At 33.5% G+C, this 144,179-nt stretch overlaps 1 protein-coding gene, 1 non-coding gene and 5 pseudogenes across 4 annotated transcripts; 2 read left to right on the forward strand and 5 right to left on the reverse strand.

The window, feature by feature from the left end:
- Positions 1-7,539: 7,539 nt before the first annotated feature.
- On the reverse strand, positions 7,540-8,482 carry LOC149575557 (leucoanthocyanidin dioxygenase-like; annotated as a pseudogene). The gene is made up of 2 exons (XR_016359692.1): positions 8,028-8,482; positions 7,540-7,925 (listed from the first exon to the last, which is right to left on the reverse strand). The product of XR_016359692.1 is annotated as a leucoanthocyanidin dioxygenase-like (transcript).
- Positions 8,483-13,770: 5,288 nt separating this feature from the next.
- Positions 13,771-17,395, reverse strand: LOC149575558 (flavonol synthase/flavanone 3-hydroxylase-like; annotated as a pseudogene).
- A 13,412-nt stretch (positions 17,396-30,807) lies between these two features.
- On the reverse strand, positions 30,808-32,681 carry LOC149575559 (jasmonate-induced oxygenase 3-like). The gene is made up of 3 exons (XM_089815313.1): positions 32,199-32,681; positions 31,769-32,099; positions 30,808-31,267 (listed from the first exon to the last, which is right to left on the reverse strand). The coding sequence occupies exons 1-3, from the start codon at positions 32,663-32,665 to the stop codon at positions 31,022-31,024; spliced, it is 1,044 nt and encodes a 347-aa protein (XP_089671439.1). The 5' UTR covers positions 32,666-32,681; the 3' UTR covers positions 30,808-31,021.
- A 14,574-nt stretch (positions 32,682-47,255) lies between these two features.
- Positions 47,256-103,919, reverse strand: LOC149575560 (leucoanthocyanidin dioxygenase-like; annotated as a pseudogene).
- Positions 103,920-125,945: 22,026 nt separating this feature from the next.
- Positions 125,946-127,700, reverse strand: LOC149575561 (jasmonate-induced oxygenase 4-like; annotated as a pseudogene).
- A 1,444-nt stretch (positions 127,701-129,144) lies between these two features.
- LOC149575562 (leucoanthocyanidin dioxygenase-like) lies at positions 129,145-130,629 on the forward strand (annotated as a pseudogene). The gene is made up of 3 exons (XR_016359693.1): positions 129,145-129,600; positions 129,731-130,069; positions 130,243-130,629. The product of XR_016359693.1 is annotated as a leucoanthocyanidin dioxygenase-like (transcript).
- Positions 130,630-141,354: 10,725 nt separating this feature from the next.
- Positions 141,355-141,442, forward strand: LOC149575563 (small nucleolar RNA Z103). Its single transcript, XR_016360353.1, has one exon. It is a non-coding gene; the product is annotated as a small nucleolar RNA Z103 (small nucleolar RNA).
- The last annotated feature ends 2,737 nt before the right edge of the window (positions 141,443-144,179 follow it).

The following is a 144,179-nucleotide window of genomic DNA, read 5'->3' on the forward strand; positions in this document are numbered from 1 at the left end:
ATGATTGAGGTCAACATTAAGGGGGGATAGTCATATAATATTCCCCTCTTCCCCTTTCTTTTGTATTTTTTTTAGTGAATCTTAAGGGGGGATGTTAAGATTGTCTAGAAAAATCCAGAGAAGAGGCTTCCTAGAGCCTTCCATTGTATAGTGTAGATTAGATGTAGAACATTCTAGGATATAGAATACTCTAAAAAATGAGTTTCTAGATTTTGGTACTACATGTATAATTATATGATGTGCACATACAAGCTATCCATTGTTAGAAGATATTTCAAGGTCTGATGTATGTATGCAAGCTAGAATAATATATTACTAGTTATATATCTCTATTTTTTGGCTCTGTTTTGCCTTGCTTTCTATATTACAATAGTTATTACTTTTATTTTTATGTTGTTTATGGCTTGTTTTAACATTTCGAACTTTGACAAGCTCAAGACGGGGTCTCACATATTGGAGGGGAACTTTTTCAATCGCACACTTTAATAATGTTTGAACTCTTGGTAAACTACCCATTCATGCTTCTAAAATGAGATACTGCAAGTGTTTTGCACTGCTCATGAATTGTCTTCTCGAGGCCTTGTATTCTTTCATTGTGACACACAATCACAATTTAGGCCTTCTGAAATTTGGGTTTGGTTATTTTTGCCGCATTCAACTATAGTTCAACCTTATATTTCGGAGGAGGTGTGTCAGTATCAATTTTAGAGAAAACATGAATCTTCATATAAGTAATAGACAATCTAGTATTTTTGCTTAAAGGAGTGAAACCTAAAACATGTTTTTAAGTGCTATTTTGTCTCGTCTTTCTATTAGTTTTCTTGGGGATTTTATATTATTGTTCGATCAAATAACATAATTTGTTTTAATTTTTGGGTCATGGAATGTTGAAAATGTCTCTTCTCGATATAAATTTTTTTTGCATCTTGGAAAGATCGACCTTAAGATTAAAAAAAATTCATGTTGAAAGAATAATTTTTACAAGAAAACAATTTGATACCTTTAAAATTTTAACTTATGACTCACAACGAGTGACATGTCCAGAACTTAAAATATGCAAATTTATAGATAATCATGTGATTGGTTTTGTTGAGGTAGCCTTCTATCTACATGATTTTCTCATGCTTGTATAATCATCCCACCATCAACTCTTCATCTATACCACAAATTATGACTATACATCAAAATAATTATGCTTTCAAAACCAATGCTTTTATAAGCTGTTCTCACCAATTTTCTCATCACTAAAATATTGTATCCAACCATGCCTCAATATGTCCATCAATGTATTCTTTAAAATATCCTTTCAAGTTTCATAACTGTTACTCACACTCTCACACTTTGGAATTGGGCAATTAGTAGCTTTCTAGAACCTTTTGAAACAAGCCAACTTTATATTTACCTACAATAACTCATTCCATCAGATAATGTGTCTTTGTCATTATATAAGGTGATTCATATAATTTCATCAAAATCACCTCTTTCCTTAAAGCATCATATTCAAACCTCCAAATTCAAAATATGAACAATTCCTTTAACGATGTGATGAACTTTCAAATCATAATGGGTCCATCAAGCATTGTTGATGACTCCAAATTTCTCATAGTTTAAACAACACATCACCAACAATATCCTCCTTCATACTTTGATGAACTCTAATTCTCATCTTTCAAGGGGATGGAGCACATTTAAGGAAACGTGTACCACATGAGCTTCCACAACAACTGGAGTTTGAACAAACATTTCTTTATCTTCCATTTGATGCAACAATGATTTCTCTGTCCAATTTAACTTCCATATATTGAAGTAGCACAATGACAAATAGACAAGGTAACTTTGTAATGGAATTCCCCTTTCCATTTAAAGGTTACGAGTAAGTGCCCAAGTTATGATCCGTTGCTAATATTTTAACAATTGGCAGGGATGGATTTGAAATTATTTATACTGTCCTTGACAAAGCAATCTTGCCTCATTCCATCGGACAATTCACATGCCTTCTCTATGTTGCTTCTATGTGATTGTTAACAAATTCATTTACGGCTTAACTCTCACTCTTCAATTTGCGTGGTTATACACCTTTGAGGCATTTTGTCAAACGATTCCCATGCCTTGTCCACATTTCCACATTGTGCATACATGCTCGCCTATCATGAATATGAATTCAGTGACTTGTTACTATGACATGAACAGTCACTATACTTTTGCAGATCGTGCCTCATACTACAACTTAGGTAAATGATGCTAAGGGATATGAAGCGTGGTTTTTGAAGAATGAGTACTGCACACAAGAGAAGGTTTAATTCTTTTACATCTTCTCCACCAGACTATGCAATAACATCTCTACATGCCTTTTGAAAGTATTCATCAACTGATTGCTTATCCTACATTATGACTGCCATTTCATTATTTTGAAAATATAGGAATTTGGGTTCTTGAAATTTTTAGATTAGGATTAGGATAAAAAGTTAAGGTTCAAGGAGAGAATGAAAAAGAGAAAACATTGACTCCAACTCATAAATTTAACTTTCCAACCTTAACTTTCTAAAAGTTATGGTGATAGAAAGAGAGAAGGTTTTAGTACATGAAGAGAGAGAGAGAGGGGGGGGGGGGGGGGGGGCGTTAGTACAGGAGATAGAAAAAAGCTTGTGGAGAGAGAGGGTTTTAGTATGGGGAGAGAGAAAATTTAATAACTACAACTCTACTCTCATTTCTTAATTAACCTTCACTTAACTTGTGAGGTAAAAATATCAAGGTAACAAGTAGACATTATTTCTAAGTCATATAAATAAAAGATAGCAATAAATGCTTGAACAATGAATTTTAGATTACAAAATAAGATCTAACAAAGCTATATTCTATTTGAAAATGAAAATTTGTTTTGTAACAAAAAAACAAACAATGGGATGGATGGAAAGGATATAGCTCAACAAAATAATAAAATGCATAATAAAAAAGATATATAAAGAAGTGCCATGTAGTGGCATGCACTTGTTGTAGTTATATTAATTGAATCAATATTTATTATATATAGTTAGAAAGATAATTAAATTCAATAAACCATAAAATAATTCAATTAGTCAAATTTTAAGTAAAAATTGAAATATTTTAGAAAAGAAAAGTAACTAAACTATGAACAAATATAAAAGTAAATAGGTTAATATAGTAAAGTAACTAAAATATTAGAAAATACAAATTCTTTCTTAAATTAAAGATATTTTTGAAAAATAATTAATATTAATATATGTAATGCTCATATTTTTAATTAAATTACATCTTTTAATTTATTATCCCAAATTATTAGAGAAAACTACTTTTTTTACAAGAAGTAGGATGATGTTAGCATATTAAATAATCAATGTTTAAATTAGATAAATAAAACAACTAACTATCATGAAAGTAATTCTTGAAAGGTTTAATATTGTCTATGAACTTTGTTTTATATAATATGTAATTTTAAATATATTTTTTTCAAAATGTTACTATATGGATTAATAAGTCAATACATGTGGATAATACACTTGAGCTTAGATAATGTTCGAAAATCTTGCCAATAGCTTCAAAATAAGGGGTTCGATAAGACCAAATAAATTGAACCACTTATAATTGAAATAAATTATTTTTTATAATATATTTAATTGATAATAAATAGGTGTACCTTAGTTTTCTAGGTAAGAGTACTTGAATACTATTGGTTGATAGGTGCAAAATTAATTCACTAATAGTACAAATTGTATGCAATAGTACTAGCCTATCCACAAATACAATAATATCACATCTAGATACTACTGTTGAAAATAGAAATCTTGGTTTTGTAGCTCTAAAATGAGCTAGATGGATGAAAAATTTATATCTCATAAAAATAAGCAGGTCCTATTAAAAAGGATATATTGATGATCTCACATCTAGCTACTACTCCACATAATGGCTTGTATTTGGCCTAAGTTATAATAGTTTAGGATTAAAATTTTAAAAAACTTAATAGAAGTTTTAATTAAAATATTTAATATAATATAATCAAATTTGATTAACATTAAAAAATCATTTAAAAATAATTTTTAATTTATCAAATTAAGTAAACATTAAAAAATTAAAACTAAAAAATAAAAATAAAAATGTTTATAGTTGAAATAGAAAATAGTACTCACTACTTCAAATATTTCATCTTCAAATATCATTCTTAGACTAGTAGTTCCTCTATAACACCCAAAATTTATGAGCCAATATAATGATTTTTATAATTTAAAAAATAAAAAATCTTACACATATAAACATCAAAAAAATAAAAAATAAAAAAAATCTATCAAACTATATTATCTAATAATAAATTTTAATGAAAGTTATAATTAAACTAGAGAATATGTTTTAAAAAGATGAGCAAGTGTCACCTAGTGCATGCACTTGTCCTCATAGTTTTTATACTAATTAGAAATAAAAATTTAAATATTCAATTTAATAATTTAATTACAATATTGTATAGTTTTGAAAAAAATCTGTATAAAAATTAATAACAAAACATAAAAATTTTAATACTGAATTTAATACTTTAATTACAATACTATATATTTTGAGAAAAATCTATATAGAAAAATAGTTAAATGTAATTGGTGAAATTAATATGAAAAATCTATGCTAATTAGGATGATAGTATATGGCCTAAATAAAATTTCTCCCTAGTATTGACTCAAAATAGCTAAAATTTCACACTTGTGTCACATTTTTTTTTGAGGAAAATGGAAAACAAAAATATTGTTTTTCAACTTGGACCACCTAAACTTTGTACTTATAATTTCATTCTTAATTTTTAGCAAATAGTTAGATATATTATTTCTAGATTTTTTAGATTTTTTAAGTGAGATCAATGGGATGTCACATATGTACACCAAATTAAAAAAAAATTATATACATTTTTCTACTTAGATAACTTGAAATGTTACAAAATGGAGGGAAAATGATTTTTGATGCATAAAATATGGAGGAAGCCTCCTTGAAGAATGATACCTAATGCCCATAGATTAAGTTTACTTTTTAGATTTTCCAAATCTTGAAAATTATGTCTTTTTGGTAGTGTCGTTGATCAGGATTTTGTGTTTGAACTTTACCTTGTTAAAGGACAAGTTAGTAGGTCAATGATAGACTCATGACCCCTTGGTATAAATTCACTCTTTTTATATGTAAGACCTTTTAGTTTAAAAGTTTGTTTGATGTATAGTTATGTATTATATATTTGGAATGTATGATAGTGATACATACCTTGCCAAATTATCACACAACAAAATTATAAAACATTGTACTCTAATGAAATAAATGACATTGAAACAAATAATAAAATAAATATATAACTATAATTCTTTATTTTATTTTCAACACATTAAATAATTATATATTGATATTGATTATTGTAGAGAACAATTCAAACTTGAATATTACATGAATATATTAAATAATTTTAAATAATAATATATAATATCAAACAATATAAACTAATATTTAATCATTTAAATAATAAATTTTATAGTTAATATTTCAAGTTTGATAAGTTTGTAACCACATGATTTCATAATAATCAAACTTAAATAATAAATGACCAAAACCAAAATGAGTACATAGATAAAAGTGACATATATAATTTTAAAATGCATTTACTAATAAGTTGTGACAAGGGATAACCAGGAGTCCACAATCCAACAAAACATCACCATACAAGAAAAGAGCTCTTCAGAGTTCCAAAAGCTTTTCCACCATTATTCTGCAACCGACTCTTATTTACTTTGTCTTATTTGGTACACATTTACAGTTAGCATGGGGAACAATAATAGAGCTTAGTTCTATTGTAGCTCTTCAACATGGCCCTTTCTATCCAGTCATTTGCTAAAAAACTTCTGCATTTACTCTTTCATGTTGGAATATTTAATGCAGTTGGTCATTTTTCCTTGGAGCCAAATGCTTACCTACCATCCTTGACGACCTGCCAACAGTCATAAACATTTATTTTGGTAGGTGAGATTTTGAAATCGAAAATGAGGAGGAAAATATTTTGCCAAAGACAAAAAGAAATGTTCTATCATTCATTCATAGATTCAGAGATCTAGAGAGACAGAGAGTAAAGGTGAAGAGTTGCAGACCAAAGAGAAGTTGAAGAGAAGTGATTAGCAGATCCAGTCGTTAGAGAAAAGGAAGTTCCTTTCATGCCTGCAGTTGCAAGTGTTTCTTCTCTGGTCATTCTGTAAGTTTATTATTTGTTTGTTTTGACTTGTTGAAGCAGTGATTGCTCTAGGCATTGTAGTATGCAGCCATTAGAGCTGTAAGTTTGAAGTTTTTTCAGTTTGAAGTTTAGGGTTATTTTAGGGTTTTTTGGTTGAAGCGGAATGCTCCCAAATTTTGTAATGGTTTAATCAAGTTGAATAGTAAAGAAAATAGGCATACTTGAATCCATTACTTTTCCCTTTGTTTATTGCATTTGATAAGTTTATTGTTGAGTATTTCAAGCTTTGAGTCTCTGGTTTTAATGGTAAAAATATTCACGTCATAAATCTGCACTCAGTATTGTCTATTGTCTTTGGTAGAATTCATTCTCTGAAGTGGCTACTGAGTTCACTCGGTGCCTTCTTCTACCGAGTTCCACTCTCCTGTGGCTACCGAGTTGCTCTTCTATCAAGCTCACTCGGTATCATGTGGCTACCGAGTTTCTCCTTTACCAAGCTCACTCGATATCCTTTGGCTACCGAGTTATTTTCTCTTCATTTATCGAGCTCACTCGGTAAACACTCTTGCCACTTGGTTTCTTTGGCTACCAAGCAAAAACTGTCACTCGGTAATAGTTGTTGCCGAGCAATTTTAGGGTGGTAAAGTTGATTTTTTAGGGTTGTGCAAGTGATTTTTAGGGTTATTGATGATTGAAATTTATTATTTCTCACATTTCCAAGGTGAACTTTCATAAATAGAAGGATGATCTTTGTCAATCAGTGCTGAAAGAGGTGAAATAATTACTTCATTGTATGGAAAACCAAAGAGAACCCATGACATCCTTGCTCTATCCTTGTGAACTAAACTCAATGCTCTATGCTCTTGTATATCCCATTGCTTATGACCTGTTTGTATTCTTACAATTCAATATCTTCAACATAAACTAATATCAATATAATCTAATGAATTGCTTATTATTATCTGTAATTTCAACCAATTGTATTCTTATAATTTGATATCTTCAACATAAACCTATATCTATATAACCTAATGAATTACTTATCACATGCAATTTCAACCAAATAACCATTATATTCTTATGATTTGACATCTTCAACATAAACCAATATCTATATAATCTAATAAATTGCATATTACATATAATTTTAACCAAATAACCATTGTATTCTTATGATTTAACATCTTCAACATAAACCAATATCTATATAAACTAACGAATTGCTTCTTAACTACACTGTCAACCAACCAAATTAATCCTTTTACTCTTCGTGATCTAATAGCCTTGGATCTAATAATAATTCTCAGACAAAATAAAAAGTTAGAAATAAGCCCATATCCATATAATCTACTGGTTTTCCTTTAAAAGAAAAATACATGTACATTTGTTTACCTCAAGTGCATCAGCAACGTTAACAATGAGGGCACCTGGAATACTTTGAACATCAATCCAATTTCCATCCTTTCTAATTTGCAGCCCTGGGGTTTCATCATGCAGAAGAAATGTGAGAACGTGGGGATCAGAGTGTGGAGAAATTCCAAGTACCAATTCTGGCTGAGGACAAGGTGGATAATAATTCAATCTGATGTGGATTTCTTTCTTTTCTCCACCAACTACCTCGTTCAATGTATTTTCATCTTCCAATCCCAGCCTTCTGCTCAGCACCTTCATCAAAACTTCCCACAATTTGTATATCTCCCTTGAATATTCATCCATAACTTCCCTGCAAATAACAAGAATTATATACCCATAAGAATTTATTACATATAAGAATTAATATAAACCTCCACAAAAAATGATGTTTGAAGAGACGTAAACTGTCTACGTGAAATAAGAGATGTTTCTTCTGTGGGGAGGCAAGATAACGTTGTAATAGTAATCCCCCCAGTCCAATTTAGCATCTTGGGTGTATCCTAATTTGCTTCCATAGTGAATAGGGCTTCCATCTTGTTCATTTCTATATAATTCCATTTCTTCAATGGGAAGATTGAAAAAAGCTTTGCCCACTTTTCTATTCGAGAGATCAGAGAGTTTGAGACTCCATTATTGATGATCTGAAAGAAACCCCAGTCTTTTGCAGCTTTTGAGATTTCTGCAATGATTTCTTGTTCTAAATGTGAGGCTCCCAAGCCAAGCAAATCAATAACTGGAACATGGGTGTTGTGTGGTTTGGAGGATTCAAGATTAGGTCTCACATATTGGAGAGGAACTTTTTCGATCCCACTCTCTGATAATGTCTGAGCTCTTGGTAAGTTGCCCAGTTCATCCATTATCGATGCATTCAGTCTTCACAAATTGAGAGAGTTTGTGGGTATATTCAGAACTTAAATCTTATTTAGGATCTAGTGTTTGGTTTTACTTTGAACTCTTTTTTCAGCAGATTTAATCTTATTATATTAAGAAGGAAGTAAGTTTTTTTTTTCCCAATTCTACTTGAGTAGATTTAAAGAATGTTTAAAAACTTATTATATTAAGGATGGAGTAAGTTTTTTTTGTTTGAACTCTTTTTTGAATAAATGGTAGATGTAGAAACTTAAATCATATTATATTAAGGAGTAAGTCTTTTTTTCTAACTTTTCTTATTAAATTGAGTAAAGAAACAGAATGAAGCACAAATAAAGAAGATGAATATAATAACATAAGATTTATAATGGTTCCGCAAAATGTATGAATAACCTGATACAATTACATGTGCTGTACACAGCCATTATAAAGAGCTCTTAGATTGTGAAGAGTCTCCTTGAACAGATTTAGAGGATGTGTTGAAACTTAAATATTATCAAGGAGGGAATTTGTTTACCCTCCAAACTCTTCTTGAGCATATTTAGAGGATATCTAAGAACCTAAATCTTACTAAAAAGGGAGTTTGTTTTGTTTTCTGAATTTTTCTTGGTAAGATTTAAGGTTTGTGATGGCTAAATAAACACTCATTTTAATTGAAATCAGCTAGAAATTATTATGTTTGTAACAATAATTTGTGTAGTGTACTATGTATATACAAGTGGTTATAGGAAGACATATCTTCAAAGTTTAGGAAGAATTAAAATAAAGGATAAAGTCTACAAAATATTATAACAATTTGTGTAATACCATTAGAAGGTGGCTCACATCTCAAAATATGTAATATCATGGAGTCCCAACTAAATGCAGCATCATCTTCTTCTTTAGAATTCTCCTTAGTAGGTGGCTAAGCATGAAAGAAAGAGATGATAAGCTATACTTAAGAGAACTTTCTAACAACTATCAAAGCTCTTAATCAAATACTCCTTCTTATCAAGATTTCATGCAATGCTCAAAGCAAATAGATCTTAGCAAAAATTTATATCAATAATATTTTATCTAAGAACTATCTTAGTTCAACTTTCATTACTAGACACTGCTAATATTCTTTTACTTGTGTTCGGGTCAGCAGCCATTAATTGTTGCTTTTCTTAATAAAAATTTATCTTAATTCAAGAATGTAACAAAAAGAATATATGTAAAAATAAGATGTAGTCTTGAATGTATATAGATAAAAAAACTAATTAGATAAAATCTTGGAAAGAAGTTAGATTGTATATAAACATTCAGTTCATTACGAAAAGAAAAAGACACAAGTAAAATCAACATAGATTAGGTATAGAAAATGGGAACTATGATACTAACTCTATAATTGAAAATGATAACAATGAATAAACAATTTGAGAAACTAAAAACAACTTTAGAAAAGTAAAATAAAATAAAATACTTGCCAATCACATAGCAGCACAGACGCTTTGAAATACAAATATCAGTAGCTGCGGATAGGCTTTCACAACCCTCTGAATCTGAATAATCAAGTTGATAAAGAGTCACCATCAACACCAATAAACTATCTATCTATATATAGTTAATATGTGACGGGCATCTTGTAAGCAAAAGCTCGTTGTCTACTTTCTAGACAGATTTTTGATCCGTTGTGAAGGGATGTTTATAGGTTTGTCAATCAGGGAACTCATTTTTTCTAATGTGTTTTCCGTGCTTTTAGAACTAATGGCAGTGTGCTCTACCTTGGGAAAGTAAGTGGTCTGTCATCATTCTTTTTTTAGGGTTTGGATTCTATAAATTGTTATTTTATATCCTTTTGATAAAGAAGTTTTATATTTTAGGTTAAATATAATATTTTTGTTAATTATAAAAAGTTATAAGGATAGATACAAAATCAAATAAACTTTCTGAAAAAAGAGATTGAGTTTAAAAGGTTAGGTTTATATATAATAAAATGTACTATATTTTGTGTATAAAGATAATGATAAGAAGGGGAGAATGTAATATTCAAAGTTCGATGATTTTTTTAAAGGTACGAAATAAGTGGGTATATTTGGGACAAATATGAGGATACATGTAGTTTATTATGAGATGATATATGGAAAAAAATCTCCATGTTACTCATAACAAACAAATCATTAAGAATTTCAAAATGAAATGACATTGTTATTTTTGATATTTCATGAAGTTCATATATATCTTGAACAAAATCTTTTATGTTTCATATCAAATTAATCCTTTTATAAAAAGGTAGAGAAAAAAATTCTTATATATAAACATGAAGTGCTTTAAATTGATATATCTATCTTAACTCGTAGATTTTTTGTTTTAATTAATATAAGTAGAGAATGACTCCAACTCTTTAGTATTAAAAACTATCTAAACAAGGGACAAGAGTGAAATCAAGAAAACATACGCACACCAGATGGACTTAGTGTGTTTTTGACATGGCTGAAACCATGTTACAAAGAAATATCCAAGTTATCCAATAGGTTTAACAAGAGTTAACACTACGTTAGATTCAAAATAACCTTATCCAAATTTACATCTTCCTTCCTTCTTTCTACTACTATCCAACCATATGTTTCATCAACACTTAAAGACTTAGGTGAATAGGAAAATGAAACATTTTTTACAACCACAAATATAGGGAAACCATAGAAGAAGGTGGGTCACTGGAAATACAATGAGATAAGGACAATTGTTTCAACGTCAGAAATAAGAAAACAATCCTTAATTCCATTTTGAACCTTAGAAACAAAGTTGATTTAACCTAGAAATAATGAGTTGGAGGGAAAAGAAAGAAACCTTGATCACAACATCAACAATTTTAGTGTTAGAAGAAAATCCGGTCTCGCAAATAATGTACTAGAAAGTTAGAAGCAAATTTAGTATGACAAATAATGTACTAGAAAGTAAATCTAGATAGTAGAATGGAAGAAGAAAATATGATATTTGTAAACATAAGACCATTTGGTTTAGCAAATAATATACTTGAAAGTTAGAAACAAATTTAGTACGGCAAATAGCAAATAATGTACTAGAAAGTAAATCTAGATAGTAGAATGGAGAGAAGAAAATATGATATTTTTAAACAAAAGACCAAGATTATTAAACACGATAATTGACCTAAATGATTGGTACCAAAATAATGCTTTTAGTGAACATAAATCCCACCTAGTTCACCAATCAACACTAAGATCTATCATTCTTATAGAATGACCTTACTAGGAAAGATTTTGAAAGATCAATTGCAACTAAAATGTATGCAAATAAAGCATATCTAAGGTATTTCTAGTCATAGAGTCCAATAACCTCATAAACTTTATGATGCTAGAAATAACGGAAAAAATAAGTAAACAAGAGGATCATTGGGATGGGATGTGAATCCCACCTCCAAGTACCACCATCAACAAAATTTCTTACTCATCTTTATAATTGAAATAAACCATGAAGAAACCTCAAGCTAAAGATGACAACTCCATTTTACACTCAAGTATAGAAGATGAAACTTCATGAATCTAATGGTGAAAAAAGGGGAGAAAATGCCAAAATTTAAATCTGAATAAATATAAAGCCCTTCCTAGAAGAATAAATCTCACATTCTAACACTTCTTTTCCAAATGAATTATAGGATCAGTGTTAGAAGGATAGGGGGAAATGGTTTTATAGGGCCCTTCACTTTTCCAAAAGCACAGGGATTGGTAGAAGTTTTGGCTATACTAGCAAGCTATAATATTTTATGTACTAAATATAAACGAGATGTTTATTGCTGGAGATCTATGAGATCTCAATGTTTCACTTATGTGAGTATCACCTAGATCCAATGAGTGCTAAGTGTTACAGAAAACTACACAGTTAAATCATGATAGCAATATCATAATTTGACTTGTTATACAAAATATCTCCACTTACCAATAAAATACTTGCCAATCACATCACAAGGCAGAAACATTAAAATTCCACTACTATGATCCAAATACTAGTAACTATGGATAGACTTTAAAATCAATCTGAATCTGAATAATATTTAAGTTGATAGAGTCACCATCAACACCAATGATCTATCTATCCAATGATCTATCTATACACGTGTGTGTGAGACAGTTATTAGATGATGTTAATATGTGATAGACATCTTGCAATCAAAATTTCGCTGTCAACTTTCTAGACAGAGTTTGGATCTGTTGTTAAGGGTTGTTTATAGTAATTGAAGATAGGAATCCTGTATAACAGTCTCAATACATCAAGTTGGAGAGGGACTGGACCTCGTAACGCTGCAGTTCATAAAAAAAATATAACGAATAGAACCAGACCCCAACTCAATAATTAAAGATATTAGCTTCAGAAGATTTTCTACAAGCATATATACTTATAACACAGCTTTCAAACTACATTAAGAAAAGTAGTTGAAAGAAACAATATATATTCTTTTTATTGGTCTTAGATTACACCCATGCGGAATGATGATAATGACATTCAGTTCGGATTCTTTATTGAGGATTGTTCTAGCTGATGAACATGGACCATTCCATCCAGTCCTCTGCTCTAAAACTTTTCCAAATATTCATTCGAAGATGATCCTTCATAAACAGGAGGAGGATTGTCCTTGTCAGTCAATTCTTATAGAGGTTAGATTGTCAGAAGAATTCATCATTGTCATATGTAAAATTTTAGTGAAGTTTATTTGATGTATAGTTATGTATTCTTTATTTTCTTAACATTTTGCATCTATTATACTAATGACTATTTTATTCGATTGTCACACAACAAAATTGTAAGAACATTATGCCTGAATGAAATCACTGACATTGAAACAAATACCAAATGTTTATAATGAGAATTCTTTATTTTATTGTTATTACATTAAATCATTACATGTTAGTATTAATTTCTTTACAAACAATTCAAATTTGATAACAAGATAATATCATATGAATATTAAATACTAGTATATAACAGTAAACTAGCAAACCATATAAATAATATTTAATCAACTAATTAATAAATCTTAAACTAGATAGAGGTAAGTTCACCACCACATAATTACATTTACATTAAATCTAAATAATAAATGACCAAAACCAAGATGAGTACGTAGATAGAAGTTACATATATATCAGAAAATATTAAAATGTTTTTGCTAAAAAAGCTTTTGACAATAAGGACTAACCATGAGTCCACATCCCAACAAACCATAAACATACAAGAAAAGAGTGCTTCAGAGTCCCAAAGGCTTTCCACCATTAGTGACTTAGTCCTATTTTCTACACATCTACAACTTAATTCTGTTGTAGCTGATGAACATGGCCCTTTCCATCCAGTCCTTTGCTTAAAAAAGCTTCTGCACATACTCTTTCCAAGGCGAACTTCCATACACAGGAGGATGGTCATTGTCAATCAGTGCTGAAAGAGGCGAAATAATGACTTCATCATGTGGACAACCAAAGAGAGTCCATGACATCCTTGTTCTATCCTTATGAACTAAACTTCTATGCCAGATGCTCGTGTATATCCCATTGCTTATTACCTATACTTTCAATCAAATAACCATTATATTCCTATGATTCAATATTTTTAACATAAGCCAATATCTATACAATCTAATTAATTGCTTATTACCCGTACTTTCAACCAAATAACCATTATATTCTTATGATTCATGTCTTCAACACAAACCAATATCAATATAATCTAATGAATTGCTTATAAACTGCACTTTCAACCAAAATAATTCTTATACTGTCGATGATTTAAGGCAAGACAGCAAAATGGGCACAATGGTAGTTATAAGTTTTTCATTTGAGAAGTCCTAAATTCATATCTACTGGAACTTAATATATAATAATAATAAATTTCAACAAATAATAATAATTTATATAAGTTACTGTTAAATGGATGCAAATCTAGGTACCTCAAGTGCATAGCACTATTAACAATGAGGGTGCCTAGAATACTTTGAACATCAAACCAATTTCCATCCTTTCTAATTTGTAAGCCTGGGGTTTCATCACGCAGAAGGATTGTGAGAACGTGGGGATTAGAGTGAGGAGAAATTCCAAGTACCAATTCTGGTTGAGGACAAGGTGGATAATAATTCATTTTGATTTGGATTTCATTTTTCACTCCACCCACTGCCTCATTCAATGCATTTTCATCTTCCAATCCCAACCCTCTCCTCAACGCCTGCATCAAAACCTCCCACAATTTGTATATCTCTCTTAAATTTTCATCCATAACTTCCCTGCAATTAACAAGAATATATACCCATAAGAGTCTCTTACACATAAGATGCACCCACAAGAAAAAAAATGATGATTAAAGAGAAGCAAACAATATACGTGAAATCACAAGGCTGTTTGGGCCATTTAGACATGTTTGCTTTGTGGAGAGGCAAGATAACATTGTAATAATAATAAATGGCTCCCCATGTGGCTTCTTCTTTTCCTCCCAAGGGTTGAAGCAGGGTGATCCTCTATTCCCCTTCCTCTTTATCTTGTTGGCAGAGGGTCTCAGTAGGCTGATTTCTCATAAACAGGAATTGGGGTTATGGGAAGGATTTAGAATTCATCATTCACAAATTTCAATTACTCACAATTTGTTTGTTGATGACTTGCTGTTGTTTGGTAAGGGATCATTGAGGGAAGCACTTATTATTAAAGATAATTTGAATGAATATTGTGTGGCCTCAGGGCAGATAGTAAATCCTTCTAAGTCCAAGATTTTTTTCTTTAATATGAATATCCATAGTAGGAGGGATGTTTAGAGATGTCTTGGTTTTATGGTGGCTAATACCCATGCAAGTATTTAGGTGTTCTTTTTTTTCAAGGTGCAAGTAAGGATACTTATTGGGGTGGTATTCCTCAATCTATTAAAGAACAGATTTTCTCTTGGAAGGCTAGGTGGTTGTCACTTGTAGGTAGGATTTTAACGGTTAAAATAGTTCTTTCCTCCATCCCTAATTATGTGATGTTAGTTGTCTTAGTCCCTAAAGGTGTCATCTCATCTATTAAGAGCCTCCTTACAGATTTTATTTGGAAGGGGAATTTGGTGGAGAAGAAAAAAGTTGTTTTGGTCTCATGGGATAAGATTTTTCAACCAAAGAGGTAGAGTTGGGGTTCACAATATTCATAAGAGGAACATTAGCCTTGGGGCCAAGCTGGCCTGGAATTTTTATAAGAATCCTTGAGCATTATGAGCAAGGATTATCAGGATTAAATACTTGGATTCAGATGATCCAGAGTGCATATTCACAATGCGGAACCCCCCTAAAGGATCAACTATGTGGAATTTTTTGGTTAAGAGTAGAGAAGTATTATTGCCACATCCCCCCTAAAGGATCAACTATGTGGAATTTTTTGGTTAAGAGTAGAGAAGTATTGTTGCCACATCTTTCATGGGTTGTTGACTCGGGCAGTAAGGCATTATTCCTCGGGATATTTTGGAACCTCTATGGGGCTCCAAGGTAGAAGATTATGTCTCTTTTGAGTATTCTAATGGATTTTCTAATGTGTTTGGGAAAGATTTCTCAGGACTGTTTATACCTCAGATAGAGAAGATAAAGCTTCTGAATGTTTTGAACCAAAGAACTCTATGTTGTAATGATGAGAGTGATAGGTGATTTGGAGCAGAAGTGGAAGTGGACAATACTCAGTCAAGGAAGGTTATCAATCTCTTATGGATGGGCAAAATATTGCTCATGAAAGGAAATTTAAGTTTTTTTGGCATGATGTTGTTCTTCCAAAGGTTGGAGCTTTTCTTTGGTTGACTCTTCAAAATAGAATCCTCATTTCAGATAGACTTCAATGGCTGCATATCGTTGGTAGTTTCTTTTGTGTCCTATGTAGTATGGAGTGGGAGAATGATACAAATCTTCTTCTGTCATGTGACTTTTCTCATGAGTGTTGGATGAGGGTCCTTGACAGACTTGGTTGGTATGGTCAACTTCCTAACTAGACCATAAGTCATATCTTTACACTACGAGCTATTATCGAGGAGGCTCGACATCACTCAAAGAAAGTCTACTATTGTTTTGTGGATTTTTGTAAGGCTTTTGATTCCGTCCCCAGAGCAGCCCTTTTTCAGAGACTGAAAGATATTGGTATTTATGAGATCTTATTGACGGCTATTATGAGGTTATATGAGACTATGATTGGTAGACTCAGGACCATAGAGGGCCTCTCTAATCCTATCGAGAGCACCATTGGGGTGAAGCAGGGCTACCCTTTCTCGCCCACCTTATTTGGGATCTACATTGATGAACTCGAGGCTTTTCTTAGTGACTCCTCGCTTCTAGGTGATGGTTGTCATCTACACTAGGTATTGATCTCCATCCTTCTCTTTGCTGATGATGTGGTTCTTCTTGTTTCCTCTCTTGAGGGTCTTCAGAGGCTTTTAGATAGACTTGCATCTTTTTGTGATATGAGACAGCTGGTTGTGAACCTTGAGAAGACTCGAGTTATGGTCTTCAATGGTTTGAAGACTTCACATCTCCATTTTCACTTCCAGGGTCGGGAAGTTGAGATTACATCATCTTACACATACCTTGGGGTTAAGTTTTCTGGATCTTGTTTCAGCTTGAGATCAGCTATTCAGCCTCGAATTAGTAAAGGGTTGGGTTCCCTTGCCATGCTCAAGAGACAATGCTTCAGACACCATTTTCAAGATACATCGTCTAAGCTATCCCTCTTGGATTCCTTAGTAAGACCCACAGTGCTCTATGGTTCGGTGGTTTGGGGTCCTTCTCTTTTAGACTCGAATTGGGCCATGATCAAGTGTACCCAGATTATGCTCCTCCATTGGATTATCAGATGTCACGGTTCTACCCCCCACAGTATTATTTTGGTCAAGTTCGGTGCTCACCCATTTAGATTTGCAGCTATTTTTGACTTGATTTGGTTTCTCCATCGTCTTCGTGGCTTTGCTGACTCGGAGGAACGCCAACACAGATACCCTTATTTAGCCTACTGCTCCTCAGTCGCTATTGCTGATGTTGATCCTGCCACTAGAGTCCACAGTTGGTATGCTCAGGCTACTATCCTATTGAGTTCAGTGGGGATCGACATTGATCATCTTCCTTGATACCAGTTCTCATTGGACACCCTTGCTCATCTACTCCCTTCTCGACAGGAGTTGAACGGGCATGTCAGACTTGACATTTACAAGAAGTATATCACACGGACTTGGGTGGATCCTCTAGGGGGGACTACGTCCAAGGATGGCTTTCTACACTGAGCACTTCTTAGTTATCCGAGATGGGATTATTGTACGCCCTAAGTACTTACATAGATATTGGACTCATGCCCTACGTATCTCCCTTAGCTCCTTTAGGGTGGGCTCACACAAACTTCAGATTCAGGTCGATCACCATACTGCTAGAGAGGATTGGGTGTGTACACTTTGTACCTTAGCAGAGGCAAAATTTGAGATTCATTTTCTTTTCAGATGCCCCATATACTATGAGATTAGAGGGAGATTTTACTATTTGTTTAGAGATTGCAGATCCCTCTCAAATTTTTTCAGCGTTGCATTGCACTCTATCTTCGCGAGTCCTTATAGCTTCGTGACCATACTTTATAGCTTTAATTTCCCAGGAGTCAGACCCAAGCACAACTTATTACGACCTTCTTCTCACCCTTAACTCTAGCTCGAGGTGTGAAGTGAACATATAGTTTCCCTAACATGGGCTGTTCTAGATCAGTGAGACCCCGTAGGGGGCCTTTTTGCCAGCGACACTCCTCTCGTGGCACTCAGCTTCATCATAGGGCTTCTGGTAGCCGCACAGATCAGTCACTATTGGATTTTTTCCTTGTGAAGACGGATACCTAATCTTTTTTGTGTTGTTTCCTGCTTTCTTCTTCTTTTGTTGTGCTTGTTCTTTTTTGGACACCGTTTGGTGCTCTGTTTGTCTGTTTTTCCCTTGTTGTAAGCTTCCAATCCCATAGACCCACATTGTGGTCTTTTATTGGACATTAATAAATGTACCTTATCTTATCTTATCTTATCTAACTCTTTATCTTAATTGCTGGAGGGTTGGCCTCTCCCTCACAAGGGCTCTTTTTTTGCAGAGATATGAAGAATTGCTCCATCATCTATTGTTTGGGGGATTTGTTGGAAAGAAATAGAAGAATATTTAGGAAGGAATTTTCTTCAATGGATAGGGTGTATGAGTAGATTGATAAATCTATCTCAGCAAATGTCAATGCTTTTACTTTAAGGACTAAGAACTTGTCCTCTACATTCATATTTGCTAATGGCTTAATCCTAAATAAATGTCCACTAATTTCTATTCATTTTAAGGACGTGTTAGTTCACAATAAATCTAAGGCTAAGATTTAGAAACAAGCTAAATGGAAAGCCCCTTCTTCTCCTTTTTGCAAGCTAAAATTTGATGGTGCATCTAAAGGGAACCCAAGAAGATTAGGTGGTGGTTGTCTCCTTAAAGACCACCATGGTCATATTTTAAAAGTTTTGTCTTGCAAGCTTCTGGATGGGACTAACAACCTAGCGGAGGTAAGAGCTCTCAAGGATGGTGTTAAACTAGCATTAACTCTAGGAATTTCAAAAATGCACATTGAAGGTGACTCTCAGATTGTTACTTCAGCATTGTCCTCAAAAAAGTGGTCAAGTGGGATCTTTAATAGGTATTAGGCAAATTTTGGAAGCTTTTGCCAAGGTTTCAAGAGTTTAAAATCAGTCATTGCTTCAGGGAAACCAACCAATTTGCTGAATTTTTAGCCAACTTGGGGGAGGGCCTAGAGTTTGGCTCCAATGTATTTGCCAAAGATAATGTCTATGGGTTATTTTAGGGTTGTCACCTTTCAACAAAGTTGGCTGAAGAGCTTGCAACCTCTATAGTTTGACATCCCTTTCAAGCTGATTTTGCCCATGTGGTATTGTTTGGGGGCACATTTCAGTTACAATTTGGAAAGGAAAGTAGGTTTGACTCGTTTTGCCTCCTTGAGCCCTCAAACTAGTTTTTCACATTAGTAAATTTAGTATGGTGACTTGTCACCTTTACCCAAAAAAATAAAAAAAAATAAAAAATCTCCCCAGTCCAATTCAACTTCCATATGGAATTGGCAAAATGACAAATAGACAAGATAAATTTTCAAATGAAATTCCCCTTTCCATTTAAAGGTAGCGAGTAAGTGATAGGCCAACATTGGGGCAAATAGTAAGAAAGAATTAATAATTTATGATGAATTTCAGTTGGTCTAAATGTGTCAATTTGAGAGCATAAGCTTTCAAAAGGCATCTGAGCAATATGCTATGAAGGGATGATAGCTGTGATTTGAGTGATTATGGATGCAGCTAAAACATACGAAAATGAACTTATAGAAAACTGAATAAAACTACGTAAAACTGCAACAGGAACTTGATTGAAACTTACTAAAATAATAACATCCTTCTAGTAGCAATAACAATAAAATTACTTCTATTCAATAAATCAAAACTATGATAAAACATTAGTAATTCAAATGATAAGAAAACAATAATCATATTATATCAATGGAAATCATATTACAAACTGATATAGAAACAAGAAGCATATCATACCAATACAAATTGGAATACCATCTGATATAGAAACAACAATTGAATCAATGACTAGTTCAAATGAAACTCTATATTAATGAAACACAAACATACCACACTAAAATAAAAAGAATAAAATACACCAGACATCCCAAGAAGTGGGCCCCCTCCTCAGTCCGTCAGGTGGTGAGATAGAAAATGTTTGAGCATGGGACTGATCAGCACAATAGATAGTCTTTATTTCTCAGAAATGGTACAAGATTGTCTTGACATCTCCATTTTACATTTCTTATATAGAGTATGTATAACAATGCATGGTCTATTCTTGGTTGGAGGCAAACTATAGTGCCTGCCCCTAGTTCGCATTTTTGTTATCATTGCCGAACTCTTTCTTGGTGAATTTTTATTAATTAAGTCTAATGAAAATATTTAATTAATTATTTAATTTAATGGAAATTAATATGATATTTTAATATGTAATGTTATTTAATTAATTGGGAAATTAATTAAATAAAAAATAATTAAATTTGAAGATAAAAGTTATAAGTTTAAATTTGGAAAGTGATAATATTTATTTAATTTAATAATAATATATTTAGTATTCATTTTTAAATAAATTCTAAATATTATTATTATTTAAGTTAACAAATATTTTATCAATAAAGTTTCGAAAAGAAATTAATTTATTAAAAATTTCATGATCACATGATAAGTGCATGAGATTTAAAATTAATAAATTAATTTAAAGAGTCAGGTGAATATTAAATAAAAAAATTTAATTAATTAAGTAATGTGTATTATTTTAATATTTATTCACATAGGAGTATGCCAACTCTCATGAGTTGTCATGTTGACAACACAAGAGTCTGCACTCTAAGTATGCACATGTTGTCTACACTTAGGAGTTGGCACATTATTTGAGCACATGGTGTCTACAATATTCTAGACACTTCATCATGTTTATCTTCTTATCGTGGAAGTTATGTGCTTAGTTGTCATGCTTATCTCCTAGTTTTTTCTAGACACATTCTAGATGCATCTTAGAGGCCTTTATATACAGACTCTCCTAGTGTGTATGTACATGCTCGTATGCTTCGATATGCTCGTATGCTTCGACAAGCTCGTTTGCTTCTACAAGCACTCCTAGTCACTTGGGGGGGTTTTGTTTCTTGGAGGAATTGTGAATGTTGGAGAAGGAAGGAATTTTTGGAAAGGAGAAGGTTCTGAGAGGAGAAGCTTCTCTACAATTTTTTGAGGTGTAGCGAATTAGCATTAGTGTCCAGGTAGGCACTCATGATCATTTCGCATATTTTATTACCCTCTTTCTCTTCCTGTCTTCATCGTGTCTATTATGTGTGTCTAAATAATTCTCTATGAATGAATCTTCAATTTTGCAATTCGGGCATGCATATTGTTTCATCTAGTTATGGGAATTAAAAATATCATTGCAACCTTCCCTTAGTAGAATCAAAATTTGGAAATTAATTCGGGTTTGGGTTCGAATTAAAATAGAATCTTACTATTATGCATTAGTTTTATAAGATTTATTAACTAATCTAATTTAGTTTAATTTAATTAAGATTAGTTAATAGTAGAAGGAGTCTAATTAATTATTAGTCAATTTTAGTAAATGGATTTTTAAATGAGGGCAAATTAAAAGAAACGAGATATTAATAAGTGTTTAGTGGAATTAAACAATTGAATTATTAATGAGATTGATTTTACTTAAAATAAATGAAGATTATTTTAAATAAATGTTTGTCAAATTTTTTTAAGGAAATTGAAAATTATTTAATTGAAAATTGATAAGTCTTATTCTAATGATTTGAATAATGGGAGACTTCTTGGAATCAATGAAGTTTTATTTAATTATTTAGTAACATTGATTTTAGTAAAATAATGCAATGATTAAAAGTCAATAGGAATTAGTTAAATTATTTGAATAAGTAAATAATTATCTTCTGATTATTTTAGAAAATTGTTTAAATTAATGGAGGGATAATTCTATGCATTATTCAAAAAATAAATTGGTTGACTTGTAGGAGAATCTTATACTCTTGAAATATACTTGAAACAAAATCTGAAACCTCATGTTTGGCTTAACCATGTGATTGCAAAAGCAAACTAAAACATTTGTTTGTATCTTGTTTCTCTATGCTATATGTATTTTGGGGTTTGTCTTAGCTTTGACCAGTCTTAGGTTGTTACCAGAGGCTTGGGGGTTATGTGTTTGTGATGTCATGCTGATGTTGATCTCGATCTTTTTAAAACCCAACCATGGTAATGTGATGGTATGGTCTATGAGATGTTTGTATTTACTAATTATTATTGCTTTCTAGTCTTCTTGTGTGAAGCTAAGATGTATGTATTTGAGATACTTGACTTAACCATTTTTGAGTCATCGATCAGTTATACTTGGATTACTTTCCACTCGCCTTGATGGGACTAAAGTGTTTGTTTTGATAATGATGATGTCATGTTGTGATATGTTTGACTTGACCATTTTGGGATCTTCAATCAGTATTACTTTGAGATGCTTTTTGGTTGGTCATTGAGAACCGATGTATATTATGATTATCATTGGATGCTTTTCAATTGCTCGTGGAGAACTGATGTGATTATTTTGATTATCTTTATGATGCTTTCCAGTTGCTTGTATAGGACTGAGGTGATTTTTTTATTTGTGATTTCATGAGCCTAGGGTAGGTTATCTACTTGTAGTGTTGGGAAGTGGCTTGCAATGGGGGCCAGGGCCCTAAGAGGCTACCAGGGTAACTCATTGTAAGTTGTATTAATAAGCAAAAACATTTACACTAAATGGGGATTAAAATGAACCTAATAAGATAATTTTATGTTCTCACCCATGCCTTGAGTGCTACTACAGACTAGGATGGTAGTAGAGAGAATGCTTGGTTGCGACCTTGCATTTCGTAGTATGCCTCATTAGTATGAAAGGATACTAGTGGCTGCATAGGGATCACTAGGGGGCTGAGGTCTATTGAGAGACTACCAGGGTAACTCTAGCGTGATCCATGCGATGACACTTTCTTGCTTACATAGTAGGCTTCCTACATGTCTTTGTGCACCTCTGGGAATTAGATGTTGTTCTATGTTAGAACCTTTGAGTTAGTATACTTTTAGGATTTCCTTTAAAGAGTATTTGTGTTATGTGATTTGATATCATATTTGGGACTTGAAACTATCTCCTCAGCGTGGTGGGAGTGGGCCATTTAGGGTAAATGCGGTCGGGTGGTATTGCTTTTTCACTCTTACCATTTGAGATCTGTCTGAGACACCATGGCTGGAGCATTCTTGGTTGGTATTTACCTTCTTTCTATTCTTGGATTATTATGATGGATGTATTTACTGACATCTTTCTTTATATTTATGATTAACATGTGATAGATGATGTTATCCACTTTATTGGATCATCTTATGCTTTATTCTTGCATGTTAGATTTCTTTATGCATATGTTGTAGCATGTTAGATTTCCTTCTACATATTTTGCAGTATGTTTTAGGAGTGACATCTCTACTATGATAATGCCGATGATCTCTTCGGTGACTTGGGATGTTATGTGTGGGGGGATGACTAGGGCCCACGATGGTCTAATGATGTTGTTAATAGTTGGGAGGAACTGGACATTTAGTTGTGTTTTGTGATGGATGGTTATCCTTTACGATGGTTGTTATATCTTTATTGATGGATGGATGTATCATGTATGTTATTGGTTTCATTTACCTTATTGCACTTGTATCATGGTTGATGAGGATGATGTATCTTTATTTTTACATATGTTTAATCTTTTAAGCTTTTCATACTCTATGACATGTACAGTGGATGATTGAGTATTCCAAATTTAATTGTCAAGAGGCATTTAGAACAAATATATATTATGGATATTGGACTTTTTAATTATTCTTTCATGTGGTTGTGGTGGTTGTTAGACCTAGTGTTAATTAGATTAAATGTGACTCAATGTCTTGGGATCCTTAAGGAATGTAAACTGTTTATGTATACTTTTAGTTGAATGTATGTTATTGTTGCTGCTACTATGTGTTTGATATGAAAGGTTTATCTTTCATGCAAAAAATATTTAAAAAAATTGTTTGGAAAACTTAGTAAAACTTTAGGTTAATTATTTTGGATCCCTTGGCAAGGTGTTACACAAAAAAACTAGCAACTTGTACAAATTAAAATCACTAATATAAAATTGAGATATTTGGTGGTTTTTCTAGTTATATAAAGGAGCAAATTTTGGCATGAAACCATTTGCACATTCATCATCATGCAGAAAAACCATCTCCCTTCCTTTATTTAGATATAAAAGAATTTATAAACCTTTGTGAAGATGTGAGCTCCCTTAAATCCCATGGGTAAGAATGTCAACAGATTTCTCAACCATAAACTAAGAATAAATAATGGTAAAATCATCATTTCATAGTAACTAATCCAATAAATGCACCTATGTAGATGATTTTGTTGTCACACTAATAAATGTAGTTGTAGCACCAAGATAATGTGGTAAATAGAAATGATCATTGGTTCTTTGTCCAAAGTGCAATATGAAGAGCTTGTAAAATAGGCCACAGGGACATCTACTCCCATTAATCAACATGCTGCAATTATAAAAATTAGTCAAATAAATAAATTATAATATATTTTCTATATTTTAATCCCAAAACCTCATTAAATACTACTTATGTATATTAAACCATATGTAATGTAAAATAGTAAACTGGAACAAAAGAGAATGAATATGGAATAGGGAAGTAAGTAAGGATGTGCATAAAATGGATTAAAATATGACATTAAATAGATTGTAATTGGCTCTCATGGATATGATCCATTGCTAATAATTTTTCGATTGGTAGGAATAGATTTGAAATTATTTATACTACTCTTGACAAAGTAATCTTGCCTCATTACATCAGACAATTCACAGGCCTTCTCTATGATGCTTCTCTATGGTTGTTATCAGATTCATTTACAGTTTAACTCTCACTATTCAATTTGCATGGTTATACACGTTTGAGGCATTTTGACAAACGATTACCATGCCTTGTCCATGTTTCCACATTGTGCATGGTCACCTATCATGAATATGAATTCAGTGACTTGTTACTATGACATTGAGTCACTAGACTTACACAAATTGTGTCATTCATTGACTTTCTCTTTTCTCCATTTTCTATTTTGATGAGTGTCAATCAATAATTGAGTGCCTCATACTACAACTTAGGTAGATGAAGCATGGTTTTTGATGAAAAAATATTTATAACTCCTTGTAATCAACCAAAGTGTGCTGATAACTATTGCCAATTAGCTATTTACTCTCTTCTGACATTGTTCAAGGCCTTTTAGATTCATGATTAGTGTATATCCATTAATAATCATTGAATTCAAAGGGGGAATTTAAAGGCAATTGATCCATGGTAAATTATGACAAATAATTGGTGGTTAATGTTCTTCCTTTGGTTTTAGTTTTTGAACCTTCCCAATTTATTGTAGAATAGAATCACACATTCTCACAAAAATTGGGCTCTGTATTCTTTCCTCAATGGATGTTTACCTAAGTCCTCCCCAAGATTTGAAATCCTCTAAGTCCATTTGGTTGATGGAATAGGAATAGAAAAATTGGAATATGTTTTTTATTTTTTGTTTGGAATACATATTCCCATTTTGACTCTAAAATGAGCTTATATCCATTCCAAAAAATAGTTGTTATTGGAATGGTCATTCCTATTCCGAATATTACATCTCTATTCTCCATTCCCATTCAACTTAAGAGACAATCATATTCTATCAAATATCTATCATGTATCATCTGGAAGCTTGCAACATTAGAAATGTCAATCAGTCAAACATCTAACTTAGGCATCCATAGGAATTTATCAAATGGTTATCCTGCTATCTTTGTGCTTGTTTAGGAACTCATCTCTCCAACAATTCAATGACTTTGAATTTAGGCTTTCTATTACTAGTGGAGCAACAAATTAAAGATCTTTAACTCAACAATCCACACCTCAACTTAGGTTTGACTTCAATGGAAACATTGAAACATTTATATTCTTTTACATCTTCTCCATTAAACTATGCAACAACATTTCTACATGCCTTTTGAAACTATTCATCAACCGATTGTTTCCCTACATTATAACTGTCATTTCATTTTCTTGAAAATGTAGGAGTTTGGGTTCTTCAAATCTCCAAGTTAGGATTGGGAAAACTAACACTATTGCAACCACTGATTATTAATCTCTTATTGTAAATGATTGTTAAACTGCCAAAAAAAAATCCAAAACTAATATCGAAAAATACCACAAATACAATTTTACCAATAAAATATGGAAAGAAATTCATAAGAAATAAAACACAATATAAAAATCCCTAAGGGAAAACCAATTTTGCAAATGGAAAATATATTAACTTCAGCAAATCAAGAGATACAAAATTCCTTGCCTCTCATTCGTAGAATTCAAACAACCTCCTAATTTCTCCTGTTGATATTGCCCACTACTATCACTATGCCCTTGCTAGCATTGCAATACTATTTTCTATCACTACAAATGCTTTTAAAACTTTTTTTCCTATGTTTTTCTATTCACCAAATGCCTCCCTTAACCCCCCTTTTATACTATCTAACCAAGAGGTTTCTAGTTGCTTCTTGATCAAGACAACCTAACCAAGAAGTTTCTAGTTGCTTCTTGATAACATCCTAACCAAGAAGTTTCTAGATGCTTCTCAATTAAAACAACCTAACCAATAGGTTACTAGTTTCTTCGAGAAAGATTCAATTAATTAACAATTATTTGCTAATTAATCATATATGGATGAACAGTTGTCCAAGCTACCTAAAACTAACACTCCCTCTTAGCAAGGAAGCTATTCTACATGACACTTAGCTTATCTATGAAGAAGATGAATTTCACCTTTCCTAATGCCTTAGCCGGAATGTCTACTACCTACTCCTCTGTAGGTATGTATAGTAGTTGAACACCCCTTGTTGTACACAATCTTTGATGAAGTGATATTTGATGTTTATATGTTTAGACCTATCATGAAATATTGGATTCTTAGACAACTTGATGCAACTCTAATTATCATAGTATATCACAGTAGTCTCAACCTTTTGATCAAACAAGGTTAATAACAACTTTTGAAGCCATATAGCTTTAGTATCACCATGCTAGCTGCTATGTATTCTACTTCTGCTGAACTCAGAGCCACAAATTTCTACTTCCTATTGAACCAAGATACAAGTCCTGACCCTAAACTAAAACAACACCCTGAAGTGCTCATTTTGCATGTTGTACTTCCTATCCAATCTACATCAGTATAGCCCATCAACTTGATACCTTCACCTCAAGCATATTTGATCCCATACTCAAATGTACCATGCAAGTAATGTAATACATGTTTGGCCACTATCCAATGCATTGTCTTTGGTTCAGCCATGAACTGACTGAGTGAGTTCATTGCAAATGCAATATCTGGCCTATTGTTGACCAAGTACATAAGAGAACCAATCAACTATGTATATAAAGTGGGATCTACATCCTTCTCCCTGGATGTATCTACCTTCCTTGAATTCAGGATCATGGGTGTAGAAATGCCTTTGCAATCCTCCATCTTGAATCTCTTCAAGATTTCAATGCAATATTTATTTTGACAAAGGAAAATCTATCCATCTATTTGCCACACCTTCATGCCTAGAAAGTAGTGCATAATTTGAATGTCCTTCATCTCAAACTCTTCTGCAAGGTCCCTCTTGCAACCTTCTATGAGCCCTACCAAACCTAGAAGAAACAAGTCACCCACATATAGAATAAGAATGAGGATCTCACCACCAACCACCAAGTAGTAGAGGTTAGCATCTACTTCACTCTTCACAAAGCCCATTTCCTGCAAGTATGTATCAATGGGCTCATACTTCACTTTGAGAGCCTGCTTGAGTCTGTACAATACTCTCTTCAATCTACACATGTGAGCCTCTTTGTTGTGTGCTACAAAGTCTTCTAGTTGCTCTATGTATACCTCCTCCTTTAACTCACAATTAAGGAATTTTGTCTTGGCATCCATTTGATGGATTTTCCATTCTATCTGTGTTGCAAATGAGATCACAACTTGTATAGAAGTATACCTGGCCATTGGAGAAAATGTCTCATCATAGTTTATTCTCTCCTTTTGAGAGAACACCTTGGCCATGAACTTTGCCTTGTATTTCTTAATGCTACCATCTACACCATGCTTCATCTTATAGATGAAACATGATCCAACTACTACCCTATCTATTAGTCTAAGAACTACCTCCCATACACCATTTTGCATTATTGAGGAATATACCTCAATCATAGCATCTCACCATACTTGATGCTTTTTAGCCTCTTGTTAGTTGGAAGGCTCCCTATCTACCAAATGACTAACTAATGTCACATAGTCATTGAACTTGGTTGGTTGTCTCCATTGTCTAGTACTCTTTCTAGGAGCTCCCACAAACTCTTGAGTATCCCTTTGCATCTCTTGAACCTCATGGTTCTTGGTGCCAACTATAGAGGATGAAATATCAATCTCTAAGTCTTCTAGATGCATTTATGTTTGCACTTGTTTCTCCATACTCTGTGAATCTTCACCACTTGAGCCTACACTTGTACTGGTAATCATACTTGTGCTTTGCTACCTTTGGCTGGGCCTTGGACCTTCTACTAGCTGCTTAGTCTGATCATCTATTGGTGAATCTCTAGACCTTCTAAATATCTTGTCCTCCATGAACTTAACTGTTAGAAACAATATTCCACCAAGATAACTGAGAGTGGAGGGCAGGGGGCAAGGTGGTGGCAAATCAGTTATTGAACAATTAAAATATTTATCTTTTATAAAAAAACTTAACCATTCAACCAAAGTAAATAGTAACCATACAAAGATGCACATAGACAATTGCACTAGATATGTTGACTAGGGAAACCCTTAATCAAAGGGAAAACCCATGTGTGAATGATGCCCATAAGATGATGTACTAATATAAATATTCCTTGTTAGAGGATGGGCCTTGTTAGGAGTCTATTACAACATTTAGTACAATGAGTCCCTGTTAGGAAACTTTGAATCCCTTTTAGGAGATTCCAATCCTGTTAGGAGTTGTGGTGTAATGTATGAAAGAAGAGCCCACTACCCAAACATGCAATTTCAACTACAAGAAGAGCTCACTGCTCAAACAAGTAATTTACTGCTATCTTCTTCTTTCCTCTGTCTTGTCAACTAGACCAATTAGTATTGGACCTTGTAGACTAGGTCGCAAACCTTGGATCCAAATACCAAACCTTAGACACTCAGCAAAACCTCAGCAATGAAGTTTCCTTCACTTTCACATTGCTCTACTCAACTTCGCATTATGTACTCTCTATTACTTTCCAAAATTCCAAATCCTTGCATATGATAAAAGAAATTATCCTTCCTTTATACTAATTCCATAAAAAAATTCCCTCGGTCAACTACTAGACCTTCTCAATTAATTATTTTTAGATCACATTAAGAACATGTTACACTTAGTGATAATCTCAATCTTCTGCCTTGCAACTTGGATAACTTTCTGTATACACAATAGTATGATGAGTGAGCTTAGTCATGCTAACTACATATATTAGATACTCAAAAGTATCTCCAATAACCTCAAGTAGTTATCATGCTGAACTAGCCATCTATACCAACTTAATTTTTTCGTTGTTGTTCTGTCAGATAACACAAAAAAATGCTATGTAGACATAAAACATGCTATGTTGGCATCAATGACAAAATCAGTCATGAATGTAACATATCATCATATTATTACTCCCCCATAGGAATATCATCAACATTCATGCTTCCAATCAATCTTTCAACAATTTCCCCAATCTTCCAATATTAACATCACATGTGATAATAATTCTTATGATCCTAGGGATAAAAATCTTATATGCCTTTGAGGTTTCACTGTACCCAACAAAGTACCCCCTCTTTGCAATCTAATCTAACTTGGTACATGAATCACCTAGAATATGACAATATGCCAAACTCCCAAATATTCTAAAGTGACCAACATCTAGCTTCTTTCCTATGAAAGCTTCCTCTAGTGTCATCTTCCCTAGCACCTTGTGTGGAACCCTATTCTGAATGTAGATTGTTGTACTACACACCACTACCCATAAGTAGCGGGGCATATCCTGGTCATGTAGCATAGCCCTTTCCACCTCCATATAGAATGGTTCTTCCTCTTAGCAACTTCATTCTACTATGGATTGTAAGGAACAATCCACTCTCTCTTGTTTCCTTCTCTAGTATAAAACTCCTAGAAGTTATTTCCTTTATACTCGCCTCTATTCTATACTTGAAATCTATGATACTGATAAATACCTTGCTAGGTTGTCACATAACAAAATTATAAAACATTGTTGTCATGCAACAAAATTGTAAGAACATTGTATCTTGAATAAAATAGTTGACATTGAAACAAATAATAAAATAAATATATAACCATAATTCATTATTTTATTTTCAATACATTAAATAATTATATATTGATATTGATTATTCTACATAACAATCCAAACTTGATAGCTAAATAATATCACATGAATATATTAAATACCTTTAAATACTAATTTATAACATCAAACCATTTAAACTAATATTTGATCAATTAAATAGTAAATTTTATATTCTATATTTTAAATTACATAAGTTTGTAACCACGTAATGATCTCATAATAGTGAAACTTAAATGAGCAAAACCAAAATGAGTACATAGATAGAAGTAACATATATAATTAAAAAATGCAAGGAAAACCGGGAGTCCACAATCCAACAAAACGTCAACATACAGGAAAAGAGCTCTTCAGAGTTCCAAAAGCTTTTCCACCATTATTCTGCAGCCGACTCTTATTTACTTAAGTCTTAATTTCTACACTGGTCTTAATTTCTACACATTTACAGCCAGCCATGGGGAACAATAATGGAGCTTAGTTTTGTTGTAGCTCTTGAACATGGCCCTTTCCATCCAGTCCTTTGCTAAAAAACTTCTGCAAATACTCTTTCCAAGGTGAACTTCCATAAACAGCAGGATGATCTTTGTCAATCAGTGCTGAAAGAGGCCAAATAGTGACTTCATCATGTGGAAAACCAAAGAGAGCCCACGACATCCTTGCTCTATCCTTGTGAACTAAACTCCTGTGCTCAATGCTCTTGTATATCCCATTGCTTATTACCTGTTTGTATTCTTACAATTCAATATCTTCAACATAAACCAATATAAATATAACCTAATGAATTGTTTATTACCTGTAATTTCAATCACATAACAATTGTATTCTTATGATTTGATATCTTCAACATAAACCAATATCTATATAATCTAATCAATTGCTTATTACATGCAATTTCAAACAAATATCTATTATAGTCTTATGATTTAACATCTTCAACATAAACCAATATCTATATAACCTAATGAATTGCTAATTACAACCAAATAACCATTGTATTCTTATAACTTACCATCTTCAACATAAACCAATATCTATATAACCTAACGAATTGCTTATTAACTACACTGTCAACCAAATCAAATTAATCCTTTTACTCTTCGTGATCTAATATCCTTGGATCTAATAATAATTCTCAGACAAAATAAAAAGTTAGAAATAAGCCCATATCTATATAATCTACTGGTTTTCCTTTAAAAGACAAATACATGTACATTTGTTTACCTCAAGTGCATCAGCAACGTTAACAATGAGGGCACCTGGAATACTTTGAACATCAATCCAATTTCCATCCTTTCTAATTTGCAGCCCTGGGGTTTCATCATGCAGAAGAAATGTGAGAACGTGGGGATCAGAGTGAGGAGAAATTCCAAGTACCAATTCTGGCTGAGGACAAGGTGGATAATAATTCATTCTGATGTGGATTTCTTTCTTTTCTCCACCAACTGCCTCGTTCAATGCATTTTCATCTTCCAATCCCAACCCTCTGCTCAGCACCTTCATCAAAACCTCCCACAATTTGTACATCTCTCTTGAATATTCATCCATAACTTCCCTGCAAATAACAAGAATTATATACCCATAAGAATTTGTTACACATAAGAATTATAAACCCCCACAAAAAATGATGTTTGAAGAGATGTAAACAGTGTACTTGAAATCAGAAGGCTGTTTGGGCCATTTAGACATGTTTCTTCTGTGGGGAGGCAAGATAACGTTGTAATAATAATCCCCCCAGTCCAATTTAGCATCTTGGGTGTATCCTAATTTGCTTCCATAGCCAATAGGGCTCCCAGCTTGTTCATTTCTATACACTTCCTTTTCTTCAGTGGGAAGATTGAAAAAAGCTTTGCCCACTTCTTGTATTCGAGAGATCAGAGAGTTTGAGACTCCATGATTGATGATCTGAAAGAAACCCCACTGTTTTGCAGCTTTTGAGATTTCTACAATGGTTTCTTCTTCTAAATGTGAGGCTCCCAAGCCAAGCAAATCAATGACTGGAACATGGGTGTTGTGTGGTTTGGAGGGTTCAATATTAGGTCTCACATATTGGAGAGGAACTGTTTCGACTCCACTCTCTGATAACGTCTGAGCTCTTGGTAAGTTGCCCAGTTCATCCATTATCGATGCATTCAGTCTTCACAAATTGAGAGAGTTTGTGGGTATATTCAGAACTTAAATCTTATTAAATTAAGTAAACATTAAATAATGGAGCTTATCAAGAATATGATATTAAAGAAGATGAATATGAAGAATTTAATATCCAAATTATATGGAGTATATTTAAACTACTTATTTTTAATGATTAACAAATTTGTGGACTAAAGCTCTTGAAAAAAAGTTTTTCATGTATCTTCATCTTCTGAAGAAAAATGGATTACATTCATCTTTGTTTACTTATCAATTATGCACAAGTTACATTATTGGGTTGAATTTTTTTCGTTTTCTCAATTCTCCAAATCCAACTTTCCCACATTAAGGACAATGAAAGATCTATTTTTATGTCTCATTTGGAATATATGTCTATCTCTAGCCATGTTTTCTGCAAAGAAAAATGTACTATGGATTGATGTGTCATCAAGATTAACTGAACAACTTTCACTATGTTCCCTTTAAAGTTTTTTTTGATTTTTTGTAATTTAAACAAATTTCAAAGAACCTTGCAGTTTTTGAAACAGATGACATACCATTTATCACCGTGTTCAATCAATTCTAAAATAAAGTTGTTACAAATGGCTTTGCAAATGGTATTCGAATAAAATCTAAGATTTGTATTGTAGAATTTTTTTTCTTTTTTCATTCAAATTATTATAAGGAAGTTTCTTTTCTTAATCAAAACCTAATTTTAAGTTATGTCAGATTTTTTTTCCCACCAAACATGTCACTCCTATCCACTTATTGTAGAACGTACAGCAACCAAACAGATCCTAAAGGAATGGCACAAGGAAATTGCATTTCTTCTCTGAGTGTGCTCTTCTTTAAGAGCCTCCTGGTCAATAGGTCAATAACCAATATTTACAATGTTTATGGTTTAATAGTTTTATTTTCAAAGCTTGCCACATCATTTGTCATTCCATCGACATGTTTTGACTCCAGCAGATAAGTAACAATCATGTTAATAAAATCTGTGACAATATCGGCCCCCCTTCTTGTGAACATCTAAAATATCTGAGAAGTTTTCTTAAAATTTTGTCCTAATGAAAAGATAAAAGTCGGAGATTTTTTCTTCTGTTAATTATCCACACAATACCAGCCAGACATTTGTGTTGTTGGTGCTGACTGACGTTTGAACATTGATAAGATCATGGACAAGATCGACCTTTCCTATAAACACTGTTAGCCACATAAATTAAATGTCACAAATGTTTTTTCTGACAATTTTCCCCAAAATATCAGACTTGTGTAGGTGGGATGTTCACTGTAGTGACTGAACTTTCTAGCAGCTTTTGATTTTTCTTGAACTGACGACAGCATATAATTTTCCTTGCACTCTACGCAACTTAACCTCTCATAAATTTAGATATTATCCAGATGCCTTTCAAAATGTTTTCTTACTCTCTAGTTGTAAGTTACTTTCGAATATTATAGTTGATAATTTTTCGGGATGATCTATGCATGGTAGGTTTGTATGTTTGATTTATTTTTCATCTCTTCATCAATATGTAAAGGGTTTAATGCTTTATTGATTGATTTTTAATTTTGTTTCCTTCTCAATAGGTGCATCGTTGGACATTAGTTGTAATTACTACATGTCAGAAAGTTCTCCTGTCCAGCTAATACCACACTCTTATATGTTCATTGAACTGATAGTACATTCCACCCCTAGCTTAGGTCAATTTTCTAGGAACTCTGTGATAAAAACACTCTTTTTTCTCACAACTACTGATATAAGGGAAACAGTCTATTAGCTGTCTAGGTTAACTTCATGGTTGCCCTGCACCTACAGTTCTTAATCCATCTGTCAAAATTTGTCAATTTTTTTGGTTAACTTATGTTGGTAAGTGAAGAGCTTAAAGCTAACCTTTTGACTTTCCAGCATTTATGGAACTCTTTATAGAACTAGTAGAGTGTGAGGTGGTCTAAAAGTGTTATTTTAAAACATTCGCTCAATACCCACCACTAAGATCCCCAATAACCATTTTAGTACTTTTTGCACAAATGAAAAAAAGTCATGGTGATTTATTTTTGCATGTTTGTGTGTAGGCACCAGTTTTTTTGGGTAGTGATTTGGGAAAAGGTAATAGTTGACATGGCAGAATTGCATACATGAGCGGCAGCTAGTTCGTTTCCCCTAGTCTGTACTAATTGTTTCAAACACGTTTTTCCATCTTGGCTCGATGCCAATTGACACCCACTATAAACCACAAAATTAGAGTGTGGCTAGATGTATGGCCCCATGACTATAATAAATACCAATTCTTACTATTCCAAAATTAATTAGATTTATTTACAGTTTTAAAAGAATATAAGATTAATAAGATTAATAAGTAAGAGATATTTTCCATAGCATCTATTGAGAGTTAATCCACGTAGAAGAGAAGGGTGGAAGTGAAGGATGACCGATATGAAAATAATATAGGTGGGCATGCATGAAGGGATGGTCATTTCAATAGATCAATGATCAATTAATGAACCCCCATTCAATATAATTTTGTGACACGACTATTTGGGATAAGTGAATTTTGGTTGTGGGGGTTTGGCCGAGATGGTTTCACATCACACATGTCAAATTTTGGTTTTCCATTGACACGCCATTTCTTCCAATGTTTTCTCCATCACTAATTAGAAATTAGGTCAGGTTCTATGGATGCCAGCTTCCTCAAAAATAGAGTTGTACCAGCTAAGATTTTAAAGGTAGATTTTAAGGAAAGTTGTTTTAAGGAAAATATTTCTAAATTTTGTATTTCGGTTAAAAAAAATTAAAATTTGATGACAATAAAATATATCATTTTTTGACACCTATTGCTAAATTTTTTAGTAGGTAGGATTATCTTAGACACCACCCTATTTTCACTTGTTCAAAATAAGAGACCTAAAAAAGTGGGCTAAAATTCCTGTGGAACCTTTTGGACCTAAAGAATAGACCTATAACCCCCTTTTGGACCCCTACATAAACAAAATATTGATAACTAAGCAATGATAAAAGAATAAAAATTATTAGTAATTCTTAATGAGTTGTAGTTATCAATTACATTTTTATACATTTGATTTTTAGTCCCTGTCTAGATATAGACAAGGAACTAATGTTTCCAATGGCTTCAATTTAATTAATATTTCACTTTAAAAATAGTGAAATTCCAAAAATTGAAATTGTTAGTCCCAGTTAAAAATAGTGAAGTTCCAAAGTTTGAAATTGTTAGCCCGTGTGGTATATAAATGATGAGAGGCAAGATGACAATTAATCTTTCTTACCAAATTGCGTCAATGAAATTTATTGTATAGTTTGTGGTGCATAAAGATTTTTAATTATATTTATATTTAATTTCCTTATTTTCTCGTTCATTCATGTGCATTTTGCTATGGGTTTTAGTTTTTTCTATTAAAAAATTAAGGAAAAAGTATTCCAACCAGTGAACAAAGGTAAATTTAAAAATATGAATGCTTTCTAATGTTTTTTCATTGGGGAGGCTATTGGAAAGATGAAATGGGCCCAAGGACAATGTAAGATTACGTAATACTTTTTTTAATAGGGCATTTAATACTACACTACCATCTAGAATTGTCATAAATTTATACTCCCAATGTCTTTTGTAGTTCTAGGGAAATACAATGGAGTGTTCCAAGTTGTTCTTAAATTTCTTGTGAATTGTTCTTGAAAATGCATCCCCAAGACAGAATTGTCCCCAAGATCCAAAATCCTTGGGGAATAGGTATACATTTTTCAACCTATTCAAAAATATGTTGGCCTAAGTTGATCAATTCTAGAAAAGGTTGACATGGATCAACCCATTCCAAGGTCATCCAAAAGGGCAACCTCAAGGTGTCAAAAATTGCATTGATGAAAGTAGAAGAAGCATCATTGAATGGGAGAAAGAATTGATTTAGCAAAAATCCATTTGTGGTCCATAAGATCAACAAATGATGGGAGACAAAATATTTTAAATGATGGGTTCTCCTATTTTAAGATGTTACATTTATCTTCCACTTTTGTAGGAGTATGCGTTACCTCTTACTTTTAGTAAAGTAGATCAAAAATTATGAGTTGATCTCATCGTGACCAAGGGGAAATTTGTGTCTAATAGAATTGAGTCTACTTCATATCTAAAACCATAATGTTTGTGTGTGTGTGCGCGCACACACACGAGAGAGAGAGAGAGAGAGAGAGAGAGAGAGAGAGAGAGAGAGAGAGAGAGAGAGATCAACTCCCTAAATCTCTCATTCATATTTTCCTAAATTCTTCATCTCATTCCCTTTCCAATTCCCTTCTCTTTGATTGTCCCATGATTGATTTAAGATAAAATACATTAACATGATAATTAGTTTTGAATCATGTATTCTATTATGATTAATCTAGATGAAGAAGATACTCTTGATGATGTTATTGATACTAATCATGATATGTGTATCAACAATTCTAATAATTTTGAGACTATTGATCTTGATCATGATTTACAACACATGATTTCACAATAATTATCAATCACTCCTAGTATCAAACATAGTGACCTATCTTCACAATATGGTATGTGTTTAAAATTGGTTAATATTCTTTCACATGTGCTTGATGTTGATCCTCTTGCAAGTTCCCCACCTTCCCTAATCATTATAGAGTGAGGTGGGCTAGGCAATATTCTTGAGTATCTCCTCTTGTGTGATGATTTTTATTTATTCTCCTATTGTAATTTGTTTCCCTCATGATGCAATTCTTGTTATATATGTTTTTTAGATTTCATTAAATGACCTATATATCTCTATTGGCACAAGGTGATCAAGGAATCAAACATGTTGTACTCATTCTTCTATTTATATGTACTTTCTTCTATGTATTCTTATATGTTATGTTGAATGTATATGTCATTATCCATGAATTTGTCTTTCTATAGTCCTCTTAGGATGTTTTGACATGGTACTACCATTTATTTTTGGTCTCTGTGATGTCATACCAAAAATTCTTCTTCATCACTTTTATTTTTCTTTCTTCCATTGTGTTGTAGTTCTACTTCCTTTGGGAAATGGTGTCATTTCATATCTAACATAATATTTCATATATTATTATATGATCATATTGACACCATAGTTGATAGATCCCTTTTATACTCTCTTTTTGTCATGTTTTTATTTCCCTCGACGTGTCTTTGTGTGGGGGAATTTCATAGTGAAAATATCTCTAGTTGATGGATATATGCTTATGTTAAATCTATTGTTCCCGGTGAGGTGTTAGTAATCTCTTTAATCTAGGGGCATATACTCTACTCATAGTTTACACCCATGCACTATGTTTCATGATGTTTTGCATCTTTAGATCCCTTATTGGATTATTATCAATGGTTAAGGCTCAATCCTTGTATTTTTAGATCACTCCCTAGATTATTAATAGTCCTTGAGACCTAATTCATGCATGTGCATCTTTTGATCTCTAAGAACACACACATCCTTATACTTGGATGGTCTATTGTTAGATTCCCCTTTTGGAAACATAAATCCTTGAGGATGAATCTCAATGGGTTAAAAAATATTATATACAAACATGTTATACTTTTAATGCCATCTCCTTTGTAGTTTCCTTTTCATGTTATTCATAGTAAGAGACAACAATCTTAGTGAGTGAGTTACTTGAAATGCCTTCTTCTTCTTTTTTTCATCAATGATGTATCTCATGTCTTCATTGTGAAATCGACAAGGATTCAAATCTATTGGGGGCTTGATTATTTCCTTGTCTTCTTAATATCAATGAGATTATATTATGCGTATGATCTAGTTTACCATAAGTATGATATTGATTCATATTTCAATTAAAGTGGAGGCTAAATATACCATCTTCAAAAGTGCACACTTCCTTTGTAAGGCCTTTTAGCCTACATTTTCTCCTAGGTTCATGGATACATTTATGCTTTAATTTTTTACACATACAATTTTGGTAATCCCTTAATTCTTCTATTGCACAAAGATGTAATTATATAATGAGCATGTAAATACTGTGAATACTACTAACTACTCCATAGGAAGTTTTAAGTTGGGAAAATATTCACTAAAGACATATTTGAAAAAGGAACAAATGTCGAAGGCTATTGAATTAAACATGAATGAAAACATAGTGGGTCACCACATGTGCATGGATTCATATAGATTAATGAAGCATAGAGTATGAAAAATAATGATTGGTCAAATGAAGAGCAATAAAAGAGTACCAAAAATATTTTCATTGAATTATTCAGAAATAGAATCCTAGGAAATATCCAAATAAAAAATATATACAAGAATGTTTATAAAGAGTTTCTTGTTGGAGGTTTAGAGAACCTCTTTGGCTAGGCTCCAAGGACCAAGGGGAATCCATTTTTCCAAAATCTATCCATGACTTAATCCCAACCTCATTCATTATAGTGTAGATCCATGCACTCAACAAGACTTGATTTGTGATGTACTCATTCAAAACCATTCAACTTCACTAGAAGACCAAGGGTCTATTGACTATTTATAAACATTTGAACATATATATCTAATATATTGCAAACTATTTACTAACGATATAATGAATGCATTTATTTATATTTTAAATTTTGATTTAAAAAATCATAATTCAACATCCATGTCCAAAAAAATATTAGACAACTTTTAGAGATGGATGTTTACCATGATTATTAAGAGATATAGAATACCACACGATGAATAGTAAAGTCATTGTCCTTCAAATTATTATCCAACACATCAAGATGTCTTCAATACTTGCTTGAGTACTCTATCTCATCCCAATTTCCATGACCTCTCTTGCAAGAAGATAGGACATGGAATTTTGAAAAATTGGAGGAATTAAAATTCCTAGTGGGTGAAAAATAACTCCCACTATTGAAAAAGTACACATTTTGTCCTTTTTTGATGACTAGTCCCTTTCTATTAATAACTTAATACAATAGTTACAAATTCAGAAAAATGGGGCCAAGGGATATTAGATCATCTTGCGAGAGCTCACATGGTCAAGGCCAGAATCAAGAACTATTCATCAAAAAAATATATAAGAAGCTCCATTAGGGCACCAGAGTAGTGTCAAGCGAGGGAGGATCATCATGATCAATAAAACCTCAGTCATCCCTAGGATTGACAAGTGGACTAGGAAAAGTCTAGCCATCAATAGCATCATCAACATCTTTTTCTTTAACTTTCTCCTCCGTTTTGTGGTGGAGAAATAGCCAAATTCAAGTGGGGGAAAGACCATTTAGAACCACTAGAAACAGGAGGAGCAACATGAGGGGGAGCCACAAGGACTGAGGACCAACTAGAGTCATGCTACTGTCAACCATCATCGCCACCACTAGGAGAGCAGTGGTGGGGAGTAAAAGAACTGTGACCCCATCGACAACCCCAGGGCAGAATATGATTAGCCAAGGAATTAAGAGGCACTATGGCTACCGTGCACAATGCATTACCCCAATGATTAAGCAATTCCTAAATGTGGGCCACCTCAAGAGCCACCTCATTGGCTTGGACCTAAATCTGCCTCATGAAATTATTATAAATGCATGCTTTAGTGTATGTAGCAACATTAATATCAATAAAATTGTGAGTGAAAAGAACAACATTCCTATCCTTCCACAAAGTAAACAAAATCTCCATCCTACAAGTATGCCAAATCTAGGTAAATTGCTTATGGATTCTAGGGGAATCACCCAACATAATCATGTGCCAAGAAAAGGGTTTTGTTCTGAAAGGCTTAAAATATCATGTATCTAGTGCTAATAATTCTAAGCATGCCTCCAAAACCAAAAAATATGCAGAAATGATTTAGGGTGCCCACAAAAAGGACACTGAGGATTGGGGACTCCAATATGCTTGAGTCATGACCCAAGAGGAAGCCCTTGAAATAGCAGACACTAGGAAAAATGGGTAATCTTAGGCTCAGTGATTACACTCCAAATAGTATCAAATTGCATCCTCCAATGATAAGGAGAAGATCACAAATGCCAGTGTTGGTTGAGAGTATCCACCATGGGGAGATGGGGAGAAAGCCAACAATATCCTAGGCTGGGCTTGTAACTAGTGAAGGGTGTGGTAGGATACCACTTCCAATCTTTCCACCAAGGTTGACCAAACTGAATTCCCACCTTGTGAATCAAATGATCTAGAATGGCAAAGAGAAAAAGGTCAAAAGTTTGTCAATCTAGACAAGCAAGATGGAACTGGACCTACATATCCTCCCAAGATCTAAGACTCATAAAGACCCTAAAAAGAGGTCCATAGGAGTCTTGATGCTGCATTTAAATTTTTTTAGAGCAGTAGCACCTTAAATCATAGCTAGAGGAATACCCTGAATGTCAAATAGTGGGGACCATCAAAGGTTCTATTGATGCTCTAGATAAAAAAGGAGCCCTGAATATGAATAGGTTCTTGTATGATGAGAAGGGTTTGAATACAAATCCCTTTCCATGCAGGTTTGTTAACAAGAAATCTAGAAGCAATGCAGTGCTGAACCAAAAATTTCCAAGCTTCATCACTAGTGATAGCATGAATAATCCACTTAGCACAAAGAACAAGCCCTTACTTCTATGCAGAAAGAAGGCCAAGACTTCTAGACTCTTTGGGGAGGTAGCAAAAATTCTAGGCAACCCTGTGGAAGCTATAGTGATCAGAATGAGAAGCCCAAAGAAAATAACGAAGCAAGCATTCCAACTTAAGGTAAGAGGCCTTGGAAGGGGCCCAACAAGAGGAGTAATATACATGAGTAGCTGCCAACACCTTTGAGAAAATTTTAAATTTCCCCTTAGAGAAAGGGGTTTAGTAATCTAGTAATCAAGCCTCTTGTTAATTTTCATGAGCACAAAATTCCACAAATCCATTGGAGAAGCTTGAAAAGCAAAGGGGATGCCCAGAAAGTGGAATATCTCCCCATGAGTGACCCATTTCCTCTCGAATTGAGCAAGCTAGGATAGAGCCAGAAGAAAAGATTATCTGCAATAGAGTACCTTATGCCATTGGAGTCTTCTTGTCATTTTGTCCATTTTAAGAATACTCTCATTTAGTATTTATATATTTCTTTACTGAATCATTGTCTCACTATAATAATTTTGGATGTTCAATACAAACTATTTCTTTATTCACTAAGGTACCTAGTTGTGATTGAGATTATTTAGGACTACTTTACATATTTTCTATGTTGTAGTAGGCTTAGAGAACCACAAAATTTTCTCCATAGTATGGTTTTTATCTCATATTCTTTATGGCATGATTATAATGCCCTTTAGACTCAATGACTAGGAACTAGTCTTTCGTGCTCTTTACTTTCTTGTTGTGGATTGTCCCATAAAAATTTTCTTTTCTATTAATTGTTCCTTTCAAAGGTGTTATATCAGTAAATCTTTGATTTCTACATTATCACTGCAAGACACTAGTCTACCAATTATTTGGAGGCATTTACATTGAATATATGTTTAACACCATATCTTTTTTCCTCTAATCTTTATTTAATGTTTTGCATTGGTATCATTGTGCTCTCCATCTATATCATTCATGAACAATTTCTCTACAATCTTATACCTAAATCAGCATTTAGGTTCCCTATAGAACAACTATCTCCATCATATTATCTTTGTCTTTTATTCGCTATAATGACAAGGCTAGTTATGAGTTGTACTTCAATAATTGTGACTTCTCTTATCCTTTTAACTGCCCCTATGTCAGTCCCTTTATTGTTATTATTTTTGTGCTTACTAACAGTTTTAGCAATATAAGGCATTGTTCTATTACTCACAGTCCTAAAAATGGATGTCTTTCATAGGTTATTAATGAATCTCATGCTTCATAAGAAGGGTCAAGCTATGAAGTCAAAACACAACTTTTGGACTGCCACCATTTTTAAAGAGGGTTTTGAAAATCTTATTTACATACTTCATTGCTTATGACCATTACTTGATTTTAGTCCTGTCAAATTTTTTTAAAACATCATTTCCCTCTCCCACTGTGCATAAACCATACACTTTTGTTTTTTTTTTTTGAATTTTTATTAAGGTTACTATAATGAAGATTGCCACATGAATTTTTCAGTAGATTGATTTTTGTTCATAGGATAAGAGTCCTTGTGAAAATGACATAGGTCTTTTGATCTCTTAGATCATGAAATGTCATGCCTCTTCCTTTCCTATGTCCCTCTTCCACATTTGGTATCACTCATAAACTCTCTATTTGGCTATAGGAATAGGAATAACTATTCTGCAATACATATTTTGGAGTAGAAAATGGGGGTACATATACCTATTCTTTGTTTGGTTTAGTCAGAATTTGATGGGGAATTGGCAAACCCAAAAATTTATATATTTTCAAAATAAATAAAAATGGAATAGAAATACGTATTCCAATTCCACCTATTTAGGTGGAATTGTCAAACCTCATTTTTGGGCCAAAATTGGAATACATATTCCTATTTTATTTTTTATTCCAATTCCAATTTGGTACATCCAAACAAAGAATTCAATTTTTTTAAGAATTTACATATGCCTATTCCGCTTGTATTCTTGTTGCCAAACAAAGTTAATGTCATTCTAATAATTCTATATAAAATCCCCTTAGTCATTATCATGTGAAAGAATGTAGGTCTACAATGTGTGACACTTCCCTAGTTATGATGAATCTTCTTTAATATCATATTCTTGATGATCTTCTTTCTCCCATTCAATGTTGCTTCTTCTATTTTCATCAACACAATTTTTGACACTTGAAGTTGCCCCTTTGGATGACCTTGGAATGGGTTGATCCAAGTCAACCTTTTCTAGAATAGATCAACTTAGGTCAACATATTTTTGAATAGGTTGAAGCATGTATACCTATTCCCAAAGGATTTTGGATCTTGGGGACAATTCTGTCTTGGGGATGCAAATTCAGGAACAATTCACAAGAAATTTAGGAACAACTTAGAACACTCCACTGTATTTCCCTAGAACTACAAAAAGACATTGGAAGTATAATTTTTTTACCACCGCGTTCACCCATGACAACTCTAGATGGTAGTGTTGTATTAAATGTCCTATTAAAAAAAGTATTACATAATCTTACATTGTCCTTGGGCCCATTTTATCTTTCCAATAGCCTCGCCAATGAAAAAACATTAGAATGCATTCATATTTTTAAATTGACCTTTGTTCATTGGTTCGAATACTTTTTGCTTAATTTTTTAATACAAAATAACTAAAGCCCCTAGCAAAATGCACATGAACTAATGAGAAATTAAGAAAATTAAATATAAATATAATAAAAAATCTTTATGCACTACAAACTATATGAAAAATTTCATTGACGCAATTTGGTAAGAAAGATTAATTCTCATCTTGCCGCTCGTTATTTATATACCACATGGACTAATGATTTCAAACTTTAGAATTTCACTATTTTTAACTGGGACTAACAATTTCAATCTTTGAAATTTCACTATTTTTTAAGTGAATAATTAATTAAATTGAAGCCATTGGAAACATTAGTTCCTTGTCTATATATAGGCAGAGACTATAAAAATCAAATGTATAAAAATGTAATTGATAACTACAACTCATTAAGAATTACTAATAATTTTTATTCTTTTACTATTGCTTAGTTATCAATATTTTGTTTATGCAAGGGTCCAAAAGGGGTTATAGGTCTATTTTTTAGGTCCAAAAGGTTCCATAGGAATTTTAGCCCTACTTTTTTAGTCTTTTATTTTGAACGTGTGAAAATAGGGTGGTGCTGGAGATAGCTGTAACTACTGAAAAGTTTAGCAATAGGTGTCAAAAATGATATATTTTATTGTCATCAAATTTTATTTTATTTTAACCAAAATATAAAATTTAGAAAAAAATTCCTTAAAACAACTCTCCTTAAAATCTGCCTTTAAAATCTCAGCTGGAGCAACTCTATTTTTGAGGAAGCTAGCATCCATGGAACCCGACCTAATTTCTAATTGGTAATGGTGAAAACATTGGAAGAAATGTCATGTCAATGGAAAACCAAAATTTGAAATGTTGTGTGATGTGAAACTGTCTTTGCCAAACCCTGACAACCGTAATTCACTTATCCCAAATAGTCGTGTCACAAAATTATATTTAATGGGGGTCATTAATTGATCATTGACCTATTGAAACGGCCTTCCCTTCATGCACACCCACCTATATTATTTTCATATCAGTCATCCTTCACTTCCACCCTTCTCTTCCACGGAGATTAACTCTCAATAGACGCTATGGAAAATTTCTCTTACTTATTAATCTTATTAATCTTATATTCTTTTCAAACTGTACATAAATCTAATTGATTTTGGAATAGTAAGAATTGGTATTTATTATAGGCATGGAGCCATACATCCAGCTATACTCTAATTTCATGGTTTATAGTGGGTGTCAATTGGTGTTGAGCAAAGATGGGAAAACATGTTTGAAACAATTAGTACAAACTAGGGGAAATGAACTAGCTGCCACTCATGTACGCAATTTCGCCATGTTAACTGTTACCTTTCCCCCAATCATTGCCCAAAAAAACTTGGTACCTACACACAAACATGCCAAAATAAATCACCATGACGTTTTTTCATTTGTGCAAAAAGTACTATAATGGTTATTGGGGATCTTAGTGGTGGGTATTGAGCGAATGTTTTAAAATAACACTTTTAGACCACCTCGCACTCGACTAGTTCTTTAAAGAGTTCCATAAATGCTGGAAAGCCAAAAGGTTAGCTTTAAGCTCTTCACTCACCAACATAAGTTAACAAAAAAAAAATTGACAAATTTTGACAGACAGATTAAGAACTGTAGCTGCAGGGCAACCATGAAGTTAACCTAGATAGCTAATAGATTGTTTCCCTTATATCAGTAGTTGTGAGAAAAAAGAGTGTTTTTATCACAAAGTTCCTAGAAAATTGACCTAAGAAAAAGCTAAGGGTGGAATGTACAATCAGTTGAATGAACATATAGAAGTGTGGTATTAGCTGGACAGGAGAACTTTCTTACATGTAGTAATTACAACTGATGTCCAACGATGCACCCATTGAGAAGGGAAAAAAATTAAAAATCAATCAATAAATCATTAAACCCTTTACATATTGATGAAGAGATGAAAAATAAATCAAACATACAAACCTACCATGCATAGATCATCCCGAAAAATTATCAACTCTAATATTCGAAAGTAACTTACAACTGGAGAGTAAGAAAACATTTTGAATGGCATTGGATAATATCTAAATTCATGAGAGGTTAAGTTGCGTAGAGTGCAAGGAAAATTATATGCTGTCGTCAGTTCAAGAAAAATCAAAAGCTACTAGAAAGTTCAGTCACTACCGTGAACATCCCACCTAGACAAGTCTAATATTTTGGGGAAAATTGTCAGAAAAAACATTTGTGACATTTAATTTATGTGGCTAACAGTGTTTATAGGAAAGGTCGATCTTATCCATGATCTTATCAATGTTCAAACGTCAGTCAACACCAACAACACAAATGTCTGGTTGGTATTGTGTGGACAATTAACAGAAGAAAAAATTCTCCGACTTTTATCTTTTCATGACGACAAAATTTTAAGAAAACTTCTTAGTTATTTTACATATTCACAAGAAGGGGCGCCGATATTGTCACAGATTTTGCAGTAATTGATAGAATTAAAAGACCTTAATTGAAACAAACAATTTTATTAACATGATTGTTAATTATCTGCTGAAGTCAAAACATGTTGTTGATGGAATGACAAATGACGTGGCCAGCTTTGAAAATAAAACTATTAAATCATAAACATTGTAAATATTTGTTATTGATCTATTGACCAGGAGGCTCTTAAAGAAGAGCACACTCAGAAAAGAAATGCAATTCCCTTGTGCCATTCCGTTAGGATCCGTTTTCTGTACGTGCTATGATATGTCTATAGGAGTGATATGTTTGGTGGGAAAAAAAATCTGACATAACTTAAAATTAGGTTTTGATTAAAAAAAAAAAAAACTTCACTATAAGAATTTGAATGAAGAAAGAAAAAAAATTCTACAACACAAATCTTAGATCTCATTTGAATACTATTTGCAAAGTCATTTGTAACAACTTTATTTTAAAATTGATTGTAGAAAATGCAAAAAATAGTTCTCATTCAGTTTTGCAAAAACACAGTGATAAATGGTATGCCATATGTTTCAAAAACTGCAAAGGTTCTTTGAAATTTATTTAAATTGGAAGAAAATAAAATTTGAAAGGCAACATAGTGAAAGTTGTTCAGTTAATTTTGATGACACATCAATCCATAGTAGAAAACATGGTTAGAGATAGACATATATTCCAAATGAGACATAAAAATAGATCTTTCATCTTCCTTAATGTGGGAAAGTTGGATTTGGAGAATTGAGAAAACCAAAAAAATTCAACCCAATAATGTAACTTGTGCATAATTGATAAGTAAACAAAGATGAATGTAATCCATTTTTCTTTAGAAGATGAAGGTACATGAAAAGCTTTTGTTCAAGAGCTTTAGCCCACAAATTTGCTGATCATTAAAAATAAATAGTTTAATTATACTCCATATAATTTGAATATTAAATTCTTCATATTCATCTTCGTCAATATCATATATAGCTAGCCACAGGGAACAATAATGGAGCTTAATTCTGTTGTAGCTGATGAACATGGCCCTTTCCATCCAGTCCTTTGTTAAAAAAACTTTTGCATATACTCTTTCCAAGGTGAACTTCCATAAACAGCAGGATGGTCTTTGTCAATCAGTGCGGAAAGAGGTGAAATAATTACTTTATCGTGTGACATCCTTACTCTATTCTTGCCCATGACACCCTTGCTCTATTCTTGTGAACTAAACTCCTGTGCTCCATGCCCTTGTATATCCCATTGCTTATGACCTGTTTGTATTCTTACAATTCAATATCTTCAACATAAACCAATATCAATATAATCTAATGAATTGCTTATTATTATCTGTAATTTCAACCAAATAACAATTGTATTCTTATGATTTGATATCTTCAACATAAACCAATATCTATATAACCTTATAAATTACTTATTACATGCAATTTCAACCATTGTATTCTAATTTGACATCTTTAACATAGACCAATATCTATATAACCAAATGAATTCCTTATTACATGTAATTACAACCAAATAACCATTATATTCTTATAATTTAACATCTTCAACATAAACCAATATCTATATAACCTAACGAATTGCTTATTAACTACACTTTCAACCAAAGTATTCCTTATATTCCTTATACTCTTGATGATCTAAAATCCTTGGATCTAATATCATCTAATAATAATTCTCACACAAAATAAAAAGTTAGAAATAAACCCGTATCTATATAATCTACTGGTTTTCCTTTAAAAAACAAACACATATATTTGTTTACCTCAAGTGCATTAGCAACGTTAACAATGAGGGCACCTGGAATACTTTGAACAACAATCCAATTTCCACCCTTTCTAATTTGCAGCCTGGGGTTTCATCATGTAGAAGAAACGTGAGAACATGGGGATCAGAGTGAGGAGAAATTCCACGCACCATTTTTGGCTTAGGACAAGTTGGATATGGATATTAATTCATTCTGATGTGGATTTCTTTCTTTTCTCCACCCACTGCCTCGTTCAGTATATTTTCATCTTCCAAGCCTAACCCTGTGTTTAACACCTTCATCAAAACGTCCCACAATTTGTACATCTCTCTTGAATATTCATCCATAACTTCCCTGCAAATAACAAGAATTATATACCCATAAGAATTTGTTACACATAAGAATTAGAAACCTCCACAAAAAATGATATTTGAAGAAATGTTAACAGTGTACGTGAAATCAGAACGTTGTTTGGGCCATTTAGACATGTTTCTTCTGTGGGGAGGGAAGATAACATTGTAATAATAATCCACCCAGTCCAACTTAGCATCTTGGGTGTATCATAATTTCCTTCCATAGGCAATAGGGCTCCTAGCTTGTTCATTTCTATACACTTCCTTTTCTTCAATGGGAAAATTGAAAAAATCTTTGCCCACATTTTGTATTCGAGAGATCAGAGAGTTTGAGATTCCATGATTGATGGTCTAAAAGAAACCCCACAGTTTTGCAGCTTTTGACATTTCTGCAATGGTTTCTTATTCTAAATGTGAGGCTCCCAAGCCAAGAAAATCAATGACTGGAACATGGGTGTTGTGTGGTTTGGAGGGTTCAAGATTAGGTCTCACGTATTAGAGAGGAATTGTTTCGATTCCACTTTCTAATAATATGTCTTACCCAAACTAACTGATTTTAGCTCAAAGAAATTTGTCGAACACTTGTATGCTGCCCTTTCAATGCTAAGAACTTTAGAATGTTTACAAATGATATTACAATGCCTCTTACAATGAACTAATATGCAAGTGCAGTTCTTTTGGTACTTTCAATGCATATATATGAAAACTAGATATGGAATGCATAGCTACAACCAACTAACATTTTGATAAACAATTGAGATACAACTATTATGCTATTCATATGTGCTATTAGATGAACATTTAATCAAACAAATAGTATCCAACATATATCTCCTTTATTGAATTCATTCTCATGTACAATGTTGCTATGAGTTTTCTAAGACAAATGGGCTTACAATAATGACTACAGTAATGTCAAAATCTAATCTTGAATTATCACAGATATGCCTAAAAATTACAATGCTAACTACTAATAGTTGCAAGAGGAACCTAACAATAGTGATGCCCAAGAATGGAAATGAATCAAACAAAAATTTGTAGCACAATATCATGCATGCATACTATAGTAGCCAAAATGTATTCTCCAATTTAAGCACAAATATAACTCTAGAATGAAGTTCTCTTGAATACCAAATTTAGTGAATATTTCACCACTTCGAATGGTTGCAACACTAAAGAGTTGACATTCTCCAATGGCTAATTGAAATTAGAAACCTTAGTTTCTTCTCCTAAGTTTATATCAAATGAGATGATTACAAATGAAGCTCTTAGCTCTATTTATTCTTTTCCTTCACCCTTTTAGAAGGATATAAAATATTATTTAATTGTATTCTCTAGAAGCTTTCCCCTTTCCAATACAATAATTAGTTTTTTTTCTAGAAGATACACTCACTAGAAGCTTCTCCCTTGCAATACAATAATTACTTGTGTTTCTAAAAAATTAAATTAATTAAATATAAAGTCAACTTTTAATTTTAATTTATTTAATGACTTTATAAGAAATTAATTTGATCAATTTCTCCTTATTTCTAGACTTACTTTAGAGAATGTAAAGGCCAAGAACTCTATTGAAATGCTAAAAGATAGAGAAATTACAATCTGCCCTCCCTAAAATTGCTTGTCCTCAAGAAACTTCAAGTCTAGATGCTGCAAAATCTCCTCATTCTCCCATGTCGCATCCCCTACTAGTATATCCTTCCATTTCACCAAATACTCCCTTATAATATGTCGCTTCAAGTTCCTTTCCCTGAAATCAATGATAACCTCTGGCACCAATACCGATTTTCACTCATCATCCAAGGGTGGAAGCACTATAGAAGGAACAATATGATTTCCTAGCGCCTTCTTGAGGCATGATACATGAAAAATGTTCTGCACCTTGCTCTTCGCTAGCAAATCTAACTCATAAGCCACCTCTCCCAATTTTTTGATAATCCTGAATGGACCATAGTAGGGTAAAAGTACAAACCTGTGTCACCCTTTTATAAAGAAAAAGGCTAACAAAAGTATCACTATTCATCTTCAATGACATAAAAATGATAGGATTATTTAGAATTTGATAATGAAGTAAACTAACAAAATGTGAAGAAATGGATGAATTTCAGGATTATAATTTGTAATGATTATTTGAAAAATATATATTTTTTAAATTTTTAAAGACAAATAGGGGTCTAGTTCCCACCACAAAATAATGTGAAAATAAACTTATTTCCCTTCAATCTTAGATTATGTTATAGATAACATATATAGCTAGAACAATGAAAAATAAAAGTTGGATTTAGACCTATATTTTATCATTTATAATGATTCAAGTTTAACTAATTTAATATCAATAGTTTTCATATCCCACCACATTTTTTGAAACAAATATTTTCTAACCAAAAAAAAAATTATACATTCTTAAAGAGGATTCTCTCCTCTAGAATGTCATGTGATTTTTTAATTTTTTGGATATGATTTAATATTTTTTCCATTCTCAAACTTGACATCTTCTCAATTGTTAAAATATGTAGTTGTAGAATTTTTTAATTAAAATATATTATATTTAATTAAAATAATATAAAATCTATATGAGAATATGAATTTTGACTTTGAACTCTATAAAATGTTGTTTATATGTTCTTAAAAAAAATCATAAAAAATAATAAGAGTTATTGAAACATCAATTTTTTGAAATAATTTTATTTCTTTAGTAATTTGATACAAACTAGTACAAAACATGCATTCAATAGACATTCCAAATTGGAAAAGTGTGAGACCATATATAACTTAGCTAGAGTAAATTTGTCTAGATCATATGTTTGAATAAAATTGATTTTTAAATAGAAATATTCAAATTTAGTTGTTTTGATAAGTCAACCTAAAAGGTGACACAACTTTGTACTTTTACCCAATATCACGGCTTAAGTTTCTCGGCACTACTCTTCTTGAGAGTGGATTGACAGTAAGGCTGCAATATAAGATACACAATATCTCCAACCTCAAAAGTCCGCTCAGTCCTCATTTGGTTTGCATACCACTTCTATTGATTATGTGCCTTGGTTATATTATCTTTGAGAGTCTTAACCATGTCTTGACTCTCCTATAACAAATCACTTGCACTAGGGACTCTATTGTCACTCAAAAGAATATTCATAAAATTGGGTGCCTCATACCCATAAAGGGCCATAAAGGGCGACATTTGAATAGACATGTGATAAGTGGTATTGTAGCAATACTTATAGAGATAAATCCACTTTACCCATGCCTTCTGTTGCCTTTCTATATAGTTTCTAAGATATCTCTCTACCCATTTATTCACTATCTCCATTTGACCATGTGTCTATGAGTGGTAGCTAGTACTCGGAGTGATCTCTATCACACACACAATCTGTATAGCTCCTGCCAAAAGTGACTCATAAACCTATTGTCTCTGTCACTCACAATGCTTCGAGGTAAGCCATGTAATTTGAATATCTCCTTGAAGAAAAACTCTTCCACCTATGTAGAAGTGATCGAAAAGAAGTGTGCAAACTTCATAAGGTGATCTAAAACCACATATATGTAGTTCGTGCCTTGGGTCTATCAGGAATCAGAAGTGGGTGAAGTAAATTGACTGGATAGGAGTGTTCCTTCTTACTCTGCTGGTAGGTGGGACACTCCTTAACATACTAAAGTACCTCTGCTTTGAGCCCTTTCCATGTGAAGTACTCTCTAATCTACTGTATGTCTTGTAGAAACTAGGATGTCCTACCATAGGTGAATCATGAAAAGATTTCAAAACCATTCTCCTCACTTTTGAGCCTAGAACTAAAAATATTTGCCCTTTGTAAATGATGAGCTCATTCACAAGGGTGTATCTACTGTCCTTAATAGTTCCATCTATGAATTTGGCTATCCATTTATCCTTGGCATACTTTGCAAGGATCAAGTGTCTCCAATCCTCCGATATATCTTTCAATAAGTTCAAATGGTGCCTATGTGATAAAGCATCAACAACTAAATTTTGTGTCCCCTTAAAATATGTAATATCAAAGTCATAGGGTTGTAACTTGCTTAGACACTTTTTTTGCCTATCATTGAGATCTCGTTGCCCCAAAAAGTGTTTTAGGCTATTATGGTCAGCTTTTATAAAAAATTTGCTACCTACCAAATATTGCCTAAATTTAGCCAAAGCATTCATAATGGCTAAAATCTCCTTATCATCTATGCTGAAGCTCCACTCTGGCCCTCTTAATTTCTTATTCTCATAAACAATAGGGTACTTCTCCTACATAAGCACCTCTCCAATGCCCCCTCTAAAAGCATCACAATGTAGCTCAAAAGGTTTGCTGAAATTTGGTAACGCTAACACTGGACATGAGTAATCAACTCCTTAAATTTTTCAAAACACTCCTATGCCTCAAGAGTCCATAACAAAACTCCCTTTCTCATCAAATCTATCAAGGGTGTTGCATGCCTAGAATATCCATCCACAAACCTGCTATAGAAACCACATAATCCTAGAAAGCCCCTTGACTGTGTAAGGTTTACCAGTGAAGACCACTCCATGGTAGTAGAAATCTTTTTAGGATCTATGCATATGCCTTCTACACTGATGATGTGACCCAAATACAATGACTCTATCATACCCAAATCACATTTCGACTCCTTTGCATACAAGGACTCTTTGCCCAATGTATCCAACACCATGTCAAGGTGAACCAAGTGCTCCTCCCAAGATCTATTGTACACCAAGATATCATCAAAGAAGAAAAGTACAAATTTCTTGAATTGAGGATGGAAAATCCTATCCATTGTTTCCTGAAAAGTAGTAGGTGTGTTAGTTAGCCCAAATGGCATAACTACAATCTCAAAATGGCCAAAATGACATCCAAAGGCTATCTTCTCAATGTCCTACTCTCTAACTCTGATCTGGTGACAACCTGATCTCAAATTTATTTTTGAGAAGAAGCGAGCTCCATGAAGCTCATCTATCAACTCATCGATCCTAGAAATGGGGTACCTATTTTTAATTGTATTCTTATTAAGCACCCTGTAATCAATGGACATCCTGAATGTTCCATCATTCTTCTTCACCAACACCACTGAAGAAGTGAAAGGAGACTTACTTGGTCTAATGTGGCCCATAGTATGTAACTCATTTATGGTTTTTTCAATTTCATCCTTCAACCTCTTCAAATTCCTATAAGGTGTAATTATGATGGGCTTAGCCCCCTCCTCTAATTCAGTGATGTGCTAAATACCCCTATCTGATGGTCTACCTAGTGGAATGTCACTTAAAACCTTAGAGTGTTTAACTCTGAGCTCCTAAATATTAGAAGGATATTCAATCTTCTTTTGTCCCTCCTATGATGGCATTAACATGCACTATGCTGCCCACTCTACCTGATCATGTCAAATAATTCTAGCCATCCTCCAAAAAGAGACCATCTTGAAATCACTATCCCTAATTACCTTAATAATTTGTGTCTTCTCATTTACTTTAAACCTCATCTCCATCTCCTTGAGATTAAGAGTGACCTCACCAAAATCATGCAACCAAATCATCCTAAGGAGTATCGTTGTATCTCTGATAGGTACAATATAGGAATCTTCCTTAAAGGAAAAATTATTAAGTTCCAATGGGAGTCTAGTGATCTTATGATCACAATTGAGGACATAGCCATCAGCTACCCTCACTCTAATTCCCCCAAACTCCTCTATTTGTATGCTATGCTTCTCCACCAACCTATCATCAATGAAATTATGAGTGGCACCAGTACCAACCAAAGTTATAATTCATTGTCCATCAAGTACTCCTCTCATTTGAAATGATCCTTCTTGCTTAATACTAGTGAGACTATCTTCCCTAAGTTGCGCATCTCCTTCCCCATCCTTGGACTCCATTTTAGACAAGTTTTTAGCCTTGTATTCCTTTTTTGACCACCTATTTCCTCTATATTAGACTACTGGTATGTATTATCTGATTTTGATTCCTCATAATATGTCCACATAACTCTATTAGCATTGCCCTTTGGTCTAAGAGGACAGTCATGGTTTGCATCATAGGGTCCCTTATAGTAGAAACACAATTTTTTCTTCCTCAAATCATTTAATGTTTCCCTATCAAAAGGTGCTCAAGTTTTATCTTTGGAATCATTTTAAAAATTAGTCCTTTTTGGTTTTTTATAAAATGGTTGGTTATCCTTACAAGATGATGCTCCTTTGGACTAAAATTTGTTTGTTGGGACTACATGTTCCATACTTCTTGCTTTTTTTATAGCTTCCTCTGAAGAAATGGGATCAAATGCCTTTTTCCAACCACTCAATGGTTTGGATAGGTCCACAATGAAAAGAACTATCAATTTATGCTCTGGAATGTTTGGCACCATGACTGATAACCACTAAAATTCACCAATGAAATACTCCAATTTGCCTATTTTTTTTAGCTATGCTAATTGCTGGAGTAAACCTCTAGATCTTTATTTTCAAATCTTTCAACCAACCTATCCACAAAGTCTTGGTACTCTATCACTTGATTATGCTTTAGTGTTACCATACCATGGTACCACCAATCATGTGCTACTCCCTCCAAATGTAAAGTGGTGTATTTGATAGCTTCTATCTCTATTAGTGGCCTTAGTGCCAAGAATGTGTCAAGCAATGAATCCAAGCTTGAGCTATCATCTTACCACTCCCATCAAATGTAAGCATAGTAAGCTTTCTTGAAGCCCTCTTCAGCTCATTATTTTGACCCCTATTCCTCCTCTCCTATTTGAGTGACCTATAATTTTCTCTCCTCTAATTTACAAAGCGTTCAAAAGTCATCCTCTCCCAAACTTGAGAAACTAATAATTCTCATTCATCATTTGTAGCCATAAGGATATCTGCAAATGTATCATCCCCAACTTCCTTTGTCAGTTCTTGTATTGGTTCTTCTCTAACAAAGGTAGGATGCATGGGCCTATCCACTATTCTGGAAAGAGATCCATTAGCTCTAGGTGATCCCACTGCACTTTTATTATCCCCTTGTTCCTAATTCCATCTATCTTATGGGTTCATACACTCAACTATGGTGTTGAGTGTTTGTGAATCTTGAGCCATCCACTCTTGTCCTATAACCATTGCTATGTAAAATTTCTTTTTTTCCTGATCCTCATTCCAATTGTCTCTTGGTGGGCTATGCTCTTGCCTATAATCCATGGTGTCTGTATGCCTAATAAAATCTTGTTTCCTATCAAACAAAGCTTTTTTGATAGTGAAAAATATGTGAGAGCACACAATAGGTGGCTTGTGATTTCTAAACCCTTAGGATGATAGGAATTAGCTTTGATACCAATATAATATCCCTTGCCCAAATTGACTGATTTTAGCTCAAATAATATTGTCAAACACTTGTATGTTGTCTTTCAATGATAAGAAATTTAGAATGTTCGCAAATGATATTACAATGCCTATTGCAATGAATTAATATGCAAGTGTAGTTCTTTTAGTACTTTCAATGCATATACATGGAAACTAGATATGGAAAGCATACCTACAGCCAACTGACTTTTTGACAAACAATTAACATACAACTATTATGCTAATCATATATGCTATTAGATGGAAATTTCATCAAACAAATAGTATGCAACATGTATCTCCTTTAATGAATTCATTCTCATGTACAATGTTGCTATGTGTTTGCCAAGACAAATGAGCTTACAATAATGACTACAGTAATGCCAAAATCTAATTTTGAATTATTACAACAAAATTATATGCCTAGAAATTAAATTGCTAACTACTAATAGTTGCAAGAGGAACTTGATAATAGTGATGCCCAAGAATGGAAATGAATTAAACATAAATACTATAGTGTGACATCATGCACTCATATTGTAGCAACCAAAATGCATTCTCCAATTTAAGCACAAAGAGAACTCCAGAATGAAGCCCTCTTGAATATCAAATTCGGTGGATATTTCACTACCTCAAATGGTTGCAACACTAAAGAGTTGACATTCTCCAATGGCTGACTCAAATAAAAAACCTTAGTTTTGTCTCCCAAGTTTATATCAAATGCAATTCACAATAATCAGATGATTAACAATGAAGCTCTCACCTCTATTTATTCTTTTCCTTCACCCTTCTAGAAGGAAATAAAATATTATTTAATTGCATTCTCTAGAAGCTTCTCCCTTGTAATGCAATACTTAATTGTGCTCCTAGAAAATTAAATTAACTAAATATAAAGTCACCTTTTAATTTTAATTTATTTAATGACTCTATAAGAAATTAATTTAATTAATTTCTCCTTATTCCTCCACTTAGCCTTTGGAGAATGTAAAGGCTAATAACTCCACTAAGATGCTAAAAAGATGGGGACATTACACATTACTGGACCAAATATTAGTTTAATCAATGATTTGCAACTAACTCTTAAAGGGGCATTCTATATATGACTGATTTGGGTGAATTAACTAATTTTCTTCGCTTGCAAATTAGTAGGCTTTATGATGGGTTGTTCATCTCTTAAATAAAATAAGTTTTGGATTTTTTAGAGAAATGTAAAATGCTTGATTGCAAGCCAGCCCCTACTCCTTTCCAATCTGGAGTCAAGCTTACTAAGGAAGGTACCTCCAAGAAATTAGATCCTACTCTATATAGACAACTTGTTGGAAGCTTGGTTTATCTAACTCATTCTAGACCAGACATTTTTTTTGAAATCAATCTAGTATCTTGTTTTATGTAGGAACTCAAAGAAAGTCATTGGATGGCTACCAAGAAAATTTTGTGATATATTTGTGGAACAATGTACTATGGCATACATTACAATGGGGCAATGATATTGATGATAAAAAATCTACTTGAGGCTATATTTTCAGCTTGGCCCAAATCCAATCACATGGAGTAGCAAAAAACAAGCCACTACATCACTATCTTTGGCAAGCTCAAGATGAGATCTCACATACTAGAGGGGAACTATTTCAATCCCACTCTCTGGTAATCTTTGAACTCTTGGTAAACTACCCATTCATGGTCCTAAAATGAGATACTACAAGTGTTTTGGGCTTCTCATGAATTGTCTTCTCAAGGTCTTGTATTCTTTTGTTGTGACCCACAATCACAATTTAGGCCTTTCAAAATTTGGGTTTGGTTATTTTTGTCGCATTCAACTATAGTTCAACCTCATATTTCCAAGGAGGTGTGTCATTATCAATTTTAGAGAAAACATGAATCTTCGTAGAAGTAATAGACAATCTAGTATTTTTTCTTAGAGGAGTGAAAACTAAAACATGTTTTTTAGTGCTATTTTGTCTGGTCTTTCTATCAGTTCTTTGGGGGATTTTATATTATTGTTCAATTGAATAACATAATTTATTTTCATTTTTGGGTGGTGGAAACCTGAAAATGTCTCTTGTCAGTATAAAGTTTTTGGCATCTTGGAAAGATCAACCTTGAGATTAAAAAAAAATTTAAGTTGAGTGAATTTTTTTTACAAGAAAGAAATTTGATACCTTTAAAATATTAACTTATGACTCACAACAAGTGACATGTCCAAAACTTAAAATATGCAATTTTATAGATAATCATGTGATTGGTTTTGTTGAAGTAGCCTTCTATCATCCCACCATCAACTCTCTATCTATACTACAAATTATGACCATACATCAAAATATTCATGATTTCAAAATTGATGCTTTTATAAGCTCTTCTCATCAATTTTCTCATCGCTAAAATATTGTATCCAACCATGCCTCAATATGTCCATCAATTTGTTCTTTAAAATATTCTTTTAAGTTTCATAATTGTTACTCACACTCTCACACTTTGGATTTGGGATATTAGTAGCTTTCTAGAGTCTTTTTAAACAAGCCAACTTTATATTTACCTATAATAACTCATTCCGTTAGATAATGTGTCTTTGTCATTATATAAGGTGATTCATATGATTTCATCAAAATCACCTCTTTCCTTAAAGCATCATATTTAAACCTCCAAATTCAAAAAAATGAACAATTCCTTTAACGAAGTGATGAACTTTCAAAGCATAATGGGTCCATCAAGCATTGTTGATGACTCCAAATTTCTCATAGTTTAAACAACACATCACCAATAATATCCTCCTTCATACTTTGATGAACTCTAATTATCATCTTTCTAGGGGATGGAGCACATTTAAGGAAACATGTGTACCACATGAGCTTCAGCAACAATTGAGTTTGATCAAACATTTCTTCATCTTCCATTTGATGCAACAATGATTTCTCTATCCAATTCAACTTCCATATATTGAAGTGGCACAATGAAAAAGAGACAAGATAATTTTGTAATAAAATTCCCCTTTCCATTTAAAGGTTATGAGTAAGTGCCCAAGTTATGATCCATTGCTAATATTTTACCAATTGGAAGGGATGGATTTGAAATTATTTATACTACCCTTGACAAAGCAATCTTGCCTCACTCCATCAGACAATTCACATGCCTTCTCTATATTGCTTCTATGTGATTGTTAACAAATTCATTTACTGTTTAACTTTCACTCTTTGATTTGCATGGTTATACACCTTTGAGGCATTTTGTCAAACGATTCCCATGCCTTGTGCACATTTCCACATTGTGCATACATGCTGGCCTATCATGAATATGAATTCAATGACTTGTTACTATGGCACAAATAGTCACTATACTTATGCAGATCATGCCACTCATTGACTTTCTCTTTTCTCCATTTTCTATTCTGATGAGTGTCGATCAGCAATTGAGTGCCTCATACTACAACTTAGGTAGATGATGCTAAGGAATATGAAGCCTAGTTTTTGATGAATGAGTATTGCACACAAGAGTGTTGGTAAATAGATTTGTCACGGTAGAATTTTCTCAATGGAGGGTGTGGCGAATCGTTCACAATAGTTGGAGAGGCCCTTGGTATGCAGCCTTCCTCTACGTTTAGAGGGGTAGCTCCCTCATATGATATAATTTTTACAAGATTTTCAAATAAAGAATCTAAAAAATTCAAAGATCAGGAGAAATTTGTTCAGGACGAATGCACCACATGCCCTTCCAACCTTTTTCAGTAAACAAGATTGATAACAAAGGTGCTCAAGGACTACACTTGAAAACAACTAGTATTACCAAGCACATTCATTAACATTCATAAACACTCGCACAGTACCATGAGAATGTTTACTACAACAGATAAAAATTTTGATTTTAGAATAAGAAACCCAAAGCATATCGCATTCCATTTCCTTGCACCAAGAAGACAAAAGAGATTTTCAATTTAAGAGATAAAAAGTGTACATACTTTCCAAAATTTATCTCTCAATCAAAATTTCAGCATAATGTTCCCTTATTTTTAAAACCAAAAAGTCCCCTTTTACAAAGCCAAAAGGTGTCCTTATATAGACATAGAGGTTAATAACTACCTCTTCATGGTTAATAACCACCTCCAAAATACGTGATTTTGGGAGGTTAATTAACCTCAAGAAAATTAACCTATACAAGGAAGACTTTCAAAACAAGAATTTCAGCTAGAATTCCTAAGAATGTATACATATTCAATCATCGATCTTCTAGCTAATAACTCTATCTATCCGGACATAATTGATCTATCATGGAAAGCCCTTTAAGCATCTAGGATGATCATCATTGATTCATAGTTCAGAATGAACATATTTTCCATCCTGAGTTCGGCTGTGAAGTATCTATCTTGAATTTCTTCTGACTCTTGTTGATAGGCTGAAATGTTACAATCTCCCTGAGTGACTGTAACTAGGCTGAGTTTTAGCATCTGATACACGGTTCTCTATTTCTAAATGAATCTGAACACTGAAGGAATCAAGGAGAAACTAACAATCAACATGCTGAAGGTCACTTACTGGCACCCCACCTATGATAGTAGAGATTAATTCATCTATACCTTTTGTTTTCAGTTGTTCCAAAGAAGCTATTAGCTTTTCAAACTCGGTGATCCCTTTGCTGATGTTTATCACCTTCCAACCAACACTTTTACTCCAGATACGTGTTTGGTTGTCACTTGGATCAGCAATAATTTTCTCAAGAAGTAAGATGCTTGTATCTAGCTTGGCCATTTTGTGGAATGCTATCACAGACCTCATTCAATCATTTTATGTTTCATCTTTATATTCACCACACTTTCATTATGAACATTTGATCAAACATATTCCATGTTATCTTTTTATTTCTCAAGTATACGATTTCATAAGACATTATGTCAAACAGTTTACATGTTGTTCATAAAATTACCCATCCTTAGATTGATCCCATATCAGGCTTCATAATCAAATGCTTATTTGAATGCTTTGCAGAATATTCAGTGTGTTGAGGCATGAAGAGATGACTCTAATGAAAAATTAGACATCTCCAGAGCTAGATCATGTGGTCTTTTCTTTGTTGTGCATTTGATGCCAAGACAAAATATTTTGGTTCAATCACAACTAACTGCAATTGTAGGATGGCACTTCATAAATTTGAACTGGTCCATTGTTCACTGTGTGAATTATCTTCAATATATTTGTAGATGGAGGTTGTTTCTTCACAAACAGGGAAGAATTTGAATTCATTGGAGCTTTCATTGGATTAGCTGCAATAATACGGATTTTTTTTAAAGAAAACACTTTCAAGTTGACCGTATGAACTCTTCAAATCAGAAAAGCTTGTCTCTGAAAATGTAGTACCCCTATTTCTTCTATTCTAGCCATCATGGTATTCATGAACTGGGATGTTGCTTCCATTTGATCTCTCCTCAAAGCCCTTTAGTTGCATGCCAGGTAGTGCCCACTTCAAACTCCTTCCTACATTGGGTTTGCACTTTCCTTGATCCGTATCAAATATTTTGTAGATAGACTTATCCAATGGCCTAGTCTGAGGACTCTCTGGAATTTCATAGTCTGGAAGTGAGAGAAAACTTTCAAATGCCTTGACCAAATGCTTTACTCTTTCCTCACCTTGCTCTGGTATAGAACCAATTGCTCTAGTAATTAGCTCATTCACATATTTGACTTCTCATAGAAGAATTTTAAATAGGTTAGAGAAATTTTCAAACAATTTAATACCCATCTCGAAGAGGTTAAGAAACACACATTTTTGGAGAGGTTAATTAACCTACTCCAAAATGCACTATCATTAACCTGTCCGAGAGGTTAAGAAATACGTGTTTTTGGAAGTTATCATTAACCTTTTGAGAGGTTAATGGTTAATGATAGACTTGAAAACATGTATTTTGGGTCTCTCCATTAACTTGCAATAACTTGGAGCTCAAAAGTCAGATTTTAAAAATTTCTAGTGCTGTGCAGAGCTAGGAACGAGCCGGAGACATGAAGATTTATAAACTCACAAAAATTCAGAGGTAAAATGGCCAATTTAAAGCTTAAAACTAGGTAAGTTTCAAAAATTAACTGTGGCTTATAAAATTGAAACAATTGTATAACTGAGCAACAACTGGCTCTAACTAGGGACAATGACTAACAAGGATGAAGCTCAAATCCAGAATAATTAGAACAGTGCTTTATCCATGGGGCTATAGAGTCATCTGAGGAACCAATTTACAAAGAGGGAACAAACACCAAAAATGGGATAGCAGAAAGAAAAACTAAAGCACCACAAACTCCTAACTAGACTATGCATAGGACAGGTTTCCCTACCTCCAGTGACTCAAGGTATAATCATGCAAATCCATTCACAGGGTGGGGAAAATAAATGCCATGGCACACCAACATGTGGTGATTCTTAAGCTTCCATGGGTTTTAATATAAGTGTGCTACTTGAATATTAACTTTGAAGTTCATAGCACACCCCACATCTCTAGATGACAGGACATATCCAAATAACTAGGCTTCATCAAAAATCTCAAACTTTAAAATTAATCTTGCTTACTATTGCATGTCATTGATAACTTAATTTTGAAAGAGTTGAAGTATAAGATTCTCAAGTCTCTGAATGCATTTTTGATCTTCCCTTCTATTTGGCAAGCCCTCTAATTGGATTTCTAGTGGTTGATCATCATGAAGTCTTGAACTTGTTTCTGACACTAGATACTCTTTCTTTTCCATGGGCGTGGTCATGGCTGAATCCTTTGTAAAATTACTCCAACTAGGATGCACATCCTTGTTATATTGAATTTTCTCATGATCCATTTCTTCTTCCTTATCTTCCAAAAGATTATCTTGAAGTCTTAGGTACTGCGAAGTTATACTGATATCATGGTCAACATGGTTGGTCATGACTTCAATTTCCCTTCCATTAATATCAAAATTCTCCTTAAGAAGATCTTTTTGATGATTAAGACTCAACAATATCAAACCTTGTATTGTATTACCTTCATATAATCTATGACGTGAAGCAACTTGTGGAGTTATAGCCATCAAACCTTGTCTTCAAATACCAACTTGAGGATCATCAACAGAAATGCCTTTCTCTATGAATAGAGGGTTTAAGTAAACATTTCCTTCATAGAGAAATTTACCATCCAAAGATTTTGAGCACAATCTTGGAGTAAATACATCATAAGAGTTTTCTTCACTAAATTCCTCCATGAGATCCTCTGCTAACCCATTACTTTCTTCATCATGGTTATTCTTCTCATAGAAGTTCTTTGGCATAGAATTTCCTATTTGATGAAAAGACTTAAAAAGAGGATTTTCTCGAACTTTGAATGATCCATAGGAATTTAATTTCACTTTTATTGGAATAGAGGAAATTGTCTTCATATTCATATAGCTTTCATCTTCAATATGTTCAATGATATCTATCCCCTCTTGAACCATCATTTCTTCTCCAAGACATCTTTCATGAAGTGTGAAAGTTGGCATGCATGATAAAGAATTAAGGTTACATGGGTCATCTTCTTTCCCTGGAAGCTGAATTTTAACTTTTTCATCAACTGATCCTTTAATCACAAGTTCATCAATATCATCAAATGTAAAGGTTTCCATTTCCTCGAGGAAAGAAGATATTTGTAGAAGTTCATTGGTGCTCTTATCTCCATTAATGGTAGTAGTTTCAGATTGTTCAATGACATCTAAATTATTGATATCATCAATAGATTCATCATCATGAATGGTCATAGAGGGATGATTTGGAATAATTTCTCCACATAGGAAGTCATCATTTGAAGCATCGAGGCACCAAGTAGGAATAAAAGTAGTATGAAATTCACCTTGATCCACATTTTCCTCATCTTCATTCATTTGTTGTGTAGTTTCCCGAGATTTTGATATTTCTTTTTCTTTCCCATTAGGATTGAGATGATTGAATAATTTCTCCTAGATTTTAAAATCTTCACAGCCATGCCTTGATACATTAGCAAACCCTTCTTCTCCTATAGATTCTCTTCCTTGACTATCTCCTTCATTACACATAGGATCCCCATCTTCTTTTATGCATGAAGATTTAGATGAATCCTTTGTAACATTTGGATTGAGAGATGTTCTACTATCAAGAAAATAATTATTCCATAGGTCTTCTTTCTCAAGTTCTCTCAACGTTTGAAGTAAAGAAGGATGTACTTTTTTAGGATCCAAGCGTGCATTGCCATAGAAGCTTTTTAAAAATTCAACCTGATTGGGACCAAACAAAGTATGACTTTGATGAGCGATAGGTGCAAGCATGGGGACACTCTTTTGACCACCACTATCCATTTTCAATTGACAAGAAACACTTTTATTATCAAGTTCTTCCTTATGCTCACATGTGGAACTTCCTTCCGAAAATGATTTGGGTCTGCGAGAGAAAAACTGATTATCTTTACCATCTTCTTTATCTATCTTTTGCAAAGTTCGGAGCAAAGATGGATGAATCCCTCCTGGGTCCAGTTTCCATCCACCATAAAAACTTTTCAAGAAGCTGGCCTACTTAGAATCAATCTAATTTTGCTGAGATACAGGCGCATGAGAGACATTTTTAGTATTCTTCATTGCTGATTTAGATGAAACACATTTTTCAGCAAAGCCTTCTTTATTTTTATACGCTGAATCTTTTTCCAAAAAGGATTTTTTATCATGAAAAAGAAAACCACAATTCTTTCCATCCTCTTCTTCAATCTCTTGAAAAACTTGAAGTAAGTGGGGATGAACCATTTTAGGGTCTAGCCTCCTGCCACCATAGAAATTCTTTAAGAATTCAACTTGTAGAGGCTCATCAGGAATCTGTTTCTTGGGATGTGAAAAGTATTCATCATCACTATCGCTATCACTATCACTTTCAACTTTTCCCTTGTACCAAACCATGATTCTAAATTGCCACCTTCAAATAGAGTCACCGATAATCAATCTTTAAAAATAGTCACCAACCTTCATTCCAGGGAAGGTACCTTTTTTCGACCATGTTATTGATTATTGTTCACTTGATTTTGGATGTGACCAAGATTTTTCCCGTTTCTTCTCAAAATAGAAACTATTCTTTCAATCACCACAATGTTTGGACCAATAGGGGCTCTTCACAAGATTTTCTCAAATTCTTCTTCTTCTTCTTCTTTATAACTTGGTTCTCCTCATGGTATTGCTAAGCAGTTCATCTACACCTCTAGGCTAAAGTGGTCAAATCTGAAATAATACCTTCTTGTGTGTCTTGAAAGAAAAGATTTGGTTGTAGAACTGGAAACACTTTCTCACATGGCAATACCACTTTACTTCATTACAGGTGACTGAATAGTCTTTCTCGTTTGATTCCCTAGCAAAGTCGCCAAAAATTTGTTGGTAAATAGATTTGTCACAGTAGAATTTTTCCAATGGAGGGTGTGGCAAATCATTCACAACAGTTGGAGAGGCCCTTGGTATGCGGCCTTCCTCTATGTTTAGAGGGGCAGCTCCCTCGTATGATATAATTTTTAAAGGATTTTCAAATAAAGAATCTAAAAACTTCAAAGATCAAGAGAAATTCATTCAGGACGAACACACCACATGCCCTTACAACCTTCTTCGGTAAACAAGATTGATAACAAAGGTGATCAAGAACTATGCTTGAAAACAACCAGTATTACCAAGCACATTCATTAACATTCATAAACACTCGCATAGTACCATGAGAATGTTTACTACAACAGATAACAATTTTGATTTTAGAATAAGAAACCCAAAGCTAATCTCATTCCATTTCCTTGCACCAAGAAGACAAAAGAGATTTTCAATTTTAGAGATAAAAAGTGTACATACTTTCCAAAATTTATCTCTCAATCAAAATTTTAGCATAGTGTTCCCTTATTTTTAAAACCAAAAAGTCCCCTTTTACAAAGCCAAAAGGTGTCCTTATATAGACATAGAGGTTAATAACTACCTCTTCATGGTTAATAACCACCTCCAAAATACGTGATTTTGGGAGGTTAATTAACCTCAAGAAAATTAACCTATACAAGGAAGACTTTCAAAACAAAACTTTCAGCTAGAATTCCTAAGAATGTATACATATTCAATCATCGATCTTCTAGCTAATAACTCTATCTATCCAGACATAATTGATCTATCCCGAAAAGCCCTTTAAGCATCTAGGATGATCATCATTGATTCATAGTTTGAAATGAACACATTTTCCATCCTGAGTTTGGCTGTGAAGTATCTATTTTGAATTCCTTCTGACTCTTGTTGATAGGCTGAAATGTTACAATCTCCTAGAGTGACTACAACTAGGCTGAGCTTCATCATTGTTTCAGCATCTGATATACGGTTCTCTATTTCTGAATGAATATGAACACTAAAGGAATCAAGGAGAAACTAACAATCAACATGTTGAAGGTCACTTACTGGCACCTCACCTGTGATAGTAGAGATTAATTCATCTGTACCTTTTGTTTTCAGCTGTTCCAAAGAAGCTATTAGCTTTTCAAACTCGGTGATCCCTTTGCTGATGTTTATCACCTTCCAACCAACAATTTTACTCCAGATACGTGTTTGGTTGTCACTTGGATCAGCAATAATTTTCTCAAGAAGTAAGATGCTTGTATCTAGCTTGGCCATTTTGTGGAATGCTATCACAGACCTCATTCAATCATTTAATGTTTCATCTTTATATTCACCACACTTTCATTATGGACATTTGATAAAACATATTCCACGTTATCTTTTGATGTCTCAAGTATACGATTTCATAAGACATTCTGTCAAATAGATTACATGCTATTCATAAAATTACCCATCCTTAGATTGATCCCATATCAGGCTTCATAATCAAATGCTTATTTGAATGCTTTGCAAAATATTCAGTTTGTTGAGGCATGAAGAGATGACTCTAATGAAAAATTAGATGTCTCCAGAGGTAGATCATGTGGTCTTTTCTTTGTTGTGCATTTGATGCCAAGGCAAAAGATTTTGGTTCAATCACAACTAACTGCAATTGTAGGATGGCACTTCATCAATCTGAACTGGTCCATTGTTCACTGTGTGGATTATCTTCAATATATTTGTAGATGGAGGTTGTTTCTTTACAAACAAGGAAGAATTTGAATTCATCAGAGCTTTCATTGGATTGGCTGCAAAAATACGGCTTTTTTTAAAGAAAACACTTTCTAGTTGACTGTATGAACTCTTCAAATCAGCAAAGCTTGTCTCTGAAAATGTAGCACCCCTATTTCTCCTATTCCAGCCATCATGGTATTTATGAATTGGGATGTTGCTGCCATTTTATCTCTCCTCAGAGCCCTTTAGCTGCATGCCAGGAAGTGCCCACTTCAAACTCCTGCCTATGCTAGGTTTGCACTTTCATTGATCTGTATTAGATATTTTGTAGATAGACTTATCCAATGGCCTAGTCTGAGGACTCTCTAGAGTTTCATAGTCTGGAAGTGAGAGAAAACTTTCAAATGCCTTGACCAAATGCTTTACTCTTCCCCCACCTTGCTCTGGTATGGAACCGATTGCTCCAGCAAGCAGCTCATTCACATATTTGACTTCTCATAGAAGAATTTTAAATAGGTTAGATAAATTTTCAAACAAGTTAATAACCTTCTTGAAGAGGTTGAGAAACACACATTTTTGGAGAGGTTAGTTAACCTACTCCAAAATGCGCTATCATTAACCTGTTTGAGAGGTTAAGAAATACGTGTTTTTGGAAGTTATCATTAACCTTTTGAGAGGTTAATGGTTAATGATAGACTTGAAAACATGTATTTTGGGTCTCTCCATTAACCTGCAATAACTTGGAGCTCAGAAGACAGATTTTAAAAATTTCAAGTGCTGTGCAGAGCTAGGAACGAGCCGGAGACATGAAGATTTATAAACTCACAAAAATTAATAGGTAAAATAGCCAATTTAAAGCTTAAAACCAGTTAAGTTTCAAAATTTAACTGTGGCTTATAAAATTGAAACAATTGTATAACCGAGCAACAAAGAGAAGGTTTAATTCTTTTACATCTTCTCCATCAAACAATGCATAACATCTCTACATGCCTTTTAAAACTATTCATCAACTAATTGCTTACCCTACATTATGACTGCCATTTCATTCTTAGTCCCTGTCTTTAGGCAGGAGACTATAGTTTTCAATTGTTTTTTCAGTATTAGTTTCTTGTTTAGAAATTAGGAAAGATGGAAAAATCATACCAAAAACTATAGTGTGGAAGAAATTATAGAATTAAATACAAGTCATAAATATAAATTACTTTATTTCCATTGGCTATTGGTATTTTTCCTAGTAGTCTTCTCCATTTTTTGTTTAGAAAATTTTAGGAAAAAATGAAAGTAAAGGTGTCATTAGCTGGGAGGTTTAATGTGGCATTTTGCACATTAGGTTGGTAGCTATACGTGGCATGCATTTTCTATTTCCAAAACCAAGTGTCAAAGATTGAGGTTAATGATTCTATTATTACAGTACCATGATATGCACATTCTTATATATCGATTTTATTTTTGGAGTGTTTCCATAGTTTCTCCTACTTATTGTCTGGTTTGCAGATTTAGAAACCAATATTTGAGTAGTAAGTATCACCTATCTTTCTATTTTGATTACAAATTATTTTTCCCTATTTTAGGTTTCTATATCTATCAGATTCCATATTCATTATCCAATTTAGCATAGGAAAATTGTTGCTTTGCTAAAAAAAAATTAAAATTTTATCTACTAGCCTACAAGAGTGCATTGTGAAATTCTACCCTTAATCTGCTTCAATCCGATTGATTCCACCTTCTTCTCTCAAATCCTTATACAAAAGCTTTTATGGGCAAAGCCACTGGTACCCCCTCAAGTCCAACTGCATAGGAGCTGCTACTTAAATTAGCCATTGTATCACTATCCCATTACTCCAATGTCAGGCCTGATTGATCCATTTGCACTACTAAATGGTAGGAGGGCAAATAACTTTTGGGCCGTCTCCGAACAAAACACACAGAATAGGAGAATATCACTGATAAAGCGTGGAAAGGAAGTGGCCCCTAATCAACCTTGAGGTTTGGGTCAGTATTATATGCATTTTTTCCTAGAAAGAGCTCGTATTTCTTTCTTTGCCTACATTTATATTCGTAATCTTTGCGGTGGGTTTAAGTTACAGAAGTGCTCCAATGAATGACAATAGACATGAAGGAAGAAGTATGAACACCACATTAAAATAAACAAGATATTTGTTCTCAAGTCCAATGGCAATGTCCAAGCATGAGAATAATAAAACTACTAAAACCGCAGGCATTTGTTCCTCAGTTTTTTTCAATTCAGCCAGTCATCTCATTTTCAAGCCTTACCTGCCCCAATTGGAATGGAACATGGACATCGATTACATGAGCAAAGTTATTCTTGGCATTGATGATCAAGGGTTCAAGTCTCGTTACATGAGCTTCTAACCTAAATGTACATTGGCGATGCAAACACATGGCTGACCTTCCAAGTTTCAGATTATTTCATATATCATTCTTGCATAGTTTCACTAATAACAATAAAAATCTTCTTTTCGATGTCATCTTTTGGTAAGAAACATTCTCTTCTCCCTCCACCACACTCGCATCCTTATTAGGAAACACCCACATCACATGTGACAATGCATTTTCTTTTCAATTAGTTTACTTAACCCTAACTGAATTGTTATTCAAGTCTTTGCTTTTCAATGGTAATACTAACTATGTTGGTGTTGTGGATTTGGCTGTAATATTTCAAATATTTTTTATCAACATTTAGAAGAATCTGTAAGGAAATTGTAAACTCATTTCAATAAATGATTGCAGATATGAGCTGGTAAAATGCTATCGAAGATCTTTTAAATGTTTTAAGTTCTGTAATATTTATATGCAAATTAGTTTTGAATTTATTAAGCCGGTACATATAAATTATTTTTTAAATGGATAAAAACTTTTTATAAATTATTTTTTAAGTAGATCAAAACCTTTCATTAGTTTTCACATTTTAAACGTCTATAAAATACTTTAAGGACTGTGCAAGCATATGGTCTCATCTCAAGAAGCAGACAAAGAAGTTGTCTTGGTATTGACAAAACAACTAGAAGTAAGAAATGAGAATCCAAGGAGTTGGATAAATGACATGATGGCCTTCTCGTCAAGAAATGGATATCCTCAATGATTGAATAGAGCTAAAAGAAGACCAATTCCTTATGCCATAATTGATGGTATTATGTTCAACAACTTACTCAACAAGAAACGCCCTAAAACTGACCCAAAGTACTATGAGCTGGCCTAAAACTTTTCTTTTTTTTCTCATTCTTCAACCCATAGCATCTTATAGATGATTTTGAAATATTATATTGTATTAAATTTTAATATGAAATTTCTTATGCCTTTGTGAATAACCTATCCACATCTACAACTCCCAACTACAAGACCACAAAAGGTAAAGATTATACTACAACCCTCTTTTGTACTAGAGTTACTATACCAGCAAGGCAAATATTAAACTGTTTGTTACGCATGACTTCATTTCTGATGAGTTTGAACTTTGAAAAGCTTCTTCCCAAGTACCTTACTTTCTTGAAGGTTAGTGTCTATCATTGTTATTCTTGCCTATCTGTTTTGGTTTTGTTTTAAAGTAGTATGATACACATTTTACATGGTAGCATACTGTGCATTCAGACACTTTGCCACTCAATGTATCCTGAGAGATGCTTCAGCAATATAGCAGTTTGCGCACAATAAAGAAGAAACTAATCTACAAGGCTCTTGACATGATTTGTCGTATTGCAGAAGAGGACCTCGATGAATCTGGGGATGAGGAGAAAATGTTGAAATATTTAGTGTAGTTGTTGACATTTTCCCCTAGAGCCAAACGCTCACCTACCCCCATGACATCCAAAACAGATAGAAAAATTAATACGGGTAGGTGAGGTTTTCAAATTCTAAAAAGAGGGGGAAAATAAAATGTGACAAAAGTAATGTTTATTCATTCATTCATTCAGTTAGATCATTCAAAGTTTCAGTTCAGCAGAGCAGAGAAAAGGAAGAAGAAGAAAGTGCTCAGCAGATCCACTTGTTGCAGAGACAGAAGAAAGTATGTTCAGTGTCTCCAGTTGCATGTGACTCCTCTATTCATTCTGTGAGTTGGTTGTTGTTTTGTTTTGTCCTGTTGAAGCAGTGATTGCTCTAGACACCTTTGTATGCAGCCATTAGAGTTGCAAGTTTAAAAGTTTATTGAAGTTTGAAGTATTATCAGTTTAGGGTTATTTCAAGGTTAGTTTAGGGTTTTCTAGTTGAAGCCGAATGCTCCCAAATTTTGTAATACTTTAAATCTTAGTTGAATAAAAAAGCAAGCAAGCATACTTGAATCTATTGTTCTTCCAATTCTATTCATTGTATTTGAGAAACTTGGTTGAAATCTTAAAGTTTTGGTTCTCTAGTTTTAATGGTGAAAGCATTCACATTGAAATATTCTTTAAGTTATATTTATTTAGTTTGAAACAGAACACTCGGCATCCTCTTTCCAGTTGGAGCCGAGCTCACTCGGCATCTATTGTTGCCGAGCTTTTAATTTGTGTGCCGAGCTAACTCGGCACCTACTGCATTCCTCTTCAAGTGCCGAGCATACTATCACTCAGCACTTATTGCCTATCACTCGGCACCATCAAGTGCTGAGCAACTTGTCATTCGGCACCATCAAGTGCCAAGAAAAACTAGCACTCGACACCTTCAAGTGCCGAGCAAAAAAAAAAAAAAGGTTTAGGGTTGTGAGTTTAAATTTAATTTATATTTTTCACATGGTATCAGAGCTTTGAGGACCCACATCCACAGTGAGTTAGGGCAAAGTTTTTTCTTGGGATATTTAACATGGCAGTAGATACAGGAAAGATATGGTAGTAGTCACCGCCATTCAATGGGAAAAACTATGATACATGGGCAAAGAAGATGAAGACCATACTGGTTGCAAATGATTTGTGGGAGTTTTTTTGTTAATGGATTCAATGATGTGATAGACCCAACTTAGTATGCTGCTCTCACAAATGCATAGAAGACTCATTTGAAGGAGTCAAGGAGGAAGGATGCTAAGGCATTAAGTCTTATTGAAGCAGCAATGATAGAGATAGTATTTTCAAAGATTGCAGCAGCAAATTATGCAAAGGAAGCATGGGATATCCTTGAGACAAACTTCAAGGGGACTGATAAAGTTCGCACTATAAAGCTACAAAACATAAGGAGGGAGTTTGAGAACCTTCAGATCAAAGAAAATGAATCAATTGTAGACTTCAGTTCAAGGATCTCCAATGTGATTAACCAATTGAAGTCAAATGAAGAAGACTATCAAGAGCAGAGGATAGTGGAAAAGATATTGAGGAGTTTACCTCATAAATATGACAATTTGGTCATGACCATAGAAGAGGCAAAAGACCTGACTATTTTGACAATGGATGAGTTGATGGGTACACTTCAAACCCATGAGCATAGGATCAATGGATCTACTTTTTCATTTTCCTAAGAGCAAGCATTCAAGGCTCAGACAAATCCAAGAGGAAGGGGGAGAGGAAGAAATGGCTCAGGCAGAAACTCCAGAGGTAGAGGCTGAGGTAATGGAGGACAAAGGAATGCTGCAGCATAAAGCTCAAGAAGAGCAGATGGAGCAAGTAGCTCTCAAAATACCTCAAGAGGAGGTAAGAAAAAATAACAACTCAAATAAGAGTAATGTAGAATGCTACTACTGTCATAAATATGGGCATTATGCAAATGAATGTTGGAAGAAGAAAAATGATCAGTCAGGACAAGCAAATGTGGCTGATGTGAATATGGGAAGTGGAAATAATGCTACTGCCTTCATCATGTGTAATGTTGGTGAAGAAGGAAGCCCTGAGATTGGGTACCTTGATAGTGGATGTAGCAACCACTTGAGTGGTAATGAAACCTTGTTTTCATTCATTGACAAGAGTTTCAAATCAAAAATTAAGATGGGTAACAATGAAACCCTACTAGTTTTGGGCAAACGATCTATTATGGTCTATACCAAGAAAGGTGAGAAGAAGGAAATAAAAAAAATGTGTATTTCGCCCCTGGTATGAAGCACAATTTGATGAGCATTGGTCAGCTCATTCAAAATAGATACAAGGTGCTGATGGAGAATGACAAGTGTGTCATCCATGAAAAGGATGGGAGCAAGAACTTACTTGCAGCAGTTCAAATGACAAAGAACAAAATATTTCCCTTGAAGATAGAGACATGTTTCTCATCTCAAGTTGGTGTTGTACCTCCCACACAATCATCTCTAAGGAGTGTTATTGAAGACTCCTCATGGCTATGGCACCTCAGGTATGATCATCTTGGCTATGCTGGTTTAAATTTATTGTCAAATAAAAGAATGGTAGAAGGTTTGCTACGTATAGAAAATTCATGTGACAAGTGCGAGGCTTGTATTTTGGGTAAGAAAATAGGCTTCCCTTTAATTTTAAAAATTCTAGGAGGGCTAGATATCCATTAGAGTTAGTGCATACTGACCTAGTCGGTCCTATGCAAGTTACTTCCATTGGGGGGAGTACTTATTTCATGATATTTATTGATGATTTTAGTCGTAGGACATGAGTGTATTTCTTAAAGAATAAATTTGAAGCATTTAAAAAATTTATAGAATTTAAATCCCAAGCTAAAAGAGAATGTGGACACTATATCAAAGTCCTAAGATGAGATAGAGGAGGGGAGTATACCTCTAATTCTTTTGTAAACTTTTGCAGGAAACATGGCATAAAGAAAGAGCTCACAGCCAACTATACACCATAGCAGAATGGAGTGGCTGAAAGAAAGAACAAGACCATTGTTGAAATGGCAAGGAGCATGATAAAAGAGAAAGGTCTCCCAAATATATTTTTGGGAGAGGCTGTGGCAACATCAGTTTACCTAATTAATAGGTCTCCTACAAAGGCAATCCATGATAAAATTCCAATGGAAGCATGGTCACGAGGAAGATGGACAATTGAACACCTAAGGGTGTTTGGATGTGTTGCATATGCACATGTGTCTAAAGTGAAAAGGTAGAAATTGGATGACAAAGGTAGGGTACAGCTTAGAATCAAAGGCATACAGATTGTATGACCCATTGAAGAACAAGATGACTCTTTCAAGAAATGTGGAATTTCTTGAACATCAGTCGTGGTATGGTCCAATTGATGAGTCACTGGGCACATCAAGTAAAGTGCCAATCATGAGTGAAGAAGATGTTGATGAACAAGAAGAAGAATGAGCAAATAGAAGAAAAGGAAAGCAGGTTCAATCATTGTCGAGCTCCTCTAAGCATGACTGAGTGTCAGTGTTGAGTACTAGTGAAGACCGAGCTAGTCAGCAATGCAACAGCAGTGAAGATTCTGATCCCACACTCACCTCCCTATTACCAAGAAAGATTAAGAGTCTTAAGGAGTTATACCAAGATGAAAGGTATGACGATTATGATGAGAGTGTTAATTTTGCACTATTTTCTCATAATGATCCAACATATTTTGAAGAAGCAATCAAGGAGAAGAAATGGTGTAAAGCCATGGATGAGGAGATAGATGCTATAGAAAGGAATGAGACATGGGAGCTAACTGAATTTCCTCCCAAGAAGCAAGTGATTGGAGTGAAATGGGTCTACAAGACCAAATGCAATGTTGAAGGCAAGATTGATAGGCATAAGGCAAGGCTAGTAGTCAAGGGCTACAAATAGCAATATGACAGAGGTTATTATGAGACATATGCCTTGGTTGCAAGAATGGAAACTGTGTGTGCTGTCATAACAATTGCAGTTCAACACAAATGGAAGGTATTTCAAATGGATGTGAAGTTCGCCTTCCTTAACGGTGTATTGAAAGAAGAAGTATATGTGGAGCAACCACTTGGTTAAAAAGTTACAGGTGAATAACACAAAGTATATAGATTGAAGAGAGCTCTTTATGGGCTCAAGCAAGCTCCATGAGCATGGTACAATAGGATTGACTAATATTTGATGAGCAATGGCTTTAGAAAAAGCAAAGGTGAGCCCACTCTTTACATCAAGGCAGCATATGGTAATGTAATGATTGTTGTCTTGTATGTAGATGACTTAATTTTTACTGGAAATGACAAAGCTCTAATTGGTGAGTTTAAAGAGGCCATGAAAAGTGAATTTGAAATGATAGACCTAGGTCTCTTGAAATACTTTCTAGGCATAGAAGTAAAACAAATGCATAATGACATCTTCATCTCTCAAGAAAAGTATGCAAGGCAAATCTTGGAGAGATTTAAAATGCAGAATAGTAAGGCATCCTCCACACCAACAGCAGTAGGTCTAAAATTGAGCAAGGAAGACTCTAGCAAGAGAGTGGATCCAACACTATACAAGAGTATGGTTGGAAGTTTAATGTATTTGATTGCAACTCGGCCAGACCTAATGCATGTAGTAAGTCTAATTTCTAGATTTATGGAAACACCAAAAGATTTCCATTGGCAAGCGGGAAAGAGGATCCTAAGGTATGTGAAAGGTACCAAGGGATTTGGAATTTGGTATACTACAAATGATGATTTCAAGTTGGTTGGTTACACGGATAGTGATTGGGCTAGAAGTATAGATGATAGGAAGAGCACTTTCGGATACATGTTTCATATGAGATCGGGTGCAATTTCATGGGCATCCAAGAAGAAACCTATTGTTTCTCAATCTACAACAGAGGTTGAATACATTGCAAAAAATAAAGTAGCATGTCAGGCTATTTGGATAAGGAGGATCTTGACAAATTTAAATGAAAGGCAAGAGGATGGAACCACAATTTATTGTGACAACATCTCATCAATTGTATTGTCCAAGAATCCAGTCTTCCATGGTAGAAGCAAACACATAGAAATAGAATATCAGTTCATCAGAGAGTTGGTGGAGAATGGGGATATCAAAATGAATTTTTGTAAGTCTGAGTAGTAGCTAGTAGACATTTTCACAAAGCCATTAGGCATTGGAACTTTTGTACACTTAATAGAGAGTCTTGGTGTAGTTGATTTGGATCAATAGTGATCCTTGTTTGTTTGGCTCAGGACAAAGGGGGAGTGTCGGAATATTTAATGTAGTTGTTGACATTTTCCCCTAGAGCCAAATGCTCACCTACCCCCCTGACGTCCAGAACAGACAGAAAAATTAATACGGGTAGGTGAGGTTTTCAAATTTTGAAAAGAGGGGGGAAATGGAATGTGACAAAAGGAATGTTTATTCATTCATTCATTCAATTAGATCATTCAGAGTTTCAGTTCAGCAGAGCAGAGAAAAGGAAGAAGAAGAAAGTGGTCAGCAGATCCACTTGTTGCAGATACAAAAGGAAGTATGTTCAGTGTCTCCAGTTGCACGTGACTCCTTTGTTCATTCTGTGAGTTGGTTGTTGTTTTGTTTTGTCTTGTTGAAGTAGTGATTGCTCTAGGCACCTTTGTATGCAGCCATTAGAGCTGCAAGTTTAAAAGTTTATTGAAGTTTGAAGTATTATCAGTTAAGGGTTATTTTAGGGTTTTGTGGTTGAAGCCAAATACTCCTAGATTTTGTAATGGTTTAAATCTCAGTTGAATAGAAAAGCAAGTAGGCATACTTGAATCTATTGTTCTTCCTCTTCTATTCATTGTATTTGAGAAACTTGGTTGAAAGCTTAAAGTTTTGGTTCTCTGGTTTTAATGGTGAAAGGATTCATGTTGAAATATTCTTTAAGTTATATTTATTCAATTTGAAACTGAACACTCGGCATCCTCTTTTCAGTTGGACACTCAGCATCTATTATTGTCAAGCTTTTACTTCATGTGCCAAGCTAACTTGGCACCTACTGCATTCCTCTTCAAGTTTCGAGCATCTTGTCACTCGGCACTTGTTGCCTATCACTCAACACGATCAAGTGCCGAGCAACCTGTCACTCGGCACCATCAAGTGTCAAGCAAAACTGGCACTCGACACCTTCAAGTGCTGAGCAATTTTTAAGTGTCAAGCAAAAAAAAATTTAGGTTTAGGGTTGTGACTTTAAATTTAATTTATATTTCTCATAGAAAATAGGTAAAGACATATTCAGTTATTCACAATTTCACATTTCCATAGGCTTTGGCAATAGTGAAAACTTGTTCCAATGTTGTTTGAAATCACCATCCATTTGATTTTTTTGAAAGATGTAACTGAGACATTTTTTTTAGGCATTACAACTTTCATTTCTATATTTTTTACCATTTCTACAACCTGTAACATTACACATTAAATTGTTTCTATTACTCGTCAGTTTGTTTCTTTTAGTCATATGTTGTTTCTTGATGTCCATTTTACACTTTTTCAAGGGAGCTTCTATATTTGCATAGTATACATGTATCTCTAAATATAGTGGCAACATTATTAACATTAAAATGTTTTATATCAATTTGGTTTTACAGATTCAATGGCTTACCTCCACCATGATTCCAATCCAACTATGATTTTTTTATGGAAGTTAGTGAGGCATTATCACATTTTTAATCTTTTTGGTCTTAAAAGTTTTGATGTTGGTTATTGGTAAAAATGGAAATCCTCTTTTTTTATCAAGTTCTTTATAATTTTTTGTAGTGAAACCAGAATAAATTGTGTTTCAGATTTGGCTTTGGATAATTTTTGGAGGCTAATCTCATGCATAGATCCTTTGTTTTGGTGGGTTCTTTAATTGTTGTACCCCTAATTTAAAAGCTTGACGTACTCATTTTTTATAGCATAATTTAGATTTGAGCTCAACCAATACTGAATCTATGGTGAAAATTTTAGATTTCTCACATAAAAAAGATAAATAAATTCATATAAAACATTGCTAATTATTATTATTATTTTTAGCTTTTTAGTTTTCATTATTTAATATCAATCATTTATTGAAAGTATATTGATGAATATAATTTAATTGATGTTTCCTTAATTGTAAAAATAATTTTTTTTAAAGTTTCTAATTTTAAATTTTTTAGATTCTAAAATTATTAATATATTTAAAGAAAAGAAAAAGGTAAATTGATTGTTGTTCTAAATCTTAAATTAAAAAAGATAAAGTTTCTAAAATTCACTCTAGATATTTCAAAAGAAATATATAGTTTTTCGTTTTCAATTTAGAAATGAAACATAATTATAATTTTTACAGTTTAAAATAGAAAATAGAAATATTTAGGTTATGAAAAAATAATATATAAATTTATAAATATTAATATAAAAAAAGTATTTAGGGTCTTTAAAAAAAGAATTCATGACAAGATATTTCAAAAGTAGAAAATCAAAAAAAAAAAATTCTAATATTTAGTCATAAAAATTCTTTAAACTCAAATGAATGTATAAAAAATATTTTAATGGAATGATATGTAGTATTTTGTATTATTTGTTTCTTCACAACATTGTCTGCATTCCAATATTGGTTCATGTGGAACTCTTAAAGTTGATAAAGTTGATGAATTATTTATATTTTGTGAATTTTAGTTATCTTAAAATTGGATATCTTTGCTTAATTTATAGAAAATTAAAATTAAAATTTCAGGTGATTCATTTGATCTTCTATGCTCAAAGTCCCATTTTTATTTTAAATATCGACACTTGAGAGTTTTAGAAATATGCTTCTAAAGACTAAGATTTTGATATTTTTCTGTATAAATAATATGTAAATTTTGAATTGATTTTTGTAGCATAGATCTAATCTTTATATACATCTAAAGGAGCATATCTTGCATATCAGAATCAGGCACTAACTTTTTCTAATCTATAATTTTAGTTTGGTTTAAATTTCAAATTATCTTTTTGAATATTTTGTAACACTTTTTTCCCACCTCATTATTATTGAGGCTCTGTGATAATGCTATACTCCGGGGTAGAATCTGATATGCCTCAAGCCTCATTGTTATTAGAGTTCTAGGATAGTGCTCCTTAGCCTCAAGTCTAATGCACTTCATTGTTACTGTAGCTTTTTATTATCACTATACTCTGACCCAAACTTTATGAACATTATTTATTATCTTAGTTCTCTATAATTTTAAAAAAAAATTAAAAAATTATTAGTCCCTGCTATCTAAGGCCGAGACTAATATGGTAAGGTTTGAAGATTAATTTCTATTAAACTCAATTCAATTTACTGGTGATCTTTTTATTTTTTGGGCATAAAATTTATGGAAATTGTGGCAGGAGGTGGGGAGACTTGGGAAGATGAATAGTGAATGTGGGCTTCTACATGTATTTTTTACATCCATGACATGGCCTTTCAGAATTCTAGTTTATGTTCTTGGATAATTTTTCTTTTTAATTTTGATCTAGAGATATTGCACTTTAAATGTTTTTGTCTTCAATATCATATCATTCTTATGATGATTTAAAATTTGTTGAATTTGAGAAAATCACATCTAGTTATAAGTAAATTATTTATTTTTCACATTGTTAGTGATTCATATGCATTTGGCATGATATTGATATTAGCATGAGAATATGACACTTTCTAAAAGAATGCAAACTCTTTAATTCAATCAAGGTTTAGTGGATAGAGAAATATTTAAAAAGAATGGAGCAAAACATAAGACTAATAGGTACTATGCTAAATTTATCTTCTCTCACAATACTTGTCTTTTCTTGTATGAGGTAGGGACTCTAGCTCGAGCAAAGCTCTTGTTTTGAAAATATTGGAGTTTGGGTTCTTGAAATCTCCATATTAGGATTAGGATAAAAGGTTAAGGTTTGGAGAGACAATGAAAAAGAGAAAACATTGACTCCAACTCATAAATTTAACTTTCCAATCTTAAGTTTCTAAAATTTATGGTTGATAGAAAGAGAGAAGGTTTTAGTACATGAAGAGAGAAAACTTTAGTAAATGGAGAGAGAAGTTTTTGGTATGTGAATAGAGAAAAAAGCTTGTGGAGAGAGAGGGTTTTAGTATGGGGAGAGAGAAAAATTAAACACCACAACTCTACTCTCATTTCTTAATTAACCTTCACTTAACTTGTGAGGTAAAAATATCAAGGCAACAATTAAGTCATATAAATAAAAGATAGCAATAAATGTTTGAACAATGAATTTTAGATTACATAATTTGATCTAACAAAGCTATATTTTATTTTTAAATGAAAATTTTCTTTGTAGCTAAAAAAACAAATAATGGGATGGATGATATAGCTCAACAAAATAATGAAATACCTGATAAAAAATATATATAAAGAAGTGCTTGCTGTAGTTATATTAATTGAATGAATATTTATTATATATAGTTAGAAAGATAATTAAATTCAATAAAACATAAAATAATTCAATTAGCCAAATTCTTAAAAAATGAAATATTTTAGAAAAGAAAAGTAACTAAATTGAACAAATATAAAAGCAAATAGGTTAATGTAGTAAAGTAACTAAAATATTAATAGATATAAAATTACATCTTTTAATTTATTATCCCAAATTATTTTTAAAAAACTATTTTTTTACATAAATACAAAAGAAGTAGGATGACATTAGCATATTAAATAAAAGCAATGCCTAAATTAGATCAATAAAACAACTAACTATGTTGAAAGTAATTCTTGAAAGATTTAATATTTTCTACGAACTTTGTTTTATATAATATGTAATTTTAAATAATTTTTTTTTTCAAAATGTTACACAACATTGTTGATGGTTTGTGCATTAAAAAAGTAAATTGATTAATAAGTCTTGAGCTTAGATAATCTTTGATAGCTCGAAAAAAGGGGTTCTATAAGACCAAATAAATTGAACCAATTATAATTGAAATAAATTATTTTTTATAATATATTTAATTGCTAATAAATATGTAAACTTTAGTTTTCTTGAAATGAGGTAAGAGTATTTGAATACTATTGGTTGATATGTGCAAAATTAATTCACTAATAGTATAAATTGAATGCAATAGTACTAACCTATAGACAAGTACAATAATATCACATCTAGCTACTATTGTTGAAAATGGAAATCTTGATTTTGTAGCTCTAAAATGAGCTAAATGAATGCAAAAATTATAATTCATCAAAATAAGCAGGTCCTATAAAAAAGGATATATGGATGATCTAACATCTAGCTACTAATAATGCATTTTCATCTTCCAATCCCAACCCTCTGCTCAACACCTTAATCAAAAGTTCCCACAATTTTTACATCTCCCTTGAATATTCATCCATAACTTCCCTGCAAATAACAAGAATTATAAACCTCCACAAAAAATGATGTTTGAAGAGATGTAAACTGTCTGTTGAACTTATTACATTAATTAGATTAGGAATGTTGGACTTATTACATTAACTAGGTTAGCTTCTAAATAAGCGAGAATGATTGTTGAATTAATGTAATAAGGGGGGAAAGTTAGGTTTATTACATTAATTAGGTTAGTTTTTGTGTTTAGGTTAGATAAATAAAATTAGTTCAATATATATTTTTCCCATAAGTATCCTGTAAGTAGTTGTTGTAAGGGAAAACAAAACTCTATAAAGATGTTCAAACATCATGTAATTTATTCAATATTATTCAAAGTATTATTCATATCATTCTAGCAATTCAGTATGATTTCAATATCATTGTTAGTATTGGGCAACTATTTGTAGGCCTAAAAAGGAGGGTGGTCTTGGTCTTCGTTCTGCTCTATTGAGTAGACAAGCTTTGGCTGCTAAACTTTATTGGCGATGGTGCTCTGGACAGCATCAACTTTGGGCTCATATTATCACTCATAAATATTTTCGTGGTGCTGATCCTTGCTCTATTTTTGCACTTCCTCTTGAAGGTCGTGGCTCAATGGTTTGGCATACTTTGAAGACAGATGCGATGTTGGTGAAGAGGGGTCTGTTCTGAATATGTAAAGGAGGTTCTCAGGCTTTGTTTTGGTCTGATGCTTGGGATGGATTCCCTTCCATTTTATCCATATACCCTCATCTTCAGCCTCTTTGTGACTCTTTTCTTGCTGCTGGATGGGATAAAGTGGCTCATTACAAGACTCCTTATCAATTGGGACCTGTTGTTGGTTATAGATGGAAGCATTCCTCTGATTGGTCTCCTGGAGGTACAGACATGGATCGTCAAGAGCTTTCTCAAATTTTGGCCTCTAGAGAGTGTTCCTCTTTGCTTGGTCTAGATGTATTGGCTTGGGGCGGTACCTTGTCTGGTAAATATCATGTCTCTGCTGGGTATCAGGAGATAACTAGACAATTATTTGGGGATGCTGAGGTCCCTTGGTGGAAGCAAGTCTGGAATAAAGTTTCTTGGTCCAAGTGCAATTTTTTCATGTGGCTAGTGGCTCACAACTGTTGTCTTACCTGGGATAATCTTTGTAAACATGGATTTCAGGGCCCCTCTTATTGTGTTTTGTGTGGTAATGGAGAGGAGTCTGTCTCCCATCTGTTCTTCCATTTCTCCTATTCTACTCAAATATGGCACCTTTGGTGGAGTGCTTGGGGTTGCTCTTGTCGGCATGCTTCCTCTTTGCTTGAGTTCTGGGCTCGCTTGGGTAGTGCTGCTACCAAGTCTTCTTCTCTCCATGTTGCTTGGATTGTTGGCCCATCTTTCATGCTTTGGCATATTTGGTTGGAGAGGAATCATTGCATATTCCAAGATGTTCGGCTTGGTGTTTTGCATCTTTGGTGGAAAATATCACATTCTCTCCAGGAAACTATTCTTGTGAAGTGTGAGCTTGATGGGGGTATGGATCCGGTTGATCTTGCTATCTGTAATCGCCTCAATTTTCATCTGCAGGATGGGGTTGCGGCTCATAGGTTTCCTTCTATGTTCAGGCAGCTGCACCATCAGAGGAAGGGTCGGGTTAACCGGGATGGGCACTGGACTCCTCCTCCCTATGGAGTTCTGAAAATTAACACTGATGGTTCTTCTCGTGGGAATCCTGGTCCGGCTGGTATTGGCGGAGTGGCTCGTTGTAGTTCTGGGAATGTTAAATTTTTCTTCTCAATCCATAAGGGTGATTATACTAACAATCTCATGGAAGCTCAGGCTATTTTATATGCTGTGGAATAGTGTTGCTTGTGGGGATGGAGTAAGATTATTTGTGAGTCTAATTCCTAGGTGGTGGTGAACATGCTTTCTTCGCAAGAGCTTGAGGATGTTAGTTGGTAGCTGGCCACTGTTGTTAAGCAGATTCTTTTCTTCTCTTCCTCTTTTCAGTTCATTAGGTTCAAGTATATTCCGCGAGAATGGAATAGACCTGCTGATTGTTTAGCTAAATGGGCTTCTAGTCATGATCCGGGTTGGAATATTAGGGATAGGGGGCAACTGTCCTTTGAGATGGTGCAAGAATTTGATGATCTTGTTGCTCAGGATCGAGCTCCTTGTTGAGCTCTCCTTGTTGTATTCCTTTCTGTCTTAATAAATTTTTACCCCTCTTTTTGCGAATATCATTGTTAGTTTCAATTCTCTGTGTATATCTTATATCTGATTCAATAGTTTCAGCATTTTATTTTTTCTATTTGAGTTTATTTTTTTACTTTCACATTTTTTGGGCCTGTTACACTGTCTATGTTAAATCAGAAGGCTGTTTGGGCCATTGAGACATGTTTCTTTTGTGGGGAGGCAAGATAACGTTGTAATAGTAATCCCCCCAGTCCAATTTACAATCTTGGGTGTATCCTAATTTGCTTCCATAGCCAATAGGGCTTCCATCTTGTTCATTTCTATACAATTCCTTTTCTTCAATGGGAAGATTGAAAAAAACTTTGCCCATTTCTTGTATTCGAGAGATCAGAGAGTTTGAGACTCCATGATTGATGATCTGAAAGAAACCTAGTCTTTTGCAGCTTTTGAGATTTCTGCAATTGTTTCTTGTTTTAAATGCGAGGCTCTAAGCAAATCAATGACTGGAACATGAGTGTTGTGTGGTTTGGAGGACTCAAGATTAGGTCTCACATATTGGAGAGGAACGTTTTCGATCCCACTCTCTGATAATGTCTGAGCTCTTGGTAAGTTGCCCAGTTCATCCATTATCTATGCATTCAGTCTTCAAAAATTGAGAGAGTTTGTGGGTATATTCAAAACTTAAATCTTATTAAGGATCTAGTGTTTGTTTTTACTTCAAACTCTTTTTTCAGCAGATTTAATCTTATTATATTAAGAAGGAAGTAAGTTTTTTTTCCGAATTCTACTTGAGAGTAGATTTAAAGAATTTTTAGAAACTTATTATATTAATGAACTATTTTTTAATAGATGGTAGATGTAGAAACTTTAAATCTTATTATATTAAGGAGGAGTAAGTTTTTTTTTCTAACTCTTCTTATTAAATCGAGCAAAGAAATAAAGAAGTTGAATACAAGAACACAAGATTTATTATGGTTCTGCAAAACTTAAGAATAACCTGATACAATTACATGGGCTGCACATAGCCATTATAAAGAGCTCTTAGATTAGGACGAGCCTCCTTGAACAGATTTAGAGGATGTGTAGAAACTTAAATCTTATCAAGGAGGGAATTTGTTTACCCTCCAAACTCTTCTTGAGCATATTTAGAGGACATCGAAGAACCTAAATCTTACTAAAAAGGGAGTTTGTTTTGTTTTCTGGATTTTCCTTGGTAAGATTTAAGGTTTGTGATGGCTAAATAAACACTCATTTTAATTGAAATCAGCTAGAAATTATTATGTTTATAACAATAATTTGTGTAGTGTGCTATATATATATATATATATATACAAGTGGTTATAGGAAGAAACATATTCAAAGTTTAGGAAGAATTAAAATAAAGGATAAAGTTTCCAAAATATTATAACAATTTGTGTGATACCATTAGAAGGTGGCTCACATCTCAAAATATGTAATATCATGGAGTCCCAACTAAAGGCAGCACCATCTTCTTCTTTAGAATTCTCCTTAGTAGGTGGCTAAGCATGAAAGAAAGAGATGATAATCTATACTCAAGCGAACTTTCTAACAACTATCAAAGCTCTTAATCAAATGCTCCTTCTTATCAAGATTTCATGCAATGCTCAAAGCAAATAGATCTTAGCAAAAATTTATATCAATAATATTTTATCTAAGAACTATCTTAATTTAACTTACATGACTAGACACTGTTAATATTCTGTTACTGGTGTCTAGAGGTCTGATTGTAGTTTGATTCAGCAGTCATTAATTGTTGCTTTTCTTAATAAAAAACTATCTTAATTCAAAAATGTAACAAAAGGAATGTATCTAAAAATAAGATGTAGTCTGAAAATGTATACAGATAAAAATTAAATAAATTCTTGAAAAAAAGTTGGATTGTATATAAGCATTCGAATTCATTACAAAAAGAAAAAAGAAAAAAAAACAGACACAAGTAAAATAACATAGATTAGCTATGGAAGATGGGAACTACGATACTAACTCTATAATTAAAAATGATAACAATGAATAAGATTCTAGAACTTTTGAGACCTTAAAAATCATGCAAGAGTTTGCGTTAGATATTTGCTTGTCAAAGAGAATGTTTGTAGCACTTTTGCCTTCTCAAAGGAAAGGTTTGTCGGTTTAAAATAGACCCATAATTGTAGATCACCTGTAATGTAAGACTTTTGTTTTGCATTTACCATCACACCAGAGAATCTCAAATAATTTGACAAACTAAAACAACTTTAGAAAAGTAAAATTCCAATACCTTAATTCAAATATTAGTCGCTGTGGATAGGCTTTCACATCCCTCTGAATCTGAATAATCAAGTTGATAAAGAGTCACCATCAACACCAATAAATAGTTAAAATGTGGCAGGCAGCTTGTAAGCAAGAGCTCGTTGTCTACTTTCTAGACAGGTTTTTGATCCGTTGTGAAGGAATGTTTATAGGTTTGTCAATCAGGGAAATCATTTTTTTATGTGTTTTCCGTGCTTTTAAAAATCATGGCAGTGTGCTCTACCTTAGGAAAGTGAGTGGCTTGTCATCGTATTTTTTTTTATGGTTTGGATTCTGTTAATTGTTATTTTATATCCTTTTGATAAAGAAGTTTTATATTTTAAGCTAAATATAATATTTTTGTTAGTTATAAAAAGTTATGAAGGTAGATACAAAATCAAATAAACTTTCGAAAGAAAAGATCGAGTAAAAAAGTTTAGGTAAAAAGAGATTGAGTAAAAGAATTTATGTAATATATATAGTAAAATTTGTTATATTGTGTGTATAAAGATAATGAGAAGAAGGGGAGAACATCATATTCAAAGTTTGATCATTTTTTTAAAGGTATGAGATCAGCTGGTATATTTAGAACAAATATGAGGATACTTGTAGTATATTATGAGATGATGTATGGAAAAAAACTTCATGTTACTCATAACAAAAAAATCATTAAGAATTTTAAAATGACATAACATTGTTATTTTTGATATTTCATGAAGTTTATATAAATATATATAATATCTCTTTTATATATATTTTTATTTTTTCATATATCTTGAACAAAATCCTTTTTGTTTCATATCAAATTAATCCTTTTATTAAAAAAGTAGAGAAACAAAATTCTTAAATATAAGCATGAAGTGCTTTAAATTGATATGTCTATCTTAACTCTTAGATTTCTTGTTTTAATTAATATAAGTAGGGAATGGCTCCAACTCTTTAGTATTAAAAACTATCTAAACAAGAGACTAGAGTGAAATCAAGAAAACATACACACCACATGGACTAAGTGTGTTTTTGACGTGGCCTAAACCATGTTACAAAGGGAATATCCAAGTTACCCAAGAGGTTTAACAAAAGTTAACACTAAGTTAGATTCAAAATAACCTTATCCAAATTTACATCTTCCTTCCTTCTTTCTACTACTATCCAACCATATGTTTCATCAACACTTAAAGATCTAGGTGAAGAGGAAAATGAAACATTTTTTACAACCACAAATCTAGGGAAACCATAGAAGAAAGTGGGTCACTAGAAATATAATGAGATATAAAACAATTATTAAGGACAATTGTTTCAACATAAGAAATAATAAAACAATCCTTAATTCCATTATGAACGTTAGAAACAAAGTTGATTTAATCTAGAAATAATGATTTGGAGGGAGAAGAAAGAAACCTTGATCACAACATCTACCATTTTAGTGTTAGAAGCAAATTTGGTTTGCAAATAATGTACTAGAAAGTTAGAAGCAAATTTAGTATGGCAAGTAATACACTAGAAAGTAAATCTAGATAGTAGAATGGAGAGAAGAAAATGTGATATTTGTAAACATAAGACCAAGATTTGGCCTTACAAATAATATAATAAAAAGTTAGAAGCAAATTTATTATGGCAAATAATGTACTAGAAATTAAATCTAGATAGTAGAAAGGAGAGAAGAAAATATGATAATTCTAAACAGAAGACAAAGATTCTTAAACACAATAATCAAGACCCAAATGATTGGTAGCAAAATAATGCTTTCAGTGAACATGGATCCCACCTAGTTTACCAATCAACACTAAGATCTGTCACTCTTATAGAATGACCTTACTAGGAAAGATTTTTTAAGATCAATTATAACTAAAATGTATGCAAATAAAGCATGTCTAAGTTGTTTCTAGTCATAGAGTCCAATAACCTCATAAACTTTATCATGCTAGAAATGATGGAAAAATAAGGAAATGGGAGGATCATTGAGAGGGGATGTGAATCCCACCTCCAAGTACCACCATCAACAAAATCTCTTGCTCATCTTTATAATTATAATTGAAATAAACAACATAAAGAAACTTCTAGCAAAAGAGTACAACTCCATTTTACCCTCAACTATAGAAGATGAAACTTCATGAATCTAATGGTAAAAAGGGGAAGACAATGTCATAATTTAAATCTAATACATATTAAGCTTTTCCTAGAAAAATAAATCTCACATTCTAACACTTTTTTCCCAAATGAATCATAGGAGTGGTAGAAGGATAGAGGAAAAAGGTTTTGTAGGGCCCTTCACTTTTCCAAAGACACATGGATTGGTAGAAGTTTTGGCTATACTAACAAGCTATAATATTTTATGTAATAAATATAAATTAGATGTTTATTGCTTGGAGATCTATGAGATCTCAATGCTTCACTTCTATGAGCATCACCTAGATCCAATGAGTGCTAAGTGTTCCATTCATTCTCATGAAATATGGACTATTGTGAATCACTACTTATGAAACATTGGTTAATGAATTTTACTCAAAACTACACAGTTAAATTTGATAGAATTATTACAATTTGACTTGTAGAAAATATTTCCTACTTATCAATAAAAAACTTTCCAATCACATGGAAAGAAGCATTAAAATACCACTACTGTGATCCAAAAATTAGTAGCTATGGATAGACTTTAAAATCAATCTGAATCCGAATAATCTAAGTTGATAGAATCACCATTACCATCAATGCCAATGATCTATCTATGCATGTGTGTGTAAGATGGCTATTAGTGTTGAAAGTATTAGAGTTCTAAGAGGGGCATGTGGGGTGTGGGGGGAGATGGGGCGGGTGGGGTTGTGAATCTGAACTATATGAATTTAATTCAAAAACTAATTACAATCCTTTAACAATTCATAACTGAATGTAAGGCTGTGCTAAAAGTATAAACATTCACCACGAACAAAAAGAAATATCAACTCACAAAATATAGAGACACGTATTTTTTCGAGTGGGAAACACTCAAAATTCCTCAAAAACGATTCGTCATAGGGAGAAAAACCACTCCATGAACCTATAATCTTTATTGAGCTTCAACTCCTTTACAATTAGCAGCAATAACTACTCAGGGTGTTCAACCCTTTATATCTTTTTCTATTTGTTTACAATCTGACATACACATATACATGTATATGCTACATCTATACATATAGGTAAGCTTATAATATAGCTTTCAAATTACAACTCTTCACAAGTTTTCTCAAATGTATTTTTGTCTCCTTTCAATGATTTTTTCACACATACATTTCAGAATTTACAAATGATCTCTATATATAGAGATAAAATTCAAAGTAGATCAGTTATATAAAACCATCTAAACTAGTTAGGGTTATTTAAAAAAACCCCTTTGTGAAAAACTATTTTAAAACCAACTTTTATTAGTTGTCCCTTGGATTTTTCCATGTCCTTTAAAATGTTAGCCATATAAACCTTCAAACTATACAAGTAGGATTTCAAACTTGAAACCCTCAAAGAAATGTCATTTAAGCAAAAATAAAAAATCTTCAAGAATGTCATTTTAGGGTCCAAACCAATGACCCTATATATCTTGAAAAGCTAAGATTGTACAAAAAATTTACTTCTAAAAAATAGTAACAAATCTTCTACATTTCTTTTCACCTTTTTCTTTCAAAATAATTGCCATTTGGGTTTATAAGAAAATACCCAAAAAAATTCTTTTGAAAGTAAATGAAAGCCCTCCAAAACTTGCCATTTGAAGAGTAATAAAAAACCTTTATCTTTGAAAACTAGATTCGAAAAAGTTTCATGAAAGACTTCATATTTTACACAGTAACAAAAATTGTCTTCAAAGAAGAACTTTATTTTTCTTTCTTTTGTTTTTCAAAAAAAACTAACTATATATTTTTATTTCTTTTTCGAAACTGAAAGAGAAAAAATTTACCATCTTTTAAGAAAACTAAAACTAGATAACACCTCCATATTTCACACAATCTTTTCCATTGAAGGAACTTTTATTGCTGTACAAAAATTCAATCTTTGCATACCTGAGACTGATTTTTACCTCAGTTTTTCTTTACACAAAATTCTTTGAAACCCTTGTCACGATTATGAAGACTCCAAATATGCCTCAGAAAACCCTCAGTCATATAGCCATAGCATAAGAGGTGAGTATAAAAATGGCATGAAAATCCTTATTCATCCACAATCAGATTTAAACAAAAAAAATTCACAAAACCTTCACATTCATCCCAGATTTTTAGACCAAATATTTACCATCACAAAATAGAGAACAAATTGCATGTGTAGCACAAGGATAATTATTTCGCTGACCAAAGAACATTCATTTGCAGAAGAAAAAAAAAACCTTTCTCTAAACAACCTCACATGCCAAAGTATGTTTGTAGGAAGAAAACAAATTCCATACTTGTCAAAACCCTTTGTTTGCATAGAGAACTAAAAAAATTAGAAAAGTCTTTCATAGGTTTGAAAAGAAACACCCAAAAAAAAAACTAAATCACAAATCCATTTGAAGTTTACCATGCCAATTTGACACTTTGTGAATATGCATGCTATCTTTAATAGCCACGTACTAACCATGTCAGTATTTACAATCTTCCTTTTAATGCTGCCATCAAAAACAGTGTTCAAGGTTTCCTTTCAATTTGGCCTTTGTTTTATGTCCCACATTTTAAGACTTTGCTAATGCCTTGTCACATATACCATGTTTTTCACCTTTTACAAGAATATCATCGTGTTTAAAATACTTGCCACATATATATGCCATGTACATTTGCCACCTTTTCTCGTGTTTCAAAAACTCACCATTGGTCAAAACACTTCTTATCACCTTATTGCATTTTGCCAACATGGTCAACAATCTCCCCCATTTTTTAGGTAAAATTTTCACCATCTCATATATACAAGGTGAAACATAAAAAAAAATTGAATACAAATTTCATCTCATGTATAGAAGATAATGAACAAAGAATACAAATCATACAAATGTTGATTATGCCATGATGTGTTGAACCATAAATATGCTGAGAACCACATAGAATACAATGCTTAGAACCATCAAATGTGAATGCTAATTATCAAACATAGTTCTAATTACACAACTTTGATTCCCCCCCCCCCCCCCCCCCCAAAAATTTTCTGTCAAAAAATTTGACCATCTACTTTTCATGAAAAAAATTCGTGAATAGGAGTAGAAACCTAACATAGAATGTTTATTTTCAAGAATCTTATATTAGCATTTATTGAGAGAAAACTCCGAATCTAGTTCTTAATTGTTCAAACAATTCCCTAGGTAGAGCTTTGGTAAAAATGTCTGCTACTTATCCTTGAGTGGGCACGTAGATCAGTTTGAATTCATTATTAAGAACTTTATCTCTCAAGAAATGAATTTTAATGGCCACATGTTTTGTGCATGAGTGCATTACTAAATTTTTACTTAATTGAATAACACTCATATTTTCACAAATGATAGAAATAGGTTTTGAAACCTGAATACCTAAATCAGATAACTGATAGTCCATCCAAATCAACTGAGTACAACATGTTGTAGCAGCAACATTTTTAGATTCACAAGTAGACAAGGTGACACAATCTTGTTTCTTACTATGCCAGACAACTAAACAATCTCCAAGAAAGAAGGTTGCACCACTAGTGCTCTTTTATCATTAGATCCACCCCAATTTGCATTAGTATAACTAGAAAGTGTAAAATCATTGCTGTGAGGATACCATAAACCAAAATCAAGTGTGCCTTGAATGTATTTTAGTATTCTATTCACTACATTGAGATGAGATTGTTTTGGATCAGATTGAAATCTTGACACCATACATACTACTTGCATTATATTAGGTCTAGATGCTATAAGATATAACAAACTTCCAATCATGGACTTTTTTGAGAGTTTAATTTATAGAAGGTGAGTCATCATTCTTTATTAGTTTGTAGCCTATCTCCATAGGAGTACTTACTGGTTTACATTCAGCCATATTAAACTTTCTCAAAATTTCTTTTGTGTATTTAGTTTTAGAAAGAAATAGTCCATGTTAAAGTTGTGAGACTTACAAACCAAGGAAAACTGTGAGCACACCCAATAGTGACATTTCAAAATCATATTCCATAATATTTGAAAATGTTTTTCTGATTCATCATTAGTAGACCCAAAAATAATATCATCCACATAGATTTCTACTGCCAAAATATCATCATTTAAAACTTTGATATACAAAGTGTTGTCTGCCTTTCCACGAGAAAATTCATTTGTAATTAAATGTTTATCCCACCTGGAATACCAAGCTTTAGGAGCTTTTTTTAAGCCATATAAATCCTTTTTGTGTTGGTAAACATAATTAGGTTTTTCAAAAGATTCAAAACCTTCTAGTCGTTCCATATAGACTTTCGCTTCAAGATACCCATTCAAGAATGTAGTTTTGACATTCATTTGGTAAACAGTGATTTTTTTATAACTAGCATATGCAAGGAAGATTATAATTGATTCCATCCTTGCAACTGGTGCAAAGGTTTCACCAAAATCAATTCCTTCTTGCTAAGCATAACCTTTGCATACAAATTTGGCTTTTATTTCTGATCACTTTTCCATCTTCATGCAGTTTGTTATGGAATACCCATTTTCCACTGATGACATTTTTGTCATTAGGTATGGGAACAAGTTCCCAAGTCTTATTTTTCTCTATTTGGTTTATTTCATCCTACATAGCATTTTGCCAATAGGAGCCTAATAAGGCTTAAGTAACACTTTTTGGTTCAAAATCTACTATCAAGCAAAAATGTTGAAGAATGTTTGTTTGTTCATCTATTTTGGCTTTTCTTCTAGTTAAGATCCTTTTTTCTACATCCCCAATAACTTGAGGCTCCGGATGTCTCTTAGCAATTATTCTAGAAGATGTTTTTATGTTTGAACCAATACTTGTTACTTTAGGACTTGAACAGTTTTCTAGTTCAGTTTCATCAGCAAGTTCAGTTTCAACATTTTCAGGATGTTCATCATGCAAAGTTTCTGATTTTTGGAATGATGTATCTTAATGATCCTCTTTATTATTGTAGCACACAGAATTTTCATCAAATAAAATATGGCTTCTACAATTTTATTCAGCCTTTTATTATAGCATTTATAGGCTTTTCTATGTGTAGAGTATCCATGGAAAATCCCTTCATTAGATCTTGAATTGAAGTTTTCTAAGGAATCATCATTCTTTTTGATGAAACATTTACAACCAATTTTTTTTGAAATTTTTAACATTTGATGTTTTGCCATTCCATAATTCATATGCAGTATGAGTTATTCTAACTCTAATTTTTCCTCTATTTAGAATGTAGACAACTGTATGAATAGCTTCTTTCTAGAATTTGTCAGGTAGTTTTGCTTCATTAAGCATGGTCCTAGCCATTTCTTTGATAGTTCTATTTTTCCTTTCTACAACACCATTTTGCTTTGGTGTCCTAGCACTAGAGTATTGTCTTTTTATGCCATGTTTTTCACAATACTCAATAAATTCTTGAGAGGTAAATTCTCCTCCCCTATTTGATCTTAAACATTTTAATTTTAAGTTAGTTTCCCTTTCTACCATTTTTTTGAAAATTTTGAAATAGTCAAAGGCTTCTAATTTGTGTTTCAGAAATGTTACCCAAACCATCCTTGAATAATCATCTATGAACAACATGAAATGTTTCTCACCATTTAATGATGTAGTTTTAGTTGGACCACATAGATTAGTATGCACTAGTTCAAGTGGTCTATTTGATGAGTATTCTTTTGTTTTAAAAGATACTCTTGTTTGTTTTTCTTTTACACATTCTTCACAAATATTTGCTAGTTTGGTTATTTGTAGTAATCCTCTGACTTTTTTATTCTTACTAATTCTAGCAAGATTATCAAAGTTTAGATGTCTCAATCTCTTATGCCACAACCAATTCTCTTCTACTTGACTCATAAGACAAGTATTAACTAGTGAAGTTTCTTGAACAGTAGAATCAAATAGGTTATAAAGATTTCCACCTATTCTTAATCCACTAGCAATGACTCTATCCCTTCCATTTTTGATATAGCATCCTTTTGTATTAAAAGAAATAGAGTACCCATTATCAAAAATCTGACTAATACTCAAAAGATTATGTTTTAGACCTTCAACAAAGTATACATCATGAATTGGTGTATCTTTGTTTAAAATTATTGAACCTCTTCCTATTATATAGGCTCTAGAGTTATCACCAAATCATATAAACCCTCCATCAAAATCTTCTAGTGTCTTGAATTTTCTTTTACACCCAGTCATATGGTGTGAGTAGCCACTATCCAAAATCCACATTGCAGGATTTTGAGTAAATAAGGTTGTTTCAACAATTAAAGAGGTTTTAGTTGTCTTTACTTGCTTCCAAATCTATTTAGGTCTCAAATTCAATTTGCATTGATTTGCATAATGGCCATAGTAAAAAAATCTAAAGCACTTGATAATTCTTCTTTTTCCTTGATTGTTGTTGTTTTCACAAAAAATAGCCTTGTGCCCAAAGACATTGCAGTTGAAACAATAACCATTAAAAAGGAATTTGGTTTTTTCATTAGAAGACTCTTTAGATGAACTTTGCAAAAAATTTAATTTCTTATCCTTTTCTTCAAGAATGAATTTTTAATTTTCTATAATCAGATTTGCTTCTTTTAACTCTTCTTGAAGTTTTTGATTTTCAATTTCATGATTTGAAATTAACTTCTTTAATCTTTTAAGTTCTTGCAAAGAATTTAGAAGTTCTTCTTCAAGATCTATTTCTTCACCTAAATCAGATGAAGATTTAGATTCACTAGATTCAGGTTTAGGGTTATGGACTATTTTGGCCATGAATAGTCTCTCCCCTTCTTCATCAGCAACACTAGAATTTTCATTTGAATCTTCCTTTGACAAAAGACTATTCTTTTTGAAATCCTTGAATCTTTTGTTTTGATTCCAATGTTTCTCTATAGAAAACTTTTCAGTTTTCTCATAACAGTCTTCTAGTTCAACATTTGGACGTTTTGTAGCAAAATGGCCTAATTGACCACAATTGAAACATTTGGGTTTTCCTTTATACTTCTTTCTCATTCTACTGACCAGTAATGCTTCTAGAGCATCGATTAGGTCTGAATCACTTTTATCATTTTTTTCAGCCTTAAAGGTTGTTTCTTTTGATGAGGAACTAGCTTGATTGCTAATCCTCATTTCATATGTAGTTAGTGTTCCTTGTAATTGATACAAGGTCATTTTAGAAAGCCTTTTCTTTTCTTCTAATGTAGAAATTTTAGTTTCAAATTTAGGCAACACTGATCTAATAACTTTTGAAACTATGTCATGTTCTTCAATATGTTCACCTAGACCTTTTCTAGCATTTACTACCTAATCAACTCTTAAGAAGTATGCTGAAATGGTTTCATCCTCATTCATTTTCAAGTTATCAAGTTGTGTTTTGAGAGTTAATAGTTTGGACTCTTTTACTTTTTCATCTCCTTGATAGATTGTTTCAAGTTTGACCCAAATGTAATTTGTTGACTTGCAATAGACAACTTTAGCAAAATCATCTTTGGTGAGACCACAAAGAAGGGCATATCGTGCCTTCTTATCCAACTCAAATGTTAGTTTGTCATTTGATTTAGTAGGGACTATTGGTGGGACAGTATACTTGTAATAACAACATCACACATTCTTACATCTAAATAATGTATAAATGCCTCCATCATTACTTTCTAGAAGACATAATCATTTACTTAAATAGTAAAGCCCTATTAAGGGAAGCCCCTTTAGCTTGTACCATAACTTCTAATAAAAATCCTTGGAACAATTTTTAAAAGGAATCCTATGCTCTAATACCACTTATTGGAAGTATTAGAGTTCTGAGAGGGGGGGCAGGGGGTGCGGGTGAATCAGAACTATATGAATTTAATTCAAAAATTGATTACAATGCTTTAACAATTCATAACTAAATGTAAAGTTCTGCTAAAAATATAAACATTCACCATGAACAAAAAGAAATATCAACTCACAAAATATAGAGACACATATTTTGCCGAGTGGGAAACCCTCAAAATTCCTCAAAAAGGATTCATCATAGGGAGAAAAATCACTCCATGAACCTGCAATCTTTATTGAGCTTCAACTCCTTTACAATCAGCAGTAATAACCACTCAGGGTGTTCAACCCTTTATATCTTTTGATATTTGTTTACAATCTCACATATACATATACATGTATATGCTACATCTATACATGTAGGTAAGCTTATAATATAGCTTTCATATTACAACTATTCACAAGTTTTCTCAAATGTATTTGTGTCTTCTTTTCAATGATTTTCCAGACATACATTTCAGAATTTACCAATGATCTCTATATATACTGATAAAATTCAAAGTAGATCAGTTATATAAAACCAACTAAACTAGTTAGGTTCGTTTAACAAAACCCCTTTGTGAAAAGCTTTTTTAAAACCAACTTTTATTAGTTGTCCCTCAGATTTGTTCATGTCCTTTAAAATGTCATACATATAAATCTTCAAACTGTGCAAGTAGGATTTCAGACTTGAAACCCTCAAAGAAATGCCTTATAAGAAAAAATAAAAAATCTTCAAGAATGCCATTTTTGGGTCCGAACCAGTGACCTTATATATCTTGAAAAACTAAGACTGTACAAAAAAATTGCCTATGGAAAACTAGTCACAAACCTTCTCCATTTCTTTTCACCTTTTTCTTTCAAAATAATTGCCATTTGGATTTACAAGAAAATACCCAAAAAAATTCTTTTCAAAGTAAATGAAAACCCTCCAAAACTTGCCATTTGAAGACTAATAAAAAATCTTTATCTTTGAAAACTAGATTTGAAAAAGTTTCATGAAAGACTTCATATTTTACACAGTAACAAAAATTGTCTTCAAAGAAGAACTTCATTTTTCTTTCTTTTGTTTTTCAAAAAAAACTAATTGTATTTTATTTATTTATTTTTTGAAACTGAAAGAGAAAAAATTTACCATCTTTTAAGAAAACTAAAACTGGATAACACCTCCATATTTCACACAATCTTTTCCATTGAAGGAAATTTTATTCCTGTAAAAAAATTCAATCTTTGAATACCTGAGACTTATTTTTACCTTTGATGTTCTTTGCACAAGATTCTTTGAAACCCTTGTCACAATTATGAAAACTCCAAATATGCCTCTGAAAACCCTCAGTCATACAACCATAACATAAGAGGTGAGTATAAAAATGGCATGAAAATCCTTATTCATCCACAATTAGATTTAAACAAAAACTTTTCACAACACCTTCACATTCATCCTCGATTTTCAGACCAAAGATTTACCTTCACAAAATGGAGAACAAATTGTATGTGTAGCACAAGGATAACTATTCCACTGACCAAAGAACATTCGTTTGCAAAAGAAAAAAAACCCTATCTCAAAACAACCTCACATGCCAAAGTATGTTTGCAGGAAGAAAACAAATTCCATACTTGTCAAAACCCTACCCCACATGCCAAAGTATGTTTGCAGGAAGAAAACAAATTCCATACTTGTCAAAACCCTTTGTTTGCACAGAGAACTGAAAAAATTAGAAAAGTCTTTTGTAGGTTTGAAAAGAAACACCCACAAACAAAACCAAATCACAAATCCCTTTGAAGTTTTCCATACCAATTTGACACTTGACAAATATACATGTTGTCTTTAACAACCACGTACTAATCATGTTAGTATTTACTGTCTTCTTTTTAGTGCTGCCATCAAAAATAGCATTCAAGGTTTCCTTTCAATTTGGCCTTTGTTTTATGTGTCATATTTTAAGACTTTGCTGATAGCTTGTCACATATACCATGTTTGTCACCTTTTACAAGAATATCATCATGTTTAAAAAACTTGCCACATATATATGCCATGTACACTTGCCATATTTTCTTGTGTTTTAAAAACTTACCATTAGTCAAAACACTTCTTATCACCTTATTGCATTTTGCCAACATGGTCAACAATTAGATGATGTTAATATGTGATAGGCATCTTCCAATCAAAAGTTCATTGTCAACTTTCTAGATAGAGTTTTGATCTATTGTGAAGGGTTGTTTATAGTAATTGAAGATAGGAATCCTATATAATAGTCTCAATACATCAAGTTGGAGAGGGACCTCGTAACCCTGCACTTCATAAAAAAAAATATTATAAATAGAACTAGACACCAACTCAATAATTAAAGATATTATGTTCAGAATATTTTCTACAAACATATATACTTATAACATAGCTCTCAAACTACATTAAGAAAAGTAGTTGAAAGAAACATATATTCTTATTATTGGCATTCAACTGGGATGCTTTATTGAGGATTCTTCTAGCTAATGAACATGGGTCTTTCCATCTAGTTCTCTTCTCTAAAACTTTTCCAAATATACCTTCCAAGATGATCCTTCATAAACAAGAGAAGGATTGTCTTTGTCAATCAATTCTTATAGAAGTTAAGTTGTCAGAAAAAAAATGTCATTTTCATGGATAAATTTTTACATTATGTATTCCCCATTTCATTAAAATTTTGAGATCTATTATACTACTAAATATTTTGTTGGGTTGTCACAACAAATAAATTGTAAGAATATTATGCGTGAATGAAGTTACTGGTATTGAAACAAATACCAAATGTTTATAATGAGGATTCTTTATTTTATTGTAATTACATTAAATCATTATATGTTTGTATTAATTTCTTTACAAACAATTCAAACTTGATAACTAGATAATATCACATGAATATTAAATACTAGTATATAACAATATATTGAAACAAATGCCAAATGTTTATAATGAGAATTCTTTATTTTATTGTTATCAGTTTAAATCATTATATGTTGATATTAATTTCTTTACAAACAATTCAAACTTGATAACTAGATAATATCCCATGAATATTAAATACTAACTATATAATAACAAACCATATAAATAATATTTAATCAACTAAATAATAAAATTTTAAACTACATAAAGATAAGTTCACCATCACATAATTACATTTATATTAATGATCATATAATAAATCTAAATGATAAATGACCAAAACCAAGATGACTACACAGGTAGAAGTGACATATATATTAGAAAATATTAAAATGCTTTTACTAATAAGCTTTGACAATAAGGGCTACCATGAGTTCACATCCCAACAAACCATCAATATACAAGAAAAGAGCGCTTCAGAGTCACAAAGGCTTTCCACCATTATTGACTTAGTCCTATTTTCTACACATCTACAACTCAACTTAATTCTATTGTAGATAATGAACATGACCCTTTCCATCCAATCCTTTACTAAAAAACTTCTGCACATACTCTTTCCAAGGCGAACATCCATACACAAGAGGATGGTCTTTGTCAATCAGTACTAAAATAGGCCAATAATGACTTCATCATGTGAACAACCAAAGAGAGGCCACGACATCCTTGCTCTATCCTTGTGAACTAAACTCCTATGCTCCTTATTACCTATATTTTCAACCAAATAACTATTGCATTCCTATGATTCAATATCTTTAACATAAGCCAATATATATACTATCTAATTAATATCTTATTACTTGTACTTTCAACCAAATAACCATTGCATATCAATATAATCTAATCAATTGCTTATAAGCTGCAATTTCAACCAAAATAATTCTTATACTCTTTATGATTTAGATTTAAGGCAAGACATCACAATGGTAGTTATAAGTTATTCATTTGAGAAGTCTTAAATTCATATCTATTTGAATAATAAATCTTAATAAATAATAATAACTAATATAAACTACTATTAAAGGAATGGCTTAAACATAACACTAAGCTTAATTCCTAGATTAAAAGTGTTAAATAGTCAAAATTGACCTTTTTTTCACAAGCTTAATCTTTCCCTTAGTGTTTAAACCTGAGTCTTTTTTAGCTTTTGAGATTTCTGCAATAGTTTCTTCTTCTAAATGTGAGGCTCCAAAGCCAAGAAAATTAATGATTGGAACATGGGTGTTGTGTGGTTTGGAGGACTCAAGATTAGGTCTTACATAATGGAGCTAGGGGAACTATTTCCACCCCTCTCTCTGATAATGTTTGAACCCTTGGTAAGCAACCCATTTCATCAATTATGGATGCATTCAGTGATCACAAATTTATTAGAGAATGAGATTATAATAAAACAACCAAAATTAATCACATGGGAAATGTCTATGGAGGTGGTATGATATTTCTTCATGTTTACTAATGAAACTAGAATTTAGAATGGGATATGGCTATCCTTCCTATAGAATACACAGATGACCAAATTTCAAAAAATCGAAAACACAATGATTTTTTAAAATTTTCAGCTTTTTCTCTTCATGATCTGCATATTTTGTGATCGAAAACAACAAAAATTGAGAAATATTGTTGGTAAACATATTTGTCACTATGATAGTTACTTCTAAAACTAACCCTGTTCACCCTATGAATAGTGACAACTGTGCCAATAGTTGGAGAGATTGAAACTGATCATTACTAGATTACTATCTTCCTCAGTGTTTGAGAGGGGCAGTTCCCTTGTAAGATGCAACCAACTTACTATCTGAGCTATGCATTGAAACATGTGTTTTGGAATTGATGAAGTAACAAATTCCTTCTCTCCAACTATCTCACACACACTACATGGATTTTAATCAATAGTGAGCATAAAGACCAAGTTGGTTATGTTTAGATTTGATACTTCTTATATGGCAATCCCTTGTAGCATTTTGACAAATAATTCATAGGGATCTTGTAACAGAGTACTACCCATGGTTTCTTAGTATCTTGAACAATCAATGATACACACCTTCAATTGAAAGAACACTAACAAAACCATGTTGAACCTTTGAATTTATAAATTGCACGATCATGATATTTAGATATCTCTGCATACTTGTTGAATTTGTGCATACATGAATGGGGGCGATCTTCATGGTTTTAGTTGATGAAGGCATTATTCCAAATAGTTGAAATGCTTTGTCTATGCTTGCATATGGGGTTTACATATATACTGATTGCCACTTTATTAAACAATATATGTATATCCCAAACTTCTGGAAAATGGTGACATTCTCAGTGGCACATTCTAATCACCTATCATATATCACCAAGACACCAAATCTATATGGAGCATACCTTAGCGACATTATTCATATAGTTCACATGCCTTGCACATGTTCCCACATTGTGCAAATATGCTTGGTGATCATGAATATCAATTCAGTGACTTGTAACTATGACATTCAATCACATAACTCAGGCACATCTTATCATTTATTGACTTTCTATTTACTCATTTTTTTAGGCTGATGAGCATTGATCAGCTATTGAATTCATCAAATCACAATTTAAGTAAATGGTGAGCTAAGGGATGTGAAGCATGGCTTTTGATGGACCACTATACACAAGAAAAGGTTTGTAAATCCTTGTTATCAACCAAAGTGTATTGGTAATTATTGTCAATCAACTATTTACTCTCATCTAATAGTGTTTAACACCTTTTAGATTGGTGATCAATGTGCTTTCATTCATCATAGAATTCTAAGGAGGAATCAAGAGGTGATTAATCCATGGGACAATATGACAAACAATTCACATCCTTGTCTATATTTGATAGAAATGTTATCATATTGGGCTCTGTACTTGTTATTCACATTTGTTGTTGCATATTAGGAAGGTGTGTCTTCCTATGTGTCATTGCACATGGGATAAAGTTTCATGAAACCATTCACTCAAACCTACTTCTTGCACTCGATGTCTTGGCTCTTACACCACTGCTGCCAAATAGTTCATGTGCTTGGTCTAATTATTCAAACTATTGGCAATTCGACTCTTACACCTATCACTCACATTTGTAGGAGGAAAATTTTTTATAGGCCACGCTTCACACCCATGACTACATTAGATTGAGGAAAAAATGTCAAATAGTTCACATGCCTTGTTTGGCTTGAGTAGTTGATTTTGATGCACAATGTTTGCTTCATCATATTAGCATTAAAATACCCTCCTCACACAGATTGTCCAAGTAATGGAGAATTAATCGCCCAAGACCATCGACTGTGCTATTGGCTGAATCAAGACATTGTTGTTCAAGTGGAATTGAATATTTAATACTAATGAATGTTATAATTTTCTCACAATGATGTATGTCGGCTTCTTTCATTAACTAATATTCAATATGCAATGAATTGCTTCTCCAAGACACTATATTACGCGGAAAATTGTACCATAGTATTAATTCCAAACTTTGTAGACTTTTCCTGTGTATGAGATGGACATTGAATCATTTTTTCGAATGGTTCACACACTTCTCTTTGCTTCCATGCTTATGCAATCTCAAAAGACATTCTAGCAAACACTTAACACACTTTCACTTTTCTATCAAACCACTGTGAAATTCCAAACATCGATGGAAATACACATTGATATTGAATTGAAGTCACACAACCTTCAAAATCTCCATGACTAACCTTCAAGTACCACATGGTATCTATGTACTTTGTAAGGATGACCTCCTCTCTGGATAAAACCAATCTTGTAGATTATATTTGTGAACTTTATTTCTAACTAGTGGTTGTTTTAAACATTAGAGTTTGGGTTGGAAAGTTTGGGTTAAGATTAGGTTGAAAATTTTTAGTACATAGAGAGAGTATTTTGAGTATGTAGTGAGAGAATGAGATCTTTAGTACAGGGAGAGAGAAAATTTTTGTACATAGAGAGAGGTGGTTTGAGTACATAGAGACAAGTAGTTTGAGTATGTAGAGAGAGGAAGCTTTTAGTATGTTGAGAGAGAAAAGTATGGGGAGAGAGAATAATCTAGAATAAGTGGGAATTAACCTCTCTCTCTCTCTATGGAATTAATTTAACTAACTCTCATGGTAACATATCTGGGTAATAGTTGGCTCTATCTAGGGACAAGGACTATGTAGGAAGTTGAATGAACCCAAAGCTAAACAAGAGCATTGCTCTATCACAAGGGCTATAGAGTCACCCAAAAAGGTGGGTAAATACATGAAAAGGGATTGAAGACACAAAAATTGGGAACATAAACAAAATAGAAGGGAGGGAAAGGCACACCAAAAACTCTTAACTAGACTATGTATAAGGTAGGTCTCCCTAGCTCCAGTGACTCAAGGTATAATCACACAAATCCATTCACTACTTAGGGAAAATAAATACCATGGCATGCTAACATATGGAAACTTTTAGATTCATGTGGACTCCAATATAAGATGGTTCCTAGAATTCTAATTCTGAGATTCCTAGCATGCTCCACCTCTCTAGAGAAAGAAACACATCCAAATAACTAGGCTTCATAAAAAATCTCAGACTTCAAAATCAACTCTGCTTCCTATGGCATGTCATTAATGACTTCATTTTCAAAGAATTGAATTATAAGATTGTCAAGTTTTTTAATGCATCTTTGATCTTCTCCTCTACTTAGCAAGCCCTCTACTTAAATTTCTAGTGATTGGTCATCATGAATTCCTGAACTCATTTCTAACACTAGACACTCTATCTTTTCTATGAGGATGATTGTGTTTGTATTCTATATGAAATTATTCCAATATGAATGCACATCCTTGTTACATTGGATCTTCCCATGACGTATTTCTTCCCCTTCTCCCATTAGTTCACTCAAAGAAGAAACAATCATTTTTTCCATTTTGGTGCACACCCCCTCTAATGAGTCTATCTAATCAAGATAATTGATCATCAATTGATATTGATGTAAGGGGAATTATTTTTAAAGAGCATCATCATCTATGCCTTCATCTTCACATTTTTCAATAATTATATCACAACACATTTCTTCAAGGCCAAGTACTTCTCTAGTGCAAGATACCATCACAATGTTTTCTTCATTGTAATCTCCACTCATGAACTTGAATGCTTCAAATTCAGGTTTCATTCACGAGGAAGAGTGAGAGCTTGATATGCCATCTTCTCTTAATTGAATCCTATCTTTAATTTCTATTTCCATCATACCTATTATTAAATTTTCATCAATGTTTTCACAAACTTGGTTCATTGATTCTCCTTGATAACCATCTTCACAAAATGGGAAAGCTTCATATTGGACACTTAAATGTAACCTTGAAAATAATTTCTTGAAAACTCATCATCTTTCTCTTGAAAATGATCTTCTATTGTTGTGATGATCATAGAACTTTTTGAAAACTCTACAACATCCTCAAAAGTAAAGATTTCAATCTCAGGAGTTAATAGATATGTCTACAAGATTCCACTTGAGGTTATTTCTTCATCATTTTAATGGTAGAAGATTGTGAAAAATATTCTAAATAATCAACTTCAGCAATAGAGTTCTCATCATTAATGATTAGGGGTGAATGAATAGGAAATACTTCTCCATAGAGGAAGTCATCGTCTGAAGCATTGAGGCACCAAAAAGGGATAAAAGTAGTATGAAATTCACCTTGATCCACATTTCCCTCATCTTTAATTATATATTGTGTAGTTCCTTCAATAACATTTGATATTTCTTTTTCTTTCTCATTAGGATTGAGATGATTGTATATCTTCTCCTGGGTTTTGAAATAGTCACAGTGATGCCTTGATACATTAGCAAACTCTTCTTCTCCTATAGACCCCATTTCTCGACCCTCTCCTTGATTAGACATAGAATCCCTGTCTTCTTTAATGCATGAAGATCTAGATGAGTCCTTTCTAACATTTGGATTGAGAGACATTTGGTTACCAAGAGAATAATTATTAAATGGGTCTTCTTTCTCAAGCTCTTTCAGTGTTTGAAGTGAAGAAGGATGTACTTTATGAGGATCTAGGTGTACAATACCATATAAGCATTTTAAAAATTCAACCTGATTAGGATCAATGGAAGTGTTATTTTGATGAGCGATAGGTGCAGGTGTTGGGCTACTTTTCTTACCACCATTATCCATCCTTGATTCACATAAATCATTTTTATGATCAAGCTCTTCCTTATAATAGCATGTGGAACTTCTTTCTGAAAATGACTTGGGCTTGTAAGAGAAAAATTGATTATCTTTACCATCTTCTTCATCTATGCAAGGTTCAGAGCAAAGATGGATGGATCTTTTTTTAATCTATTTTTTTTCCACCATAGAAACTCTTTAGGAAGCTACCTCATTTAGGATCAATGAAAATTTGATTTTGTTGAGAGACAGGTGGATGAGAGACATTTCCATTATTCTTCATTGCTGATTTAGATGAAAGGAATTTTTCAACAAGGCCTTTTTTATCTTTATATGTTGAACCTTTTGCTAAAAATTATTCTTGATCATGAGAAATAAAATCATAATCTTTCCCATCATCTTCTTCAATCTTTTGAAAAATTTGCAGCAAGCAAGGATGAACCATTCGAGGACCTAGCCTCCTGCCACCACGAAAATTCTTCAAGAATTCAACTTGTAGAGGTTCATTAAGAATGTATTTTTTGGGGTATGAAAAATATTCCTCATCCCTATCACTGTCACTATTAGTTTCTACTTTCCCTTTGTACAAAACCATGTTTTGAATTTGAACCTCATATAGAGTCACCACCGTTCAATCTTCTAAATAGAGTCACAAACCTTCATTCTAGGGTGAAGGTACCTTTATCATCCAACTTATTGATTATTATTTACTTGACCTTAGATGTGACCAAGATTTTGCATGTTCCCTCTTGGAATAACAACTATTCTTTCAATGACTACAGTTTCTTGCCCAATAGGAGCTCTTCACAAAATTTTCTCGAATTCTTCTTCTTCTTCTAGAAATCGATTTACTTGATGATATTGCTAAGCACTTTGTCTACACCTCTAGGCTAGAGTGTTCAAATTTGAAATAATATCTTCTTGGATGTCTTGGAAACCTAGATTCAGTTGGAGAATTGGAAGCACTTTCTCATGCGGCAAGACCATCTTGCTTCATCAGGTGACTAACTATTCTTTTTTGTTCATATCCATAGAAAAGTCGCCAAAAATCTATTGGTAAACAGATTTATCACTATGATAGTTACTTCTAAAACTGACCCTATTCACCCTATGAATAATGACAAATGTGCCAACAGTTTGAGAGATTGAAACTTATAATTACTAGATTACTTGTATCTTCCTCTGTGTTTGAGAGGGGTAGCTCCCTCATAGGATAAATTTTTGATTTTTCAAATAAAGATGATTAAAACTTAGAATATAGAAATGAAACTATTGATGATGAATGCACCACATGACTTCAATGTTTCCATAAAATTGATGTAGACTGCTAATGAAAACAAACAAGAACTACACTTCAGAGCTATCATCAACACAATGCTAATTTAGTGATTCATGAATATTTACACCATACTATAAAAATATTCATACCGAGAATCAACACTTCAACAATTCAGATTTAGTAGAAAAGAGAATGCAAAATTTGTACTTTCTTTTATTTCTTAGCACTAAGAACATAAGAAAGGACTGATTACAAGAACAACAATTGTACTCACTTTCCAAAAATTGCCTCGATATCAAAACATAAGTGTGCCCTATTTTCAAGCCCAAAATGTCCCTATTACATGCACTATTCTTGAATTTATATGGCATTCTAGCTTAACTAACTTATCGAGTTCATAACCACTCAAAAAGTTAGAGTTTTGAATTTGGAATGCATTTAAAAACTAACTCTAACTCTAACTCATATGAATAAAAACTCTAGATCTTAACTCTAGTTACAATAAGTGACATGGCCACTTTTTGCCTACAAAAAAAGACCAAAATGCAGATTGTATTGAGGTATCCTTCCATCTTCATCTTCTTCCTTTGTTTATCATCATTTCACCCCTTGAATAGTTGAAAGCACTATAAGATAGTCGTGATTCCAATATCCCTTTTTTTTTGTAGTTTTCTTCACCAATATGCTTCCTTTATATTGGTACAACCAACTCACTATCTAAGCTACGTATTGAAACACGTGTTTTGAAATTGATGAAGTAACAAAACTACCTCACACACACTACAAGGTCTTTAATCAATAGTGAGTATAAAGACCAGGTTGGTGATGTTTAGATTTGATACTTCTTATATGGCACTCACTTGCAGCATTCTGACAAATAATTCACATGGATCTTGTAAAAGATTACTACCCATGGGTTCTTATTATCTTGAACAATCAATGATACACACCTTTGAATGAAATAACACCAACAACACCATGTTGAACCTTTGGATTTATAAATTGCACGATCATGATATTTAGATATCTTTGCATACTTGTTGAATTTGTGCACACATGAATGGGGGTGGTCTTCATGGTTTTAGTTGATGAAGGCATTATTCTAAATAGTTGGAATTATTTGTCTATGCTTGCATATGGGGTTTACATATGTACTAATTACCCCTTTATTTTATATATATATATATCCTGAACTTCTAGAAAATGGTGAAATTCTTAGTGGCACATGCTAAGCACCTATCATGTATCACCAGGACACCATATATGTATGGAGAATAGCTTAGAGACATTATTCATATAGTTCACATGTGTTGCACATGTTCTCGCATTGTGTATGTATGCTCATTGATCATGAATATCAAATTAGTGACTTGTAACTATGACATTCAATCACATAACTCATGCACATCATGTCATTTATTGGCTTTCTATTTACTCCATTTTTCACCTTGATAAGCATTGATGAACAATTGAATTCATCAAATCAAAATTTAAGTAAATGGTGCTAAGGGATGTGAAGCGTGGCTTTTGATGGACCACCATGCACAAGAAAAGGTTTTTAAATCCTTGTCATCAACCAAAGTGTATTGGTAATTATTGCCAATCAACTATTTACTCTCATCTAACCATGTTTAATTTCTTTTATATTGGTGATCAGCGTACATTCATTCATCATAGAACTCTAAGTTATAATCAAGAGGCAATTAATCCATGGGGCATTATGAAAAACAATTCACATGCTTGTCTATATTTGACAAAGGCATTATCATATTAGGCTCCTACACCTACTATTTACATTTGTTGTTGCATATTCAGAAGGCATTTCTTCTTGTGTGTCATTGCACATGGGATGGAATTTTATGAAACCATTCACTCAAACCTACTTCTTGCACTTAGTGTCTTGACTCTTACACTACTACTACCAAATAGTTCATGTGCTTGGTCTAAGTGTGCATGGAACAGTTGGGAATTCAGCTCCTACACCTATCACTCAGATTTGTAGGAGGAAAATTGTTCTTGGGGATGGCCTCACACCCATGACTACATTATATTGAGGACAAAATGTCAAACAATTCATGTTCCTTGTCTGGCTTCAGCAGTTGGATTTGATGCACGATGTTTGCTTCATTGTATTAGCATTAAAACACCTTCCTCACATAGATTGTCCAAGTCATGGAGAATTAATTGCCCAAGACCATTGACTGTGCTATTGGCTAAATCAAGACATTTTTGTTCAGGTGGAACTTAATATTTAATACATATGATTCATTGTAGACAACTATTATCATTTTCTCACAATGATGCATCTTGGCTTCTTTCATTAACTGATATTTAGTATGCAATGGATTTCTTCTCCAAGACACTGTGCCGCATGTCAGCTTGCACCATAGTATCAATTCCAAACTTTGCAGACTTTTCCTGCATACAATATGGACATTGAATCATTTTTTCAAATGGTTCACACACTTGTCTATGCTTCCATGCTTATACAATCTCAGAAGACATTCTAGCAAACATTTTGCATGCTTTCACTTTTCTATCAAACTATTGTGAAATTCCAAGCATTGGTGGAAATACACATTGATATTAAATGGAAGTCACACAACCTTCAAAATCTCCATGACTGACCTACAAGTGAAAAATGGTACCTATATACTTTGTAAGGATGAACTCCTCTCTAGATAAAACCAATCTTGTAGATTATATCTATGAACATTATTTCTAGCCACTGGTCATTTTAAAAGTTGGAGTTTTGGTAGGAAAGTTCGGGTTAAGCTTAGGTTGAAAATTTTTAGTACATAGAGAGAGTATTTTGAGTATGTAGTGAGAGAATGAGATCTTTAGCATGGGGAGAGAGAAGATTATAGTAAATAGAGCGAGGTGGTTTGAGTACGTAGAGAGAGGTAGTTTGAGTACGGGGAGAGAGGAAGTTTTTAGTACGTGGAGAGAGAAAAGTATGGGCAGAAAGAAGATTTTATAATAGGTGGGAATTAACCTCTCTCTCTATAATTAATCTAACTAACTCTTATAGTAGCATATCTGGATAACAAATATTCACTATATTTTCATGAACAAAAAAATATGTTTGATTTTTTTTTGTCTTTAGTACATTTTTGTCTCCAGATTAGCCAATGCCTTTAGAATGCAATCATGTGCTGATAATAAGACACCTTGTTAGACATTGAACTTTTTTAGTTACATTTAGATCACATTGGTACACTCATTATTAAAGGGTAGGCACTAATGACACTGTTAAGTAGCAAGTAATTAATTTTTAGCAACAATTTGCATAGTTGGTTGCATAATGATTATACAAATTTAATGGTCAATTTATCTTTGATCATATTTTTGAATAAAATTAGGAGGAATGTTTTTAGAAAGAAAATTGAAGACAATAAAAATGGGAGAGGAACAAATTTGTGAAGTAGCATAGTGTTTTGTCAGTGATTCTTCTTTGTTGTTCTCATATTAATTCATTGTATAGTTTAATTCGATCAAAACTTATCATTTTCCTATAATTGAAAGATTTCACAGGGACATATTAATTGTTTAAATTTAAGTAGAAAATGTAGTTAAGTTTATGTAGTTGTATGGAGACATTGAGCAGGGAGGGTAGAAGTAGGTAGGTATTAGTCAATTGAAGGACCTAGCATTCATTGTAAATGTTTTTTGGGGACATAGTGAGAGATTTAAGCAGTCATAGGATTGTATTAATTTTTTATGTCATGTTTTATTTAAGGGATTTGAATTATGTTCATTATCATTTTTGTTCTATAAAAAGATTAGGTATAAAAACTATTAAGTCTGTGTATGTGTATATAATTAAAGTGTAAAAATTAGATAAGAATAAGAAGATGAGAAAGTAAATCATAAATTTTATTACTCTAAAAGTATAGAACTTATGAGAACACTTTGTAAATTATTGAGATGGTGGTCAAGAATCTAGATATTGCAGGATGGGACTCAATATGTGGGTTTTGTCTTGTTTGAGGATTATATGGAATGACATGTGAATGATCACATCTTGTTTCCTTATATTCAAGAGGGATTTTCCTTATTTGGTGAAAGTAGCTATAATTCCATTTCAACTAGATGGCTCATCTTCATCATACATCTAATTATGTGCTTTAAAAGTAAAAGACAATTTCTGCCTAGAATCGATATTAGGAAATTATACAATTAAGAATGAGTCATAAGTATCATAGACATTTGTAAGATAATTATATGTGTAACTATTTTTCCTATTTTTATAGATGATTTTTTTTTTTCATTACAGATAATGAAGTGACAAAATTGTTTGGAAAATTTATCATACTTTCAAGAAATTTTGAAGGATTTTAAGTACATTGTTGTAGGTAATAATTCATAAGGAACATGGTTTGAAACATCTTTGTCTACATTTCTTAATTGATATTCTATATATAGAATGTGAGCTTCAATTTAAGAATAGAAGAAAAGATGATCAAGTGGTGTATGTCCTCTACATCCTCAACAAGATAGAGGATAATGAATGTGTTATATTACCTTTTTTATGATTAATATGTTAAAAATGTAAATTATTTTACTAATTGGCATGTCTATAGGGAAAACTCATCAAGTACATTTTTGTTTTATTAGATTGGACTAAACTAAATTTAAAGAAAGAAGAAATATTTAACATGTGACTAATTAAAATAAAGCTTGACATAAGCAATAATATTTGATATCACATTATACAATGTCATCTTACAAAAAAATGGCGAACTGCGGTGCACAAGCGAAAAAAAGTAGAGCAATTTTTTGGGAAAAAAAGTCAAAACCCCAGACCATGGCAGGGAAAAGGCAGAAACCCATGGATGAATCTGAAAAATTGCATTAAATCTAGACCCTCAAACAAGAAGTGGAGGCACAATGACTTTAAAGTGCAAACGAAGAACAACTTCTCAATTCTAGAAAAGCTAGAGGATCCCAAGGAATAAACTTGGCACATTTGGCATTTGGCTACCGATCAACCTAAAGAATCTAATAGATGGTCCCTATCTTTGGATATTTCTGAAGCTACTTCCTCTCTCATTAATCCAAGCTCTTTAGGTTATTTGTGATCTCAGCCTTTCTTCACAATTGAGAAGTTGGAAAATCAATTCAAGGTTTTTAACCTAAGTATGCTCAGCCGTTCAATTGCAAAACCCTTCCACCTATAGTTGGACTAGATTTGGTAGTGACTCCTGCTATGCCACCCTCTATTAGGGTTAAGCCTAATGCATTTCATGCTAAAACATATAGGTGCTCATATGTTTCCCCCCACTGTAGGTCTGTGGCCAAGAGCTCTATAATTTCATAAAATCCTATTGGTGCTTGAGATCCTCAGGAGTCCCCCAAAACTGTGGATAAACCCATCCACATTTCCAATATAGAAATTGAAGATCTATGGAATGAATGTCAAAAAGTTGGAGTTTTTGCAATATGGAATGGCCCAAAGAAAGATCTTGATCTTCTTGCTTACTGGTTAGAAGATAATTGTGAAGAATAGGTAAGTATTTCTCACTTTTAGAAAAGAATCTTTTATTTGAGATGTTTGGATGAATCCATAAAAGAAGAGTTTATTTCTATTTCTAAATGTTTTTTCAATAGGTATGTGGTTAATTTTGTAGAGTGGAGTCCAAATTTTAGATTAGAGGGGATAGATATCATGTGTCCTGGATGGTACAACATTCAGTCTTTACCACTAGAGCTGATCCAAATCAAGATCCTTAGATCAATAAGGTCAGTAGTGGGAGACCTGATAGGCATTGATTCCTCATTTTAGTACTATAATAATGTGAAACTACTCATCAGAACCAATCTTAATCAACCAATTCAAACACATAGGAAGATTATAACTAACAAAGGATCCTATGACATTAATCTTCAAACATATGAAGGGGAAATATCAAAAATCGTTAAGTTCGATGAGATTAGGAAAATCAAATTTAGAACCTTGCCACTTACTTCAAACTTTCCCATCAAGTTCCCATGGATCAAATTTTAGAAAAAGAAATTGAGGATTAGCTTTGTAGATCAAAAGACACTTTCATAGCATAAGTAGGAAGAGGAAAGACCTCTCGAGTTGGAGGAGGAAAGAAATATCACGGAGAATAATAAGATTAATCTAGAAGCCAAAACAAGACTCAAATAATAATAGTGGTGGAATTTGAGAAGAATCCAAACACGTCTCAAAAGAATAAGTCAAAAACAAAATAGAGGTTGAAGAGAAGGAATGTAGACAAAAAGAGTCATATAGAGCAAAATAGTGTGTCAAAAGAAAATAAAGATGCAAAAGACTATGAGATAAAATTGCAAAGTACTCAAGAGCAATCTAAATCTAAGAAGAGGGGAGTGAATCTATTTAATTACAAGCAACAAGATTTAGAGACTCCACTTAGCAAGGTACAAATGGACAATGACCAAAATGGCACAGGGAAGGAAGCTCCAGATCTTAAGGAAATATCTAATCAGCAATCCAATGAAGAAGGGACTAGTCAAAAGATCATAGAAGATATTGAGAAATCCTTATTATTTGAATTAAAGCCAAGTAATGGAGGAAATCATAAAGATTTGGAGGAGGAATTCAAAAGGGAGTAGAATCAAGTACATGTTTTAGAGGAGAGAAACATAACTCCAATCAGAAAGGAATGGAATAAATCTAAGTTTTGGCAAACTCCAACAGAATGTGGTGGGTCACCTTTTACTCCAGATGACCAACGGAATGATGAAGAACATAGTACAAAGACAATAGAAAGGTCCCTAGAAAATAATTTCTAGAATTTTCTTAATAAGGATAGTGTTGTGGACCCAGAAGTGGCACTTCAAATATCAAAAGATGAGTTTCTTGAGCAACTTACTGAGGAACTTGTTCAAGTATTTTGTCAGGTGAGAACACTAGTATTGGTACAGAAGCTAAGAAGGAGGAATTGATGTAGAGAATTCTTAAACTTGGTGGTAGCAATTACACATATGATGACCTAATGTGTGATTTACAGAAGATTGAAGAAGAGGATAGCAAGTAGGGTCATATTTATTCATAGCAAGAAGGAAAAGGGTTTGCTCAGATTGACAAAGAAAAATTGTATTCAGAAGATAATGATCAGCATGGCATAATAAATTAGATTATTAAAGAACTTGAATTTGATGAAACATAAGGAAAGGAATGTGAGAAAATCATAAGTGCTCAAAATAATATGGAGCATCTAGGGATATAGATGAATCGGGAAGGACTAAGCTCACCCAAATATGGGAGAGTAAAAGGTAAAAGAGGTAGAAGGTCTTTGAAAGAACTTAGGGAAGTAGATGGACTCAGCAGGGAATAGCAGAAGATAGATCATCTACTTAATAATGGGAAGGAGAAGAGCCATCCCAAGGAACCATGAGGATTACTACTCGGAATTCTAGGGGCTTAAGATTCAGATATAATTTTAGTACATGAAGCAAAGTTAAGCAAGGCAGAAGGAATGAACCTAAAAAAGATGGTTGGTTTCTGGAGCTCCACATTTCAAGAATCAATAGGTGCATCTAGGGGTCTAGGTATCCTTTGGAACCTTAGGAAATTTTCTATAGATCTCCTTGATAGTAGTAATAAGTGGATCAGCATTAGGGTTCAGAGACTGAAATCCAATCTTCAAATCTCGTTAATTAATGTATATGGACCAATTAGTAATTTAGGAAAGAAAATGGTTTGGGATGAAATCAATTTTTTTATGAATAATCATAAGGATGATCCTTGTCTAGTAGGTGGTGATTTTAATATTGTCTTGAATTTAGCTGAAAAAGTAGGTGGCATTCACCATCTCTCGCAATCCTCTTTGGACTTCAAAGAATGGTGTGATAGACATAACTTGATTGATATTTCAATTAATAATGGGGTATACACTTGGAATAATGGGAGGAAAGATTTTGCATATATAGCGGAAAAATTAGATAGGTTTCTCTTTAAAGGAAATTTGGATGGGAATAATTGTAACATTCATTCTACCATTTTGCCAATTGCTAGGTCAGATCACTTTCTAGTTAGACTGGAATTTGCAAAGCCATCGAAACCAACCAGAAACCCATTTAAATGTGAAAAAATGTGGTTTTTAGATCCTAATTTTATGGAAAAAAATAAAAGAATGGTGGAATCAAGATAGTTTCAAAGGTTCCAAGATGTTTTTTTTTGTTTCAAAAATGAAGATGATGAAAGAACAGATCCTTAAATGGAATAAAGAACATTTTAATAATATCTTTAAAGAAAAATTATATATAGAAGACAAACTAAAGATTTTAAATTTGAAAGTAATTAAGAAATGCATGAATAATTAACAATATTTTCTAGAAAAAGATTTACTCACCATATAGGAGGTCATATTATCCAAAGAGGAAATATTTTGGAGACAAAAATTCAGGGAGAATTGTTTAGACGAAGGTGACTGGAACACAAAATTCTTTCACAATTCCACCTTATACAACAAATCGAAGAACAAAATTATTGGTATTAGAAATTAGATGGGATTCCTTATTGAGAATCCAAGTAGAAAGCAAACACCTTGGTGACACACTATCAGGGGATTCTAAACAACCTTGAAGGGTCTAACATGGAGGTGCAAGCTAATTTACTCAAAGTTATTCCAAAATTAGTCACTCCTGAGGATAACAAATTCCTAAATAGAGCCATTACTTTGGAAGAAGTTGCAGAGGTGGTTTTCAATATGAATCCTGATAAATCTCCAAGCCTAGATGGTTTTATGGCTTTCTTCTATAAAAAAGGCTAGGATATTATCAAAGAAGACCTATCAAAAGCCATTGAAGCCTCAAGGAATGGCGGAGCACTATTATCAGAAATTAATTATTCTTTTCTAACTTTGATCCCCAAAAAACCTAATCTAGAAACCACTTGGGATTATAGACCTATTTCTCTTTGCAACACAATTTATAAGATCTTTTCCAAGATCTCAGCAAATAGACTCAAGAATCTGCTCCCAAAAATTATCTCTGAGGAACAAACAGGTTTTGTTCTAGGTAGATCTATTCTCGATGGCATCCTCACTATTCAAGAAACTATTCATTCTACCTCTAAACACAAAGAGCCTAGTATGATCATGAAACTTGATATTCAAAAAGCCTATGCCATGGTTGATTGGAGATTCCTCTATAAGGTACTGGAAATGTTTGGTTTCTCGCATCACTGGATAAATCTCATTTTCAAATTTATCTCCACCCCCAAAATTTTAGTCCTAATTAATGGGGTCCACCTAAAGGCTTTTTTGAAATTTCTATGGGTATCAGGAAAGGTGATCCTCTATCCCCTTCCCTCTTCATCATTATGGCAGAAGCCTTTGGGAGAGTGGTGACAGATGCTTACAATATTCAGAAAATCACTGGTATTACAATGGGTAGAAATTTGCCCAATATCACTCATCAACAATATGTTGATGATACTATCCTATTGGACAAAAGCATAGTCAAAGAAGCCTTGAATTTAAAATCTATTATCAATGCCTATATGATAGCATCTGATTAGAAAGTAAACGAGGACAAATCTGAGATCTATTTCTTAAACACTAATAAAGAAGTAGAAGATCAAATCTGCAAGGTGATGGGTTTCAAGAAAGGTCAGTTTCCTTATAAATATTTGGGCATTGCTTTGGAAAAGGGCTCTAAATCCAACAAGATATGGTAGAACACCATCGAAAAAGTCGATGCTAGGATTAGGAGCTAGAAAGATAAATGGCTCTCTAAGGCCAGAAAAAGCATAAAAATTAAATCCAATTTATTAGCCATTCCTACTTTTCCGCTCTCATGTCTTCCTATTTCTAAGAGTTCATTGGGAAAATTAGAATCGAAGCTTAGGAATTTCCTTTGGAAGGATTTTAAAGAAGATAAAAAACTAGCTCTTATTAAATAGGATAATATATGCAAACCCAAGGAGTTGGGTGGTCTTGGGATTAAGAATCTTCAATGGCAAAATGAAGCCTTAGGTGCCAAACTTGTCTGGCCTTTGTCTAAAGAAAGAGACCATAAATGGGCTAAGATATTATACAATAAATATCTCAATGTGGATGACCCTTTGTCAATCTTTAGAATGAGGAACCTACCTAGGGGATCTGAAAGCTAGAATTTCATGACAAAGTGTCATCACATTATAAGCAAATTTCTAACATGGGATGAAGGATTGGGTGACGAGGCCTTATTTTGGGAGGATTCTTGGGATGGTTTCCCCTCGATAGTATCTAGACCCTTTCCTACGAACCTAAAAAAAAAATTAGTTTCTATTTGGGGAGACAAAGTAAGAGACTATAAGATCAAAATCTTCTGAATAGGATTAGCCAAATGGGTGTGGAAATCTTTGGATGGGGTTGAGGTAGACTCCAAGGTAAGAGAGGCCTATGAAATATTTTGATGGACAAGAGGTTTAAGAAAATTGAGAGAAAAGATGAACTTAGTTGGAAAGCATCAAAGGATGGTAAATATAGTGTCAAAAATGGGTACAATACCCTGATACATTCACAGAGATGGGACCATATAGAAATTCCTCTCAATCTATGCTAGGGTGGCGCATGTCTGCCTATGGTGGGTTTCTTTCTATGGTCGGCTTCTCAAAATAACATCTTGACGGAAGATAGATTGCACAAATTTGGCTTTCAAGGTCCTTCCAGGTGTGTTTTATGTAAACATAATATCAAGGATGTGGACCACTTACTCTATAGATGTCCATTTTCCCAATCCTATTGGGAATGGCTAAAATTAAGGTTAGGTTGGTCCTCCCCTTTGTCAAAATACTTTTTTGACCTCCTAAAAGGTTGGCCTACCAATATGATAAAGGGTATCTATAACAATCTTTGTAACATATGCCCGACTATTGTATCTTGGGAAATCTGGAAGGAGAGAAACAGATGCATTTTTTGAGACATCAAAATGAAACTAGAAGGTTTATTACTAAAAATAGAAGCTAGCATTGTGGAAGTAACCAACTCACATCTCAAAAAGGTTAGGATAGAGGAAGGCTTCTTTTCCTCTTGGGATGGACTCATGAAGAAAAATTGGAGTAATCTGATCAACCCGCCTCTAGTATATACCAAGAACAGCAAGAAGGCATGGTCCCCTCCCCCACATGGATGGTATAAACTCAATTTTGACAGAGCAGCTAGAGGAAATCCGAGAACGGTGGGTATTGGTTGTATCATAAATGATGATTTAGACAATTGGATTGCTAAAAAGCCTTGTCGATTCGGCCTACAACTAATAATTTGGCAAAAATAGAAGCTTTGGGAATAGGTCTCCTTCTATGCCTTGAGTTAGGATCGACAAAAGTCATTATAGAAAGTGATTCTCAGATCATCCTCAATGCAATTAGGAAACAAGCCACCCCAAATTAGGTACTAAACTCAAAACTTAGTGATGTTCTTACGCTTGACGACCAACTTGCTGATTCCAGGATATGCCATATATTCCTAGAAGGAAATTAGAAGGGAGACGCATTAGCAAATAAAGGAGCAGATGGTGTAAATCTTTAGATTATTAAAGGATTTTAGTATATACTTTCTTTGAGTTTTTCATGGCCCTAGGATTTATGAGAAACCCTCTCCTTATTTGTTACTTTATTCTATTAATTGGTCAGTTTGGCTTAGGACATAGTATTATGGATTTATATGTCTCTAGAAAAGAACCATTATGTTATAAAATGTTAGACTGCCTATAGATTTTTGCATAGTGTTTTTTAATGGTCTGCCACCTAAGAAAATCATTGTGAAAGGTGGGAACCTTTTACTTTGAATGTCTAAGTGGTCTAATTATTATTTAAGGATTTAGCTTAACCAGCTTACCTATATGTGTTTAACCCATGCTTCAGCCCGCTGGCATCATCATAGCATGAGGTCATGCTAGTAGACTTCAAGATCTTATAGCTTTGATTTTTTATTCTACCATGTCACTATCAAGACTTGCAGTTATCTCTATCCTCTTTTGAAATGGATTCCAATGTTTATGTCCTCCACACATCAGAGGCCCACACCATGGCATTTTGTGATAATGTTAAGCCAAAGTGGTGGAGTAGAATTCTGATCCTTGTGGATGACATGGCCAAGATAGCCATGAGCAAAGCCATTAGAGAAGGTGTCTTCGACTATAGCTACAGTTGGAGGAAAAATAGTGACATAATCGATTCTTTTATTAGATATATGACAAGAGCAAGGGTGGAACTGGGAGCAATCATCCAACTTTGTTGCAACATGTTCAATCCAATATGGAGGAAGGGGCTTGAAAAGGAAGTTAGAAGCATTGATGACAAAGTTCAGATCCTATTGCTAGAGAAATACATGGAGCTTCCACCAGGGTCTCTAGATCTAGAGGTCGCTTTTCAATGTCCCTCTCTAATTGTCTATGAGAATTATGCATAGATATAGGGAGCCTAAGATGGAGGCTAGTATCTATTTCCTACTTGGATGGATGGGAATTGTGGAAGACGAGAAAAAATCTTGGCTAATAAATTATCTCAATTCCTTCAATGCTTACATTGAACCCCACTTTGAGAATTTGGATGCCCTAACTTTTTGTATGTCGAACACAGAGAAGATAAGTAGGGCAAAGTTTGTTTTTGAATTCTCCCAAATTTTCAAGTGGAAAACCCCAATGAAGTATCTGAGGTCATAATGGCTTATAGAAAATAAGGATATTAGTGTACTAGGTCATATAGCTTTTTGTGGATGAAAATGGGTAGGTTGTATGTATTAGTTTTGCTTTCTGGTTTAGTAATTACAGTATCTTTTGTAGTTTTCGTGACTAATTTTGTATATTTGGTTATGTATAGATACAAACCATGCTATGTTATATAAAATACTTTTATAAAAATGATAAGGAGAATTTTGCTAATCCTGCAAATGTATTTGGCACTAGCATATTATAATGAATACATATCGATTATACTTTTTCGTGTAGATGCCTCTTCAATTTTAGGGTTTATATCTCTCAAATTTTAGTAATGGTTTTTGAATTTCGTTTGAAGATTTTGGTTTGAGTCTCACCTTTTATGATGTGACATTTGGAATACTGGGTAAAGGATAAGAATTTTGGTTATCTGTCAGTCTCTATTACTTGGATAATGAGATTGGTGTATGATTAGTTTTATGATGCTCTATTTTTAGTATGAAAATTGATAATATGAGATAGGTTGCAGTTGAGTCATTAATGTGGCTCAACGAAGCACCCTATTTTGTTTAAGTAGATGTAGGTGGCAAGATCAGATTAGCTTTTATATGATCAGGTTTTCTCTATTATTCGAGTTTTGAGTAGTAATGCCTAGTTAATGAATGCCAAGACTTAAGATAACTCTGGCCTCTCTCACTTTTTGAGTATCGTCAAATAGCTTTTATATGGCAACATGATTTTTTGTAGTAATAATCAAATTCTTTCATTAAGCACTAACAGTAATGGGTTTGATTTTAATTGGATATACTGTCTGGTTTGTAGGGGCATCTTTCCACAATTAGGTAAGTAATTGGAGTATGCAATGGTTTGGTTGAGCATCTATCATCATGTCTGGCCTCCCCCTCGGTTTGGGAGGTTTATCTTTTTTAAATTTTATGATGCTGGCCTACTATGATAATAAAGTTATGATTTGAATTAGGATATTTGGCATGGTTATTAATTTCCTTATGAGAATAATTGGGTAAAGCTTTATTTTTCTATTTGGTCAGGCCTATTTTATCATTATTTATGGAAGTTAGGTTAACTTTGATTGTGGATTTTCCATCTATCTTCTCATAAAGGATTTTCCCTATTTGTTATTAGAGATAAAGAGATTTGGCTCTATATCATGATTTTTAACCGGTTGTTTGGAAGTGATCAGATAGGGATAAATACAATCAGATTCATATATGTAAGAGAAGACTTGTAACCTTGTCAGAAGTGCCAGGGAATGCTAAGGAGTGTAATTTCTCTATTATGCTCATTAAATTCTAAGTTTGTAATTTAACTGGAGTATGCCTCTTTTATTTTGTAACAATAAAGACTATGGTCACGAGCGAGATTGGAAGTTTTCTTTACCAATACCCTTGAACGCTATTGTAATTGTTTATTTAATTTTAATAAATATTATTATAGCCTATGGCTTTAAATAATTAGAAAACCTTGAATGAAAATATTATATTTACTTAATTATTTGATATAAGAACATAAACTTTAGACTGGAATATTTTAAATTAAGAACTAACAATAAAATTATTAAATCTAACAAAATTAAAATAAATAAATTATATATAAATAAATAAATAAATTATACTATACTATAATCTTTTTAAAATTCTATTACACATATGCATATTTATATAACTTATCCTTCAATAAATAATATCTACATTAATACCAACTCAGAACAAATGACCTTTCCATATTTATTTAATTAATGGCATCTACTTACCTCATATGAGGATGCCAACTTGAAGTTTGCATGGCAGGGCCTGGGATTTCTTCTCCATTGGTGAGAACAGATGGTTCTTCTCCAACTATGCATGCAATGCGATCTGAATCGTTTTATTTAGGGGAGAGCTCCAAGCTGAAAAAAGTTAATGGTTGTCTTCCGTGTAGCCATGATCGCCTTGTTCTGGGTATTCCTCCAACGGTTGTAATGGAGGACATTGATTATTGGACCAAGCATGCTTTGATATGCAAATTTCTTGGAATCCAGATTCCCCTATCCGTTCTTGAGGCATGGATCCGCTGCTCTTGGCAGGTGGAAGGCGATATGGAGATTATGTTGGCAGGGAATAGTTATTTTTTTGTTGTATTCTCTTGCATGTCTAATCGTGATCGTGTTTTTGAAGGAGGCCCTTATTTCTACAACAATGTGGAGTTATTTGTCAAACCTTGGCATTCAGGTTTTAATTCTGCTGAGGATCTCCCTTCAACAGTGCCAGTTTGGGTTCGCTTGCCTCGTCTTCCCTTGGAATTTTGGCGTGAACACATCCTTCGACAAATTGCTGCTTTGTTGGGGAAGCCAGCTGCGATCGCACATCAAACCCTCGATAAAAAGGTTATTTCTTTTGCTAGAATTTGTGTTGAAATTAATTTGAATAACCCATTACCAGATTCTTTGGAAATTTGTCTGGGGGATTCTTCTTGGGTGCAGCAATTAGATTATGAATCCCTCCCTTTTCGTTGTCGGATTTGTCATGAGTATGGTCATTTACTACGGTAGTGCCCCCGTAACTCGAGTTTCAAAGGAGTGGATCGGTCTACAGCTGGAAATGCTGGTGGTTTGGCAGATACTACAGGGAAAGGACAATCTCAAATGGTTAATACTACCAAGGGGATGAATCCACAAGATGCTACAAGTAAGGGTAAGGCTCCAATACAGGATAAGGATGGATTTACCCCTGTTCGTCCTCGAGCTAAGGGACGTGGTCAAAAGAGGCCTTTGAAAGAAAAATTATCTGATTCAGGTTTTAACCATTTTGAGGTGCTGGATAGTATGGTTCTAGAGGAGGGTATTCCTCCTCCTATCTCTTCTGATCCAGCTTGCCCAGATGAGAGATCTGTTCCTAATGATGCTTGTGGGGCATCTCAAGTTGTAGTATATCAGAATTGTGAGGTTCTTGTAGCTCCTGTGACAGCGGCTCTGGTGACTCCTGCAGTGTTGGAAGATGATGATGTTGTTTTGGCTGACTTGGTTAAGGATGTGCTACCATCAGGTAAGGGCAAGGGATCTTCTCTCCCATTGGGGTTGCTGCCTCGACCCTTTAAGCGGGCTTCTTCTTCTCCCCCTCTAAGGAGTGGGCGCAAAACAGACCAAGAGAAGATTAAACTCATAGGAGATATATTAATTGAGTCTGGTTCAGTGAAACCTTTGGATTCTCATTTTCCCAAATCTACCCAATGATGATTATTCTCTCATGGAATGTAAGGGGGTTGAATAGCATCCCTAGACAAAAGGCTATTCATAACTTGGTGGTTGATCATAGTCCTGATGCTTTTTGTATCCAAGAGACTAAGCTCTCTGTGGAGTCTATGGTCCAACATGCCTCTAGTATTTGGTCTCGTGGCCAATGCCAGTGTGTTGGGGCAATAGGCAGTGCTGGTGGTTTAGCTATATTTTGGGATCCTCAAAAAATTTCTCCTCTTGGCTGGATGTCTTCTCGCTCAGCTCTCTCTATGGTAGCTTCTGCTCTAGACTCAGGAGAGGTAATCATGGTTACTAATGTGTATGCACCTGTTGATCTTGTGGGAAAGGAGGAACTTTGGGAACATATTCAATATGTTAGAAATTGTCATCCTTATCATCCTTGGGTGTTAGCAGGGGACTTCAATTCAGTTTTAAGTCTGGAAGAGAAGCATGGTGGTTTGGCTAGATTGGGGCCTTCTTCTGCTCTTCTTCGGCAACACATATCTCTTTTGCATCTCTCTGATGTTAAGCCTTCTAATGGCCTCTATACCTGGAATAATCGTAGGACTGGTGTTGCTGCTATCTCAGAATGCCTAGATAGATTTCTTGTTTCTTGCTTCTGGCTTAGTGGCACCCTTACTATCTCTTCAGAAATCCTTGATTGGAGGGGTTCAGATCATTGGCCAATCAAATTTTCCGCTATAGGGGCTTATGTTCCAAAGCATCCTCCTTTTAAGTTCCAGTTGATGTGGCTTTGTGACTCCTCTCTTCATGATTTTGTTTTTTGTTGGTGGAAAGATGGTGCCCCTGCATATGGTACTGCAATGTTCTCATTTTCTAAAAGGCTTCAATATGTTAAAAGGCAGCTCAAGATATGGAATAGGGAATGCTTTGGGAATCTTCACTTTATGAAGAAACTTGCTCAAGAAAATCTTGATGTCATCACAAGGGAGATTAGAGATTGAGGTTTTTCGGAGGATCTTGGCTAGGCTGAATCCCTTGCTTCTAGAGCTCTAGAAGAATGGGAACTTCGAGAGGAAATTTTTTGGAAGCAAAAGGCTCGAGTTGATTGGCTCCAGGAAGGTGATCGAATAACTGCCTTTTTCCATAAAACAGTGCAATCTCGCCGGAATCAGAGCACTATCTCTTCTTTGGTTAATTCTCAAGGTATCCAACTGAATTCCTTGCCAGCTTTGTTCCAGGAGGCTATTTCGTACTTCTCTACCCTCTTCTATCAGGACTCTCCTCCTGCTGATAATGAAGAAAATATTATTTTGTCCTGTATTCCTTCCCTTATCACTCAGGAAATGAATGATTATCTCATGCGTCCTATCTCTTTGGAAGAGCTGGAGGCGGTGGTCTTTGGCATGCCTAAGGGGAAGGCTCCTAGTCCTGATGGTTTTCCAGTTGAATTCTTTCAGGAATTTTGGGACATCATTAATCATGATTTGTTGGAGGTGGTTAAAGAATCCTATGCTAGCAAGCAGATGCTTCGAGCTTTGAACTCTACATTCTTGACTCTTATTCCTAAGAGAGAGGGTGCTAATCAATTGGAGTTTTTTAGACCAATTGCCTTATGTAATGTGGTCTACAAAGTTATTACTAAGCTGATTGCTGAGAGACTGAAAAGGTGGCTTCCCATTATTATCTCAGAAGAACAAGGTGGTTTTGTTGCTGGAAGACAAATTTTGGATGGGGTGGTTATTGCTACTGAGGCTATTCACTCTATGGCTACTTCAAGGGAGAGAGCCATGTTTGTTAAGCTGGATATGGCTAAGGATTAGGATAGAGTTAAATGGAGCTTCCTAAGGAGTATTCTTCTTTCTTTTGGATTTAGCTCTGACTGGGTGAGTTGGATTATGAGTTGCGTTACTTCTGCCTCTTTTTCTATTCTTATTAATGGTCAACCTTCACAACTATTTGGTGCTTCTTGAGGCCTCCGCCAGGGTGACCCTCTCTCCCCATATCTATTCATCATCATGGCTGAAGGCTTGGGCAGATTCATTAAGCATCAGGTGTCCCAGAATTCTATTCAAGGCTGGCGGTGGGGTAATGGCTTACCTTCTCTTTCCCATCTTCAATTTGTTGATGATTCTGCTCTTGCCGATCTTGCTAGGATCAAGGAAGCTGAAGCCTTTCGACATGCTTTGGACATTTATTTGGCAGCTTCAGGCCAGAAAGTTAATGAGCACAAATCTTTCATTTACTTTTTTCACACTCCTGATTCTATTCAGCACAGGATTGTTGGTATCCTACGGTTTCAGATAGGTTCACTTCCTTTGACTTATCTTGGCATTCCTATTGTTGTTTCCAGGCAGCCACGTCTCTTCTGGCAAAATTTGATTACCAAGCTTCAGGATAAGGTAAATCATTGGACTCATAGATGGCTTTCTACTGCTGCCCGGGTTACTCTTCTTCAAGCTGTTATCCAAGCTCTTCCTACTTATAGAAGCATGGTTCATGCTGCACCTATTTACTTTCTCAAGGAGTTTGATTCTCTTTCTCGACAATTCCTTTGGAGTGGTAATTTGCGTAGTACTAAATGGAGCTTGGTTAATTGGGCAACTGTTTGTAGGCCTAAAAAGGAGGGTGGTCTTGGTCTTCGTTCTGCTCTATTGAGTAGACAGGCTTTGGCTGCTAAACTTTATTGGCGATGGTGCTCTGGACAGCATCAACTTTGGGCTCGTATTATCACTCATAAATATTTTCATGGTGCTGATCCTTGCTCTGTTTCTGCACTTCCTCTTGAAGGTCGTGGCTCAATGGTTTGGCATACTTTGAAGACAGGTGCGATGTTGGTGAAGAGGGGTCTGTTCTGCATATGTAAAGGAGGTTCTCAGGCTTTTTTTTGGTCTGATGCTTGGGATGGATTCCCTTCCATTTTATCCATATACCCTCATCTTCAGCCTCTTTGTGACTCTTTTCTCGCCACTGGATGGGATAAAGTGGCTCATTACAAGACTCCTTATCAATTGGGACCTGTTGTTGGTTATAGATGGAAGCATTCCTCTGATTGGCCTCCTAGAGGTACAGACATGGATCGTCAGGAGCTTTCTCAAATTCTGGCCTCTAGAGAGTGTTCCTCTTTGCTTGGTCCAGATGTATTGGCTTGGGGCAGTACCTTGTCTGGTAAATATCATGTCTCTGCTGGGTATCATGAGATAACTAGACAATTATTTGGGGATGCTGAGGTCCCTTGGTGGAAGCAAGTTTGGAATAAAGTTTCTTGGTCCAAGTGCAATTTTTTCATGTGGCTAGTAGCTCACAACCATTGTCTTACTTGGGATAATCTTTGTAAACGTGGATTTCAGGGCCCCTCTTATTGTGTTTTGTGTGGTAATGGAGAGGAGTCTGTCTCCCATCTGTTCTTCCATTGTTCCTATTCTACTCAGATATGGCACCTTTGGTGGAGCGCTTGGGGTTTCTCTTGTCGGCATGCTTCCTCTTTGCCTGAGTTTGGGCTCGCTTGGGTAGTGCTCCCTCCAAGTCTTCTTCTCTCCATGCTGCTTGGATTGCTGGCCCATCTTTCATGCTTTGGCATATCTGGTTGGAGAGGAATCGTCGCATATTCCAAGATGTTCGGCTTGGTGTTTTGCGTCTTTGGTGGAAAATATCACATTCTCTCCAGGAAACTATTCTTGTGAAGAGTGAGCTTGATGGGGGTATGGATCCGGTTGATCTTGCTATCTGTAATCGCCTCAATTTTCATCTGCAGGATGGGGTTGCGGCTCATAGGTTTCCTTCTATGTCCAGGTAGCTTCACCATCAGAGGAAGGGTCGGGTTAACCGGGATGGGCACTGGACTCCTCCTCCCTGTGGAGTTCTGAAAATTAACACTGATGGTTCTTCTCGTGGGAATCCTGGTCCGGCTGGTATTAGTGGAGTGGCTCGTTGTAGTTCTGGGAATGTTAAATTTTTTTTCTCAATTCATAAGGGTGATTATACTAACAATCTCATGGAAGCTCAGGCTATTTTATATGCTGTGGAACAGTGTTGCTTCTGGGGATGGAGTAAGATTATTTGTGAGTCTGATTCTCAGGTGTTGGTGAACATGCTTTCTTCGCAAGAGCTTGAGGATGTTAGTTGGCAGCTGGCCACTCTTGTTAAGCAGATTCTTTTCTTCTCTTCCTCTTTTCAGTTCATTAGGTTCAACTATATTCTGCGAGAATGGAATAGACCTGCTGATTGTTTAGCCAAATGGGCTTCTAGTCATGATCTGGGTTGGAATATTAGGGATAGGGGGCAACTGTCCTTTGAGATGGTGCAAGAATTTGATGATCTTGTTGCTCAGGATCGAGCTCCTTGTTGAGCTCTCCTTGTTGTATTTCTTTCTGTCTTAATAAATTTTTACCCCTCTTTTTGCACGAGGATGCCAACTTGAACAAGGAACTCAGTCTTGTTCTTTAGAAAAGTTCCACTTTATAAATTCGCATCCACTGTCTCTATAAATTGAGATGCACATTATTTAGCAATTGACACCACTTTGAACCATGGAAGGGAAATAATATTTCAAATATTTAAATAGCTTGCCGATAAGAATGGCTGACAATGAGCTTGAAAACCAAACCAACCAAACCAGACATCACCATCTAAGAAAATAGATTTTTTTTGAAATAATAGTGGAGCACAAATGCAGCAGTGAAGATTGTTGCAGTTGATGAACATGCCCCTTTCCATCAAGTCCTTTGATGAAAAACCTTTGCAGATACTCTTTCCATGATGAACCCTGATATAAAGCAGGATGACCTTTGTCAATCAATGCTGGAAAAGGCGAAAGAATAACTTCATCATGTGGATTACAAAACATGGCCCATGAAATCCTTGCTTTTTCTTTGTTCACTACACTCCTGTGCTCCACGCTCTTGTATCTTCCATTGCTCACTATCTGCAACAAAACAAACACACTAAATGAAAAATTACGAAAAACTAGCAGTTTTTGTTCTTAAATGGTAGAATTTAATAATTTGATTGATTTAATATTGAAGGTTATTAGATTTCTACCATCTATTCATATCGTATGTTAATTTGATAAATTTAATTGTGTAAATAATTTTTATTATCAAGTTTTTTCAAATCACACTTTATCTGAAATTTAAAATGTTGATTAATTTTTTTTACATAATAGATATCATAAACATTATTATTGATTATTCTTCTGAATTGTAGAAAACTGATATTCCTAAATTATTTTCTTTGAAAACAAAATATAAGAACTAATTCTCAACTTCAATATAAAAGAAATAAAAACTCAAATGCCAATCTGGGTACCTCAAGTGCATCAGCAATGTTAACAATGAGGGCGCCAGGGACACTTTGAACATCAACCCAATTCCCATCCTTTCTAATTTAAAGGCCCGAGGTTTCATGATTGAGAAGAAATGTAAGAAGATTGGGATCAGAGTAAGGAGAAAGTCCAAGTACCAAATCTGGCTGAGGACATGGTGGATAATAGTTAATCCTAAACTGAATCTCTTTCTCATCTCCACCCACTGCCTTGTTCAATGCATTTTCATTTTCCAATCCCAATCCTCTGCTCAGAACCTCCATCAAAACATCCCACAATCTGTATACCTCTCCACCATATTCATCCATAACCTCCCTGCAAATAACAAGAACTACATACCCATTAGAAATATTTCTTAACACATAAGATATAACACACAAAAAAACCATTATGATTTAAGAGAAGAAAACAGCCTACATGAAATCAGAAGGCTGTTTGGGCCATTTGGACATATTTCTTCTATCAGGAGGCGAAGCAACGTTGTAATAATAATCCCCCCAGTCCAGTTTGGCATCTGAGGAGTATCCTACTTTGCTTCCATATCCAATATGGCTCCCAGCTTCTTCGTTTCTATATGTTTACTTTTCTTCAATGGGGAGATTGAAAAAAGCTTTGCCCAAGGCTTGTACTTGAGAGATGAGAGAGTGTCGGATTCCATGATTGATGATCTGAAAGAATCCCCAGTCTTTTGCAGCTGTTGAGATTGCTGCAATGGTTTCTTGCTGTAGATGTGGGATGCTCAAGCCATGCCAATCAATGATTGGAATATGGGTATTTTGGGCTTTGGCAGGGTCAAGATGAGATCTCACATATTGGAGGGGAACTGTTTCAATCCCACTCTCTGATAATGTTTGAACTCTTGGTAAACTACCCACTCATGCTCCTAAAATGAGATAACACAAGTGTTTTGGGCTGCTCATGAACTGTCTTCTCGGGGTCTTGTAGTATTTCGTTGTGACCTACCATTAAAATTTAGGGCTTTCAAATTTTGGGTTGGGTTATTTTTGCCACATTCAACTACATTTCAACCTTATGTTTTTGAGCAAATGTCATTATCAATTTTAGAGAAAACATGAAGCTACAGATAAGTACTAGAAAATCTAGTATTTTTGTTTAGGGGAAAGAAACCTAAAACATGTTTTTTAGTGCTATTTTCTCTGGTTTCTTCGTCTTTCTATCATTTCTTTGGGTCTGGGGGGTTTTATATTATTGCTCGATCAAATAACAATATTTTTAAATTTTTCCATTTTTGGGTGGTGGAAATCTGAAAATATCTCTTGTTGAAATTGAGTTTCATTGCTTTCTGGGCGGGCTTGTCTGGGCCACTAATGACCAAAACCTTCATGACGGCTTCTGTCCATTTGAAAAAGTTCTTAAAGAGTCCAAGACTGTAAGCCACCATAAAAATGGCTTCATGACCTTCAGCTATGAGCAGGGCATGATAAATGTTATTGAAGTTCTAATGACTTAAACATCATACATTAAGGTTTGATTTTTAAGCTTAAAGTGTTAAATAGATAAAACTGACTTATTTTTCCAAGTTTAATTTCTTCCCTAGTGTGATGTTTAGGGTGGCCATTGAAGTCTTACAAAACAAAGAGTTAGACAAGCTTGAACATTATGTCAACCAGAACTGGTGGTCGTAAAGCTTCTAAAGACGACTTGAGGAGATGAGAAAAGAGGTTTTGTTGGGGGTTGGGGATTGCTTTGCTATTAAGTGGCTTCTAAGTTTTTAATAATTGTATTTGTGTTTCTAATGGTAGGTCTTTAAAATCTGCTTGATAGGTTCTAATATTCTCCATGTAAATTCTGTCATATTTTTAATTCTGATCTTGTGACATATTACTTGTTCTCCAGAAAAGAACAAGTTTTTGCAAAATTAAGATAAATAACTCTTTGAATATTTAGTTTAGATCTAAATTTCATGAATAATTCCAAGAAAATTATGGAAATTAACTTAGTGCATATATCCTAAAATATCTCCCAAATATAAAATAAGGTGAAATGATAGGTACAAGTTTGGACACAAAATCTAATGGATCTTGATCCACCTTCAGTACTTAGTTTGTTTTTTAGTGTTTGTTATTTAAGCACTCTTTAGAAAATGATGGGAGACATCATTATTATTCAATACTTTGAGTCTAAATTTATTTGATGAATCTCACAATTACAACTACTTTAGCTATTGAATACAAAACCATTCCACCAAATTCAACTCCAGCTTCATTGCTTATTTTTATTTAGTCTTACACAAGTAACAACATATCTAGAGGGTTTACATTAAGAATAATTCAACTACACTAATAAACTAAGACCTCGTTAACAACCCACTTGAAATTTAAACATCAACGAATAAGAAATTATAATAATATACACTATTTGAATACAGAAAGACATACACTATTCCAATGAAGAAATAGAATTGCACTTCCCCAAAAGTCAAATGTTCTAAGCCTATGTCTACACGCCTCAATGTGGAAGAAATCCTTCAATAATGGAGAGGCAAGATCATACCAAGAGTTCTGACGCTAGCAGAGAATCGAATCCAAAGTTTTCCTCTCCACTATGTCAGATCTGATCTTGAGCTCTCCAAGCCATGCAACACACACATTCCTGTCATTGACTTGCAGGGAGCCCAACATCATCTTCAACAAGACACCGTTGCAGCAATCTCAACAGCTGCACAAAACTGGGGTTTCTTTCAGATCATCAATCATGGAATCCCACACTCTCTCATCTCTCGAATGCAACAAGTGGGCAAAACTTTTTTCAATCTTGCCATTGAAGAAAAAGAAGCATTCAAAACAGAACAATCTGGAAAACCTGGGTATGGAAGTAAAATAGGGTATTCCCCGGATGCCAAATTGGACTGGGGAGATTTTTATTGGAACATTGCTTGGCCGGCTGAAAGAAGGGATATGTCCAAATGGCCCCAAAAGCCTTCTGATTTCACGTATACGGTTTTCTTTTCTTCAAATCATCATTTTCTTTTGTGGGTGTTAGCTTATGTGTAAGAAATTCTTATGGTATATAGTTCTTAAAAATTAGAAGCATAAAATTTGATAGTTTTGATATATTTGCAGGGAGGTTATGGATGAATACTCAAGACAGATATACAAATTTGGGAAGTTTTGCTGCAGGTGTTGAGCAGAGGGTTGGGATTAGAAGACGAAAATCTAATAAACAAAGCAGTGGGTGGAGAGGGATTAAAAGAAATGCATATTAGGATTAACTATTATCCAGTATCCACCATGTCCTCAGCCAGGATTGTACTTGGACTTTCTCCTCACTCAGATCCCAATGTACTTACATTTCTTCTCCATGATGAAACCCCTGGCCTGCAAATTAGAAAGGATGGGAATTGGGTTGATGTTCAAAGTGCCCCTGGCGCCCTCATTGTTAACATTGCTGATGCATTGGAGGTACCAAAATTTGCATTTGAGTTTTCCATTCTTTTATTATAATGATGCTGAGAATATATTCCAAGAGTTTGTTTTAAAAACAAAGTATTGAATGGAAGAAGTTAGTTATCAGATTCCCCCATTAAGAACAAAAACTAGTAGTTTTTCATTTGGAGTGTTTGTTTTGGTTGCAGATGGTAGGCAATGGGAGATAGAAGAGCGTGGAGCACAGGAGTGTAGTGAACAAGGAAAAAGCAAGGATTTCTTGCGCCATGTTTTGTCATCGACATGATGAAGCTGTTATTTCTCCTCTTCCAGCATTGATTGATAAAGAGCATCCTGCTTTGTATCAGGGTTCCTCATGGAAAGAGTACCTGCAAAAGTTCTTCATCAAAGGTCTTGATGGAAAGGGGCATGTTCATCAACTGCGACAGTCTTGATTGCTCTAAGAGAAAGGGTTTTCTTAAAAAATTATGTCTGGTTTTTATTAATCATTCCTTGTTTGGTTTCCGAACTCATCCGGTCAACCGTTCTTATCAGAAAGTTTATATTCAAAGCATTTAAAGTTATTTGAATATAATTTCCTTCTATGAGTTGAAAGATTTAGATTTGTTTAAAGAAAGTGGGCATCAATTTATAAAGGAAGTGGATGTCAATCTCTGCTTATTTTCAACCCTCTTATATGTTTTCAAATGATGGAAGGCATAGTATTCATTATAAATATATTTAGGGATATTGTGTGAGCTTTAAATAATTATAGGATTGGATTTTTTTAATGTCATAATTTTTTTTTAAGATTTTCAATTCTGCTCATTATTATTCTTATTATAAATTCTCTTTCAACTTATTAAAGGATTTAAAGAAGCATATGTAAAATCAAATAAACTTTCTATAAAAGATTTAATGTAAAAATTAATAAATATGTGCATGCTTATGCTTGAAATGCAAAATTTATATCATTTTATATAGAAAGATAAAAGAATAAGAAAATGAGAAAAAAAAAAACATAAATTTGATAATTCCAAAAGCATAACCATATGAGAACACTCTACTTTATTGAAGTGGTGGTTAAGAATCTCTAGTGTGAGAAAGAATGTGCAAGAATTGTAGGAGTGTACTCAATCTATAGGTTTTATCTTGGTTGCATATTTTAGAAAATTACATGTGAGTGATCACATATTGTATCTTGATAGCCAAGAGCGATCTCTCTTATTTGATGAAAGTAGCTTTAATTCAGCTCAACTAGATGACTCATCTTCATCCTGATCTCTTAATTTATTTGTGGTAAAAGTCGAAAGACATTTCTTTCTAGAATTCTCAAACTTCTCACAAATCGTCAAATGGAAATCTATTGAGTTCTTAACAGTTTTTTCAAACCTAAAGAAAGCATACAACATAAATGCAAAGGAAAACAATCATTTTCTGCAATATGGAAGATTAAACTCACTTGAGAAAAGTCAAAATTAGGAAATTATATGATAAGGAAAGGGTCATAATAGCATTATAAATGACTCTAAGATGATTATATGTGTATTCTTTTTGTTCTTTTCTTGTTTGAGATTTCTTACGATTTCAAGAATATTTTAAATATTTTAAATATTTTGTAGTACATAATAATTCATAAGAATGAAGGTTTGATACATCATTCTCTTCACTTCTAATTTAAAATTCTATATATGGAATGGAAGCTTGGGTTTAAGAATAGAAAAGAGGATGATCAAGTGTTCTACGTCTTCTACATCAACAAAAGATAGAAAATAATCATGTTTTATATTACTCTTTTTATGATTAATATATTAAAAGTCTAAATTGTTTTATTAATAGACATATCTGGTAGAAAAAACCCATCAATATTTCCTATTTTTATTTGTACACATTAATAAGAATGGTTGACAATGAGCTTGTAAACCAAGCCAAGCATCACCATCTAAGAGAACTTTTTTTGAGAATTAATGTCTACGTTAATGGCAGAACACAAATGCAGCAGTCAAGATTGTTGCAACTGACGATGAAAAATCTTTGCAAATACTCTTTCCATGATGAAACCTAAAAGTGGCTTTTGCTGAAGTTGGGTTTCATTGCTTTCTGGGCAGGTTTGTCTGAGCCACTGACAGGTCTAGATTTTGAAATTCATTATTCTTCTCACACAAGTTGAATAAATGGTTCCTTTCGCATTGTTACTTTTGCATTATGAATGATTGTGAGTTTATATTTATCATAGCGAAAAAAAAATGTGAAAATTAATATAAATAACTCTTTGAATATTATGAAAATAAGAATGATAAATATTGATATAACATATTTGAGATTTTAGAAAGATCAGCTTCAAAACTAAATATCTTTGAAGTTGAATCAAAAATATATTTGATATCTTTAAAAATGATATTGAGCTTATTGCACTCTTTTTTTAATTTCTTTATAAATACATTTTATCTTTTCAAAGGTGTACTAAAACTGATTATTTATTTGTCAAACAAATTATATATTATGTTCTAGTTAATATTTTAGATCTAAATGTAATGGACAACATTAAAGATATTAGTGATTTTCTTAAGAACATTATTGAATCATTTTTAAAAATAAAATTAGCTATATTTTGTTGAAATATTGAATGCAGTAGGTTTGCCCCTATAGCCAAATGCCCACCTACCACACTGATGACCTGCAACAATTAGACATTGATTGTGGTGGGTGAGTTCAAATTTGCAATGCACATGTTGGATTAAGTGTCATTTTGTAAGTTATCATTGATTTGACCTATGAAGTAGTGATTGCTCCAAGCATTGTTGTATGCAGCCATTAGAGCTAGAAGTTTTAAGTTTTATCAGTTTGAAGATTTAGAGTTTTTCTGATTGAAGCCAAATGCTCCTAGATTTTGTAATAGTTCTATTGAATAGAATATAAGAAAGCAAGCAAGAAAACATATCTTATTGTTCTCTTCTTCTATTTAACATTGCATGTTTTTTGTATTTGAGAAGTTTATTGTTGAAATCTTCATCCTTCAGCTCTCTATGTTTTATGGCAGTCTATCATAAAGTTCACTCGATCTAGTCTTTGACTGGGTTCCACCTCTACAGTTATTGCTAAGTTCACTTGACATCCTCTTCTGTCGAGTGCCACTTTTTAGTATCTACTGAGCTCACTTAGCATCCCTTGTTGCCAAGTTCACTCAGCATACACTATTACCGAGTTGCCCTTGTGCTAAGTTCACTTGGCTTCCTCTTGTGTTGAGCTAACTCGACACTCACTACCTGTCACTCAGCATCCATTGGTGTCAAGAAAAACTGTCACTCGGAACCTTCTTGTGCTGAGAAATTTTTTAGGGTTGTGATTTAATTTTTCACATAGTATCAGAGCTTTGAGGCCCCACATTTATAGTGAGTTAGGGCATTTATTTTCTAGGATATTTGATATGGCAGGATATGCAGGAAAGATATGGTAGCAACCACCGTCCTTTAATGGATAAAATTATAATACATGGGCAAAGAAAATGGAAACCATAATGGTTGCAAATGATTTGTGGGAGTTTGTGATTAATGGGTTCAATGATGTGACAAATCCAACTCAATATGCTGCGCTTACCAACAATCAAAAGACTCAACTGAATAATTCAAGGAGAAAGGATGCAAAGGGATTCAGTCTAGTTGAGGTAGCAATAACAAAGATAGTTTTTCCCAAGATCACAATAGAAAATTATGCGAAGGAAGCATCAGACATCTTTGAGATGAATTTCAACGGAATTGATAAGGTTAGAGTAGTAAAGCTACAAATAATCAAAAGAGAGTTTGAGACCTTCAGATGAGGGATAATGAACCTATTGCAGAGTTTTTCTCACGAATCTCCACTTTGATAAACTAGCTCAAATCAAATGGAGAAGATTATGATGAGCAGAGTATTATAGAGAAAATATTGAGGAGTTTACTGCAGAAATATGACAATCTTGTGATGACCATAGAGGAAGCAAAGGACCTCACCACATTGACCATGGATGAGTTGATGGAAACTCTTCAAAGCCATGAGCACCGGATAAATAGATCAGCAACAACTTCCCAAGAGTAGTCTTTCAAGGCTCAAGAGAATTCAACAGGTAGGAGGAGAGGAAGAAATGGCACTAGTAGAGGCTCAAGAAGTAAAGGTCATGGAAGGAATGGTGAAAAGAATGTTAGTGCAAAAAGCTTAGGAAGAGAAAGCAACCAAGAGGGAGCAAGCACCTCTCAAAATAGCTCTAGAGGAGGTAAGAAGAATTACAACTCCAACAAGAGCAATGTTGAATGCTACTACTATCATAAGTATGGTCATTATGCTAGTGAATGCTAGAAGAAATAGGGTGATCAATCAAAGAAAAATGTTAATGTGGCTGATGTGAACATGGGAAATGCAAACAATCCCATAGCCTTCATCATGTGTAACATTGGTGAAGAAGAAAGCCCTAAGGTATGGTACCTGGACAACAGTTGTAACAACCACATTACTAGGAATGAAAGTTTATTCTCTTTCATTGATAAAACTTTTAAGTCTGAAATTAAGATGAAAAATAATGGAACCGTTCCCATAGTGGGCCAAAGATCTATTATGGTCCGCACCAAGCAAGGTGAGAACAAGGAAATACAAAATGTTTATTTTGCACTTTCTATGAAGCACAATTTGATGAGTGTTGGACAACTCATTTAAATTGGATACAAGGTGCTAATAGAAAATGACAAATGTGTCATTCATGAGAAGGATGGGAGTAATAGATTACTTGTAGCAGTCCAAATGATGAAGAACTGGATGTTCCCTTTGAGAATAGAGACATGTTTCTCTTCTTAAGTCAATGTTGCACCTCCCAAGCATGCATGTACAATAGTACATCAAAAACCAGCTCTTAGGAGCATAATTAAAGACCCTCCAAGCTTTGGCATTTCAGGTATGGACATCTTGGCTTTGCTGGTTAAAATTTGTTGTCCAAGAAAAGAATGGTAGATGGTTTACCAAGCATAGTAGATTCCTATGACAAGTGTGAGGCTTGTATTTTGGGTAAGCAACATAAGCTTCCCTTTAATTCTGAAAATTCTAGAAGGGCTAGAGCACCATTAAAATTGGTGCATTCTGATTTTGTAGGCCCTATGCAAACTACTTCTATTGGGGGGAGTACTTATTTTATGATATTCATAGATGATTTTAGTCATAGGACATGGGTGTATTTTTTGAAAAAAAAAATCTGAAGCATTTGATAATTTTTTTGAATTTAAAGCCTAGCTGAAAAAGAATGTGGATACTATGTTAAGGTCCTAAGATTAGATAGAGAAGGGGAGTATACCTCCAATATGTTTATAATTTTTTGCAAAAAAAATGGCATAAGCAAAGAGCTTACAACCAGCTATAATCTATAGAAAAATGGAGTGGCTAAGAGAAAGAATAAGACCATTGTTGAAATGGCTAGAAGCATGATGAAATGAAAGGGACTCCCAACTAAATATTGGGGAGAATTTGTAGCAACATAAGTATATTTGATCAACAAGTTTCCTACAAAGTCAGTTCGTGACAAAATTCCTCTTGAGGCATGGTCAAGAAATAGATGGACAGTTGAATACTTGAGAGTGTTCAGATGTGTAGCATATGCACGTGTGCCTAAGGAACAAAGGAAAAAGCTAGATGACTAAGGTGTGAAATCCATCTTCATAGGGTATTTCTCAGAATCAAAGGCCTATATAGGCTATATGATCCAATTGACAAAAAGATCATCATTTCAATAGATATGGAGTTTCTTGAAAATCAGTCATGGGATGGCTTGTAAGATGAATCTTCAAGCACTTTAAGTAAAGTGCCTTCTATTGAAGAGGAAGAAGATGACATTGGTGATTAGAAAGAAGATGGATTAGCTAACATGGATTCTAGACAAAGGAAAAAAGACAAGCAACCCTTAACATGTTGAGCAATAGCTCCAAGCACATCAAGGCAGCCCTAAGCTAGTATGCAAAACAGTAGCAACAATACTAAGATTTCAGATCTCACTCTTGCCTCCCTACTACCAAGAAAGACTAAGAGTCTAAGGAAGATATAACAAGAAGAAAGGTACAATGAAGATTATGATGAGAGTGTAAATTTTGCATTATTTTCTCATAGTGATCCAATTTATTTTGAGGAAGCTGTAAAATGAAGACAAATGGTGTAATGTCATGGATGAGGAGATAGATGCTATTGAAAGGAATGAGACATGGGAGTTGACTACTTTTCCTCCCAAGATACAAGTAATTAGAATGAAATGGGTATATAAGACCAAGTGCAATGCTAAAAAAAAAATAGATAGGCATAAGGCATGTTTAGTGCTCAAGGGGTACAAATAGCAGTATGGTAGAGATTATGATGAGACATATGTCTTGGTTGCAAGAATGGAAAGTGTGTTTGCTGTAATAGCAATTACAACCCATCACAAATGGAAGGTATATCAAATGGATGTGAAGTCCACCTTCTTGAATGGTGTATTAAAGGAAAAAGTTTATGTGGAGCAGCCACTTGGTTATGAAGTTGCAGGTGAAGAACACAAAGTGTATAGATTGAAGAGAGCTCTAAATGGGCCCAAGCAAGCTCCACGAGAATGGTATAATAGAATTGATTCATATTTGATGAGCAATGGCTTTAACAAAAGTGATGGTGAACCCACACTTTACATCAAAGAAAAAAATGGTAATGTGTTGATTGTTGTCATGTATGTTGATGACTTAATACTCAGTGAAAATGGTAATTTCCTAATTGGTGAGTTCAAAGAGTGAAAAATGAATTTGAAATGACAAACCTAAGTCCCTTGAGGTACTTTCTAGGCATAGAAGTAAAACAAATGCATGTTAACATCTTCATCTCTCAAGAAAAATATGCAAGGCAAATCTTGAAGAGATTCAAAATGCAAAACAATAAAGCAGACCCAACATCAATAGTAATAGGTTTGAAGTTGAGCAAGGAAGATTGTATAAAAAGTGTGAATCCAACATTATACAAAAGTATGGTTGGAAGTTTGATGTATTTGACTGCAACTTAGTTAGACATAATTCATGTAGTAACTCTAACTTTTAGATTTATGGAAACACCAAAGGATTCCTATTGGCAAGCAAGAAAAAGGATCCTAAGGTATGTGAATGGTACCAAGGGATTTGAAATTTTGTATATTGTAGAAAATGATTTCAAGTTGGTGGGTTACATGGATAGTGATTGGGCTGAAAGTTTAGATGATAGGAAGAGCGCTTCTAGATACAAGTTTCATATGGGATCAAGGGCAATCTCATGGGCATCTAAGAAATAACTTATTATTGCTCAATCTACAGCAGAGGCTGAATACATAGCAGCAAATGTAGTAGCATGTCAAGCTATTTGGTTAAGAAGGATCTTGATAGATTTGAATGAAAGACAAGAGGATGGAACCACAATTTATTGTGACAATATCTACTTAATTGCATTGTCCAAGAATCTAGTCTTCCATGAGAGAAGAAAACACATAGAGATATCACTTCAGCAGAGAGTTGGTGGAGAATGGGGATATCAAAATGGAATTTTGCAAGTCTGAGTAGCAGCTAGTAAACATTTCTACTAAGCCTTTAGGCATTAGAACTTTTGTTCACCTAAGAGAGAGACTTGGTGTAGTTGATTTGGATTAGGAGTGATCCTTGTTTGTTTGGCTTGAGACAAAGGGGGAGTGTTGAAATATTGAATGTGATAGGTTTGCCTCTAGAGCCAAATGCCCACCTACCACCTTGATGACCTACAACAGTTATACATTGATTGTGGTAGGTGAGTCCAAATTTGAAAAGAGGGGGAAAATATTTCTGAAGAAAAACAAAAGGAATGCATTTTGATTCATTCAATAAGTTCAACAGATCAAAGAGTTGCAGAAGAGTAGAGCAGAGAAGTGTAAGAGCGTAGAGAAAAGAAGGAAATCAATCAACAGATCAAGTTAAGGTTTAAGAGATAGAAGGGTTTTAGCTTGGTATTTGCAATGCATGTGTTGGATCTTTTGTCATTCTATAAGTTATCATTGATTTGACATGTGAAGCAGTGATTGCTGTAGGCTTTGTTGTATACAGCCATTAGATCTATAAGTTTTAAGTTTTATCAATTTGAAGATTTAGGATTTTTTTGGTTGAAGCCAAATGCTCCCAGATTTTGTAATAGTTTTGTTAAATAGAATATAAGTAAGCAAGCAAGCAAGAAAACATATCTTGTTGTTCTCTTCTTCTATTTAACATTCCATTTTTTTTGCATTTGAGAAGTTTATTGTTGAAATCTTCATCCTTGAGCTCTCTACGTTTTAATGGCATTATGTCATATAGTTCATTTGGTCTGGTCTTTGATTGGTTCCATCTCTGCAGTTATTGGCAAGCTCACTTGGCATCCTCTTCTACTGAGCACCACTTTTTAGTGGCTACCGAGCTCACTCAGCATCCTTTATTTCCGAGCTCACTTAGACTACACTATTGTCAAGTTGCCCTTGTGTTGAGTTCACTCAGCTTCCTCTTGTGCTGAGCTAACTCGACACCCACTGCCTATCACTTGGCATCCATTGGTGTCGAGCAAAATTGTCACTTGACACCTTGCTCTGAGAAATTTTTTAGGGTTTTGATTTAATTTTTCACATATTTTTCCTTGCAAATTAGAAAGGATGGAAATTAGGTTGATGTTCAAAGTGATCTAGGTCTCTCATTGTTAAAATTGTTGATGCACTGAGCTACCTAGATAAACATTTGAGTTTTTTTTTTTTTTTTTTAATGAAGTTTGAAATTTATTTTTTCTAAAATCTTATTCTAAAAATAATTATTAAATAGAACTAGAACTAGTTTCCCTCTTTAAGAACAAATATTATAGAGTGATTCTAAATGTTTATGATATATTATATAATGATTTGAAATGTTGATGATAAAAATTGTTCATACAATTGATTTTATAAATCTAACACCATATAAATTGATTGTAGAAATCTAAAAACTTTCAATATTACATGATCTAGTTATAAGATTCTACAATTAAAATAAAAAAAATTAACAATTTTTTTATTAATAAACAATGAAAGATACAAGAGTGTAGTGAAGAAGGAAAGAGCAAGGATTTCATGAGCCATGTTTTGTAATACTATGATAAAGACCATCATGCTTTGTACCAGGGTTCATCATGGAAAGAGTATCCACAAAGGTTTTCATCGAAGGACTTAATGGAAAGGGGTATGTTCATCAGTTGTGATAGTCTTAATTGCTCTCAAATTAAGGGGTTTCTTAAAAGTTGTGTCTGGTTTGGTTTGTGAATTCATCGTCAACTATTCTTATCAGCAAGCTTGTCTTCAAAGAGTTCTAAAATTTTAAGGGTCCTTTTGGCAGTGGGAGTATGAGTGGAATATGCATATGCAAATTCTTAAAATTTCAAATTCTCCGTTTGGATGCACCAAATCAGAATTGTGAATAGGAATCACTCATTTGGCCCAAAGAGACACTCATTTTAATTGAAATGGGTGAGAAATTGTTATGTTTATAACAATAATTTTTGTAGTGAACTATTTGTATACAAGTGGTTATAGGAAGACACATCTTCTATAAAATATTATAACAATGTGTGTAATACTAATAGAAGGTGGCTCAAATCTCAAAATGTAATATCATAGAGTCCCAACTAAATGCAGCACCATCTTCTTCTTTAGAATTCTCCTTCATAGGTGGTTAAGCATGAAAGAAAGAGATGACAAGCTATATTTAAGAGAACTTTGTGACAACTATTAGAGCTCTTAATCAGATGCTCATTTTTATCAAAATTTTATGGAATGCTTAAAGTAGATAGATCTTAACAAAAAATTATATCAATAATCTTTTATCTTAGAACTGTCTTAATTCAATAAACAGAAAAGATGTATCTAAAATAAGATGTAGTCTAAAAAATATATAGATAAAAAGCTTATTAAATACAATCTTGAAAAAAAAATCATTCAAATTCATTTAAAATAAAAAGAAACAACAAAAATCAATGTAGATTAGCTATGGAAGATAGGAACTCTGATACTAACTCTATAATTGAAAATGATAACAATGAATAAGATTCTAGAACTTTTGAGACCTTGAAAATAATGCATTCTATATAATAACTGTATTTGCCCAGGATTTTTTGTTGACATTTGTCTTGTCAAAGGGAAAGTCTATAGCACTTTTGCCTTCTCAAAGATCCATGATTGTAGATCACACGTAAGACTTTGTTTTATTTTGCATTTATCATCACTAGACAATCAAAAGCAATTTGAGAAATAAAATCAACTTTATTCTAGAAAAGTAAAATGCATGCCAATCACATGGTAGTATAGATGCTTTGAAATTCCAATACCTTGAATCAAATACTAATAGCTATGGATTGGATTTCCTATCCCTCTGAATCTAAATAAACAAGTTGATAAAGAGTCACCATCAACACCAAGTTGATATCATGTGACAAGCATCTTGTAAACAAGAGCTCGTTGTCTACTTCCTAGACAGATTTTTAGTCCCTGCCTTTAAAAAGGCAGAGACTATTGTTTTCATGCTAATTATAACCGATTAATTCTCCTTTGAAACTTTGAAAACAATAATATATCTTATGGTTGACAATGTTTAATATTTCTAATTTTTATGTCAGGACAAATTTTCCCATTTTCCTATTGGTCCATTCTATTTTGCCAGTGCTTTAATTAGTTTTCTAAAAAGAAATAATAAAAAGCGGCAACACCTATAAAGCTTTTCTTTATGAGGATAGTTGTTGGTCGCATGCTTCGATATTTACTCTGTCAGTTGTATTAATTGCCGCATTGAAACCTACATAACTACTGAATAACTATTGAATATTTACTCTCTGAATATTGGAAATTCACAGTAGCAACAGGTTTTGTTTTGTGTCTGAATTGTTTCCTTTTCATTAGCCGATAGGCTTTCATCTGCGCGATAGCCCACCGAGAAATCCTCATGCTGCTGCCTGCGTCTCTGCTTGTTACGGGTGCCGGATGTTTGAAGTTTTGCTACCACCACCGGGATGTCCATGGCAAAGTTGTCATTACAGTTGTGTTGAGAGAAAGCTGCTTCTAAGAGGGATGGAGGGTTCACGAGTGTCGCCATAGACATTCGATCTGCCGACTGCTAGAGGCCACGGGGCTATGGTTAGGGCATCGTCGGCTCTATAGATATGCCATATACCACCACAATTCGACCACCCAGGTTTCCTATAAATTTGGCTTGAGTTAGGGGTTGTTTTTTTCTTTCATTGGAAAATAATTTCTTGCCTTTTTTCGGTTGTTATGCTTTTAAATAAATTGCTTGGCTATTTTTCCTGTATGGATGGAAATGAAGATTCTTTCCGCGAATGATCAACAATGATTCAACTATGCACATTCTCTTTGGAGATAAGCCAGATTGCCTGATCCATCACTTTGTAATCGTTCTTCTTTTTGATTTATTTTTTTGACATTTTTTAGCAGCCAAAGCCTTAGGGTTATGTTTGTTTCGGTCATTATACAGGGCTTCCAATTTTTTTGTTTCTTTCCCTCCATTAATTTAGGGATTCATGCTTTTGGTATTTGTTTGGCCATAGATTAATGGTTTCATAGTAGAAGATCAGATCCTCCTTTGCTTCATTGTGAGAAATAAAATTATCTCAGACAAATTTATCATTGCTATGTTTCTTTCATTATCTAAGATAAAATTAATCATTCATTATTTGTACCTTCGGTGTTGAGATTTCATTATCTTTCCTTGTCTGTACCATCATTACCATCGTTTTTGAGATTTTATTATTTTGAATTGTCTGTCCCATTGTTTTTGAAATTTCATCATCATTTGTGAACTGTACCATCAATTCGAGATGAATTATGTTTTCCACTTTCATTATTTGTATTGAAATTGTGTGTATTACACATCTTTTGATTAGGGTTTTATGGATTTATGAATGAATGCATTGTTTTGCGTTATTATTTTGTTCATAGGTAGAATGATACGGTTGAGATTTTTTCTGAAAAGTCTCATGTTATTTAAGTTCTCCAATGTTTGTAGGCTGAAGTTTATTTCATGGTTGGCATATTTTCATATTATATTTTTTTAAAATTTAGTATTTATATAGTTGTAATTAATTAGGTTTGTATTTTATTTTATTTTCATTCTTCATTACTCATGATTTTTTTCTTCTATACTTTTAGGGCCATGAGAAGAATCTACTCATCAATGAAAGCAAAGTTAACATGTTGGCAGACAAAAAGAAAAAGCCATAACAAGATTACAGGTGTTTCTCAGCATCATCATCAATTTAGCTATCAGACATTTTATCCATCTCCTTTAAAAATCCACCAAACTATTTATTATATATAAAATATAGATTAATGAATTTGATAGAAGGAATCATAATCATAATTTTTGTCAAGAATGTGTCAGCATAGTTTGTAGATTTATTAGCTTTGATTTCAGATATTGTAACTACCTAATGAATTAGATAATGAATCTAATTTGTTTATTGAAACCACTACAAAAGAAGTTTTGTGATGTAGCATCTTTTGAAATCTTCAACTAATAAATTTATAATTGAAGGGAAAACCAGAAATAGTACCGACAGCTTGTTTTAAATTTTTTGTTGACTAGATTCATGGAAATTTGAGAAATATTGTGCACTTCAGATCTCTAGTTTCTTTTTAAGTAAATTTTGTTTTCTATTTTTATCCATGGCTAGATGGTGAGAGCTACGCAATGCCAATATCTACATGACCATGATATATGCTACTAGGAGCTGACTAATGATTATACATTGTATTTAAAGGATGTTTGTGCTTCATCTCATTTTAGGTTTTTCAATTTAGGTTCATAATGTGGACTGTCATTATATTATCATCATAGCTAATATGATGTCTTGCCAGGTACCAAGGGGACTGTTACTTGTTTTGCATCATATTTTATTTGCACGTCAATTTTCAACTCTAGTATGTCAATGGCCGAGGATATCAATGTGAGAAATTATCTCTTTTATCTCTTAAACTTGAGAAATTCTCTCTTTTATCTCTGTTAGGGATGCTTTGGGAGTTGGTGATAGAATATTTGTCTCCTTTAGCACTATTGTTTATGAAGCTATGGTTACAGACTGGATGCGAAATCTGGAGGTTGGCATTCTTGCTCTCATAGAGGATGGAGTCAAGCTGTTAGTATACACAGGCGAATATGATCTTATTTGCAGTTGACTTGGTAATGATGCTCCAAATAACATGCCATGTCTATTTCATTCAGTTGAAATTTGTTAGTGTGAAAATTTAAAGTTAATCTTTTCAATACTTTCTTTTAGGTAACTCAAGATGGTTCAATTCCTTGGAGCCTTCCTTGTTGATGACAAAGAAGTAGGTTTAATAACCAGTCATGAATCCCTTAGTTTCATCAAGGTAAAATGCACTCTGTGGTTAACAATTGTTTTCCATATATAATTGTCTTATTTTTAATTCATGGAACTTCTATTTTGGTGTCCTAGGTAGGTTCATGATGCAGGTGATATGGTCTCAATGGATCAGCCAAAGGCAGCATTAGAGATGCTAAGACACTGGACAAAAGGAAATACTCTTGATGGTAGCTCTAAGATGCTAGAAATAGTCACAAAGATAGCAAAGGAAACTTCTTTACAGTAGTTTCTCGATAAAACCCACAAAATGTTAAAAATCATTTTCAACAATACAAGCTCTTATGTAAATATTTTCTTAATTTAGCACTATGGACACCCACACCCTAGTATATCTGTAGGATCATGAACAAATCTAGTGCTCAAATCATCTAAAATCATCTATTCTTCAACTTGTGTTATAATGACCATATTAATTGCTATCGGGATGACATGATATACTATGTTATTGACCACAAAGCTTATCGTTGTATTCCGAATGCATGCTCAGCTAAAGTTTGTATAGGAAATGTAAGGTTCTTTAGTGGCTCTATTTTCCAGCATATTATGATGTTTAATAGGTTATGTGTGCATATAAATCTTCAGTGGCTCTGTTTTCTAGCAACATAAGGAGTGATGGAGGGATTTGGAAATCATTACTTGGGCATAACAATAGTTACTTTGGTTTTCCTTGTCATAGTATGAAAGCTTTTGGCAGGGCTATTTACTGAGTTTAGAGGGTCTTCTTTAGTTTTTATTC

This window comes from Cupressus sempervirens, chromosome 2 (assembly GCF_028749045.1).
Source record: "Cupressus sempervirens isolate cs-2001-9-10 chromosome 2, ASM2874904v1, whole genome shotgun sequence".
Taxonomy (NCBI): domain Eukaryota; kingdom Viridiplantae; phylum Streptophyta; class Pinopsida; order Cupressales; family Cupressaceae; genus Cupressus; species Cupressus sempervirens.

Bases quoted from the DNA above. Each gene is read 5' to 3' on its own strand.
- LOC149575559 (XM_089815313.1), bottom strand. From the start codon at position 32,665: ATGGATGAACTGGGCAACTTACCAAGAGCTCAGACGTTATCAGAGAGT. The intron at 32,100-32,198 runs GTACACTGTTTA...TGTTATTTGCAG, and splicing joins AAACAGCCTTCTGATTTCAA to GGAAGTTATGGATGAATATT. The intron at 31,268-31,768 runs GTAAACAAATGT...GAATACAAACAG, and splicing joins ACGTTGCTGATGCACTTGAG to GTAATAAGCAATGGGATATA.